We start from the raw sequence: 144,179 nt of genomic DNA on the forward strand, positions 1-144,179 counted from the left end.
TCCATTAATAAACCTTACTAATAATTTCCCTAAGCAAAGACCAATCATATTTAAATCTTCTGCTTCCCCATTCCTTCAAGTAGTAAGAGATCTTAAAGGTGTGGGAAAAGGAAGAGATGGGAAAGGACATAGTAATTATTTTTCTAGGGCCCTGTATCATTTTGTACTTTCCAAATACAGCTATGGTGATATTTCTGCTCTGTCTACTTTCGTCATTATTTTTAAAAATATTATGTTACAATTTATTTGTGTGTGTATGTGTATTTATATATCACGTGTTGTATATGTAGAAGTCAGATGACAAATTTTAGGAGTAATTCTCTTCTCCCATCATGCAGGTCCGAGCATTGAACTCTGGTCATGAGACTTGGCTGCAGGTACGTTTACCTGCAGAGCCATCTGGACAGTCCCTACTTTTACCATTCTTGGTGAGGCATATTCTTACTCACCATGAATCTGGACCCTGTAAACACTTCCAGACAATGAAAATGACAGAAATACTGTCAAGATTTGATTTGCAAAGGTAGGTCACTGGACAAGAAGAAGCTACACTTCACCTGTCCCTAGGCCTTTGGCTTTTGAACTCTGCCAGTGTCTTGTAATGAAGCCAGACTAGACTTTTTACAAGGGAGTCTCATGGAGTTATAGAAGTGAGAGGAAATCAGGTTTCTAGCTATTACCCAGGGTTGAACTGTGAGGCATGATGGGAAATCCAGTCATCAGCTTCAAAGCCAAGGAAGAGTAGGCTTGAGACAAGGCAACCCCATTATCTTGTCTCAAATTCTGACTCCCAGTTTGCCAGCATAATAAACTGTCTTACTCTTTTAGTTTTTGGAGTGATTTTTCAGTCACAGTAAGAATAAGTCCTTTGGGCAAAGAAGCAGAAAAACAGCATTTTATTCAGAAATCTGAGTAGAAGTGACTGAGAACCTCCTCTGTCTTGGGATTCTTTCATGTAGCATTTCACACTGAAGTTTGAAATGCTACCTGGTGCCTGCAGGTCTCCACTGACAGACTCTCACTTCAGTTTCCCCTTGTAACTGCTCACAGTCTCTGCGCCATATGTTTGTCAGGTGGCTCCTTTGGGTACCATAATGTCCCTGGTGAACACTTAAAATGCTGTCAATTGCAATCCTCAATTGTTTGGGGTAATTTGAAGAAGTAAAATTATTTTGTAAGTGCTCTCTAAAAAAGTCACTTTGGGGGCTGTGAGATGGATCAACAGAAGAAAGGATCTTGGCATCAAGTCTGAAGACAGTTCCATTTCTGGGACCCACATGATGGAAGGAAAAGAAACTCTCACAAGTTGCCCTTCAAACACCATACCTGCAGGTTGGCGCTTGCGCACGCACGCGCCCGCGCGCGCGAACACACATACACACCCCACCACCACCACCACCATGACGTACAACAACAAAATAACAAGAATCAGCAATCATTGATCATTGATATCTCTCAACATCAACGGTCTCAAGCACCCAATAAACAGACACAGACTAGCAGATTGGATGTGAAAACAGGATTCAAACACACCTCAACATCAAGAATAGATACTTTACTTTAGGGCTGAGGAGTGGGAAAAGATATTCCAAGCAAATAAACTTAATAAAGCGAAGAGGTATTGCCAATGTAATATAGAACAAAATGGACTTCAAATGTAATCAAAAGAGACAGAGAAGAATACTACTTTCTCATCAAAGGAAAATCCACCAAGAGGACATTTGAGTTCTTAGTATCTATGCCCCAAACAAAAGGGAACCCAAGTTTGTAAAAGAAGCACCACTACAGCTTAAATCACATATTGACCCTCCAACATTTACAGAGGGAAGACTTTAATATCCCACCCTCAGACAAAAACTAAGCAGAGAAATACTGGACCTAACAGATGATATAAACTAAATGGACCTAACATATATTTACAGAACTTTTCACCAAAACACAAAAGAATATACTTTGCATCTCAAGGAACCTTCTCCAAACCTTTGTGTCTGTCAGACACAAAACAAGTCTCAATAAATACACAAATATTGAAAATACTCCTAGAATGCTATGAGACCACCATATATTAAAATTGGATATCAATAAGAGCAGAAATAACAAAAGCGTAAAAATACAGGGAAACTGAACAACTGAATGAAAAAATAAGTAAAGACAGAAAAAGAGAAATTAAAGGTTTTCTAGAATTCAAAGAATTCACAGAATACCGAAATTTATAGGAAACACTGTAAGTAGTGCAAAGAGGAAAGTTCATAGCATTAGTGCCTACATAACAAAACTGGCGAGATCTCACACTGTCAACAGCAGACCTGAGAGCTCTAGAACAAAAATAAGTGATCACACCTAAGAGGAGTAGATAGCAAGAAACAATCAGACTCAGCGCAGAATCAACAAAGTAGAAACAATGAAGAACAATACAAAGAAAATTGGTACTCTGAGAAAACCAACAAGATATACAAACCCTTAACCAAACCACCGAAAAGACAGAAAAAATTTATGCAAATTAACAAAATCAGAAATGAAAAGGGGCACATAACAGCAGGCACCAAGGAAATAGAAAGAATCATTAGACAATACTTTAAAAATCTATACTCTACCAGATTGTAAATTTTGAAAAAAAAAATGTCAAATTTTCTAAGTGGCTACCACTTACCAAAGTAAAATCAAGATCAGATAAACAATTTAAATAGACCTATAACCACAAAAAAAGTAGAAGCAGTCTTCCAGCCAGAAAATGTCCATGGCCAGATGGTTTTGGTATAGAATTCTACCAGGCATTCAGGAAAGAGTTAAGTCTAATACTCCTCAAATTACTCCACAATATATATATATATGTATATATATATAGATGTATGTATGTATATGACATTCTATGAGGCTACAGGTACCCTGATAGCCAAACCATAAAGACTCAACAAAGAAAGAGAATTACAGATCCTTTATGAACGAACCTACATGCAAAATACTTAATAAAATAATTGCAAACAAAATTCCAAGGAAACATAAAAAAGAGATCATCTATCCTTGATCTTTAGGGATGGTTTGATATATAAAATTCAGCAAATATAATCCACCATATAAAGAAAATATGATCATCATATTAGATGCTGAAAAAAACCCTTTGACAAAAATCCAACACCCTTTCATGTTAAAAGTCCTGGAGATATTCAGGATACAAGTGACATAAGAAAGACAATGTACAGCAAGGCTAGAGCTAAAATAAACTTAAATAGAGAGAAACGCAAAGCAATCCCACTAAAATAGGGAATAAGAAAAAGGCTGTCCTCTCTTTGCATACCTATTCAATATAGTATTTGAAGTCTCAGCTACAGCAATAAGACAACTCAGCATGACCAATGGGATACAAATTGGAAAACAAGAAGTCAAAGTATCTTTATTTGAAGATGATATGATAGCATACATAAGTGACCCTTAAAACACCACCATGAAGCTCCTACAGTTGATTAATACTTTCAGCAAAGTAGCTGGATACAAAATTAACTGACAAGTAGCAGTAGCCCTCCTATATACAAATGACAAAAAGACTAAGAAATCAGGGAAGCAACACCTCTTACAATAGCCTCAGATAATATAAAATAGCTTAGAGGTAACGCTAACCAAGCAAATGAAAGACTTGAATGATAAAGACCTGTCTTTGAAGAAGGAAATTGAGGAAGATTTCAGAAAATAGAAACATCTCCCATGGTCATGTATTGGTATGATTAACATAGTAAAATGACATCCTGCCAAAAGCAATCTACAGATTTAATGCAATCCAAATTAAAAATCCAACACAGTCCTTTAAAGACCTTGAAAGGCCCTTTCTCAACTTCACTGGAAACACACACACACACACACACACACACACACACACACAAAAAAAAAAAAAAACAGGATAGCTAAAGCAATCCTGACAAGTAAAATAACTGCAGGAGGTATCACCAACCCTCATTTCAAGTTGTACTACAGAGCTATAGGAATAAAAACCATATGGTATGGGCATAAAAACAGAATGCTGATAAATGGAATCAAATTGAAGACCTAGACAGCTAGCTCTGTCCCTCACCACTGAGATCCTCATCCTGGACCTTGGGTTGGCTCATCCGAATAGCTGTTGGAGTGGGCAAAGAGACTGGTCCTTCAGAACAGCAACTGCAGGATCTCCATGACTCAGAATATCCAAGAGGAGTTTTGATGGGCCCCCAGTGATTATGGTGTAGAAGAAACCAGAGGCCTTGAACCAGATCAAAACCTCATTGCAATAAACATTTTCCGGGGTGGGGCTGATTGGACAAATTGGGTAGTGTGTGGCTCCCGATGCTAGTAGGATGAATGAAGAGGTCTTGGAAAGATGGAGGATCGAGGCAGGGTTTTGTTTGTTTTGTTTTAAATTAATCTTATTTTGGGGGTCATTCCACAGGGGTGAGGGGCAGATACAGAGGGACTGGGAGGTCAATAGGTTTGGGGTGCATGATATGAAATTTTCAAAGAATTAATAAAGAATTATGCTTAAAAAAGAATTAACAAATCCTTGTAACATCTGTCTGAGGGTGAACATTTGAACATCATAAGTGATAGAAAGTAAAAGAAATAGACATTTTAATACTTTTTACTCTTACCTCAATTTGAAAAAATATTAGCATTTTGCTATTCCCAAGTATTTACCAGATATACTGAAACATTTTGACATTGGGAGTGAAATAAACTTCATAAAATAATTGTTTAGAACAAGTGTGCATAAATGAATTATTTCTTACTAACAATATAATACACATCATCCATTCAAAGATATTAATATCAACCTTTTCATTATGCAAGATTCTCCAGCTATAGCATTCCAATTTACATAATTATCTATTTTCGTAGGAACAGGGGTCTGTGCTAATTTTACACTAATTCTTAAAATGAATAATTGAGATATTGGATGCAATGTGTCAAAGAGCTTCATCTTTCTTGGTGTCTGGGGTAACAAGTCCTGAGCTATGAGTTAATCAAGAAAATGATGCATAGTTCTTCATGGATATACTAAGAATCAGCCCGTCAACAACAGCATCACTGCACATCCACATTTAAAGGTGAAAAATTCAGTCACATGAAGCACACTCTGAAAATATCAATATCTTAATAATTTGGCATGCTTAAATGGACTAGAACTTTCCTGTGGGAAGGGCACAGGTCTTTTGCTTATTTGCTTTGATTAGTCATATTTAAAATCAAGCTGTCATCCACACTTGACAAGGTATCAAAAAAGTAACTCAGCCAAGGTCACAATGACAGAGAAAGCTCTAAATCAGTTCTAAACATCCTGCTGTAAGCAGCCCATTCCTGAACTTTATATTTCTATATCTGGACCCTTCAAGGCTATTGTGGGGTCTCAGAAGTACTGAGTCATCAACCTTTGCTTTCCTCCCAACTATGCATGTAGTAGGTGAGAAAGGGTGGGGAACAAATGATAAGGCACTCTATGGGAGCTTGGTGGCCCCACTTCAGAAAATAATATAGATAGAAACCTGTCGCACATTGTGTATCCAACCAATGTGAGTGATAATATGATCATAAATATTTGGTAGTACTAAGGCATAAGGATTTCAGTCACTTGCCCACTCATGATTGTGGAATATGACAAAATGCATCTTGTGGTAATAGAGGCCTTTCTTGAAACCATGAAGGACAAATGTCATGGACATGATTTGGGGAAGCCTCTGAGTAATTGGGCATAGGGAATTGAAGATAAAATAAAGGTGCTGGGGTTGTCCAGACAACTGGCATGAGAACAATTTTGGTGTGTGGCTGGTACATGCATCTAGGTAAAGAGTGGTAGATAATGAAAAGGAAAGAAAATCATGTTCTCAAGTTAAGGTTGGCACTACCAATTCTGGATTAAAAAATAAGAGGCAGGATCAAAACCCCTTGCCATTGACCTTGGCTTCTCATCAGTCCTCATTGTTCGCCATTCCGGCTTGGTGGGAGCCTAGCCAGTTTGGATGTTCACCTTCCTAGACATGGATGGAGAGGGGAGGACCTTGGACTTTCCACAGGGCAGGGAACCCTGACTGCTCTTTGGATTGGAGAGGGAGGGGGAGAGGAGTGGGGGGAGTGGGAGAAGAGTGGGGGGAGGGGGAGAAGGGTGGGAGGAGGGGGAGGGAAATGGGAGGCTGGGAGGAGGCGGAAACTTTTTTTTTCCTTTTCTCAATAAAAAAAAAGAGGCATATCTATCCACATTTCTCTGCCTATGACACTGGAAATAAAACCCACTTGCCATCTTGGACTACATGGGCTTCAGGAATCCTTCTACATATATGATTGCCTTTACCAAAGTTGACAAAACACTTCTAAAAATTTTAGAAAAATTCAGTGTATCCCCTAAATGCTATATGCTCATTACTTGTCTTTCTTGAATATAGAGAAATGTTGTTAATTTTAAATGATGCACCATGAGATCATATCAACAGCACCAAGAAAGAGAGCAAAATGTCCTCTGTTTATATACGTACACAGTGAAGTTTGCAGAGAACATGATCCGACTGACCCAATGTGTTTCCAAAGGAGAAAGGCATATTAGATTCCTGAAGAAAGCAAGGCTGAGGAAACTTCGGCCATAAATCAGTAATTACTGGTAGTTATTCAATATCCTAGGTTTGATAAAGTGCCAGAGCTTACTAATGGTATGAGAACATTAAGACGTTGGTCACAAAGTCACAGCAAGTCCTTATGCAGATTTACTTTGAAGCTGTCTGGACTTGGAGCTGCTGTTCTGAATAACAAGTGTAATGTTTTTTCTTATGCCCTCATTTCCAAGGCATTGGGTTACTCTCACACTTGCTGAAAACAAAAGCATGCCAGAATGGATAGCAGGTGCAGAGGTGACCCTACTGCATCAGAGCTCCGACACATAGAAGTTAAAAGTGTCAAACTCAGGTCTTCACAACATCAGCCAAAATTTTATCCCCTAGATTCAGCTAATGTTGCCTACTGGATTTTTTCAATCACTTGTGAGACTGGGACAGTTGAAGTCTTCTGCTATTAAAAAAAATATCTCCTCATATCATCTTGGCTCTTACCTTGCATCAGGCTTACAGTAAATGAACATAGAACACAGATTGACTCTTTCAAGCTCTCAGGACATCTGAAACAGTCTAAAAAAATGAAAATAAATGTTTAATGTGAGTGGATTACTTTGCCTCACTCCAGTCTTGAGCTGAAGTTCAAATATTGCTTCATAGTATTGGTACCTATTCATGATAAGTCTTCAATATTTAGGCACAATATCTTATAAATCAAATGACCTTAAGTTCTCTGATTGAGATGTAATTGAGGATTTTCCTGCATCCTTGTCATCTGGGAGCTTGTTACAAGTTCACAAAGCAGAACCCACCACCCCCCAAATCAGATTCTTCCTCTTACCATGATCTTTGAAAGATTCACAGGCACATGAAGCTTGGGTAGTACTAGCTGGTACTCTGAAACTATAGCTGGTCATATTCTTATCCATAAAGGCACAAACTATTGGAATAAACAATACTAACAATTCGTATTTGAGATTTACCCCTCATTTGAAGTAAGCATAAATTTTTAAATTTTATTTTAACTAAACAACCATGACATTTGCCCTCTTCTTCTCCTCTTTCCAACCCCTCTCACATTCCTGTTACCTCAAGTTCATAGTCTCTTTTTCTTTGTTGTTATTGTTAATAAATATATGAATGCAACCATCTAAAATCCTATTCCCTGAATACTGTTAATGTTGGCTACTAGATGTCTTGATTATTTGTTTTATTGGGTCAACTGGAGTCTTCTGAGATTAAAGTGATACCTCTTCCGGATACCTCATGCTTTAATCTTGTATCAGCTTTCGTGTTTTATGTATGTATATGCTTTTGAGGTTGTCAACTTACTATTGTCCACTAAGTTAGGAGATCATCCCTGGGGAAAACTAGTTGTCCCTCTCTTAGTAGTCATTATATGCCTGTAGCTCTTCATTTGGGGTTGGGTTTGTGTGAGATTTTCCCCATCTATGTTGCCATGCCAACTGCTGTTGTCATTGTTCAAGTCTTGTTTAGATGGGCATATTTTGAAATTTCATGGGTATGTCTTCCCTGTCATACATAGAAGACAGGATCTTGGAGAAGACTTTCCAGTTCTATAGTTCTTACCCCCTCCTCTGCCACTTCTTCTACAGTGCTTACAGAACCTGAAGAATGGGGATCATAACCCCACAGTTATATGATCTCTTTAATAGTGTGGCTTTCTGTAACGAGCCTATTCTGTTGTAAAAGGAAGCATGCGATGAGGAGTGATGATTACATTTATCTATAGGCATAAGTATGTAGCGTGCAGTTAGGAATTATATTGGCTGAGAAAATTAGCAGTAGTATATCCTCCTCTAAGATCCAAGATCTCGCTAGCCTTGAGTGGCTGGCTGAATGCAGTACCAGAAATGATTTCCCTTTTGTCAAGGGGACCTTTCATCCAATTAGACAGTTGCTGGTTACAAAAGAGATATAAATGCCAGTATTTCAACCTTTAGAGATATCTTCCCATGCTGGACATTGTTGTAGTTCATAGGCATCACATCTGAGCAGGACTGTTGATTGAGTTCCTCATCAGCAGCTTGCATAGCATAGTGCAGTTCTATGGAAATTAGTCCTTGGGAAGGAGGATTTTGCATAGGATCCAGCTTAACTCCTTCAAGTCCTGTCTCTGAAGTGCTTGGTATCTTCGACTGTAGGAACTTAATCTCAAATTCTTAGACATAATCAAGGGCAATAGAAATAGCTTATATTATTTTGGGAGTCTCTTGGATGGCTCTAACAACTTGAAAGGAAGTTACTTATTCCTAGTACTGGTGTTTTTGCCTCTGGGTGAGAAAGTTATTACCCCAAGTGGTGTAACGTCACTTAAAATATTTCTCTCTCTCTCTCTCTCTCTCTCTCTCTCTCTCTCTCTCTCTCTCTTCCCTTCCTTTCTTTCTTTCTCTCCCCCTCGCTCTTACACACACACACACGCACACACACACACATACACATTTTTCACATACCTCCTTATTTTTCCTTCATCTATTTTTCTGTTGAGAAACGTCTAGGTCATTTCCAATCTCTGGCTATTATTTTTTCCCACATAAAACTGCATATTTTATTAGTTTTATATAAACTAAATCATTTATTCATTCATAAAATGTGTCTAGCAAATATTTTCTCTAAAACATAGTTTGAAAATTAATATTGACATTACACATGATAGATTAGGAAAATGTCTCATAAGCAGTGTTATTAAGGAAAAGAAAGAAAATTGGGAATAAGTAGCTCACAGATAGCTAAGAGAATATCTGTCAAATATTTTGAAAATTATGGTACTCTAGAGGTTAATGATTTTATTTTTTATTGCTTTTATTGAGCTATCCAGTTTTCTCCACTCTTTCCTTCTTCCCCTCTCCTTTCCTATCCTCTTCCCTGGCCTCTACACTTTCAATTTACTCAGGAGATTGTGTCTATTTTTTCTTCCTATGTAGATCCATGTATGTCTCTTTTAGGGTCCTCCTTGTTGTCTGGTCTTGAGTTGTGGATTGTAGTCTTTTTCTTTCTTTTTTTTTTTTTGCTTTATGTCTAAAAGTCTCTTATGAGTCAGTGCATATTATATTTGTCCGTCTGGGTTACCTCACACAAAATGTAAAAAGCAACGACATCTTGAAATTTGCATACAACTGAGTAATACTCTATTGTGTAAATATACCACATTTTCTTCATCCATTCTTTGCCTGAGGGACTTCAGGGTTCTTTCTAGGTTCTGGCTATTATGAATATGCTGCTATGAATGTAGTTGAACACATGTCCTTGTGGTATGATTGAGCATCTTTTGCGTTATACCCAAAAGTGTTATTGTTGGGTCTTGAAGAATATTGTTTCCTAATTTTTGAGAAATTTTCCAAAGCAGCTGTACAAGTTGCCGAACCAGCAATGGAGATGTGTTCCCTTTACCCCACATCCTCTCCAGCATAAGCTATTATCAGTGTTTTTTATCTTGGCCATTCTGACAGGTGTAAGATGGAATCTTAGAGTTGTTTTGCTTTGCATTTCTCTGATGCCTAAGGATGCTGAATATTTCCTTAAGTTTATAAATTGTTTGTTTTGTTTTGTTTTTCAAGACAGGATTTCTCTGTGTAACAATCCTAGCTGTACTGGAACTAGATTTTGTAGACCAGACTGGCCTTGAACTCACAGAGATCTGCTTGCCTCTGCCTCCTGAGTACTGGGATTAAAGGCATGTGCCACCACCACCTGCCTCATTAAGCTTCTTTCAGCCATTTGAGATTCTCCTGTTGAGAGCTCTCTGTTTAGGTCTGTACCCCATTTTTTAATTGGGTTATTTATTCTTTTGGTGTCAAGTTTCTTGAGTTCTTTGTATATTTTGGAGATCAGTCCTCTCTCGGATGTGGGGTTGGACCTTGAACCTTAGAGCTCCACCCTGCTTTCTGATTGTCTGTGCCACGTCATCCTCCGCTCCAGCCTACATGCCTTCCCCAACATGATTTACTGTTGCTAACATAAAAGGGCTTTCTTTACTGTGGCTGTAATAGAAAACCCTGACAGAAAACAACTTTGGGAAGAAAGAGTTTATTTCCTAGTGGGAAGGCAACACACCAGGAAAACATGGCAGCTGGAGCAGGAGACGGGTTGATGATGTTTTCGTCTGTACACAGTATGTAAACACAGGGAACAGGAAGTAAGGTGATGTTATAAACCTTCAAAGCCCTCCCATTGTGTGGCCTTCTTCCACCAAGGCTCTGCAGGGTAACGAGATCATAGTCATCTCCAGTAGCTCCACTAACCGGGGATCAAGTGCGCAATGAGACTCTGGGGCACACTTCACATTTAAAACACTACAGTCCTTTATTTAAGTTACTTGTTACATTGAAGGTCACAGCATCAAGAAAAGTAACTAGCAAAATTTCCAATATCAAGATTTCACGTCAAAGAAAGTACCTCAAAGCTCTACCCTTCAATGTTTGTGTTGGTCTTCCAGAAAGGTACTGTACAGTGGCTGCTTTGACATTTCCTTTCATCTGTTCCAAAAAAACTATAGAGAAATAGTCCTCAATAAGGAAAGAGGTACATACATATGAAATTAGCTCACAATCTCTCCCCTTATGCAGTAGCCCACTATGTGAACGGCAACGTGCTGAGTATATAGTAAATGAAGTGCTGGGCTCCATTACAGACTGATCCCAACTGACCATCATTAGATTTTATCTGGCCCATCTCCAGGCTGTTTGGGCTATCCTGGCAGCCGCCGGCTTTGAGGGGGCAGGAGGCCAGGAGCAGGCGGAAATAGGAATGCAGCCTACATGCAGCAGATTCTGGCCCCTTGCCCTTTTCTGCTCAGTGGCCTCTCTAAGTCATTCAATTTGGAGGAATAAAAAGAAACCTCCTACTCTAGAGAAACCAAATCTTTTAGCATTGAGGCTGAAATAATAAGCAAGAAAAGAAACAGTAAGAGAATACTGGGTACGATGGAAAACTGATTCTTGGTGATATTTTGATGTTTATTAAAGAAGCAAGAATATTTTTCTTTAAAATTCTAAAAGTCTGCCAATTTTTAACTCTAAGGGAAAATTAAAGTCTACTTAAAAATATTTTTCAACATTTTCAATGATTTTGAAATAGAGTTTTTTTTTTTTTCCCTGAAAAAGGTATCAAAGAACTTAACGAAGAAATTCCAAGCCCAACGTGGTAGCATAAGCTGAAAGTCCTGGAACTTAGGAAACTGAAGCATGAGGAATTTTTTAAATGATTTTTTTAATCTATTCTTGGGGAAATTTGTAGATGTAAGCAATGTATTTTGATTTTATCTACCATACTCCCTGCACTTCTTCCCTCTAACTTCTCCACAACGTCCTCCTCTCAAGTTCATGCCTCCTTTTTTTTTTGTTTGTTTGTTTTTTTTTTTTTTTTTTGAGATAGGGTTTCTCTGTGGCTTTGGTGCCTGTCCCGGAACTAGCTCTTGTAGACCAGGCTGGCCTCGAACTCCCAGAGATCCGCCTTCCTCTGCCTCCAGAGTGCTGGGATTAAAGGCATGCGCCACCACCGCCCAGCTCATGCCTCCTTTTTTAATCTAGTGAATCCATTCAGTGCACAGGAGTGGGACTATTCACTGGAGCATGGTTGACCTACCAGGAGCTATGCCCCTAAAAAAGAGTGACTTTCCCTCTTCCAGTGGCCACTAACTTCAGTAGCTACCCAGCTGGGAGGCAGGACATCCTGTGCTCTTCTGTATCAACACTGGATGCTGACCATTTTAATCTTAGGCAAGTCTTACATGTATAGAGGCACAGGTGCTGTGGGTTCCTGAGTGCAATGACTCTAAGAATCAGAAGATACTGAGCTGCAGCAGTCCTCCTGATATCTGACCCTTGCTTTCTGCCACCTCTTCACAGTGGTCCCTGGACTTTTGGGGAATGGGATTATATAGATGCCCATTTAATGTCTGAGCACTCCATTAGATGACACAGCTAACTAACACAAAAGTGTCACCACATAAAGAAAAGAGAATGCTGGAGTGAGGACTGTACCCTGGGTTCTTGAGTTTCTGGCTTGGGTTTCCTGGGTTCCGCCCATCCTAGAACTACAGAAGTGAAGTTACCAGACTTTTTACTTAAATTTATAGGTTTATCTTAGTCAGGGTTCATATTGCTGTGAAGAAACATCATGGCAACTCTTATAAAGGAAAACATTTAATTGAGTGACTTATAGTTCAGAGGGTTAGTCCATTATCATCATGGCAGGGCATGGTGGCCTGCAGGCAGACAAGGTGCTGGAGAAGGAGCTGAGAGTCCTGCATCTTGATCCATAGACAACTAGATGTGAATCGGATGAACTAGGCATGGCTTGAACATAGGAAACTTCCCCACAGTGACACACATCCTCCAACGAGACCACACCTCCTAATAGTGCTACTGTCTGTGAGCTTATTATTATGTGTGAATGTCACTTACATTCAAACTACTTCACGTTGTGTTATAATGGACAAGGGATATTAATAGTTGTGCAGACGTAGAAATAATTAGGTGACTATTGAAAGTTTACAACTTCTTCTCTTTGAGTTCAAGACCAGACTGAGGTACATAGCAAGACCTTGTCTAACAGAAAGAAAAGAAACTCTACTCCACAATTGTACCACAAAGGATGATATTTAAAACTCTTTGTAACAGGTTTCCTAAATTTTGTATCTGATTTTCTGTGTATGAATATTTGCATGGATGTATTGATGTGCACCACGTACATGCTAAGTGTCCATGGAGGTCAGAAGAGGGTGTCAGATCCACTGGAAATAGAGTTATAGACAGTTGTGAGCGACAAATGAATCCAGATGTGAGTATCAAGTCCAGATCCTCTTACCTCTTACCAACAAGTGCTCTTACCACTGAGCCATCTCCAGCCCCTATAAAAAACATTTTTGAAGGAGAATCTTGTGAAATTATCATTTTATTCTGACAAAGCATTCATGAGAGACACCAAAGTCAAGCATTTATGATAAAGACTGCATTGTCAAAAGGTACTGGGCTCAGGGGAAACTTTATAATAAAGGCTCACCCGCAATTGTAAAGATTAATTTCAAGTTCCACACAGCTCGTTTTGAATCATTTGTGTTAAGAATATCAATTGTATTACCTATTTTAAGAATATGGAGAAATATTTTTGACTCAATAACAAAAACAGGATATATGTTTCATGTATCCAGGGAGGTGGATAATCCTGAAAATTGTGGTCTTTAGATTTTTTATTTAAATGTGTAGGTTGTGTTAATATGGGGATGGGATAGTTGGGCAGAAGTACAAGTAGGCAAATACTGAAAGTTTAGCAGAATCATCTGCTCTCTTCAGATCTACTGAAAGTCTGGGTAGGGTACTTGCCAATCATGTGTGAGACCTTGGGTTTGAGCCTCAGTGAAGAAAAGCATCTTCCAATGAGGACGTGACAGCGGTGAGAACTGAAGACCTTGATCTGTGTCAGGTGTCGACGCTGGAACTGGGCAGGGACCACCTACCACCCTGTCACTGGTGCGTTAAAGGGACGGAAAGTCTTTGCTCTTCTGTTGATTACTTTGTCATTCTGAATAAATGACACAACTAAAGTAAATATAACTCTTTCAAAAGTGGTTCCACGCTGGGCGGTGGTGGCGCACGCCTTTAATCCCAGCACTCAGGAGGCAGAGGCAGGCGGATCTCTGTGAGTTCGAGGCCAGCCTGGTCTACAAGAGATAGTTCCAGGACAGGAACCAAAAGCTAAGGAGAAACCCTGTCTCAAAAATAAAAAAAAATAAAAAAAAGTGTCTCCACATAAAGGAAAGAGAGAGTTAGAGGGAGCAATGGAGCCTGGATACTCAACCTGGCTTGAGATTCCTGGCTTTGGGCTTTACCCATCCTGGAACCACAGAAGTGAAGATACCTTAGAAAGAAAGACCTAGGATGTCTCATCTCTCATCTCTGTGCTTCTTCTTTCCATTATTCCCAAGTACTGAGAACCTTTATTCATGCTAAGTTTTTAAGTAAATGAAGAAAGTTCGAGAAAAAGAAAGGCGGAAATGAAAACTGTACATGCAGAGTAGGTTTTGATTTCTTTAATGTATTTTAGCATATTTTTTTAGGTCACTGCCAATTTGGCTTACGGCTTTATGAAGTTGCTCTAGCCTCTCTTAGTGACTTTAGTTTATGTTCACATATTAAATATATTTGAATTTGTTCACTGGAAGGTGCAAGGAGGCCTGCACTCAGGTCTCAGGTTTATAAGCCACTTGCTGTGAATCTAAATCTCGATAAATCACTGAGTCGCTGGAGGCTCTTCTCGTGGCTGATAACGATTTAAAAAGTTTAACTAGAATGATCTTGAAGGCTCTACAGTGACATTTTGCATTGGAGAGTCTCAATTACTGATCTTCAATATATCTTAATAAATATTAATATTATTCATCCATTTGCATACTATTTTATCACTCACAGAGTGCTTTCACCTATATGATCTCTTTTAGATTTCTCCAGTGTCTGTGAATCAGGCACATTTCACAGAAGGGCCGACAAGCCCGGAGAAGCTATAACTTATCTAAGATCACAGGTTACTGAACATGGCAATGCTGGACAGACAGGTCTTCCAGCTCGGCTCCCGAGAACATTTCATTTTTCTACCTATTCCACAGCGTTACTTCAAGGTTATGGTAATACGGAAACATGATTAGTTGTTATTGAATTGTAAAGTAATTCATTATCATTTTCAGAGAGCCCTTTTGATTTAGAGCTGGAGGACCAGGGATCATTGACAGCTCTGACACTATGATGTGGGCAATTTTTTTTAATTTCAGAGCCTGCTTCCAGGTCTGTAAAAAGGGGGTTTGGAGTGTATAAGCTTGGGTTTTCTTTTTCTTAGTGGCTTTCTTCTTGTCTAAAGTTCTGATTTTCTTATTAATTACTATGACTATTTTTAGATTGCTATCATGAAATATTAATATTAAAATGAAAAATTTTTATTAGCCGTATGATGTTGAAAACATAGACTAAAAGATTACTACTCTCGGTGACTATGATTCATGCTATTTAGCCACTAGCATATTGAAAATCATAAACTATCATTACTGCCTGAATTCTGCTTTTCAACAAATTAGTTCATTTGAGATTTCACAGGGTTAAACTCGGTGGTAGTGCAGGCCTATAGTCCAGACTACTCAGGGGTGTAAGGGTGAGGCAGAAAGGTTGCAAATTCTAATCCTGCCTAGACTACAGAGTGAGCTCAATGATAGTGTGGGAAACTTAGGGAGAGCATCTCTCAAAATAAAAAGTAAAAACAAGCCCGGGTATTTTAGTTGGAGAGGACCCGGCTAACACAAATGATGACCTGGGTTCAATGTCTCAATCTCAGCAACACACCACACACACAGGCACACACAGACACACACACACACACACACACAGACACACACACAGAGGCACACATACATACACAGGAACATGCAGGTACATACAGGCACACAGAGGTACAACACATATACACATATACAGGCACACACAGAAAGACGCAGGAACACAGACACACACAGTGGCACATACACACACATGAGAGAGAGGGAGTATGTGTGGAGTTGCATTTTCTAAGAAATCTTGATTAGAGAGAACAATTACTTGAAATCAATGACAGAAAAACTAAAAGGAGTTCATTGTGGAGACATTTTTTATCTTGAATGATATCTTTATCTTCCGGATATAGAATTTTAGGGACATGAACCCTCATGATCCCAAAAGGTATCTAACTGGTAGGCATTTCATTTTAAGATGAAGAAAAGCCATTTGAGAATAGTGGCGGGTAGGATGGTACTTCAAGAAGTCAGGACAAAGAGGAGTTTTGAACCTGCTGCTTCTGTGCCCGCCTCCCCACTGCGGTAGAACATTGTAACTTTTGAAATTCACAGAGATGGACCATAAACAACTTGCTGAGCTGGTGACTTTATGCACACAATTAAGCCTTGTTGAGACTTTATTTCTAATAGTGCCGTCACAGCGTGGGATGCTTTGCAGCTCTGAAAAGCATTCCATTTAATAACGAGGCATTAGTTCACCCACTAAATCAGGCCACCGCTAACTGATAAGCATCCCTCTTTTCCTTTGGCCTCACTTGTGCCCGTGCCCAGAAAACAAAGTATGGCCCTCGGGAAAGGAGATTTGCCTGAGCTTTGATAATACCATTTAGTTGCAGAAATAAAATGTCACTCTGGGTGTTTCTTTTTCTTATGAATCTGTCTACTTTGGAAGCAGTATTTTAAGGGACAGTCTAACCAAAACCTCAGAGTCCCTGGTTTCAACCCCTATCACCCCAACCCCAACATATGCTCCAAAAGAGAGCAAACAATAGCACCAATTACATCTCTGAAACAGAGTAGAAAGGGAAGGAATGAAGATGCCTATAGAAGAACATGCATCAGCATACGTAAACACAAATGCTAAAAGCAGCAGTTTGTAATAATAATAAAAAACTGCTCAACGTCTATGAAGAATACACCAAACAGTGGTTTATTTATATGAGTAACTCAAGAAACTACCACACACTCAGCAGCATGAATTGTTCTCACCAACCTTATGCTGAAAGAAACCAGGCCAAATAAATTGGATAGTGTATAAGATTCTACTTATCTCAGGGTCAAAAGCTGGCAACATTCATCTCTTGTATTAGAATTCAGGATAAGACTGGCGAGATGGCTTTGCAATTGAGGGCAGTTGCTGTTCTAGCAGAGGACCCGGGTTCAGTTTCTAGCACACATGTTGGCTAACCACCATCTATAACCCCAGTTCTCAGAATCTAACAGCCTCTACTGACTTCCATTGTCACCAGAATTGCATATGATACATATACACACTCATTCAGGCAAAACTCTCTTTAAAAAAAAAAGTCAGGATAGCCTGGTGGTGGTGGTGCACACATTTAATCCCAGCACCCAGGAGGCAGAGGCAGGGGGATCTTGGTGAGTGTGAGGCCAGCCTGCTCTTCAGAGTGAGTTCCAGGACAGCCATGGATATTACACAGAGAAATTTTGTCTCCAAAACAAAAACAAAAACAAACCCACAAAAATCAGGATGATGTTACTTTGGAGGAGAGACAATGGGAAGACTCAGAAGGACACATAGGGGCTTCTTCACGCTAGTAATCACCTGGTTTTGACCTGAGTGCTGATTACAGGATCATGTTCCCATTTTTATCCCACTTTTTGCATCACTTTCTCTTTCATTTTTCCTTTCCTCATCATATTTTTCTTCTTTGAAGACAGGGTCTCATTCACTTATCCCAGAAAGGCATTGAATTTGCTATGTAGTTGAGGCTTACCTTGAACTCCCAATTCCTCTATCTCTGCCTCCCAAGTGCTGGGTTTGCAGGCGCCCAGTCGCTGTATCCAGCTTTTGTGTTCTTTTCTCAATTTATTAATTAGGGTTTCTATTGCCGTGAAGAGACGTCAGGGCCTAGGCAGCTCTTATAAAGGAAAGCATTTAATTGGGGTGGCTCACTTACAGTTTCAGAGGTTCAATCTATTATCATCGTGTTGGGGTGCATGGCAGTGTGCAGGCACATGCGGTACTGGAGAAGTAGCTGAGAGTCTTTGGCAGGCAACTGGAAATGGTCTCTGACACCGGGAGTAGCTTAAGCATAGGAGGTGCCATACTTCTTCCAACGAGGCCACACTACTCCAACAAAGCCACACCTCTTAATAGTGTTATTCCTTTTGGGGGGCCATTTTCTTTCAAACCACCATAGAGTTTTATCTTTCAGTTAGAAATCATACTTCATTTTATAATGAGAAACTTCTGTAGTTTAAATAGGGTTTGGGTTCTTTATATAGGCATGAATTGGGGTCTTATCAGGATATACAATGGGTCAAGTTTTTATTTTTACTTTTTAATAATTGAACATGATTTGACCCAAGTTTTATTTTAGAATAAATTCAGTTTTACAAAAGCCTTGGGGTGAGTAGATGACATGTACAGACGAGTTGACTGTTTGGTCACGCTTTTCTGTTAACAAGATGACAAGCCCTTCCTGCTGGCCTCCAACTCACCAAAATCTGTCTGCCTCTGCCTCCCAATAGTCAGGATGAAAGGTGGGTTCTACCACACCTGGCTCCAGTACTCTCCTCTTAGGAAGCAGTTCACCAAGTACTAAGTGCCACGGTTAAGTGTGGAAGATGAAAATTCAGTTTGAATTCCTTGATAAAAATTTCACTTCGTTGTAGTGAAATTTCATTGTACACCACAAGTGGCTTCACTTCATGTCCTGATTTGACTGAGGAACCTCCTATATTCTGGGGCATTTGGCTACCTGGGTCCTATGGTAGGTTTAGGAGGTATGGTTTTGCTAGAGGAAAAGTCACCAGGACCTGGCTTTGAGAGTTCAAAGACTCATGACACCCATTTGTTCTTTCTAATTCATGCTTGCTCTTGGAGATGTGAGCTCTCAGTTGTTCATGCCACCATGCCTGGTGCTTACTGCAAGGCTCCCTGCCTGTAATTGTTTTGAATTCTTTTTTTTTTTTTTTTTTTTTGATTTTTCGAGACAGGGTTTCTCCGTAGCTTTTGGTTCCTGTCCTGGAACTAGCTCTTGTAGACCACACTGGCCTCGAACTCACAGAGATTCTCCTGCCTCTGCCTCCCGAGTGCTGGGATTAAAGGCGTGAGCCACCAACGCCCAGCTTTTGGATTCTTAACCATCTGGAACCCCCAAGCCCCAAACTGGCATGAATAGCTTTGGTCATGATGTTCTGCCACAGCAATAGACAAGTAAGTAATATACTATGTCTATAAACTTAACAAGCATCCTTTCTGTTTTGCTTCTTGAAGAGAAATTTCGAGACGATGAGCATATTATCGAAAGTTTCCCCATGAATGGGGCTGGGGAACGATGGCTCTTCCAGAGAACTTGTTCCGTTCTCAGCACCCACATCTGACAGTTCACAGCTGCTTGTCAGTTCATCCCTGTCCTCTTCTGGCCTCCATTGGCGCCCGAGCGCCAATACACACGCGTATACATACAGATACACACTAGCAAAAAAAAAAAAAAATTAAAATAAATCTTGTAAACAGTTTTTAGCGGAAACCCCGTGAAGACAAATACAACGCCAACTAAAGAAAAGAAATGACTAAGGAAGACCCTTGACAGCATCTTCATCAGAGGCAGCTTGGGCTTGTAGATGTTAGGGTGAATATGACCCTGCAGGGAGCATTTGTTTCTGGGGCTGGAGTTTGTTAATTAATTGGTGGATCGTGCCTGCAGAGCAGTTAAAACCTACATTCCACTGCTCTGTGCAGAAATGCCCTTTGCATAATACCAGAGTTGAGTCACCGATCCCGAAGAAGCCCCAGCAGAACTACACCACATATAGAAGGCTGTCCTTGGAGGAACGAGGGCTGTGAAGGTTTTGCAACTACCGCCAGCCCAGGAGCAAACACTCCATTTATAGACCGTCGCTGGCTTTGCTAAGGTGCTCAAGCCACCAGAGCAGTTCAGTAGCTGCCACCCCGGCCCTGGCCACGCCCTTTTCGGGCCCCGCCCTCCTCCAGGCCCGGCCCCGCCCCGCCCCGCGGCCTCGGTCTTCCTTCCGGGTCGCGCTGGGCCGGGCTCGCCGCGGCAGCAGCGCGGGATCCTGGGAGCGGCGTCCGGCTGCCCACGCCGCCGGCTTGGGGCGAAGCCCTGCGCGCGCCCGTCCCGGACCCTGCAGGGTACGGCCCTTTCTTCCTCTTTCCCTCCCTCCTCAAGGTCTCCAAGTCTTCTCGGCCGTGGGCGGGGCCGGGCGCGCGCCACTCCGGGGAGCGCGGGGCGGAGGCCCCTTGGCCCACGCATGTTTATGTCCGCGGTGCTACGCGGCTGCTGCGCTGGTTGGGACGGGACGTGGGTGCCGCCGCCTCCTCCCGCCGCTCTCTTGGGCCTGGCGACCGCAGGGCGAGCTGCGGACTCGGGGCCCGCGGGTCGCACAGCCCCGATCGACTCTGCCCACGCAGGCCCATGACACGAGATGCCCGCCTGCAGCCTTCTTTCCACCGTCAGGGGTGGGCCCAGCCACTTGACGCTGTGTTTGGCCGTGGGGCTGGTTTTGCATTTCCCTGGTTGTTCCAAGTGCTCTTAGCCGCCCAGCTTTGGGGCCGCCGTCCTACCTGCCATCTGCTAAGGAGTAGGAAGTTAGATGGGTGAAGCCTGGGGTTACTGCTTGTTCCTCTGTAGTTGGCTCTTGTTGGGAGCCACTTGCTCCCTCTGTGACCAGTGCACACTCCCGGGTCTAAATTCAGAAGACAGGCACATTGCTTATCTGGCACTCTCTTGTGTATTGAGTAGAGGGCCAGCCCTTCAGAGCCCCTTATCCTGGAGTAAATTTTTGGGTGGAAGCGCAGTCTTTAACTAGTGCCCCTGAGAGCCACCATACTACAGTCTGAGTATTTATTAAAATTGCATTATTTCCACATTTGAGTACCAACTTTTAGAACCCCTGACCCACGTCTTGACCCTTTTGAACCCTGTTCTGTCTTTGGTTTGAAAGTCAGAGAGGTGGGCGCATAAGATGGTCAATTCTTGTGTTTACACCGCGGTGCTGATTGTGTTCCTCTCTCACTGCTATATTACAGTATTGTTTACAGCTGTATTTCGCCCGAATTCGGTCCTTGAATAGGAGCATTTCCGTCTTTAGCATGCCAGCCTCATTGCCCAGTCCTCTCAGTTTTGGTGGAGTTAGTATTTGCCATCTTTACGGATCCAGCTTTGGAGTCTTCTTTGGTCTTTCATCATTGAATTGTGTATGGCGTCTCCCCACCCCCATGGTTCGAAGTCTCACTCAGTTTTGGTGTGAGATTGAAAAATGCCATACCTTTTTGGTTATTACTAGCCGACAACTTCACCATTTGCCGAATTCTGTGCGTTTTTTTCCCTCTGACAATTGCTTATTTATATATGGCGGACACTTGTTCCTGTTTACTGCTGAGACAGTCTGGACTGTTAGCGGCGACCTACTTCCTGTGGTACTACCATGCTGCTCTTGTTACTGCGGCTTTAAACTGTGTTCTAAAGTCTAGTGATTTCAACCTGGCCTGGCCGATTGTGCAGATCACTGAATATTTTTACGGCAAACTAAGTTAAGGGCAAGTGGGATTCTGTTCTTTTGTGTTTGTTTGTTGAGCTGGAACTCACTAAGCAGCCTTGGCTGACTCCCTGAGAGGTCTGGTGGTGGCCTCGGGCTCCTGAAAGGTGTGCCCACCACACCCAGCTGAATTCCTTTGTGTCTTGCTCCAACCCTTTAAAATGCCTTGTCAGTATTTAAATCTTTAAGTTTGCCTTCCCCTTGGTCACTTGAATTAATGGCCATTATTAAATAAATCTTCTGTTGCTGACTCCTTTCCTTCCCCCTGTAGAGTTGCTCCCCACAGTTGTACACATAAAGTGTTTCACAGTCTGCACTTCTGTTGACTTGCATGTCTGTCTTTATCGGTGATCATATATGTGTTCTGTGCCTACTTTCAGCCCTGCAAGCTGAAGGCCCTTCTCAGATGTCCCTTTGAGTTTCACCATTCCAATAGGGTATCCCAATTAGAATAGTTTCTTGTGTTGCTATAGTAGATAATACTGCTTAATATTATTAATTAATAACAAATACTGCTTAATGTTTTGTTCTTTCTAGACATAGAAATATGTGCGTAAGTGTGTTTCATATAGTTTGTGGTGTTGCTTTCTGCAGCTTCTAGGTAGTAATAGTCACTGATGATCTTGTCTTTATATGAATACGTAAGATGTCTTACCTTTTAAAGGTCTTTCTGGTTCATTATTGTGGACCAACCTAACATTTTCAATCTCTTGATATTAAGAATATTACAGATCTATTTCTGTTACAGTGAAATGACAGGATCGTTTCAATGTGTGAGTAATCCTTCCTTGTTTCCTGTTTCCCTTTTCTTAGTTTGAAAAATACTAAGTGGAAAATTCCAAGGGTAAACAGCTTTAAATCGTGCACTGTTCCGAGTAGTGTGATGGAATTGTATGCAATCCTCATCTGTGAGCCTTACCTTGTCTAGTCCATGTACACATCCTATGCCATTACCTATTCAGTGACAGTCCTGGCTATTATCAGATCATCCGTGTACAAGTAACCTTTTTATATTTAATGTTGCCCAATTTGGTTCAAGAATACTAATGTTAAAAATTGAAGTATGTCATAGAGAAGCCAGTCATTAAGTGCTTCCTTGAATGATTGGTGACTATGTTCATAGGAAGTTTGTGTATAGAAAAAAGCATGGTCTGCCTAGGATTCTCTGCTACCCACATGGTCCACAGTGGAATCTTAAAACATCTGGAGGTTGAGGGATGTTATTGCATGTATTTGCATATTTGTTTATTTTCTTGGTGCAAGTGATTAAAATCCTGGGTGAAAGGCTATTTATAGCTTTTAAATTTGCAGATATTCTGCCATTGTACTCTTTAAGTAGATTGTTGATAAGGAGATTAGGGAGATGGGTCTGTAGTTAAAGAGTGTTGCTTTTGCAGGAGACCTGGATTTGGGTCCTGGCACCTACAGCCACTCCAGTTCCAGGAGATCTGATATTCTCTTCTTACCTGACATGCACATGGTACACATGCATACATGCACTCATAATATTTGTCCACATAAAATATATAAATCTACAAAATAAAATTTAAAAAAATATTGTTAAGAACTGTCATGTGGTGCTGGGGATTGAACCCAGATCCTCTGAAAGAATATTTGGTGCTCTTAACCTCTGAACCATCTCTCCAGCCCCTCCTTTCTTTCTTTTTGTTAATGAAGTAAATATAATCTATTTTGCTATACAAAAATGGCTAGCTAATATTCGGTTAAACTATATTCCTAAACTTATTATAGTGCTAATAATTGGGGATGCTTGTTTTCTTGTTTGTTTTTTTTTCTCTTCAACCCCACATTCCTAGTTTATACTCTTTTAGTTAAACTTGTATAAGTGCGTGCCTGTGTGCCCATGTGTACACTTGTGCATGCACATGCTCATTAAAAATTCAGGGGTCTTCTAAATCCTCAGTCTTCCTACTTATTCTTTTTGTCCATGATGAGACAATGAAGAGAAAGGTTAAATGCAGATAGTGTATTGAGTAGATCTGTAAGATCCTTTGTCTTGTAACACCTTCGCCATGCCAGAAAGCATGGTCAGCAGGAGGAGGCTTCCCACATCTGTGCTCAGAAAGGCATCACTCATCCTTAAGAAACGTTTTCTTGTTGTTTTTACCCTGTTTTCTATTCGTTTAACTAAACTAAACAAAAGTGTGATGGTGAAATGTTTTTAGAAGCTTAGCTTTGCTTGTTAAAGAAGCTTGGAGAATCGGGAATGAGAGCAGATTCTGAAGAACTCACCATTATTAATTCTTCATTTTCGTTGTTTGTGAGTCCAAGCTCATGCTTCACTTTCTCACAAGACAAGGCTTGTAGACGACAGGCTTCTGAGGATCTGCTGTAGCCCAGACCCCTTGTGCCACCTTCTTGCATTTTTTAGGGATACTTTGAAAACCGGGAGAGCATCCCCTTACTCCTTTTAAGTTTCAAATCATGTGGATTTCCCTGCCCTTTCCCCGTGTTTCATTTGCCTGGATTTTCCAGGGGCTTTAAAACTGGGCAATGGTTGTTTTTCCTCCGCTGCCCTGTTTAACTCCTCCTTTGTAATTAATCTGTGTTGGAGCTTTGTGCTTGTCAGTGTTTGTCAGTATTACAGTATTACAAAATACCTGAGACAATCAGTTTAAGAAGAGAAAGGGTTTATTTTAGATTGGGATTTTAGAGATTCTAGTAGTGGTGAATTGTCCCTGTTCCTTTAGGCCAGTCGTGGCATAGAGCATCATGACAGAGCATGTGGAGACTGCCTGTTGACCTTGTGAAAGTTGGGAAGCATAGAAGGACCCAAAGTCCCCATCTCCTGTTCAACGCTTTGTCTCCGATGGCCACTTTAATTTACCTCACCTCTTAAAGAATCGATTATCTCCTATAGTACTGAGAGGCCAGAAACTAAGCATTCAACACATCAGCCTTGTCCCAGGGGTGGAGAACATTGAACCAAATCATAGCAGTCCCTGGTGTAATTTTGAAAATATTTTTGTTCTTAAGGCATAAAAAAATTTTGTATTAAAATATGTTTGTGTGTGTTTTTCAGTATGTGGAATTATGAATACAAGTGCAGTGCTCTTGGAGGCTGTAAGAGGGTATTGGGTTCCCTGAAGCTGAAGTTATAGCTGGTGATGAGCCAGTGAGGTGGGTTCAGGGAACTTCAGTCCAAAGCCAGAGTGCTATGCACTCCTGATGTCTGAGCCCTCTCTCCACCACCTCCCTCCCCAAACAATACAATGCTTAATTGGAGCATTGATTTAGAGAAAGAGAGGCACTGAAAGGCTTAAGATGCCATCTTCATATCTTTTTACTGTGCTCTGTGTTTTTTCCTTATGTTTTAAACGTGTAGGATTGGAATGTAACTAATTGTGATGAAAGAAATGAGAGGCCAACTCTTGATCTTTGCTACTGAGTAGTGTGTCTAATTCCAGAACAGTGGTAACCTTGCTTTTCACTCTTACCCTCTGTCTTGCCTCTTGGTTTGTCTCTTGTCTTGGGCTGTTGCTCTTAACTTATTGCTCACTTCCTTCCTTCCTTTCTTTTTCTTTTTGGAGAACTTTTTCCTTGTATTTTTTCTAGTTCTCCGTAATCATCCTGAAGTCTTATCACAGATTTGGAGTGCAAAAGCTGTTTCATATTTGAGAAAATAGCTTTCTTTTACTTCTCCAATCATATCTCTCATGAATCTTTCTTTAATTTCAATCAGAGTTCCTTTGTGGCCAGAGTCAAGTCTCTTTTATGTATTCAGGGACTGCTTTTGTACTAACAGAAGTTGCCGCTTTTTTACATTCTCTTTGAACAGTAAAATTTCAATATGTGTCCTCTTCCTTCTTGGATGGCTTCAGGGAAGTTCATGCATTTGATTCTTTCCTATTGTGTTTCAGTTTTTATTATCCATTCTTCTCCTTTTTCTTCATATCAAGATATGGAAATTTTTTCATATGAACCTTGTCTTGAAGAATCACTGATTTCATTTTTCTGTTTTTTGAAGCTCTTTATTTTTCTTCTTGTGTAAATCTATATAAAACAGGAAACGTGTCTTGAGCTCTTAGTGTCATACCCTAGATCAGGCATAGTTAAAAGTAGGGTACATTCTCTGAATTTGAGGAACTCATAGTCTGTTGGAAAGAAACATATCTTTGCAGGTGAGAAATGGGGGCAAAGAGAAAGTAAAGGAAACATGAATGGTTCATACATTCTCTACCTGACATTGCACAAGAGGAAGGAGGCATGCCCAGCCTCACCTCAGCAGAAGACTCGAAGATACCAGGCATGGATACTCAGTGCAATTGTGGGTAGGGCCATGGGTCTGCAGGAAGTGGGGGAGGGCTGTGGAAGAGGAGGGGATGGGTCTGCAGGAAGAGTGGGGAGTTGTGGAAAGAACAGGTGGGGAAGACAGACTGGGGGGCTGTGGAAGAGAAGGTTCAGGGAAGACAGGAAGAGTGGAGGGGCCTGTGGAAGAGAAAGGACAGGGAAGATAGGAAGAGTGGGGGGCTGTGGAAGAGAGAAGACAGGGAAGCCAGATGCCAAGGGAGTTGAACTTTGTGATATCTGAACATTTTCCCTTCTGTACAGTTGAGAAGGAGAAAGAGCACCTGGGGGGAGACTGAAAAGTTCTTAGAGAAGCAGAGGATATAAGGATGTGTGTCATTGTACATGCCTATATACAAGGATGTGTGTCATTGTACATGTCTGTATATAAGGATGTGTGTCATTGTACATGCCTATATACAAGGATGTGTGTCATTGTACATGTCTCTATATAAGGATGTGTGTCATTGTACATGCCTATATACAAGGATGTGTGTCATTGTACATGTCTATATACGAGGATGTGTGTCATTGTACATGTCTATATACAAGGATGTGTGTCATTGTACATGTCTGTATACAAGGATGTGTGTCATTGTACATGTCTATATACAAGGATGTGTGTCATTGTACATGTCTGTATATAAGGATGTGTCATTGTACATGTCTCTATATAAGGATGTGTGTCATTGTTCATGCTTAGTGGGAATGACTGTTGGAACTATTTCAAATACAACTAGTGGAGTGCTGTACAAGCCACACTCAAATATAAATCCACTCTCATGACTTTTCGTGTTTGGACTTCTAGATTGAACCCCAGAATCCTTTCCTTGAATAGCCTTTCTTGACAAGTTTCAGTCAGATTTAGAGATGACAGGCATCTCTTCTTGATCATATTGGTGTTGTGCTATGGATCAGGCTCTATCATTTCTCCTGTCACTTAGGGGCACATTTTTAGATGGCTTTTAAAGTATTTTGTGTGACCTGCCTGTGCTTTAATGCCTGTGTCCTCTCTTTTCCCGGATCTTTTCACCTTCTTATAAGTCGAGAATCCCCTTTTGAGTTTTAAACTTGTTTTCCAGGTTCTGGCTGTGGATCATTCTGTCACCATTTTTTGTTTGTTTTTGTGAAGTCCCTTTCTGTGTGCCAGAGCATGACTCTGATCCAGCTTCTAGTGGCCCCTGCGATCCTGCTTCTCTCTACTTCATTGACTTCCTTCTCACTTCTAGTCTTGCTAGTAAATGTATGTCCTCACTGGTCTATACCTCTTAATTTCTCTTTTCCACTGTTAGTGCTTTCTATGTGATTGTATTATTTAACTTGGGTAAGCATTTTATAATGTGAAAGATGTGATTGAAATTAAAGTTGTATTATATTAAAACCATGTTGTATGACACAAGCTATTTCCCAAGGAACACAAGAGTCTCAAGATACAGTTTAAAATGGCAGTTTCTTGGTGTTCCTTGATCGTACTTGTGTGAAGTTTGCTGTGTCCTGGGGAGTTTCTTGTAGAGGACAAGCTCTAGAGAAACTGGGAGTGTTGCGCAAGCGCAAAGGCTTGCCTCTTCAACACAAGGCTGGGAGTGGATGCAGATAATAGCCTGGTGATCTGTGCTAGCTGTAGGATCAGGCCATACCCAAATTCCCCAGACTATTACGTGTATCCCAGACTCTCCTTTCCCAGACCTTTATCTTTAGCTTTGATCCTTAGTCAGTAGAACCCATCCTTAGCAGAAATGTCACTTGTACTTTATAGCCTGGTGACCTCTACACCATCTTTATGACCAAGATCCCACCAGATCCTCGACTCGTAAGCTATAGAACTCACCTTCATGGTAGAGGTCACATGTACTTTGCAAAGGGTTTTGATGTAGTCACGCCTTAAGCTTTATTGTGCACATGGGATTGGGATAATTGTTACCAGGAAACATTTTTCCCTCAAACTGTACTGTACTTAAATAGGTCTAAAATAAACTGCCTGGTGACAGACTCTAGAAGACCAGCTAAGTCATGTTGAGTTGGGTTTCTTTCTCACCTCATGAGGGTTATTCCTATGCTGGCTTTTTATTGAGACCACACAGTTTCTCACCTCATAATGACTATTGGTAAGAAACTGGATTAAGCAATAAATAAGATGAAGGCCACTGTTGCTAATTTTGGCTTATTATCTGCAGTGCCATGGTTTATACACTATGAGAGTTTTTAGAATAGCTTCTGTATGAACTTGAACATTTCTCCCTAGAGGTACATTTATAATCTCTCTTCTGTAGTATTCCAGTATTCCATTCATTTTTAGCTTTACTTTACAAAAAAATAACTAAAGATTCCTTTTATCCAGAATTGGGGAAAACAAAATTTCCATTTTACATTTCTAAGCTGAAGAAACTTGACAGTATAACATATATTTACAATTTATAACCCAGGTTTTACATATGTTACTTCAATGCAAATTTTGCTTAACTTTTACACAACTTAAAAATGATATTGCCCATATGACATTCCTGTTGATTTTTATGTTATCCCGTAATCTGCAACAGTATAACCCAGCTGAGAAAGCATTGTAGAATTTATGCCGTGGTGCACCAGCCAAAATTTAACTCTTACAGTTTGCCTTCCTCTTCTTTTGGCCAAGAGTGCTTGTGAGGCTGACATAATTGAAGATACCTTATTCTGTAGATGTCTCCTAGGTTCCATTAAATTGACTGCTTTCTGAGGCCCAGTTTGAGAATTGAAGGAAAAGCATAGTTTGGAGTGTGAGGCCATGTCTGAAGGCTGTGCTGACTGTGCGCTTGACCAGAGTGCTGTCATGTGGCACATGGCTCTCCCTCCCTGAATGTCTTACCGCCTTTCCCCACAAGGTCTTGCTCTGCTTGTCCTAAATTTCCTTGTTCCTGAGGATGCAAATTCCTCTCTCCTGGCTTCAGAAGTTTACTCCCTTTGTAATTTATTTTACAGTGACTGCTTTTTCACCGACATGCATCTTCAGTAAGGGTTCAGTTTTTTCCTCTGTGAAAACAACCTTATAAAGAGGCTTCATATTTGTGCCTTCCATGTCCAAAAATGTCCCCAGTTGGAACTAGTTTTGCTTTTCCAGTATTTTCACTCTGTTGGGAGGAATCCCACACTGTGAAGGTGGTACACATTTAGGCCCTGTGCATGGCACACACCTGATTTGAGTTTATGCTGTGCATACGGAGTTTTGGCAGGAGAGCCCGTTTTTATCCCTGGTTCCTAGACAGGATTCCTCCTGAACTGGGCTTCGTGAAGCTCTTTCCAAACATGACCTGCGTCTGTGGACACTAGTAATTTTCTCTCTGGTTAGTGTGTTCTGTTGCAAGCATTCTGGCTGATGAAGTAATCCACCAGTCAGGTTAGCCCAAGTCAGTCCTCTGCTCTGGACTTTCCTGTTTCTCACAACTGTATTTTCTACACTTGTTTTAAGCTTAATCCATTACTATTGCACTAGTTAGCATTTTATATACCATCTCGGTGTGTTTAGACTAGAGTGGAGACGCAGAAGATACTGCTGTTTGTTTTTAGATTAGTTTATGCTCTTTTGGTTTGTTCCACATCACCTTTCTCTATCAGCATGCTGAAATACAGAATATGCACCAAGCTGCATATTGAGAAATGAAGACCTGCCGGGTTGCATTGCCCAGCCTTAACACAAGGAGAGGAGCTTAGCCCTACCTCAACTTGATATGCGATACTTTGTTGGCACCCATAGGAGGCCTGCCCCTTTCTGAACAGAGGTGGAGGAGGAGTGAATGGGAGGGGGCAGAAGGAAGGTAGACTGAGGGTTTGGGAGGAGAGGGGAGGGAAAGCTGCAGTCAGGTTATAGAATAAATGAAAAAAATTAATTAAATTAAAACAAAGGAAAGAAATGAAGATCATTGCCTGGTGATCTTCAAAACAAAACAACAAAATATTCCTAAATATAAACCCTGCTAAAACTATTCTGAAAAAAATGCAGGACCGTTTGCTGCAGGAAAGTAGGCTTGATACCCCAAGGCCTTGTGGGTGGAAAAGAAGTGACTATTGAGACATGCACTAAAATGCAAGGATTAGAACTGGGTTTTTGCCAGATAGTGTGGAACACACTTTTAATCCCAGGTCTTGGGCGGCAGAGGCCAACATGGTCTACAGAGTGAGGATCAGGACAGCCAGGGCTACACAGAGAAACCCTGTCTCAAAAAAACCAAAAAAGAAAAAAAAGTTGATTTTCTAGGTTAGCAAAGAAGTACTGTCTGGCTTGCCTTATTGTAAGGAGTGTAGATTGTATCTTGCATATCAGAAAGAGTCACTGGAGTGTTGAATGAATTAATACAGGTCATATTTTGTGATCTTAGTGTTAGTGCTCAAGTTTTGAATGCTAAAGCATTGCTATACTAGAAAAAAAAAAAGAGGAGTTGTGTATTTAGTTCTATTTAGAGGAAGCTGGAGCCAGGGCTTTACAAAACAAGTGTTCGTTTTCCTTGTCCCTATTGACAGGGTGTAGCTCTTTGGTGAGGGTCTGTTGCAAGTGAGTAGAGATGGCTTGAAACCCACGTGGCAAGATAGTTTGAAACCTGCGTGACTGCCTGGGATCTTCTTGACTGTTGAAGGTTACAAACTGGTCTAGGTAATCCAGACATATAAAACCCTGTGTGACTCCCCCTAGCATATTTCTTCAGGCATAGTTTGAAACAAGCCACAGTTTAAACCCTCACTTAGGTGTGATTTTGCTATACTTCTATCAAATTCTCATAAACAAACTTTAAAAAATTATTAATTCAGGTCCTTGAACTTCCCACAGGGCAGAGAACCCTGATTGCTTTTTGGGCTGACGAGGGAGGGGGACTTGATTGGGGGAGGGGGAGGGAAAGGGGAGGCGGCGGTGGGGAAGAGACAGAAATCTTTAATAAATTAATTAATTAAAAAAATATTAATTCAGAGCTGAGCAGTGATGGTGCAGGCCTCAGCAGGCAGAGCCAGGTGGATCTCTGTGAGTTCAAGGTCAGTCTGACTACAGAGCTAGTTCCAGGATAAGACTCCAAAACTACAGAGAAACCATGTCTTGAAAAACAAAAAACAAAACAAAATATTAATTCAGGATTATCCCAAAAATTCTGAGAAATATAGCCTAGTTGGGAGGGTTTGTTTTTTTAATTATTTTCTGCTTTTTTCCTACCACATCACTTTTCTATCAACGTCACAAAATTTTGTAAATGTGTTTCTCTTGGAATACTTCCTAACTTGGAAATAAAAATGCTTGTTTAAACTCTGTTTCAGGCCGCTTCGTTTCAGCATCTGTACCTGAAAGCAGCATGCGTGGTTCAGACACGTGGATGAGTGCCAGCTCCTGCTCTTCCTGTGTGTGTGCCGTGAGCATTCTAGCGAGGGTGAGTAGCTGGCCACTAATCAGATGCCAGGCAGCTGAGAACTGCCCTAACAGACACTGCTGTGGGTATAAATTAAATCCTGTCGTTTGGGCTGTGATATGTATTGCTGTTAATTATGTTGGTCTGAATTAACTGTCATCTCAAAAAACTGTATTCCCCTAATGTAGAATCTGCATGTAGCATGTTTGGCACAGAAGAATAATTACAAACAGGGAACATAGGAGTGGGGGATGGCTTAGCAGGTAAAGGTGCTTGCGGTGCCTAACAATAGGAGGTTGATCGTTAACATGTTAGGGCCTAAGGTGATTTAGGGTAAAAGTAGTGTTTTAATAGTTCACCATGCATTTTCAATAACTAATTTTAAAAGTTCAAGGATTTGGTATTTCTTGAATTTTTGTTATTTTATATAAAATAAAAATATGACTTTGGGATTCATATGTCTTCTATTGTCTTATATCAGCAGTTTTTTCTCCCTTTAGCATAAAGTTATGTATACAAGTTTCTTATAAATTACATTTGGTAAATTGCCAGAGATGATATTTGTAGTTGAAAACTTGCATTTTCAGTTTCATTTTGGGAAAGGACACTGGGGATAAAGCCTCTTTGTTGCTGTATCCATGCTTTTTTTTTTTCGCTTATTTAAATTATTTTACTTCACCAAGCCATTCATTTTGTAGACCATCCTTCAGAATTCATGCATCTCACTGAGGACACCTGACCTTTTGAAGCTTCATAATTCACGACTAGATGTCACCAGTCTTTCCCATGTTAACAGTTCTGACCATGTTTTATTATATGTGCCTTCGGCGCCGAGCCAGGACAGCTACAAGAGGAGATATGATGAACAGCCATAGGACTGTAGTATCAAACAGCCGGACTTCCCCTCTCAACGCAGAGGTGGTCCAGTACGCCAAAGAAGTGGTGGATTTCAGTTCCCACTATGGCAGTGAGAATAGCATGTCCTATACCATGTGGAATTTGGCAGGTGTACCAAATGTCTTCCCAAGTTCTGGTGACTTTACCCAGACAGCTGTGTTTCGAACTTACGGAACATGGTGGGATCAGTGTCCTAGTGCCTCCTTGCCGTTCAGAAGAACACCATCCGATTTTCAGAGCCAGGACTACGTGGAACTTACTTTTGAGCATCAAGTGTATCCTACAGCTGTTCATGTCCTGGAGACCTACCATCCCGGAGCAGTCATCAGAATTCTGGCTTGTTCGGCAAATCCCTACTCCCCAAGCCCCCCAACAGAAGTAAGGTGAGACTAATTTTCTCATTGTTAATGATCCAAGTCATGTGGATGGAAGTGGGTTGTGTCAGTACTGGAGGTGTTTTTTTTCTTTCTGTTTTCTTTTCGGCAGCATCCTCTTAAGTCACCTAAACACCTATGGTTTTGAGATTTATTTTCCTAAGGTCCTGATGAAGAAGAGAGATCAGTCACATGAAAATTTAGTGCATGGTTTTTACCTAAAACACCACACGTCATGCTCACAGTTCGTGCTATTTGCTTGTCACAGAATTTACCATAAACGAAAAGGCATAGTTTAACACAATGGGGACTGGATACAGTCTGCGTGTCAGTGGGTATCAGTATTTCTAACTGAGTTTCAATCCAGTGTCATGCTAATTGTTTTAAGTACTTTTAGGTGCAATCAAGATAGGCCTATAGAGTGATGATGCCTTAGGAGGTTAGCCTTGATGGTAGGTGACTACTTTCACGGTCAGCACAGTCATTTAAAAATAAATGCTAACTTCTAAGGAATCGCTGTGTTCCCCCAGCAGTCTCTTTATATCATTAACCTGTAGAGCACCCCCCGACTCTTGCTTTTATCTAATTCCTTGAGGAGGTGATACGCTCTCCTAGGTTAGTTGTCTAAATGTCCACAGCATAGCCTTCCATACATGTGCTCGCCAGGTGCCTGCAACCCACTCTTTCCCCTCTTGTAAGGTTTCCTTTGTATTGTTTCATTTCTCAGTGCAGATATAAGGGAATCAAATACATTTTGCATTTTTCTTTGTCTACACAATAATTACCACTCAGGTCATTTTGTATCTGACTTGTTTCTCTCCTGATCAGTATCCGTGAAGCAGAATGCTCCTTTGTTTCTTTCCTATAGCTGAATGGAATGTGTCCCCCCTGTGTGTCCTGTTTGTTAACTACTCCTTAACCGATAGGCACTTAGCTTTTGCCAGTCTTCTGCTGTTATTGATTAATGCAGAGAATAAAGTTACCACACATGGCTTCCTTCTTCTGTCAGTCTTTGTGGGGGATAGAGTCTCAGAAGAAATTCTTGACCAAGGGGGTACAGATTTGTATTTTGATGCATGGAGCCAAACTTCCCTCCAAAGGGTCTGTACCTGTTTATATTTCCACAAGAAATGTAAGTTTGCTTTGCCATAAGACTTGCAGTATTAATAAGTTTCATAGTTTTGTAATTTATTAGATGAAAATGTTACGTTTTATTATCTTTGTTAAAATTCTTTCATTGTCTCTGAGGTGGAATATCTTTTCCTATATCTAAGAACTATTTATATAGCCTTTTCCTTGGCTTATCTGATCATTGTTTTGTCTCTTCTTCTGTTGCTTATTGATCCTTCAGTTTTCGGATCTTTATGTCAATCTTAGCTATGCATTCATTGCCCATAGTGTCGGTCATGTTCGGTGTTGTTCTGAGTATCGAGAACACATCAGCATCATGTACAGAATAAAAACCTTTGCCCTGTGAGCTTATTCTAGCTGAGTGGTTTGTAGGCCCTTTTTAACAGGTACCAATGAACTGTGGGACCCCAGTGCTAGTGTAGGAGAAGCAGAGTGGAGATCACTTCCTAAGACACACTGCTGGCTTGTGTCTCTGTCCTTAGTTCCAAGGCAAGTTTCTATCTTGCCAGGAAACAATTACAGAGGTCAGCTCAAGTATTGCTGGAAACTGCTTTGATAATTTATTGTGTACAGTATTGTTAATGAAAATACAAAACCATCAATGCTTTATATATAGGCTATTTCCTGAAAGAAAAAAAGCAAGAATTTGCATCTTTTCTCATATGAGAATTATTTATAATATTGTCATTCTTTACTACACTGTGAACAGATTTGAGATCTATGGAACACGGGCAGCCTTTTCTCTGATCCCAGGCATTGCTGCATAGTTGATTAGATTGTGTAATTTTAAAACTTAATTTGTAGATGCCTCTGATTTGCTTTACTGATTATTTTTTAGCTTTATTCCTCAGAAAACGTGAATGAATATTAAGAGAAAAGGAGTCAGATCAATATTTATTCCTGCTGTATTAGAAATGTTGTTTTGGTTTGGTTTTTGGAGAGAGTTTCATTCTAGCCCCAAGCTGGCTGGAACTCACAGCAGTCCTCCTTCCTCCTATTCCAAGTGCTGAGCTTACAGACATGAGCCTCCACACGAAGCTCAAAAAAGGCTTCTTTAAATTTCTCTGATTGTGAGCTTAATAGATGCTTCATTGTCTAAAAAACAAAATGAAAAGAAAGATACCTACAGTTCTTCTGCTCAGATTCAGTGACTCTTACTATTTTGGTGGGTATCCTCAGACAGTGGGAAACATTCATTGGACATCCTTTCTCTGCTGGAAACAAAGCACACAAAGATGGCTTTTGTTCTGAGCTTATAGGCCATCCTGGAAGAGGCTGTGACATTTTTGGGGATATGTGCTGGCCAGAGGAAAACCTGATGTGTGTGGGGCTCTGGGAAGTCTAATCAAGTAGTTTCTTCTTCAAGAAAGTGAACTTATGCAGGGTTGAGGGTAGCTCCATCAGGGCTAAGAACGGTACAGAAGGATAGCACCTTCAATGGTGAGATCAGTGTTTGAAGAAGCGAGAAGAGCCAAAGCTATTGGGGGCTGCAAACCTCAGAAGAATGATTTATGTTTTAAACAGGGTTTTCTGGAATTTGAGTTCTCAGAGCTGTCTTGACTGTAGTGTTCTAGAAGCTACGGGAAGATTCCTACTCCTGTGCAGTTATTTACTGTGGACGTGTTCTGGAAGACACCAGGAAGGAGCGGGAGAAAGGAGTCAGCTGCTGCCAACTAGAATACATGATAATTGTCAGACCACTTACTTTCTAAATACATAGGCACTAAAAGACAAATGAAATAAGAATACCATTTATCATCAAATTACTATTGTTTACATGAAATGAGCATGAATCTTAAATAAAGAACAGTTTTACAATTATTCATGTGCTTTTGTATTTGCGTAAAAAGGTAGTTCCTTTTCTCTTGTGGTTAAGAGAATTGTCATATCTTGGACAGTTGCCTCTTGTTTTAATTGACCAGTTTCATGACCTTTAAGAGTTAAAACAAACACTTGGGTAAAAGAATGTGTTGGAGTAGTCCAGGAATTGTATGCGGGAATGAACTTTGTATAGTCTCAAACATTCAAAACTTTAAAAGGCATGCTTTCCTATTTTTTGTGATTTTCATTGTTTGCCAACAGCATAGGGAGTTAGAGGCAGTTCTTCTAGATTTCAGTGTCTTTTGGGCTTTTTGCCTAGTGCCTTCTTAAAGGCACTTAAAAGGAAAGGAAAAGAGATAGTACACAGTGACCCGTGGCTGAGGATCAGAGAATAGACTAGCTTGGGTTTCCAGTTTGGAAGAAAGAGAAAGAAGGTTGGGAAGAAAACAAATTTAGGTCATGCTAAAGAAACTGGGATTATATTATTTGAGGATAAAGCTCAGAGATTTGTTTGTTTTTTGAGTACTCAAAACACTTTTAAAATGCAGTGAAGTTAGGAGAGCCACAGAGGCTGCCGTGGGAGAATTTGCTGCCAAAGGAAGTTGCTTAAGCAGCAGTTTCATGAATTGCCAAGTCCAGTTCTCTTGTCCTTGTAGCTCAAGGACCGTGATTTTATCATGAAGTCAGAATTGGCCAGACCTTTCACAGAGAATGGCAGCTTGTTACTTTCCAGTTAGCGATGGCCTGGACTGATGTCTCTAAGTACAAATGCAAGGTCTTTTATTGGATGTGTTTTGTTTTTAATCTTCAGAAGAAAACCTTCTAAGGATAACAGAGAGGGGTGATTATTATGGTCTATGAACTATACAAGTTCCTGTTACTGTTCCTTGTTTTATGGTTCTTGATCCCCCTGGGGATAAGTTTACTGGAATTACCATGGAGCATTCCACTTTGGAACATATCCAAAATCATCTAACCAGAAACAGTTGTGTTCCCATGGCCACTGCAGCACTGTTCATAATATAGAATCAGCCTAAGTGCTCAGCAACAGATGAACTGATAAAGAAAACAGGACATATATGCGCAGTTGATATTAGTCAACAATAAATAAGAATAAAATTTTGCCATGTTGGAAGTATGTGATCGACTTTTTGATTTTTTTTTTTTATTCTGCAGGGGTTACACTTAAAAGACTGCCTTGAGTCTCAGAAGTGACTTTGAACTTTGGTCTATTAGTGTTGAGACTGTTTTAGACTATAGGAACTTTTGAAGTTGGTCTGAATGCATGCTTACATTGTGATAGGGCTATAAGCCAGTGGGGTCAAGGGAATAAAATGTGATACTTTGAATAGGTAAGGCCCCCAAAGGCTCATATATTTGAATGCTTTGTCATTAGGGAGTGGCACTACTTGAGCGGGATTAGGAGTATGGCCTTGTTGGAGGATGTTGGGGTTTTAGGTCCAGTGGCACTCTCTCTTCCTGCTGCCTGCCAATCTAGATGTAAAACTCTCTGCTCCTTCTCCAGCACCATTTCTTCCTGTGTACTACCATGCTTCCTACCATGCTGATAATGGATAAATCTCTGAATTGTAAGCAAGCCCTAATTAAATGCTTTCCATCATAAGAGTTGCCATGGGCATAGTGTTTCTTCACAGCAATAGAACATTTAAGTGAATACATACCATTTTGTCTTTCTGGGTCTGGGACAACTCATACAAGATGATTTTTCCCCCATTTTCATCCATTTGTCTCAAAATTCATGATTTCATTTTTTCAAACAACCGAGTAATAATCCTTTGTGCAAATTTACCATATATTCTTGATCAATTTTCCTGTTGAGGGCATCTAGGTTGTTTTCCATTTTCTGGCTGTTATCAATAGAGCATCAGTGAAATATAGTTGAGCAAATGTTTCTGTGGGTAGAATGAAACATTCTTTGGGTATATGCTCAAGAAACATAGATTCCATCTTCATGAGGAACCTCCACATTGATTTTCATAGTGGCTGTACAAGTTTACACTCCCACCAGCAATGGAGGAGTTTTCCCTTTGCTCCACATCCTCACAAGCATGAGCTATCACTTATTTTATTGATATTAGCTATTATAACAGGCGTAAGATGCAATTTCAGCATAGTTTTGATTTGTATTTCTCCGATGGCTAAGGATGTTGAATTTTTTTTTCAGAGTGAGGTTGAATATTTATTCAGGGGGTTATGGAGGAGGAAGGGTGAAGGGGGGACAGAGAGAGAGAGAGAGAGAGAGAGAGAGAGAGAGAGAGAGAGAGAGAGAGAGAGAGAGAGAGAGAGAGGAGAAAGACAGAGGGGGTGAAGCAGAGAAGTGGGGAGAGAGGCAGAAGCAAAGCTGCCTCCCCGAGAGGAAGATGGACATTTCTTTAAGTGTTTTTCAGCCATTTGAGATTTTTCTGTTGCGAATTCTCTGTTTAGAACTGTACCCCATTTTGAAATTAGTTTATCTGTTTTTTTTATATCTAGCTTTTTGAGAACTTTATATATTTTGGATATTAGCCATCTGTCAGATGTGTAGTTGGCAAAATCTGTACCTATACTGTTGACTGCTGCTTTTTCCATATGATCGTGTCCTTTGCCATGCAGACTTCTCCGTCATGAGGTCTCATTTATGAATTGTTGATCTTACTGCTTGTGATAACAGTGTTCTCGAGAAAGTCTTTTCCTGTTCCAGTGAATTTGAAGCTGTCCCCACTTTCTCTTCTTCCCAGTTTAGTTTATCTGGCTCTATGTTGAGGTCTTTGATCCATTGGTTGTTGAGTTTTGTGCAGGGTGATAAATAGGGATTTTATTTGGATTCTTCTACATATAGCTATCCAGTTTAACCAGCATCATTTGTTGAAGATGCTGTCTTTTTTTTTTTCACCCCAATGTGTGTTTCTTCATAAACATAAGGTGTCCATAGGTGTTTGGATTTATGTCTGGGTTTTCAATTCCATACCAATGATTGATGTAACTTTTTGTGCCAATACCATGCAGTATTTATCACTGTAACTTTGTAGTACAGCTTGAAATTGGGATGGTGATGTCTCATACAGTTCTTTTATTATTCAGGATCATTTATGCTATCCTGAACTTTTTTTTTCTTATGAAGTTGAGAACTGTTCTTTCAAAATCTGTCTTTCAAATAATTATGTTGGAATTTTGGTGGAAATTAAATTGAATCTGCAGATTGCTTTTGTTAGGATGGCCATTCTTACTGTATTAATATTACTGATCTATGAGCCTAGAATTTTCCATCTTCTAATATCTTTAATTCTATCTTCAAGGACTTGGCATTTTTATTGTAGAAGTCTTTGCTTCCTTGGTTAGAGTTACTCCAAGCTATTTTATATTATTTGAGACTATTGTGAAAAGTGTTGTTTCCCTGATTTCTTTGTCCATTTATCATTTATATATTGGAGGATACTGTTTTTTTTTTAATTTACTCTGTATCCAGCTACTTTACTCAAAATGTTTATCAGCTGTTGGATATGGAAACATTGGTGAAATTTTTAGGGTCTTCAATTTGTATACATCTGCAAATAGAGATAACTTGACGACGACGACGACTACTACTACTACTACTTCTTCTTCTTCTTCTTCTTCTTCTTCTTCTTCTTCTTCTTCTTCTTCTTCTTCTTCTTCTTCTTCTTCTTCTTCTTCTTCTTCTTCTTCTTCTTCTTCTTCTTCTTCTTCTTCTTCTTCTTCTTCTTCTTCTTCTTCTTCTTCTTCTTCTTCTTCTTCTAATTTTATACCCTTGATTTCCTTGAATTGTCTTAATGCTTTAGATAAGTCCTCTATGTATGGAGAGAGTGGGCTAACTTGTCCCTGACCCTGATTTTAGTGGAATTACTTTGAGTTTCTCTTATTTAAGTTGATGTTGGCAGTAGTCTTGTAAACTGCCTTTATTATATTTAGGCTTATCTCTTGTATGCCTAATCTCTCTAGGAATTTAATAATGGAGGGGTTTTGAATTTAATTTTAAGAAAATTTTCTATATCTTATGAAATGATCGTGTAGTTTTTGTCTTTCAGTTTGTTTATATGGTGGATTACATTTATTGATTTATATATGTTTAACCATCCCTTCATCTTTGGGATGAAGTCTGCTTGATCATGAAGGATGATTTTTGGCATTAATTAATTAATTTTTAATTGATTTTTATTGAACTCTACATTTTTCTCTGCTCCCCTCCATGCCTCTCCCCTCCCCCAAGGTCCCCATGCTCCCAATTTATTCAGGAGATCTTATCTTTTTCTACTTCCCATGAGATTAGATCTATGTAAGTCTCTCTTAGTGTCCTCATTGTTGTCTAAGTTCTTTGGGCTTGTGATTTGTAGGCTGGTTTTCTTTGCTTTATGTTTAAAAACCACTTATGAGTGAGAAACCGCCACACTGATATCAAAAGTGGTTGTACAATTTTGCATTCCTGCCAGCAATGGATGAGTGTTCCCTTTACTCCACATCCTCTCCCACATAAGCTGTCATTGGTGTTAGCCATTCTGACAGGTGTAAGATGGTATCTCAGAGTTGTTTTGATTTGCATTTTCCTGATAGCTAAGGAAGTTCAACATGTCCTTAAGTATCTTTTGGCCATTTGAAATCCTTCTGTTGAGAATTCTTTGCTTAGTTCTGTACCCCATTTTTAAATGAGTTATTTAGAATTTTGATGTCTAATTTCTTGAGTTCTTTGTATAATTTGGAGATCAGTCCTCTGTCTGATGTGGTGATGGGGAAGATTTTTTTCCTTTCAGTAGACTGCCTTTTTGTCTTACTGACTGTGTCCTTTGCTTTGCAGAAGCTTCTCAGTTTCAGGAGGTCCCATTTATTTATTGTTGCTCTTATTGTCTGTGCTACTGAGGTTATATTTAGGAAATGGTCTCCTGTACCATGTATTGAAGACTACTTCCCACTTTCTCTTCTATGAGTTTCAGTGTGGTCATATTTATATTGAGGTCTTTAATTCATCTGGACTTGAGTTTTGTGCATGATGATAGATATGGATCTATTTCTGTTCTTCTATACATTGACATCCAGTTATGTCAGCACCATTTGTTGAAGATACTTTCTTTTTTCCATTGTATAATTTTAGTTTCTTTGTCGAAAATCAGGTGTCCATAGGTGTATGGATATTTAATATCTGGGTCTTCAACTCAATTCCATTGGTCAACCTCCTTGTTTTTATGCCAGTACTAAGTTGTTTTTCTTACTGTAGCTCTGTAGTAGAGATTGATGTCAGTCATGGTGATCCTTCTGGAAGTTCCTTTATTGTATAGGATTGTTTTGGGTATTCTGGGTTTTTTGATTTCCATATGAAGTTGATTATTGTTCTTTCAAGGTCTGTGAAGAATTTTGTTGTGATTTTGATGGGGATTGTATTGAATCTATAAATTGCTTTTGGTAGGATTGCCATTTTTTACTATGTTGATTCTACCCACCCAAGAGCATGGGAGATCTTTCCATTTTCTGGTATCTTCTTCAATGTTGTTCTTCAAAGATTAAAGTTCTTATTAAATAGGTCTTTTACTTCTTTGGTTAGTGTTACCTCAGAATATTTTATGTTATTTGTGGATATTGTGAAAGGTGATGTTTCTCTGATTTCCCTCTCAGCTTCTTTATCATTTGTATATAAGAGGGCTACTGATTTTTTTGAGTTGGTATTGTATCCTGCCACATCACTGATGGTATTTATCAGCTGTAGGAGTTCTTTATTAGAGTTTTTTTTTTTAGTTTGGGTCTTTTTATAGGTGAATTGAGTCCATTGATATTAAGAGATATTAATGACCAGTGGTTGTTAACTCCGGTTATCTTTTGGTAGTAGTATTTGTGTGTTTCCCTTCTTTGGGTTATGCTGGTGGGGGGTTATCAGATATCTGTGTTTTGTTAGGTTCCTTGTGTTGGGGTTTTCCTTCTAGTACTTTCTGTAAGGCTGGGTTTGTGGATACATATTGTTTAAGTCTGGTTTTGTCATTGAATATCTTGTTTTCTCCATCAATGGTGATTGAAAGTTTTGCTGGGTATAGTAGTCTTGGCTTGCATCCAAGTTTCTTAGTGTCTGCAGCACATCAGCCCAGGACCTTCTGGCTTTTGTGGTTTCCATTAAGAAGTCGTGTGAAATTCTTATAAGTCTACCTTTATATGTTACTTGTCCTCTTTGCTTTGCAGCTCTTAATATTCTTTCTTCATTCTGTATGGTTTCGCATTTTGATTATTATATGATGAGGGAACTTTTTTTGATCTAGTCTGTTTGGTGTTCTATAAGCTTTGTGTACCTTCATAGGGATATCCCTCTTTAGGTTGGGAAAGTTTTCTTTTATGATTTTGTAGAATATATTTTCTGTGCCTTTGAGCTGGAGTTCTTCTTTTCTACCCATTTTAGTCTTAGGTTTGGTCTTTTCATGGTGTCTCAGATTTCCTGGCTGTTTTGTGGTAAGAATTTGTTGGATTTAATGTTTTCTTTGATCAATGAGTCTATTTCCTCTGCAGTATCTTCAATACCTGAGCTTCTTTCTTCTATCTCTTGTATTCTGTTGGTTATACTTATCTCTATAGTTCCTGTTTGTTTCCCAGATTTTCCATATCCAGCATTCCCTCAGTTTGTGTTTTCTTTATTGCCTTTATTTTAGTCTTCAAGTCTTGAACTGTTTGCTTCTCCTGTTTGATGCTTTTTTTCTTGGTTTCCTTAAGTTTCTTTGAGGGATTTATTAATTTCTTCCAATTTTTTTATTTGTCTTTCCTCCATTTCTTTAAGGAGTTTTTCATTTCCTTTTTAATAAAGTTACGTTTAAAGTTGTTTTCTTCTGCTGCTTCTGGGTTGGGATAATTAAGTCTTCCTGTTAGGTGACCACTGGGTTCTGGTGATACCATGTTGCTTTTTAGGTTTTTGGATGAATTCTTGCATTGGTGCTTACCCATCTTTTTCTTCAAATGAGGCCGGCAGTGTCTTTGCATTTTGATCCAATCCTTGCAGTGGCTGTCTGAGTGTTTGGGAATTTTTTTAGTCTGCTCTGTACTGTCAATGTCTGTGTCTCAAGAAACCTCTGAGGTCTCTCTAAGTCTTCTCTCTTTTCTTCTTTCCTGGTTTTCTCTCTTGGTCCTCTCTCTAGACTCCCTTAGTGTTGTAGCAAGCTCTTGGTCCTCTCTGTATTGTAGCAAGCTCTTAGTCTCCTTAGAATTGTAGCAAGCTATGTTTCAGAGTTCCACTGAGGTTACAGGAAGATAGGCGAGTTTGGGGGTGGGATGGGACTAGTAGTTTGTAGGGTCCGGTGGATGGGGTTGGGTAATAGGGGAGCCTTCTGCAGAGAACTCCCCTGCTGACTGTCTGGAAAAGCTGAGGGAGTTGGGGGAAGGGGTCTGGGGTTTTGACCCACTGTGGAGGTCCTAGAGAGGGGGGTATCCTGCCACGTGGCTATTCACTCACCTCTTAAGTCCCCTCAGAATTGGAGCAAGCTGTGTTTCAGAGTTCCACCAAAGTTGCAGGAGAAAAGGCCAAGATCTCTCTAAATCTTTATGTAGGCATTTAGTGCTGTGAATTTGTCTTTTAGAACTTCCTTTATTATGTCCCATAAGTTTGAATATGCTGTGTATTTGTTTTCATTGAATTTTAGAAAGTCTTTAAGTTCTTTCTTAATTTGTCTTGACCCATTTTTCATTCAGTAATGAGTTGTTTAGTTTCCATGAGTTTGTAAATTTTTTTCCTGCTGTTGTTGATACCCAGCTCTAATCCATAGTAATAAATACCGGGTATTATTTCAGTTTTCTTGTATCTATTGAGACTTATTTTGTGCCTGAATTTGTGGTCAGTTTTGGAGAAAGTTTCTTGAGGTCCTGAAAAGAAGGTATATTCTGTTGTGTTTGGGTGAAATGTTCTCTTAGTTTGGTTTATAGTATCAGTTAGCTCCAGCATGTCTCTACTTAGCTTTTGTCTGGATGACCTGTCTGCTGTTGAACAGAGTAGGGTATTGAAGTCTCCTTCCACCATCAGTGTGTGTGTGTGTATGTGTGTGTGTGTGTGTTAGTCAGGGTTCTCTAGGGTAGGAGAACATACAGAATGAATTTCTTTGTGTGTGTATGTGTGTAGAGAGGAATTATTAGAATGACTTACAAGCTGTGGCCAAACTAATCCAGCATTGGCTGACTATGAACAAAAGTCTAAGAATCTAGAAGTTGCTCAGTCCAGAAGACTGGCTTGGTCTTCAGTGCATTCTAGAATCCAAAGAAGTAGACTCTAAAGCTAGTAAAGGAATGGATTTACTAGCAAGGTGAGGGCAATCAGGGAAAGAGCAAATGCTTCTTTATTCCATATCTCAATATAGACTTTGAGCAGAAAGTGTAACCAGATTAAAGGTGTGTTTTCTCCTCTCAAGATCCAAATTAAAGGCAAGTGTGTTTTTCTGCCTCAACCTCCAGATCAAAGGTCTTTCTTAAAAGTCCCAACTAGAAGTGAATTCACCCACTTCAAACCAAGCAAAAAATCTCTCACAGGTGTGCGCTCCATTTCTGGAATAGTTCATTCCAGATGTAGTTTAATAGGCAACCAAAAATATCCATCAATGTGTATAAGGGTCAATATGTGATTTAAATTATAGTAGTATTTCTGTTATGAATTTGAGTGTTCTCGTGTTTGGGGCATAGGTATTAAGAATTGAAATGTCCTCTTGATGAATTTTTCCTTTGATGAGTATGTAGTATTTTTCCCTATCTCTTCTGATTAGTTTTAAAGTTTATTTTGTCATAAATTAAGATTGCTGCAACAGCTTTCTTCTTAGGTCTGTTTATTTGTAATCTTTTCCCATCATTTCACCCTGAGGTGATGTCTGTCCTTGATGTTACGATGTGTTTCTTGGATGCAGCAAAAGGATGGATACCTTTTTCACATGCATTCTGTTAGTCTGTGTGTTTCTTTTTATTGGGGAGGTGAGACCTTCGACGTTGAGACATATCAGTGACTAATGATTGTCAATTACTGTTATTTATTGTTGTTGTTGGTGGTGGTGGTGATAGTGATGGTGTGTGTGTGTGTGTGTGTGTAGGGTGTATGTGTGTGTGTGTTTCCCTTTTTGACATTGCTTGTCTGGGATTATTTATTTCCTGTTCCCTTATTATTCTTTTTCTCTCTTTTATGTAGTGAACCTCTTTTGGTTAGATTTTTTTTCTTCTAGCATGGCTGCTTTTATATTATTTTGATCCTGACTAAATTTGGTTTTATCATGTAATGTGTTTTTTTCTCCATCTCTGGTGACTTAAAGTTTTGGTGGATATAGTAATCTGTGCTGGCAACTATAGTTTCTTAGAATCTGCAGCACCTCTACTCCAGGCTCTTTTGTTTCCATGGTATCCTCTGAAAAGTCTGGTGTAATTTATTTTAATTAAATTAATTAATTTTAGACTTATGGAGCTGACGTTTAGGAATGGGGATGGGCTAGGAGGAGGTGGTGGGGTCTGCTTAGTTTTCTAGGAATGAGGACAAAGAGAGAGGGGAGGGTGCTGCAGGTGTTGTGCAGAACTGGGCATGAGACGTGGATTTTGGAGAAAAATTTTATAAGAAGACTTGTTTGGACATGGGGTAGTAATAGAAGTGCCTTGGACATTCCATTGGAATGAGCTTAGACTCAAGCTAGTTATAAATGTGCTGAGAAAAACATAAGGATAGTTTGCCAGAGAAGTGGGAATCCTATTGTGAGGACAGGGGAGGGTGTGATTCTTTTGTTATTTGTTAGATACTTGCTACATATTAGGGATATAGGTGTGGCTAAAAGAATAATTAAATGGCTATTCAGGTTAAGGGCATATGAGACAGTTTCCTGAAATCTGGAAAGGATTTAATGACTGAATTTCAAGAACAGGAAAACATTGCTTGAAGGCTAAGGAGATGGCTCAGTCAGTAAAGTACTGAGGACCCCAGTTTCATTCCCAGAACTCTGCCGGGCATGGTGGTGTGCACTTGTGAGCTCAGTGTGGGCAGAAATGGAGACGGTGATTAAAAACTAAACAGAATAAAGTGGGTGGTGATTGAGGAATGATACTCATGGTTATCCTCCGGCCTCCACACACACATGCACTCCTGTACACAAAAGGAACATGGAATTTTGAGTTTTGTAAGAGGCTAGTAACAAAAATAGAAACGCTGGAGAGGAGACCTTTGTTACGTAAAAGGATCAGCTTTGCTCCTGACTTGGAGGATGTGCACAGTGGACAGTTTGCCCTCTGTGTGCCTTCTCTCTCGGTGTTTATCATTCTGTGATGCTGAATTTGGTTCTTCAGATACCTTTAACTGTTGAGTCTCATCTTTAGCCAATGTGAAATTTTGGGAAAAATGCAACCAAAATTTGGAGGGCTTGTCAAAATATTTTAAGTAGAGCTATCTGACATTTAGTATTTTTATTTTTTTTTTAAGTGACTCTGTGTTTGACTCTGTTCACTCTATGTTTCCTTGGTTTCACACTGTATGAGTTGGGTCGGGGATGCACACTAGCAGCACCAGCAGACCTCATTCTAAACTGCAGCGGCGTTTCTTTCTTTGGCAGGTGGGAGATTCTTTGGTCAGAGAGACCTACGAAGGTGAATGCTTCCCAGGCTCGCCAGTTTAAACCTTGTATTAAGCAGATAAATTTCCCCACAAATCTTATACGACTGGAAGTAAATAGTTCTCTTCTGGATTATTACACCGAATTAGATGCAGTTGTGCTCCATGGTACGAAGGACAAGCCCCTGCTCTCTCTCAAGACTTCCCTTGTTGACATGAATGATCTAGAAGATGACTATGAAGAAAAGGACGGCTGTGGAATGGACGGCCTTAACAAAAAGTTTAGTAGTGCTGCCCTTGGGGATGGGCCAAATAATGGGTATTTTGATAAACTACCATATGAGGTAAGCCAAAAGTAGTTGAAATATTGGGTATAGCACTACAGAGTTTTAATGCTGGGATTACTGCTTATTTTTGCTAGGTATCAGCATTGGTGAGACACATAAAACCTGATATGTTAGAGATTTCAGTATGGAATAAAACTAAAGAAATTTATTTTAAATAAATTTCCCTTTGTTTTGAATTGACATCAGAGACTCTGGATAAACTATTAAATGTGTGTTGTTCTGTCAGTACTTAGAGCCCAGAACATACACCAATAATAAACTGTACTTTTCTTTTCTTAGTGGTGTAGTATAGCAATATGTGCTTGACGTTATACCTGTTAGACTGCAGATCAGCAGGTGAATGTTTATCCCACTTAATAGCCACAGCCTCCCTGAGGATCATCTTCTTTACCAGCTCTAGTCTATATTCAAACTATAAATTTTGATCTCAACTGACCCAGTGTTCTTTTTATTAGAAATACCTGTTTGATATCTAGTTTGAAATCTTGTTTTTAGTGTGTCTCTTTGGGACTTTCTGTGGTTATTTGTCCTCCCTGCCTCTAGACATCAAATGCCAGGAGTATTCTGTAGAAATGTGACCCCAAAATCTCTCCCCAGCTGCTTCTAATGCCCTGGAGCCAGGTAGACCTGGCATTTATGTCTTTTTTTTGAAAACTGTGTGTTCTTACAATAAAACGTGATCTTTTTTAATGAGAATTTTAGATCTAAATAACCCATCTAGATGCCATTCTTATAAATAGATGGGCATTTTACTTTCAGTATAATGATACTAGTAGCTAAACTTGCATGGAATGATTAGTTAGCCTCTTGAATGTCAAGGGGTCATAGCACCTCCATCTGTTGAGTAGTTAAGAGTTAGGCTGCTGTGTAAAGTGGCTAAAGTTGTTAGGTATAGAGTTTAAGGGTCTGCAGTGTCAGTCGGGAGGCACGGACCCAAGATTTCACCCAGGCCTTTCTGGACAGAAACAGCACAGATTAAGCAAGATCATTAATCCCTTAGCTGGGAGAGGGAGGCTACATGGGAAGATTGATTTGGGAGAGAGGGGCGTAGATGGTGATAATGCTGCTCCTTGAGATCTGTTTGGCAACATCCACCTCTAGAAAGTGAGTTGTTTTCCATTCTTACCTACTTCCAAAAGCTGCTAAAATAGGAATTTAGATTTAATATATTTTAAATAATTTTTACTTTTATCCAAACTTGATAAAATACCTAGCTTGTAGCATTGAAAGGAATGATGGAGACAGAGAGAAGTGATTATTCAGAGATGAGAAGAACAGTAGGGCCACTCTTGCATTGCAGAACATCCTGTTCCACTGCGCCAAAGAGCATCCTCAGAGTTTGCCAAGAGCTTTGCAGAGTCTCCATCCAGCCAGTGATCTTCAGGGTGCTGTGTTTCTCCAATGCTTAGCAAAATTGGTTGAGATGGGGTCATGGATACTTTAGAATTAGTAAATAATTTGCTAAAAGTCTAGAGGAGATGCATGATTATAATGTTATGCTTTACACTTTTGTATAACTTTTTGAATGGGAGAAAAAGCTATAGAATAATAGGTAATATTCCAGAAATTGCCCATAATATTCAGGCAATTTTATATGTGTGCTTTATTCCATAATTAAGCATATTCAATTCTGGGAGGCAAACTCTATGAGTTTGAAGCCAGCCTAGTCTACAGAGTGAATTCTAGGCAGTCAGGACTACACAGAGAAACCCTGTCTAGAAAAAAAAACAAAACAACAAAACAAAGGTATAAATGGGAGAGAGGGTGTGTGTAAATTTTTTGTAGGTATAATCTTTCTCAGTGAAAGGAAGCAATGGGAGCTTCAGTAGAGTCAGAAGGTCTCTGTGGAGTGGATTGTGAAATTTTAACTTCTTTGTATAGTAAACAGTAAGAGCCTGGATAGAGTTTCAAATACATGATGCAACACACTCTCTAGAAGAAGCCAGGAGACAGAACCTGTATTCTTGAAGGGGCAGTGATTAGGTGTAAGGAAAAGGGTTTCACAGAAAACATCAGTTCTGCAAAACAGGCTAAGCAGTCTCATGGAGTAGACAGAGGTGCAAGAGCAGGGAGATCAGCTGTGTTTGGGATCCCTTTGAACACACCACATCCTCTGTTCATTGTGATCACCTAAAGGAACTCGATGCTAAGATGTCCCTATGGACACAGCTTGATAGACATTAGATACTACATTAGCAATGATTAAGAGCTGTGGCTATTTAGTCTAAAATCTGTCATTTTATTTAATCAAATTCCAAAAGAGTTTCTTCAAATGTTAGTGTCATGGTTTTGGTGACTTTTCATTCTTTTTATATTTTGATATTTTCTCAGGATGTTATATTGGGTATCAGAATTAAATTGGATCTAAAAACATTACTTAATACCATTGTGAAAGTTCTAGTTAATACTGTAGACATGAGTCATATAAAAGGTGTAATTTTTGTAAAGTAAGCTATAAAATCATTTGCAGACAAGATGATTACATATTAGAATATTCAGGAGAATTGGGAAATAAAAGTAAGTTGATAGTTGCACAGTAATAAATAAATATCTATAGCTTTAGAAATGTCTAGACCATCAAAGATTATTAAATGTTAAGTCATACCATGCCTTTGAGTAGAAAGACAAACTAAGACAAAAGTATCATGCATGTTTATCCACATACACATGGATCCCACAAAGACAGTGTCAGCTTTTCTTAAAGTTTTGTACTTAGTAAGTCCCAATTGAAATATAAAAATATTTTTTATATGAAAAGTTCACCTAAGAAAAATGAAAATAATGAAGAAAATTCTGGAAAAGTGATCATGATTCTCACTTTGATTCTAAGATACACACTAAAATTGTAGTAGACTCGGTTCTCATTGAAGATTAATGAAATGAGAGAGGTGATGGATAGATAAAGAGCTGAGTCCTTGAATAGACCAAGAGGAAAGAAGAAAACACTTGGTATTAAATTTCTGTAAGTAGCAGCAATAGCAAAAATAAAAGGGACTATGAAGAGGAGGTGGTGGATGATGAGGAAGAGGGCTGGAGGGATAAAGACAGTTCAGTATGGTCCCGCTTCTCTGCCTTTCAGAATGGCAACATTTTAATATCAGCATTGTCAAGTACATAGGTGAATGGATACGTGTATGCACTATGAATATATAGATTGATGTGAACGCTCAGAACAACTTTTAAATGTGTGTAACTTACTCTCAAGATATATTTGCCAGCTTGCCAGGATGAACATGCATACATAATACATACACACAACGATATTGCAGTATTATTTGTAATAAGAAACCAGCAGGAAATACATCAATAAACAACTGTTTTATTGTTATTGTGTCCTGTGTGTGAAATGGAATAAGGTGGGTCCGTGTGTACAGGTAAAGACCTACAGAGTATGTCATTGAATATAAAAGCAGGATGCTAAACAACAGACATAGTCTCATTCTTTTAGTGCATACCCAAGAACAGTTCATTTATCTGGAATAGATGGAAAAAAAGTGTTAATGGTGCTTTTCTCTGATGTATGTATATGTTTGGGGGGAGGGGTTACCTCATTTCCACATTTCTTCTGCGTTTGACTTTTCTAAGTTTTTAACTGCGTATTTTTGCTTATATATGTCTACAGGGTTATCTGGATGATGGAAATTTATTAAGATGTTTGATTATGATATGGATTCTTTTTAAATTAATTTTTAAAATTTATTTTACGGGCCAGCCACAGTTTCCTTCCCTTCTCTCCTCCCATCTCCTTCCTTACCACCACCCCCCTCCTATCTATCCACTTCTCAGAAAGGATGATGCCTCTCATGGGAGTCAACAGTGCATGACATATGATAGGGATTCTTCAGTGGTACTTTTCACTGAAGGAGACTGGGCTCTTGTTGAATGCATCATGGGTACTTCAAACCATTGAACAAGTTGAGGATGGGGGTGGGGAATTGCTAAGAAGTACTGCAGGAGAAGGGGCGATTTGAGCTGACCTGAAATGATGGGATTTGTGCTTAGGGACAGGTGATCAGCTACCACATCATCGTGGAGGGTGAGGAGGGTTCTTGCTCACTTAGTGGTTTTGGATTTTGTTTATTTGGTAAAACTGGATTTTAGAAAGCTATATAAGATGGGCACAGGAGAAGTCTAGATAATGTCTAGAAAATGGACTAAGTATTGGTCAAATAGAATATTTCAGCTTTTATACGAATAGTTTTTATTTCCATTTTTATAAGTACATATGCAGGCATGCAAACATCCTGAAGTCATTTTTATAGCCTAGTTTAAATGCTAAAAATAAATAGCAAGCCTTATTAGATACAGTATGTTAATCAGCAACTGCTCTTGTTTTATAATCTTGAAACTTATTTTAAAGATTATATTGTTCATCTGAATTTTAGAATATTTGACTCAAAGCAGTGGAATTCTGATCTAACATTAATATTGAGTTTACATGATAAGTTGAAGAAGGTCATTTATTTTAAAGGGTATAATTGCTTATGGAGAAAATTCAGGTTGATACTTCATGTTAAATTAAAAAAAACTTAACCTTTCTCATCTAAAGATTTTTTTATCATTAAGCTAATGTGCAGTTTTTATTAAGATTCTTGGTTCAGTTTAGGCTGCTTAAAACATTGTTCTTTGAAAACTAGTTTAGAAAGCCCCAGCTGGACAACAAATCTCTGACTAGTTCAAAGATAATTGGAATTAAGAGGTCCCGCTTGTCTCCCTTTCTTAGAATTCTGTATCAGCTCCTGGCTGTTCCCCTTCAGCTCCTGGAGTACCCTGTGCTGCTCTGTTTCTTTCGCAAGCTTCCTGTGCCACTGTAGTTTGAATCCTTTCCATGGCCCTCATTCCTTTCAGGATCAAATCCAAGTGAAGCTCTGTGTGACCCATTCTCATCCCCAGACTCTCTGCACCCTCACCTCTAAATGGCACTTGTCTGACAGGAGTATATTGCTCTCTGGAATAAGGTCCTCATAGGTCTTCAATAACACTGTGGGCTTCTCTTTGTCAGTGCTGTTAAAGCATCCTACTTAGTGATTCCACCAGAACTGAGTGGAAGCTCTTTTCTATTATTATAACCAGTATCTGCCATATAGAAAATGTTGCCCATGAAAATTTTTATTATTCAACAATTACCAATGTTTATATCCTTGTACAGTATGAAAATGAGTTGTCAGTTTGAGTTGAGAATTTGAGCAGTTTTTAAAGTCAGTAAAGTCTAATGTATGTGTAGTTTGTTTCTATTTGAACACTTTAGTGAATATTGATTTATCTACTATGCGAAGATATTGCTTGAAACTGTGATACTGCTCTTTATTAGACCACACTCTGTGTTTGTAAAAAGTGATACCGTTCTTCACTCTTGATGATCTTGGCTTTCTGTTTTATATAGCTCATTCAACTGATTCTGAATCATCTTTCACTACCAGACCTGTGTAGATTAGCACAGACTTGCAGACTTCTACACCAGCATTGCTGCGACCCTCTGCAGTACATCCACCTCAATCTGCAGCCATACTGGGCAAAGCTAGACGATACTTCACTGGAGTTCCTACAGGCTCGCTGTGCTCTCGTCCAGTGGCTTAACCTGTCTTGGACTGGCAACAGGGGTTTCATCTCTGTGACAGGATTTAGCAGGTACTTACAAAACCTTGTTGAAACTTTTTATTAAGAGACTAGACTTTGTAAAAGTGCTCTCAGTACAATTTATAAGCTGTATTTGTACATTTTAAGAATAAAAAGAATTAGAGTTCATGGTTAGAATATTGGTATTTATAAAAATGAATGAGTGTTAACTATCCTCTTCAGCTAAACTTCATAATGACGTAAGGGCCAACTGTATCCTTTACTTCTTGTTTAGATCTCAAATGACTTTCAACCGAACTGCTTTTTTTTTCTCATATTTTCAGCACAGATGATTAACACATTTAAAAAACTATTTCCAAATCAAAATCTACCTCTCTAATGTGATTTGTCAGAAATGGAAAACAATTTATTACAGAACATTTTTAATTAAATCTTAATTACATGTGCAATACATCACCCAAATTTAGAAGCTCATTTAAGCTAATTATGTTGAAAATGAAATTGCATGCTAAATAGAGGACGGCGCTTGCAGACCTGCCCAGGTGTTTCTGCTCCTTTCTATTTAAGCATTTCGTTTCCTTACTATTAAATGTCACCTGTTAAACATTTGAAAGCTTGCGGAAGTGCATATTCATTTAGTAATGCCATAGTAATTTTCCCTAGGATACAAACAGGTGCTTTTTTCTTAACCTTGATGGTTATTCTTGTATTGCCATATGATCCCATCATTTTCATAAAGTCAAACATGGAGTACGAACTTTCAGATACTCTCTGTTATTTTAAATTCATAAATACTCTTTTATCCTGTTACTGGGGCTGAGCCTCAGGCCGCACACATGCCAAACAACTGCTCTTGCACTCATCTGTACATCCCTAGCTCTTCTTGTTACTGTGATTTTACTTTCTATTTTGAGACAAGGTCTTGCTAAGTTACCCAGGTGGCTTTGAACTGCTTTGTAGTTCAAGTAAATATCTGACTTGGAATCTTCCTACTTCAGCCCCCTGAGCAGCTGGATTGCAAGGCTGTGCTGCTAGGGACAGCCAGAGAGCATTTCTATGGAGGAAGGTAAAGAAAAGTTAGAATAATAGGTTTTGTGGTTTTAGCTGAGAGGATGAAGTTAAGTTTTTCTAACCTGTCTTGGACAAAAGGAATGCAGCTCTCTGTAACTCATTCTAAGGGGGAAGAGACACACAGGCAGGAGAAACTAGATGGACTTTGCTTCTGAGGCCACTTCTGAGACTTTTCACTGCCCTTGCAAAGGACTTTGCAGGCCAAGTTTCTGTATTGGGTCTTTGAATTTCAGCAGGATCTTAGTCTAATGCTAGTTCTCTCTGCCTCAAGCATTTCATCTGCAAAGTTTCCTCACTGCTAATAAGATGGATAAAAACTGAAGCTGATTATGGCTGTTTGAGCATATACTGTTCATAAACTTGAGACAAACAGTATGAGCTGGAACAAGCGCTGTCGGTAAATACTGGTTTACATTAGAAAGGCCCACAGCATGCCTCAATGATTCCACTGGAGAAATTAATTTTCTATTTTTAAAATTAGGAATTTAGGGCTGACAAAATGGCTTAGTGGATAAGGGCTATTGCTGTCTAAGCTGAAAACTTGAGCTGGATCTCTGGGATCCACAAGATGAAATGGGAAAATGGAATCCTCCAATTGTTCTCTGACTGTCACAAACTCCAAGGTGTGCATGCACCCACACATATTAATACCCATGATAAATAAGTGTAATAAAAACAATTTTCAGTAGAGCCTTGCTTCACCTATGTGTCAAGGAATGGTAGCAGATATGGTTGACCATGTAAACAGATATTTGCGACATCTAATATAGTCCTTCTACAAATGAAGAAAAGATATGAAGATGAACATATAAACATAGTCTTTGCATACTCTCAAATGACTGGGGCTGGGTGGTGATAGCGCACGCCTTTAATCCCAGAATTTGGGAGGCAGAGGCAGGCAGATCTCTGAGTTCAAGACCAGTCTGGTCTACAGAGTGAGTTCCAGGATAGTCAGGGTTACACAGAGAAACCCTGTCTTGAAAAACAAAACAAAACGAGAGGGTGGCAGCTGGTGACTGCAGACGTTAAGGAAAAGAGTGGTGGTGAGAAACTGAGGTGTGACCTTGGCACAGTGAGTGTGATGATGACAACAGCCAGTGCACTGTAGAAGTTATATTAAACGAGTTTCCAGAAACTGTAGTGTGAATAAGCAAGAGAAGAAGCATTGCTTGTGAGGAGAAATCTTAACACTGCTACTTCTTTAGACAGGCAGTGGATAGGGTCTTGTTTGCCGTTAGAGCTTCAGTCTGCTTTCTCATCAGCAGTTCTGCTTCTGGTTTCCAGTTCACCTGGCTTTGTTGTGGTGGGGCTGTCTCCAGGGTCACAGAATATGTATATCCATTTAAGTTACCCTATCTTACTGCAGTATGTCATTCAGTCAACCATACATTTGCTAGCATTCCTTTGAGCACAGCCACTGTTCACATTTAGAAATGTTATTTAAATACAAAGAGAGAAAGGTAGGGGTAGGGGCATGCTGCAACTTTGTCTGCTGATTGCTTTTGGCTCTTCGACTTGACTGAATTGACAGTCATTATGACTGGAGGCAGCCTTCTCAGAATAAACAATAAATATGCATAGCTTGATTATTAATGAATCATCTATGAATAAGTGGTGCTCTATTTATATGCATTACTGTGAAGATTTATTTATATAATACTTCAAAGAAAAAAAGCACATTTTCAGCAGAGACCATCGGTGCTGTTCTGGATGAGGATTTGGGGAGAAGTTTGCTGTTATTTGTGGTCTAAATACCTTATTTGTGAAAGTTAGAACTGGGTAGATTTTAAAGAACTTTTTAGGATCTCTTATCATCAGAAGAACAGAGAAATCAGTTAAATTGGAATAAAGAAATTTTTTAATCAGTTATTAAAACCTACTTCCAGCCCCAGATTTACCAGTACTGCCCATGCATGTCATTACTTGAGAAAATCAATTCTATTTAATTCCACTTTGCTCTGCATCCCCATCTCTGAGGTCTTGTGTATTCACTTGCCTCTCTGCCTGTTTGTGCTTTAAAGCTTAATCATAGCATTCTTCTTAAAAGCCTAGGGTCCACTTTAGCAGTACCAGTTTTTTTCAGTAGGAGCCAAGTCTCTCTGATACCTCTTCCTCTATGTAGGATTTTATCCCTGGCCTCAAGATCTGGTCTAAGTAATTCATACTCTTTTCATCAGCAAACATGCTTTTTAGATCCAAGAACTTTATTAGTTACTGTCTTATTAGATTTCACTTTGCTAACATACCCTTTTGGGGAAGGGAGTTATTTTGTTTTGCAGTTCTAGAGGACTATGACCATCATGATGAGGAAGATATGGAGTGAGGCATGATCGCAGAAAAAGAAGGCTGGCTGTGCTTCTATACCAAGGAAGCAGAAAGAATAGCAGTCAGATCTGTAGAGCCACATTCCCCTGCTTCTCCACACCAAGGCCAGTGGCCCACTACCTCCATTGAAGCTTGGTGGCTTCTATTAAGTGCACGTTTGAAACTTCTTTCTCTCTTATCTCTATATTCTGGCTAATTTTATATCCATTTGGCACAAATGTCTCCATAAAATCATGCTAAGGGCTAGCCTGTAGGGCACTTTTTAAATTAGTAATTGATGGGAAAGGCCCAATATTATTGGTGATCCCATCTCCAAGTACGTTGTCCTGGTTCTGTAAGAAAGCAGGCTAAGCAAGCCATGAGGATCAAGTAAGCAACACTCCCTATGAGCTCTGCATCGGCTCCTGCTTCTAGGATCCTGTCCTGATTTCCTTCAATGATGGACTGTGATTTGAAAGTGTGGGCCTTTCCTCCTCAACTTGCTTTTGATCATGGTGGGTCATCACAGCAGTATTAAGCTTGACTAGGAGAGCTACCATTGAAGGGTAGTACCATACAGAATAACTAAGAAGTTTTGGGGTTAATGGCTTTATTTTTGGAACATATTTATTAAATAATGTTCTGAGTTATTTGAAATTAAAAAATATCTTAAATATTCTTTATTATAATACTTGTAGGCTCAGCTAACAAGACATAATTTTAAAAATCAGAAACAATGGACATTTATAGCTAGTTCTCTCTTTATCTCTATGCATCAGACAGATTTTGATCATCACTGCCTTTTATTTTTGTGGTGAATAAACTCATATTAAAATACTCATTCATGTGATGTTAATTATTTTAGGGTACAAGTTATTTAGTAAAGTGTTCCTTATATGTATTCCTCTAGAACAATGTTTCTCAAACTATGGGTTGCGCCCCCTTTGGGAGTCACATATGAGATATTTACATTACAGTTCATAACTGTAGCAAAATTACACTTATGAAGTAGCAACAGAATAATTTTATAGTTGGAGGTAACCATAACACAAGGAACTGTATTAAAGGAGCATTAAGAAGGTTGAAAACCACTGCTCTAGATGGACAAATTAATTCAGCTTGTAAGAATAGCTAATTTCTTTCTTTCCAGAGACCTTCTTTATCATAGCAGCAGATGTAATTCAGGACTGTTTTATCAGAATCATAGAACCCTACAGAGGGTTTTTGGAACACACAGATGTGATGTCTCCATCAAATCCTACCCATCAGAGCTCAGGGCACCCCATGGAAGAGGAGGTGGAAAGAGTGTAAAGGCCAGAGGGGATGGAGGACACCAGGAGAGCAAGACCTCTAAATCACCATGAGCAGAGCTCGTAGGAACTCAGAGAGACTGAAGCAACACGCTCAGCACCCAGAGGTCTGCACCAAGTCCTCTGAGTGTGTGTGTGGCTTCTAGTTCAGTGTCTCTATGGGACTCCTGAGTGTGTGAAAGAGGGGGTCTCTGATTCTTGTACTTTTTCTTGGACCCTTTTCTTTTGTTTATTTGCTCTGTCCAACTTTGATGTGATAGTTTTTGTTTTATCTTATTCTATTGTATTTTTGTTATGTTTTTGATGTAATCTCTTAGAAGCCTATTCTTTTCTAATGAGAAACAGAAAGGAAGTGGATCCAGATGGGAAGGAAGCTGGGGAGGAACTTAGAGGACTAGAGGAGGGGAAACTGTAACCAGGATATACTGTATGAGAAGAGAATATTTTTAACAAAAGCGGGAAAATTTAAAAAATGAAAGTAAATAAAACCATTAATATTAAGTAATACTAGATGAGAAATAAGTTATTTTCCTTCCAAGTCATATGACCCACATCATAATTGAGCCGAATACCTATTGATCAATCAAAAAAAAAACAGTGTAACTTGATTAAAATATAATTTCCGTGGGCGCATTAAGAAATGATTCATGTATGAATGTTGAGTCTATTGCTACTGCCTTTGCGGGACTGATGTAAAGTCAGAAAGAGAAAATATGAACACGTTGATCAGGTAACCTACTGAGAGTAAAAAATAGTACATATCTGAAAACAGAGAAAAAGAATGGCAGTTGTCTGCCGGCAGTGGTGGTGCACAACATTAATCCTAGCACTCAGGAGGCAGAGGGAGGTGGATCTCTGTGAGTTCGAGGACAGCCTGGCTTACAGAGTGAGTTACAGGACAGCCAGTGCCACAAAGAGAAACCTTGTCTCAAAAAAAAAAAAAAAAAAAAAAAGGAAAAAGAAGGATTTGTAGCTGTCCAATTCTGTCATCCAGGTCAGCTTGAAGTTCTCTTTTCTGCTGATTAGCTTGAAACTCCTCTGTACATTCTTTGGAGGAAAAGTTTTCCATAATGAAAGCAAAGAAAGGAAAGAAATGTGCAGTCATTCTAACTCAAGTATTGGGGGGGGGGGATGCAGATAAATAGCATTTGACCAATAGCAAAGACCAGTAAGAGGTAAGAGAACACTAAAGCATGTAGATCTCAGAGTCCATGTGTTCTCTTTAGCTTTTCTAATCTGAAAATCGTTTTAGAAATTATTAAATTAAAAATAGGACTTATTGATTTTTGAAACTGAGCATTCATTCTTAGATTGCTGATTTGTAAGTGAATGGCTCACCATAACCATGTGTGCACACAAAGTAAAGTAACAATATTAATTTGTCCAATCTGAGGGACTAGTTTGATCCCATGAATAGAAAAGTACCTTTTATCACTAAAACTTTAGGAAGGAGTCTGCATAGGTCTAAGCCACATAGGGCCCCAACACCAAGAGAAGTAGACACAGTGTCCTTTGCTAACCTGGAAAGTATCTCCAGTTGACAGCTGCTAGCAAAGGCAAAGTTAGTTTTCTCCAGTGGAGAAAGTTAGTTTTCTCACTGGGTATGCAACCCACCCAAAGGGCAAACTCCGTGAACAGCAGTAGGCGGCCATCACAAAATGAATGCAAAGGTATTTTTGGAGTTTTTGTTTTTTCTTAAAATGTTTTGTCTGGGCTTCCTTCCTTCCTTCCTTCCTTCCTTCCTTCCTTCCTTCCTTCCTTCCTTCCTTCCTTCCTTTCTTTCTTTCTTTCTTTCTTTCTTTCTTTCTTTCTTTCTTTCTTTCTTTCTTACCTTACAGTGTCCTTTGCTTACCTGTTAGAGTTTCTGATTTTGTGTTTTTATAAATGTGTGTTTCTCTATGGCTCTATGTGTTTCTTTGCTCTTTCTTTCACTCTTTTTTTCCCCTGTTTGTTTCTGGGTTTTTGTTGTCTGTTTTTTTTAGAGAGAGAGAGAGAGACAGAGAGAGAGAGAATGGATTTTGGTGGGTAGAGAGGGGGAATTTCTGGGGAAAGTTAGGGGAGAGGAAACTGATCAGAATATATTGCATAAAAGTATTTTCAATTAGAAGAATAGATACATTTAGGAAGTGAATTTTTGTAATTGGAAGATTTATTCAATTGCTTTTTAAATGCGTTTAAATGCCACACATACTTCTTACTGGTCTTGATGTGTGACAGCATTCCTGAGAAAGCACCTTACGGAAGGAAGTTATTTTGGTTCTCAGGTCTAGGTGCAGTGCATCATGGCAGGGAAAGCATAACTGTGGAAGCGGCTGGGAGCAGGTGGTTGCATGGTACCTGCGTCAGGAAGCACAGGGAAGAATGCTGGTGTGCGGTTCCCTTTCTTCTTTGTGTTCAGACCAGGACCCCAGCCCTGGGAATGGTGCTGTCCGCAGTTAAAGTTGAGTCTTCCTGCCTCAGTCAACATGAGCTATACCATCCTCCACAGACCTGCCCAAAGGCTAACACAATCTCAGTAATCCCTCCCTCTCAGATTCCCAGAAGCTAACTTAGTCTGGAGAATCTCTCATAGTCAGAGGCTTGTCTTCTAAGTGACTCTTGGTCTAAAGTAGATAGTATTAGCCATTATCCCACAGTAATGCTAAAGACGTTTCAGTTGCTGAACGACATGGAGAAGCGTATAGAACTCAGTATAAAATGTTAGTAAAGAAGTGAATTGTGGTTAGGAAAACAATGGGAAACAGATTGTGCTGGAGTTGGATGTGATGTGTTGGAAGTTTGTCACCATTCAGCCCTGCCACTTTTGAGGTAGATACAGAATCTCGCTATCACCATGTTTGGTACCACCTTGTGGATCCATTGAGTAGTCCTGTCTTCCTTAAGTGTTGCAAAGTGTCTTGATGGCACCCTACTCTTGCTCGTCTCTGGTAAATTATACAGAAGCCAGGGCAATCTTGGTAGGACGCAGGTGTGACATCACTCCTTGGCTCATAGGTCCTGGCAAATGGGAACCCTTCTTCCCCCAAATGAAAGCCAGAGCCTTTATAGTGGCATAGGAAAGTGTTTCCTGTCCTCTGATGTATTCCTTGCCCCTCCCTTTTGCCTTCTGCTTCAGTTTCTGCCTCAGCCAGTACACTTGCCCTTCCCTTTGACTGGAATGTTCCTTCTCTAGATGCCTGCTTTGCTTGCCTCCTTTTGCTTCAGGCCTACCTTGCCCCCTTGCTGAGACTTCTCTGACCATGCTTCTATGGCCTTTTTATACTTTTATTTTCCTCCTGACAGTTTTCACTCTTTCATATACTTTTTATTTTACTTCTTTGTTTCTAGTCTCCTGTCACTAAAATGTAAGTTAGCTTTCTGAAAGTGGGAACTGTGTTCTATCCATGATGTCTCCCTTTGTACATTGAATGTCGTAGTGGAAGTTCCATAAATATTTACTGAGTGAATGAATGTGCTGGAATAGAGGAAATAGAGCTGTAGGAGACCGGGGGTGGGGGTAGGGAGTCACAGGAGAAGCCTCAGAGTGTTAAGGAAGGAAAGAGCAGAAATGCCACAGATAATCACAGTAATAAGGTAGGCTGTTTGAATTTAGAGTTTAAAAGGAAAAGGTGAATTTAGGAAGAGCTGAATACAGATTGCTGAAGATTAGCAAGGAATGGGTATTTAAAGCAAATCAGGAACAACCAAATTCTTTTGTTTAAAAGTGAACTACAGAGTGGCAAGATGGCTCAGTCCTGTAAAAGTCTTTCTGCGCAAGCCCGCTGGCTGGTGTTCTTCCCCAGAACCAGCAAGGAGGTAGAATGAGAGAATTGATGTCAAAAAGTCATCTCTGACTCCACACATGTGCACATAGATTTTTCAGAGATTAAAACTTTGCTAGTCAGGTTTAACTTACATTTTTAATGTTTACGGGATGCTGTGCAAATTGCTTTCATGTACTATTTAATGTACAAAACCATGAGGCACTGCAGTAAGTACTATTCAAATCTGCCTTTGATACACAGAAAATGATGAGATGTGGGTGTGGTGGTTTGAATAAAAATGCTCCCCATAGGCCAATATATTGGAGTGAAGTGGTTGGTCAGCAGGGAGTGGTACTACATGACAGGGATTATGACATCTGGCCATGTTGGAGGAAGTGTGTTGGAGGGAAGGAGGTGGGCTTTGGGGCTTCAGAAGCCCAAGGTAGGCCTAGTGGCTTGCTCACTTCCTGCTGCCTGCCAGCTGGATGTAGTACAGTTACTCTCCAGCACCATGTCTCTCTGTGTCCCACCAGCTTCCCACAGCAATGGTAATAGACTAAACATCTGAACCTGTAAGCCAGGCCTAAATAAATGTTTTTCTTTATGAGTTTCCATGGTCATCGTGTCTCTTTACAGCAATAGAACCCAAATAAGACAGTGGATGAATCTCCATCCCACCCCAGGTAGTTGATAGAAAGAGTACACAGGACAAAAGGAAAGCAGTCCATATTTGCTGTCTAGCCCCATGTCATTTATTAAAAGCTTGAGTTATATGATTTAGTTGGCTTTTATTTTTAATGTATGTTTGGGAGTTTCTTAAATCAATTAGAAAAAGTTGTGATAAAGTTCAGAGTGCTAACCTGGTTTGTTGGCATTGGCCGGGGATAGTAGGTGTATTGTGTGAGGGCACAGCTTGCTCAGTTGCTAAAGCTTCATAGAGTTCCAGCTTTCGCATTCATTTTGAATCAGATTGTTTTCTAAGACAGCTATGAACAAACAATTCACCAATTTTCATTCACTCGAGATAGGTAATGCAATTTCTGATGAAATGTTTTCTATTCTTTTATCTTCTCTTATTTCTATGATTTGTCAGAATTTTGGTGTTTTATATTAATTCTGAAGTTAAGTAGTCCAGCTACTAAATGGCAACAGCTAGGGGAACATAGTACAATTAAACCAAGCTATATAGTTTTTGAATGAAGAGGAAGCCAGTCTGACTGATTTCAAGGCCCTTTAATTAAATCTGTCATTTTGTATGCTTTATTCAAAATATATTACCCCATTCTGAAAGGCCATTGTTAAGAGAGTGATATATTCCAAGAGCCTGGGTTTTTATATTTTTGATTTTACAACTCTGATGTGAATTACAGGTCTGTAGAACTATCTCCTCTGCCATCTTAATTTTCACTTAATAGTAGCAGACTTTGTACCATGTGAATCCATTATCTTCTCAGCTTGATTTATTTTAGTTCGTCTTGGACATTTCACCATGCAGTAAGAAAGAACTTAAGTGAATCAAGTTATGTATTTTATTTAGTAGAATCTATTCTCCTAAGCACGTCTGTTAAGGGGTGATATAATTTCAAAATTCTTGCAAAATTGTTTTATAAATTTTATAAAATTTTCATTGAATATTGTTTTCACAGGTTTCTAAAGGTGTGTGGATCTGAATTATTACGCCTCGAGTTATCTTGCAGTCACTTTCTTAATGAAACTTGCTTGGAGGTTATTTCTGAAATGTGTCCAAATCTACAAGACTTAAATCTCTCATCCTGTGATAAACTGCCGCCTCAGGCTTTCGGTCACATCGCCAAGTTACACGGCCTTAAGCGGCTCATTCTCTATCGTACAAAAGTAGAGGTAAGAATAACTCATTTGTGTTGTTCTTAATGAAGCATCCAGTTGAATATTTAGTTACCTTCAATTATTCATGTGGTTTCTCACTTCTAAAGCAAAGGTTAGGATGTCATCTGGATATGCTAGAATCATCAGAATTTAGCCGCTTCAAAGTTATAATATATTGTTAATTTAAATGATAAACTTTCAAGTGTTACCAATGTGATGCTTCTCATCCCAGGGAAAGAAATGAGTAGGGGTTGGGGAGTGAGTGAAGGGAATGATTTAGAGGAAGGGGCTGGCAAGTGCCATGCAGGAGGACTTTTACTTGGAGTTGGAGGAAGCAAAATGCATAGTATTAGAAGTAGCCATAGAGGTAAAATTAATGGCCCCAAATCTCATGTTAGTAAAACAGAATCTTGTCATATATATGCTTGCTTTCTTCACATACATTTGTTGGGCACCTTTCCAAGTGAGTACATGCTAGTTTCTGACTTTCCATTAATTGTATACTGTGTGTTGTACTATAGTTTACTAACCATTCTCCAAATGATCAAAATTTTATTTTTGTTGGCATGTCCATTTTATAAAATGTCTAACTAGTAACAGTCTCCTATATATGGTTTCCATCTTCTTGCTGTTGTCACTATGGGATGCTGATATTTCTGGATTAAAAGACAGATACTAAGATCCCATAATAAACAGCGACTTTGTTTACTTGTTTCTTCTCATCCAGACATATAGGCCTGCTTTGGTTCTTTGAGCATTCTTTCTTAATCCCAACACAGGGCTTTGTTCATCTCATTGTCTGCACTGTATTCCCAGCATATTACATTTCTTAGTAATTAGCAGAGTCATAGCTCATTTGCATTTTTAAGATGGCTTCTTGAACACTGACTAGAAGAAAACCTCTTTTCTTTTTGCATCTCTTGTATTACCCAGTTTTATTTCCTTTTTCATATCCCTGCAGTGCTCTAGTATGATTGATATTTTCCTGCTTGTATTCTGTCTCTTCACATTAGGGTACATAACTTTAGAGGTGGTGGTGAATATTGCCCTTCTTTTTCATTGCATTGTTTCCAGGCTCTAGAACAGAATTTGGTCAAGATTGACCATAAGCAATTATCTACTAAATGAGTGTATAAATGAACCCAGTACATTTCTTGAACTTGTAATCCCCAATGAAGTGGACCTTTACGTGTCTTGAGTGTTACTTGATCCAAGATATTGAGCATCTAAGATAAAAATACAGATCTCACTGGGTCATTATGAGTACTAAATTATGTGTAAGGTATTTATGCATTCCTAGAGAATATAAGCACTTATTCAAGGTCATGTAGCATTATCAGAGGAGTTTGTAGTGTAATGTTTTACTGTGAAGGAAAGGCTTCCTCGCTATTCTGCCCAATAGCTTTTTGTGTGACTATATACTTACGTATATACACTTATCAGGGGTTTCACTGAGACGTCCTTCCATTCCGTGTTGCTCTCTGATAGAGCTTCCCATCTGCTCATGGAGATCTGGTTTCATCTAAAGATACACTGTCGTTCTCCTCATTTAGCTCCCGAGTAGTTCTGGCTCCACTTACGTGTTGCATGTTACACATTCAGGTGCTAGTTTTCCCTTTCATTTAACTTTCACTGGTTATTATTAATATAGAAGGAAATTTGGGTCTTTAGATGTATTTTTCTCATATGTGTCCCTCTTACTGATTCATTTACAACTCTTGGACTTTATTATCTTATAGCTATATAATCAGGAAATTAATACTTTTTCTAGTTTTTGAAGTATTGCTTACTAGGTAGAATTTTGTAAATGTAGAATCATAGTTTTGACAGATTTGTCAGTGTTTTTCCTAATGCAATGGGAATCTCTAACTTTTCTTTTTTTAATCACATACCAAATATTTGACTGGACCTATCATTGGGTTCCATATAATTGGAACTTATGGTGAATTTAAACAGACATCTCATTCAGCAGGTGGTTTTAATTTGATCATCCTTATTTTAATTAAGAATATTATATGGAAATACAGTAAAATTTTGGGCCTCAGTTAACAGAATCCCTACATTGCTGGGTAATCCCTTTGTGGTTTGTTGTTTTTGGGTCTGGGTATTGAGCCCAGAGCCTTGGATGTGCAAAACACTCCCTCTACCACAGAGCTGTGCTCCCCACTCCCTCCATAAGTGTTAAAGTTAGTGCATAGCTAGGTTGGTTTCCTAGAATTTTGGAACCATATTATTTGGGTATGGATGTGGATGATCACTTCCTAGTTGTATGTCTTGAGATTATTATCTTCCAGTACTTCCCTTTTATAAACTAGAGACATACACCATCTTGAAAGGCTGTAAGGAGTGAATGTTTTAGTGCATGTAAGCATTTGCTACAGAGCTAGTTTCACAGTAAGATCTATTCTTATAGATGTTGGTTATGTATATTGTCTTCAGCGAGATCAGTTATGATCTTTTCCTTCTTAATCAGGCTTGGGCTATCTCAGTTAAGTAGAGTATTTATGAAATTGTTTCTTTGATTTGAATAAATGTGAATAATCAGAATGCACTTTAAAAACCATGTAGGCTTATGCCATTTTTAGTAACACATCTGAGTGGACACTTGATTTCATAGCAGATGTGGTGTATAGTTTTCCCCTGTAATTTATAGACATTGAATGTGTGGATAGGAGCTCTGATCAAATGCAGCTGGGATCAGTTTGGTGGAGATTGTTGAACTGGAATGTAAGAGGTGATCTGGAATCATAGGAAGAAGGCTATTCCAGTTATGATCCTGCCAGTGGTAGCCTTTGTGATCTAGAATAAGTCATTCACCCACCCTAAGACTTTTATTTGTAAAATGAGAAGGCTGTAAAGTATCACTTTAAAGATAGCCCATGTTTCAGTTGTCTGTGGAAAAATGAGCCATCATTTATGTGGCTGTAAAATTTTTAACTGTCAAAACTTTTTCTCTGCTGTCTTAAATCGTATTATCTATTCTGAAATGCCATGGTTTGTTACATCTACTGTATATAATATTTGCATACAACTTGTTGGTATGTATGTTTTATGCTATTGTGCTTGATAATTATATTTTATGTGACTGTATAGTTTAGATTAATAAACTATAGTTATTTTTAAAGACTTAAGCGAATATGTACTTTATTAGTCAGTGTACTGATAGCTTGAAACCTTCTGAATGAGATAATGCCTTTTAATTGTTTGTTTGTTTATATTTTCAGTGCCTTGCTTTTAAAAACTTTACGTAAAATTTTTGGATTTGAAAACTTTGTAATTCATTTGCATTGATCTTGGAAAGATTATTATCTTGCCTGATGATATAAGGAATTCAATAAGTAATAATAATTGCATAGTTATAGTGTTATTTTACTACACATTTCATTTATTATGAGCTTCCATGTTGGTTTCATAATATTTATATTTTATTGTTCCTACTCTGACTTCCTTAAGTTTATAATTCATTCATGTAAATGTTTTAAAGGACAAAACAATTATCAGTTACCAGAGTTTCTTTTACAATTTGTGAATTTCTTTCTTATTTGCCCACCTTTCAAACTTTGTAACAAGAATTATAGCCCTTGATATCCATTTCCTTCCTTCCTTCCTTCCTTCCTTCCTTCCTTCCTTCCTTCCTTCCTTCCTTCCTTCCTTCCTTCCTTCCTTCCTTCCTTCCTTCCTTCCTTCCTCCTCCCTCCCTCCCTCCCTCCCTCCCTCCCTCCCTCCCTCCCTCTCTCTCTCTCTCTCTCTCTCTCTCTCTCTCTCTTCTTCTTCCTCTACCTCCTCCTCTTAGTCTTTTCCACTTATCTCTCCCCGCAGGCCTCCAGAGATTTCAACCAAACATGACGTATCAAGTAATAGTAAGACTAGGCAAATAGCCTCATAAAAAGGCTGGAGAAGGCAATCCAGTAGGAGAGAAAGGGTTCCAAAAGTAGGCAAACAAGTCACAGGAAGCTCCTATTCCCACCTTCACAACCATAACAAATGCAGAGGACATCTGTCTGACTTATACACGCTCTGTCAAGTCAGTCTCTGTGAACTTTATGGTTCATTCCTGGTTTGTTCATTCTGGGGGCTGATTTCTTGTTATGTCTTGGTCCTTCTAATACCTCCGTTTTCATTTCTTTGACCTTAAGAAGAATTACAATATACTTAACTATTAAAGATGTCTTGAAAAAGAAAATAAGGTAAAACCAAACTTGCAGGACATCTTACATTGGTGATGATTTGTGGAAATAAACTTTTGAAATGTTGTATATTCATACAACCTAATTGTAAATAAATTATTAGTCAATGGTTTTCTTAAATTTACTTCAAGAAACTGATGGACTGTGGTTATGTTTGTAAAGTGATATAAGGGATTGAGATCTCCTATCATAAGAGTAGACAAACATACACACAGAGGGAGAAAGAGAGAGAGGAGGAGGGTCTGGATAGTACCAGTTCTACCTTTCTCCACTTGCTTAAATATTGATGTAAACCCATTCACTGTATGTATATATTATATAAAATTTAGATGGTTCTTCATCTTACCTCTTACCTACTTTTTGGTGATTCATCTGCTAAATTAACAATTTTTAATGTTTGTTTTATATATATAATGGGTTTACTTTTTTTAAGATCTATTTGTTATACAATATTCTGTCTGCATGTTTGCCTGCATGCCACAAGAGGGCATCAGATCTCATTAAAGATGGTTGCTGGGAATTGAACTTGGGATCTCTGGAAGAGTAGTCAATGATCTTAACCATCATTCCAGCCCCAGAATTGTTTTCATTAATCTGAAGTTCATGTACAATAAAATTTGAAGATGTTTCTGTTTTAGTGATATAAATGATAGGTTTAAAACTGAGAAAAACTTCCCCAGGAATGTTTACCTTTAATGCCTCTCACATATATTTAAGCTCTATTTGTGCTTTGCTTAATTTTGTTACTTCTTCATTTGGGGATCTCCAACAGATTCCTCCATGGACACTAAGTATACCTTGTGAAGAAGAGAAGGAGTTCTGTCAGCTGGCTTCTTTCCAGTTTGTCTGCAAGCCTATTCCTTATTAAGTAAAGCATTTGTCACTTCCTCCCTTCTACTCCAGCATCCTTTGAATGACCTGATGGTTAATGGTATTGGTGAATGATTAATGGTATTGGTGAATGGATAATGGTATTGGTTGATGGTTAATAGTGTTGGTAAATGGTTAATAGTGTTGTTGAATGACTAATGGTGTTGGTAAACGGCTAGTGGTGTTGGTTGATGGTTAATGGTGTTGGTGAATGGTTAATGGTTTTGGTGGATGGTTAATGGTGTTGGTGAATGGTTAATTTTGTTGGTGAATGGTTAATAGTGTTGATGAATTGCTAGTGGTGTTGGTGAATGGCTAGTGGTGTTGGTGAATGGCTAGTGGTGTTGGTGAATGGCTAGTGGTGTTGGTGAATGGCTAGTGGTGTTGGTGAATGGCTAATGGTGTTGGTGAATGGCTAATGGTGTTGGTGAATGGAAATAAGCAGATAAAGACGGCAGTAAGGGGACTGACCTCTCTTACCTCTCTACATAATCATCATCAGCATGTTCTAATGTCTGGATCTGATTTTAAATGTACCTCATTGCCTTGAAGATATATATATGAGGGAAAAAAAGGATGAAACTGAGGTTTTTTAGAGAGACTGTTTTGTTTTTAAAGGGCCATAATTTTCACAGTGCCTTGTTTAATTTCTTAATTTTCACTATGAAGCCCAGGCTGTTCTTGAACCCCCTGGGCTCTAGCTGTCTTTTTGCCTCCATCTCCTGAGTGACTGGGATTACAGGTATATTCCACTGTGCTACCTCAACCTTTACACTTGAAATAAAAAATAAGAAAATATCAATGTTACAGGGTATTGACTCTGTTGTGGAGTATTGATGCTACATATCAAATTATGATACAATAAAGTTATATTTTATATTTCTATGTAATTCATATTAGTAAATATAGTATGCTTGTGTAATTTTGTAAAACTTAAGTCTGTGTATAACAAACAAAGACTTAAAGGGATTTGAAGACATGTTTTAGTTCTAAAGTTTGAAAAATTTTGGAATGCATCCTGTTTGTTTTGCCAGACACTGTGTACTGATATTTACCTCTGACCATTCCAGCGAGAGTAGGCAGTGTTTCCATTTCATAAATTTATTAAAATTTCAGAAGATATGGCCCAGAAGAATTTTTACATTCATTTTTTGAATCTAGGTCTGCTCTCCATGGTTATATAATTAAATTTGTAACAATATATAAGATCATAGAAAAATTGCTCTAAAAACCTGGCGGCTTCTGTTGAAAATAACAAAATCTCTTTACCACATATTTCTGTTCTGATTTGTGCATCAGGGGTGTCTTGCAGATAAGTCCTGTGCATTCCCAGAGCAGTCTGAGTTACTGTTAACAGTCTGAGCCTGTTTACACTTTTGAGAATGGAATGGCAGACAGCTCAGTAAGGATGCCATCCTGTCGCTTAGCAGCAGGCGAGAAAACCAAGAGTGTTTTTAAAAGTTGGAGTTTTAAATGGAACACCTGCATCCAGTTTTGATTGCCTCACTTCAAGAATGATAGAGCATAAATTGAAAGAATCTGAGGAAGTGAAAAAACTGATTATAGGTTTTGTGGGGGACTAGTATATGTCAGTAATCCACAAGTATAGTTCAGCAGCTGTTTACCGGCCTGCTAGGCTGTGTCAACAGTTTCTAGGGCCCCTTGACTACATCTTGATGAACTAGCATGTAACAAAAGTTGTTGGTCTTTCCTTCTGTTGATGAACAGTGTACCTCTCTTCTTTTTCATGTGCCTCTTTAATCTGCAAAGTAAAACTTCATACCAGCCTATTGGTGAAAGCTTTTTAACAAAAGACATGAATTGTCTATTGAAAGCAGTATGTTTTCATTTGCTACCATGAATTCATTTTCTGACATGCAGATATGGTGGTCTCTTTACTGCTTTTTTACCTGATTAAAAAAAAAAAAACCTTTAATTCCAGCACTTGGGAGGCAGAGACGCACGGATCTCTGTGAGTTCAAGGTTAGCCTGGTCTTCAACAGCTGTAGGTTCCAGGACAGGCTCCAAAGCTATGGAGAAACCCTGTCTCAACAACAAGAACAAAATATCCTCACCATATTGTGTGCTGGTAGGCACAGTGCAACTAGCAAACAGACACAGTAAGGGACTAGCCTCTTGTTAACCATTTGAGGTGGCATTCTTTGGGAAGATTAGGGTGGAATGTGAGAACGTAAATCCTGGTCCCACTTTCAGTTTACTCTGCTGCTATGATGAAACACTGACCAAAAGCAACTTGGGTAGGAAAGGGTTTGTTTGGCTTACACATCCCATTCACAGTCCCTCATTGAGAGAAGTTAGGGCAGGAACTTGACAGAATCTAGATTCACCTGGAAGATGATAGTCTGGAGGCGGCTGTGGAGGGTTATCTCGAGTCAATTGAGGTGGGAAGAGCCACCCACTGCAGGTGGTGCCATTCCCTGGCCGGGATCCTGAACTAAAGTGGAGAAAAAGAACTGAGCAGAGCAGCATTCATCCTCTGCTTCCTGATTGTGGATTTTTTTTAACCAGCTATTTGTACTTCTTGCTGCCTTGACTTACCTGCTGTCTTAGGGCTTCTGTTCTGTTCCGTTCACAGTGACCGAGAGAAGGAGTTTATTTCAGCTTACACTTTCAGGTGACATTCCATCACTGAGGGAAGTCAGGACCTGAACTCAAGCAGGGCAGGAATCTGGAAGCAAGAACTGCAGCAGAAAGCATGGAGGAGTCCAGGTGGTGGTGGTGCACGCCTTTAATCCCAGCACTCGGGAGGCAGAGGCAGGCGGATCTCTGTGAGTTTGAGACCAGCCTGGTCTACAAGAGCTAGTTCCAGGACAAGCTCAAAAAAAATCACAGAGAGTATGGGTGCACCCCTCGCGGTCCTGAGTTCCTTGCTTGTGCTCTCTCTCCTTCTGCTCCTGATTTGGACCTTGAGATTTCAGTTCGGTGCTCCAATGTGGGTCTCTGTCTCTGTCTCCTTTCATCGCCTGATGAAGTTTAATATTCAGGAGGATGCCTATATGATTTTCTTTGGGTTCTCCTTCTTATTTAGCTTCTCTAAGAACCCGAATTATAGGTTCAATGTTTTTTATTTATGGCTAGAAACCAAATATGAGTGAGAACATCCCATGTTCCTCTTTTTGGGTCTGGCTTACCTCACTCAGGATGGTGTTTTCTATTTCCATCCATTTGCCTGCAAACTTCAAGAAGTCCTTGTTTTTTACTGCTGAGTAGTACTCTAATATGCACCCATACACTGAGACAATGGGGATGTTCTATCAGGAACTCACCAAGGCCAGCTGGCCTGGGTCTGAAAAAGCCTGGGTCAAAACCGGTCTCGCTGAACATAGCGGACAAGGAGGACTACTGAGACTTCAAGAACAATGGCAATGGGTTTTTGATTCTACTGGACCTATTGGTTTCGTGGGAGCCTAGGCAGTTTCGTGGATGCTCACCTTACTAGACCTGGATGGAGGTGGGTGGTCCTTGGACTTCCCACAGGGCAGAGAACCCTGATTGCTTTTTGGGCTGACGAGGGAGGGGGACTCGATTGGGGGAGGGGGAGGGAAAGGGGAGGCAGCGGTGGGGAAGAGACAGAAATCTTTAATAAATTAATTAATTAATTAAAAAATAGTAGGAATACAAAAAAAAAGCTGAATATAAAAAAAAATCACAGAGAAACCCTGTCTCGAAAAAAAAAAAAGTCATGGAGGAACTCTGCTTGCTGTGTCTTGCTCCTCATGGCTGCTAAGCCTGCTTTCTTAGACAGCTCAAGACCACTTGCTCAGAGAGCACCACCCACAGTGATCTGGGTCCTCTTTCATAAACCATTAATCAAGAAAATGTCCCACAAGCCTGTCCACAGACCAGTCTAGTGGGGGCATTTTCTCAACTGTGATTCCCTCTTCTCAAATGACTCTGACTTGTGTCAATTAACAAAAAATTAACCAGGGCCCCAGCCTGGTAGATTCCATCCTTGAACTGAGAGTCAGAAAAAAACAAAACAAAACAAAAACAAACAAACAAACAAAAAAACTCACAAACTTTCTCCATTATGTTACTTTTATCATAGTAACAGAAAAAGAAATTAAAGTACCCATTCTGTCATTGGTATGTCTTTAGGGTAAATAAATGATAAGATTTGTTTGATAAGGATGGAAGGACATTGAGAGTAAAATGAATTAAAGTTCTTAAGGCAGCATAAAAGAGGTTGGTGTCTTTATTGGTGCATATTGGTTGTATAAAACAATGGATTATGACATTTTCATGCATACATGTTTTGTACTCTGATAAACACCATTGCTCCATTACCCTCCCTTGTCCCTGTCCCCACTGGTCCCCTTTCTCATAGTTCATCTTCTATTTTAATGTGTATTTTTTAAAACCTAGATTATGGATATGAGAGAACAGGTCTTTCTGAATCTGTCTAATTTATAACCATAATTTCTAGCTCCATCCATTTACGTGCAAATTTTACTCTTCTTTATGGTTGAATAATACTATATTATAAATATGTACCACATTTTTTTCCCTTCAGCTTGTGGTGATTATCCTGGCAGATTTCATAACCTGGCCCTTGTGGCTTATTGTCTGTCACGCAGCACCCATTAATTGCATTTACCTGAGCTATTCCTGTAGGTGTGAGACCTTATGAGACTTCTCTCTAACCTGGCTGGCATGTTGATGATTGGTGTCATTATATAGGTCTTATTTAGTTGACCATATTGGTGAGATTCCATGGCTGAAGCTTTCTTACCAAATATCGAAGATACTACATCACAGCAGACACGTGGGCCTCTAGCGCTTCGATCTTTCTGTCCCCTCTTCCATGATACTCACTGAGCCGTAGGTGAAGGAGTTGTGTTGTAGATGTATCAGTTGGAGTTGGGTACCAACAGTCAGTTGTCTGCATTTTGACTGTTGTTGATTTCTGTTGTAGTCCCCATCTGCTGCAGAATGAGGGAGGAGAGCTCCCTTTATTTGTGAGTATTTGAAATGCAGTTAGAAAGTATACTGGTTTAACAAGGTGACAGTGCTAGGTTCTTCTCCATGATCTCACCAGTCACAGGTAGTTGGCTGTTGAAATAAGAGCGGCGGGGCTGCGTCCCCAACACCCCGGCCGCTTGGCTAGCTCATGCCCGAAATAACAACACACAAACTGTATTCTGTTAAACACTGCTTGGCCCGGCTAGTTCCAGCTTCTTATTGGCTAGCTCTTACATATTGGTTTTCTAATAATGTGTGTAAGCACCCCAAGGTGCGCTTACCGGGAAGATTCTAGCCTATGTCCATCTTGGGTTGGAGCTTCATCGTGTGTGCCTCAGAGATCAGAGCTATCAGGAGAGCGGAGCATGGCATCTCTGCTCTAGAGAGCAGAGCTGTCGGGTCTCTCCGGGAGCAAAGCAGAGTCTGACCTCACTTCCTCTTCCCCCTGTTTACTCCTCCCACCTATCTTTTAACCTATCAGGGCCAGCAGTTTCTTTATTGCTTAACCAATGAAATCAACAGATTGATATGACACTCCCACATCAGTTGGCTAGGTTTTCAATGCTGTTTTGTGACATCTTAACAAAGAGGAAAGAAGTGCTTTCAGGAGATAAAGAAAGTCGTTAGCCTATCTTAGCTGGGCCTCATTTCGATGGATAGTATCAAACAATGTGTGTTTCAGATTCTTCTTTTAAGTTTCTGTGACAGCCTGTTATCCTTTGATAAAAACATGATTTACATTTTCAGTGAGGATATTAACAAACCCATTCAGCAGCTAACCATATCATTTTTACTGCAGTTTTCCGATTTCTTCCATGTGAGTTGTAAATAAATTGATCAGTTTACTCATCTATAACGTAAGATAAATTCAAGTATTTATGGGAAGTATATGGTATTACTATACCATGGTAGGATAAGTCCTGATGGGAGAGGGTTGAGCAAGACAGAGGTGTAGATGTGTAGTCCTAGATTGTGCTCCTTTATACATACGGGTTATTGGAATGTGGCAAGCATCTGAACTTTGTACTGAAATTGGAACCTAAAGCTAAAATTCTGAGTCTCTGGTTTAGAGCGACTAAAGTTACAGTACCTATACTTAGGTTTAGAGAACATTCTTTCCCCACCAAAGGTCTGAGTAAGATTTGTTTATATCATTTATGATCTTTAACCCTTTTAAGAAGAAGTCTAACTTTTCCACCACAGTATTGATTGATCTTAAAATTCAGTTTGTAAAGACAGTATTTTCAAGTTGTGATTATGTTGCAGATCTGAAGTCTATAAAGAGAATAATTTATAGTAGATAGCTTATGGGAAATCTATTAAATAAATTTAAATAATCTAGAATAATGATTGCTTCTGTGTATAGATAGTTTGAAGTACTCAAAATAGTTCTTAAGAGACTTTAAGTTTTCCCTTCTTCAGATTTACTGATTTGGCACTCAGAGATAAAAAAATGTTCATAGAAATTCACATGTATGCCTGTATTTTAAGATAAGTGACTGTGTTCTGAGGATTTCGTCAAAAATATCTACATGTACATTTATGAATTTTTATTTGGTGAATATACTTTAATAAAATCCAAATTTATTACTTGGAGATATTGCCCTGAAGTGTTTGGAAGATATTATTATCAGTGAAATAATTTTTTTGTGATCATGAGTGTCATTAGTCCGTATTTTAGGTTCTGTCTGTAATGTATAAAATTGTTAAATGCCCCTTTTTAATATGCTTTCTAGGAATCATGTTTTAGAGTAGAGAATATTGATTTGGAATCCTGTCTTGCAATATTCTGTATATAATTGGAGGTTTCATTTGTTATTACAAATAAGTAACAATTAATTTTTAACACCAAGCTAAAAAACGGGGGGTGCCAACTAGTTATAACAGTTATAAGTCTGTGCTACCATATGTAAGAAAACAAGTGTACCAACCACATTGATTGTGAAATGTGCATGATATCCTTAGGTAACTCTACTTATCCATAAATCTAGACTTTCTAAAAGTTATCTAAGTATAAATGTCATAATTTCAAGTGTTTTTGCTTAGCACTTTAGAAGTCTAGAGGGTGAGAAGTGGCAAAGTGTATAGGTGCCATTTCTTAAAAGACTATCAGTGAAGATTTGAATTTATGCCTTCTTTTGCCTATTAATAAATTACTTTGTAACAGAAAAGTGTTAGTAATAGTCCTCTGTAACCACATGAGACTTCATACTGACTTAAACCAAAATTTCATGTCTATTCACTGTTCTTTGACCTGTCAACACTCTTCCTGAAGTTGTGTTTTCTGCATCTGACCACTTGGGGGCCCCACTGAGAATATTGCTAGAAAAACTGCTAGAAAACTGCTAGAAAAACAAAGAGAGGTGGCGTTGGGCAGAGGCTAGAGAAGGAGCCTTCACCAGTTGTGAGAGCTGGAATGTGGGATTTGGTTTGATTTCTTCACAGTATGGCGCTTCCGCCCTATGAGTAGACATTCAGGGTTTTTGCCTGAGTGTTTTTTGCTTTTCTCTCTATTTACAATCTTTTACAGTACATTGCCATTGACTGCTTTACTTTGTAGCTTACCAACAGTCATGTGATCTACATGAATATTTGATTACATATTTGTTCTTATAATGTGGTACTAGGTTATGAAACTCTTTTGATAGACTTGTTGACTTATTACCAATACTGGTCCATTAGATTCTGAAGCTGCTGAATAGGTTGGGTAGATTTTTAGGAAGTGTAGACAAATTCTGTCTTTTCTGAACTTATATTCTACTAGACAGCATTACTTTCCTAGAGTCTTGGCTTGATCATTATGCAGAAAACATGGTTCCAATCACTTCTTAGCATATTCCTTCTCAAAGCAATTTGACTCAGACATGAAAATTATAAACTCATTTAAAAGTGAATATGCTGCCTTGCATTCTTAAAGCTACTATTTAAATTATTTAAAATTATATGTGCTTCTATTGAGTTAAATTTGCAGAAGTAACCAATAGAATTTGTGGACTTAGAATACTAAAGGGTACTTAGAGTCTTAAAAAAAAGTTTTGTAAAACTTTTTACTGTTGAGTATCTTTTCTGTTTGTTTTTATTTTGTTTTGTTGTGTCAGGGTTTCTGTTTGTTTCTTTGTTTTCTGAGACAGGGTTTTACTGACTATCTTAGATCTCACTCTGTATACCAGGTTGGCCTCAAACTCACAGAGGTCCACCTACCTTTGCTTCCCAAGTTCTAGAGTTAAAGGCATGCCACCACCACCTGGCAAATGTCTCTTTTTAATAGTATACTTTATGCAGTTTTGATTCACCTGTTGGTATGCTGTAGATATATAGAAATGTTACAGATGCTTGCTATGGTAGAATTGTTTTGAGTGGGTAAATATTTTAGATCCTATAGGCTCTAAATATTTAGATCATACACGCACATGTTGCTGAGTGAGAGAACAGCTGTAGTCAATGCTGAAACGATTCCTATAGAACTTCATTTACAAAAATGGGTAGCAAAGTGTATTTTGCCTGTGAGTTGTAGCTTGCCAACTCTTACCCTAAACTGTTGAGACTCCCAAAATTGAACCATTTTCTATATAAAGAGTCAGTTCTTCTCTTTGCTTTGACGTTAGTAGTAATAACTTCATTCTAGATATGAATGCCATAGACAGAGATTGTTCTGCACCTGTCCTGTGAGGAAAGAAGTTTACTAGGTGTAGAGAGTTTGCAGACTGATGCCACAGCTGCAATCTCCTAACCTAGGATTGGCTCATCACTCTTCAGCCTGGCTGGAGAGGACCTTGAACGTAGGGTCTTTTATATTTGCTCACTTCGTGCTTACATTCCAGCCTTTGGTTTATCTTTCTTTAGCTCCTTGTTAAGTCCTCACAGCATCTGTCTTTGTCATCATCCTTATCCTTCTGCACTGCAGTCTTCCTTTGATCTCACACCGCATCTTTTCAGCAAAGTTGAATGAGATCCTTAAACATGAGGCTTCTTTTGTTCTGTGATAGATCCCCTTTAAAGTGAGAATAAAAATGATAGTTTTCTTTACTATTCATAACTTTTGTAATTTCCAATTTAACATGAAGACTGATTAAATTTTTGTGCAATATTTGCCAAAATATTCAGGTTTAACTTCCTTTTCTATATTTTAAAGTTAGTGCAGACACTCAGCTCTAAATGGGGTGTCTCCATCAATTCCATCCCCTCAGAGCTCAGAAAACCTCTGGAAAAAAGAGTTTGAAAGAGTGTAAAGGCCAGAGGGAATGGAGAACACCAAGAATGCAAGGCCTCTAAATCACGATGAGCAAAGCTCTCATGAACTCACAGAGACTGAAGCAGCATACACAGGGCCTGCACAGGTCTGCCCCAGGTCGTGTGTGTGTGTGTGTGTGTGTGTGTGTGTGTGTGTGTGTATCATGGCGTCAGTTTAATGTTTTTATGGGACTCCTGAGTGTGTGAATGAGTGGGTCACTGATTCTTGTGCCGTCTATTGAATTCCTTTCCATCTGCTGCTTGTCTTGTCCATCTTGGATGTGCAGTTTTTTTTCTTACTATAATTTGTTATTATTTTAAAAATGAATGAAAACCTAGCTACTAGGGCAAAGGTTAACAACTGAACTGTCATTTATACCTTCTGGGAAAGGGAAAATCAGATTTTGTCAATAGAATACAGTGGGGATAGCAATCACTCCAGGCAGGTCTCATATTCAGGAGTCATTGGCCAACAAAAAGTGGACTCCACAGAGCTATGTGTGTGCCTGCTTTTATTTGGTTACAGTTTTGGCGGTTTCTTGTTTTGTTGGTTTTTTTTGGGAGGGGGTTATTTTTTTGTTGTTGTTGTTGTTTTGGGGAGATTATGATTTGAGCATTTCGTCATTTTTTGAGAAAGAACTTAAAGTTGAGTGAATATGGAGTGGGAGAAGATATAGAAGGGTTTGGGGGTGGAAAGAATGTGGTAAGACTATATTTAAATTTAAATTTTTTAAAAAATACTAAGAATATAATTTAAAAGGAAAAAAGTTTGTTCAGAGAAAAGAATGTTTTGAGATGTTTTCGAGACTCTTAGTTGAACTCTTAGTTCAAAAGTGAGTTGGGCAGGAAGAAGAGGTATCAAGAGTACTTACCACTCTGGAGAGGGCCTGGGATTTGATGGCTCACAAGCCTCTGTAAAGCCAGTTCCAGGAGATCCAGTGCCCTCTTCTGACCTCCACAAACACCAAGCACACATGTAGTGAACATACATACATACATGCAAGTAAACATTTGTACACATAAAAATAAATGATAAATTGTTTTTTAATGAGTTGGGAAGATGTACTTTGGGGCCTGTGTCTTAAAGTTACAGTCTTTTCATGGAACATCAACCCTAAATAGGGTTGAAAGATTGGAAGACTGTGGTGAAACAGTGTCTTCTGGTCACGACTGAACCTTTGTGTCCATGAACTTAAGTCGATGTGGTTCCTGCACAAGACTGGTACCAGAGAAAGAAGACAGCTAGTTCATCAATGTAAACGGGGAGGACTCAGTCTCACCCATCAGTGGGGAGGACTCAGTCTCATCTCACTAGTGTGGATGGGGAGGACTCAGTCTCACCTCATCAGCATGGACAGGGAGGACCCAGTCTTACCTCATCAGTGAGGACAGGGAGGACTCAGTCTCATCTCACTAGTGTGGACAGGGAGGACTCACAGTGTCACCTCACCAGTGTGGACAGGGAGGACTCACAGTGTCACCTCACCAGTGTGGATAGGGAGGACTCACAGTGTCACCTCACCAGTGTGGACAGGGAGGACTCACAGTGTCACCTCACCAGTGTGGATAGGGAGGACTCACAGTGTCACCTCACCAGTGTGGATAGGGAGGACTCACAGTGTCACCTCACCAGTGTGGATAGGGAGGACTCACAGTGTCACCTCACCAGTGTGGATAGGGAGGACTCACAGTGTCACCTCACCAGTGTGGATAGGGAGGACTCACAGTGTCACCTCACCAGTGTGGATAGGGAGGACTCACAGTGTCACCTCACCAGTGTGGATAGGGAGGACTCACAGTGTCACCTCACCAGTGTGGATAGGGAGGACTCACAGTGTCACCTCACCAGTGTGGATAGGGAGGACTCACAGTGTCACCTCACCAGTGTGGATAGGGAGGACTCACAGTGTCACCTCACCAGTGTGGATAGGGAGGACTCACAGTGTCACCTCACTAGTGTGGATAGGGAGGACTCACAGTGTCACCTCACCAGTGTGGATAGGGAGGACTCACAGTGTCACCTCACCAGTGTGGATAGGGAGGACTCACAGTGTCACCTCACCAGTGTGGATAGGGAGGACTCACAGTGTCACCTCACCAGTGTGGACAGAGAGAACTCAGTCTCACCTCATCAGCATGGATGGGGAGGACTCAGTCTCACCTCACCAGTGTAGACAGGGAGGACTCACAGTCTCACCACTGACTGAGGCGCTATTAGCAGTTGATAACTGCTGTGGGAGGGTCAGTTTTCTTTGAGTATTTGGCCCTGGTATGTTCCAGTGGCTGGCCCTGCACACATGCGCATCATACAGGCAGCTAATTTGATTTAGTAGATTAAAAATTAGAACTTAAAACTGGGAGTGGGGATGAAGTGGGGGAGGTCTTGAAGAAGTCGGAAAGAGGAGCAGGGGTGGGTATGATCAAGATATATCATGTACATGTATGAAATTTTCATAGAATAAAAACATACCTTAAAAAATTATAGTCTTTAAAGTAGATACCCAGTGATGGATATGCTTCCTCTAAGGCATAGCCTAGACAAGTTCAAATACTTTATCTCAAACTATTCCAAGAGAACATTACTGTCCCAGCCTGGGGCTGGGGAGCAGGTCTGAGTGATAGTGGTTTTCCAGGCTACTCTGGGCCAGGCTATTGAATGAGAGAAAGGAAGAATCTGACCCTATGCGTGTAAACCAAAAAAGGGCCTTGCATCTTGGTCATGTGTTATGGTCAGAACTGAGCTAAGTTTCTTTGTAGTTCTACAGTATCCACATGTCTCCTGCAGAGTGGGACCTTCTTAGAAGTCCTGGTCCTGGAAGGGAGCTGTCAAGACAGCACCCTAAGAAGTAGGAAGTGGGGTTTGGGCTTGGGCGTGAGGTTCCAAGAAGTAAATAAAAAGAGCTCTTGAAAACAAGCAAAGCTGGGTGTGGTGGTGCATAGTGCTAGCACGGGAGCAGAGGCGGGCAGACCTCTCTTTGAGGCCATTCAGGATTGCATAGCAAGTTCCAGAAGAGCCAGTGCTGCGAAATGAGACCCTGTCTCAAACAAAACTAGAAATAAACAGAATATATGTAGACTAAACAAAAACATGTAAGAAGGAACTGGTTTGAAGTCTAGGAGATAAATTATACTTATTGGAATTTTAAAGTCAATAAAGGAGATGAATTCCAAACTGGATACAAAGAATAAATTACTGAATTAGCACTGTTTGAAGAGTCTGTTCATTTATAGACACTGAACATCAGGCACTACTGTAAATTTATATAGTTTTAATCATCATAGGGAACCTGTTCATTCATTTCATAAATGTTATATTCACTTTGTATCAATCATTGTATTATTAACTTCATTATATATCGGTTATACCAAAACAACCTACATTTATCATCTCACACAGTTCTATGACTGGGGAATCTGGAGTGTTCCCGCTGGTTGTTTTGACTCTAAGGACACTCAAAGAAGGGAGATTGCAGCCAGGCTGTCTGCTGGGCTTCTGGGCTCACTCCCTGGGAACTAGCAGAACTCCTCTGCAGACATTGGCTCTCTGTTGTATTTGGTGGACTCGGCACTTTTGTTCTGTTGAAGCCTTAAACGGAGTAGCTGGTACATGAGAGAACAGTCTGCCTTACTCAGCCCACAGGTTTAAATGTTAATCTTGTCCAGAAAGCCCCACATAGAAACACCCAGCAGAGTGCTTGATCAAATAGCTGTGAACTCTGTGGCCCAGGCATCCAGTCACCAGTTATAGCCACTGCACACTCTTTGTTAAAAGAGAGTCCCTCCAAAGACAGGAAGTTGGCTCTGCATCTGAAAGGTAGGAGTCTAGATATGTATTTTTAAACCACTACAAACAATTGGGAGAGTCTAGTGTTCACTGAACAGAAGTTCCAGAATAAAGGAAGTGTCCAAAGTATTCCTGGGAGGGAAAATTACTATAAAGCAAATTTTTTTTAAACGGCCCAGTACTGTGATGAAAACAATTATGATGTTATTGTTAGTTGGGTGATATGGTTCAACTCGAAGTCAACCTGTCTCATATGGCCTGTCTACACACACACACACACACACACACACACACACACACACACTAAAAACTGAAAACTGTCTTTTACTTCTGACCATACAGCAGTCTAGCATGCTTGTGGATGTTTAATGGTCAGACATTTTCACAGCAGAGGATAGACGGGATTAAATGGCAGGAACATGACTAGAAAGTGCATGTTAGGTATGTTTCCGTCAGCATCTGCTACTGACAGGTGCTCAATGGTTGTTGGTATCCTTGTCAGCAGAGAGAATCCTTTGACATTAAAGTCACCAGCTCAGTCCTGATTTGGGGTGACTCTATTGGCAGTTCCATCAGACTACAGCTAATCGGTGAATGTCAGAGCTGCAGCTGCTCTTCAGGAGTGTCACCAGCCCCCTGTGGGGTGCTTCCTCTCCCCCCTCCCCCCCCCATCACTCTCTTGCTTTTACTCTATTGCTTTCTTGCTCTAGCTCTAGCTCTCTCTCAGTCCTCAAGTGCTTACCTGAGAAGTAAACTGATAGGCTGTGGGGAACATAGATGTCTTTAGAGTATGTAAAGCCATACTAAGTGATGGCTTACACGGGGACTGCTAATGATTACCTCGAAACCCAGCCAGTCAATGGTGCGAGCACCTGGGGACTCATTAAATGGCATCTGTGGACTCTGTAACCCAGGTTTTCATCTGGATTTCAGGAAAGGCAGTGACAGCCTTTAATGTCTAATTGACCTCTTCTCTTTGTTTCACGCTCATTCACTTTCTGCCTTTGCCTCTGATGTGGTCCCTGATGGCAGCAAACAGCACTGCTGAGCATCTTGAACTTCTGTGCAGAGCTCCAGCACCTCAGCCTGGGCAGCTGTGTGATGGTAAGTGCTTGGATATTCTTCATACCTAATGCCTTCTTATCTTTTTGCTACAGGGGTGAGCTTTACCTGGCCCACCCACCACATACATACCCGCATACTTTGTGTCCCACATTCAAACACTTCCCCTCCTCACATTGGAGGCTATGTCTTTGAATCACTCCCTTGGGTGGAGGGAGTGTTGTCTCAGGCTCATTACCTGTGTGGATCCTTTACAAAAGTGTTGGACATGTATCACACCCAGATGTTGGTGGCTTAGTGAGATTTCACAAAACTCAATTTAAGTCCTGCGATTAACTCTTAGAAGTTTGATAGATGATAGGTGTGTTGTGTTTCTGTGAGCGTCTTTACTTCTTTACCAGGCACAGTAAAAAGGCTGATGCCCTATATTAGGACTCAGTTGTGTTTTGGTTGTTCTTTTTAAAAATTTACTAGTCTGAAATTCAGATGCCTGATTCTTAGATTAGAAAACTTCTAAAGGCCTTCAACATATAAACTGTAGCTTTACTTGTCCTGGAAGAGGTAATGAGAAAATGTAAATTCATTGATCTAAACTATGTAGCTAAATGGCTTAAAAAGTATTCTGAGACTTAAAGGATAGTTGAACTGTTGGGATCTGCGTGTACACACCTACACAGGCAGAAGAGGAAGTGAGTCTTCCTGTGGACCAGCCCGTTATTATGTCTTCTGCTGCCTACCATCAAAGCAAATGTGGATCCCAGACCTGTCCAGCACTGCATCCACTTCGTTCCAGGCCTTCAATAAGCTGGCAGTCAGGGAAATCTGGAATCCTAGGCTTGGATACTAATTGGACTTTTTTGTCATTTAGCAATTGCTTCAAAAATGTCCAAAAATTGGACAATGGAGTCTAGACAAACCTTTTTATAATGACGTATGTAAGGTGCTTTCACATCTAGACTCAGTGCTTAGGTCTTATTAAAGTGCACGTATGGACCAAAACAGTCCCAGTTCCCAGAGACAATCTTGGGAGCCCAGTAGATTCTCGTTCTTCAAGTCAAATTCTTACTTTTGTGAGTCATTTCACAGACTTCTTTGGATCTCTTCTGTTGCTAATCTAGAGGAACCCAGTGACCCATGATGACAGTTTCTGTGACAACAGATCAGGTGCTTTGCTCTTTACAGATTGCTAGGCTGCCCCACTAAGATCAGTAAGGACCCTATTTCATTTCACTCTGAGTATTCTCTTCTGTTTGTTATTCCTACCCCTTTCTTAAATTGGAGCATTATCCTCTGGGAAAGCAGGCCTCTGGCCACAGCTTGAGTCAGAATTTTTGTGATGGAGTATATACATAAATATTTATAGTTAAAATACTGTATTTTAATTCAGTATTTCCCAAAATTGATCTGTGGAAAATTAGCCCTGAAGAATATTCAATTATAAAAGTTTACATATGGTTAGAACAGAGCAGGGATTCCTGATGAACATTAGGGAATGATTCTGGTGTCTCTTCCCTTTGGGGTGCTAACGTAGCATTGTTCCCTACAAAGTTTGCCTTTGCTTAACCCCTGCCTTCCAGCCTTCATCAATATGGAACTGCTTTCCCATACTACATAGATTAGAGCGTAGCACACGGTAGCAATGGAGCCTGCCAGTAAACAGGCTGTTTTCACAATAAAGTGTGTGATTACTGTGAGATGCTGCTACAGTGGCCCATCCTCCTAACAGTCTAGGCCCTCTTTTGGTTGTTAGCACTCTTTGGAAACTCTCAGTTGTCCTGCAATTTGTGAGGAGAAAAAAAACTATTATTTTGAGTAGATGATTAGTTCTTTAAAGTTTTGAGAGTTTGTTTTATTTTTAGTTTTATTTATTTTACATATTTATTACATTAGTTTAAATCCCATGGAGCACAGTTTCACATGAACTCATGTCCAGCAACTTTGTCAGGAAGGTTGTTTGCAGAATTTGACAAGAACTGTATTCCTGTTTCCAGATTACTATGGTTTTGCTTGGTTTGCCAACAGGTTTTCTGCTGTATCGTTCTGATGTGCGTAAGCACACCTCTTCCCAAGAAGAGCCCAGCTCTATTTCAGGATAAACAGCATCAACTCTTGGAGTTGTTGTCTGCCCCTTTCTCTTTGGAAATGAGCTTATAGCCAGCACTACATAGAAGCCACGTTCCCAGCATACCCCCAGAGGCTCCAGGACACCATTCATATAAAGCCAGCTTTACATCTTAGAATCTATTGTAATGGAAAACAATGCCATGTAGGTAATAAAGCCTCATAGCAATCTGAAGCTTGCTTTAATAGTTTATTTCAATCTTTAATCTTTAAAAATCTTTTGGCAAATTTGCAAGCATACTGATTAAAATTGGGTAAAACTTTCCAATGACTGCTTCTACAAGACTGTTTATTTCTCTTCCTTGTAAGTGGAGTATAGGAAGTAAACAAGCCTGGCTGGTTTTCCAGCTTGACTCCTCATTCCTCGCAGATCTAGACTTTACTCTTGAAGACTGCATTGCACATTTGACCTCAGTGTTAGGGATAGGGCTCTGGCCATCCCATTTCCATGCCAAACTGTAAGGAAGGAACAAAGGCACAGTACTTTCCCTTAAGGACTTTTTGTAGAAGTATCGTACCTTTTCAGACTACTTCATACTATCCAGAACTCAATCACATGGCACACTTTGTAGCAGGGGAAGCTAAGAAATATAGTCTATGTTCTGAGTAGTCATGAGCAGGCAGAATTTAGAATAAAAGTAAACGCTTCAGTGAATGGACTTGCGTCTACTTTCTACCCCGTGGGTACCAGAAGAGGAACTGTGTAAAAAGAGAGCATACGTAATGCCCTGAGAACACTGCATTCATTGGTAGGTTCTGCTGCTGTGCTGTCCGGTCCGTTAGCTCATAGCCGGTTGGAAATACACTCGTTTCAATTTTTGTATGATACAAGTGTAAGATACCTGCCCAATTTTGAAGTTTTAATATCAAAAATGTGAACTATTACAATATCTTCATGTTGTGTCTAAACTCTTTTCAATTATTTTATAATTTGGAAAAAGTTGTAATTATTAAGAATGGATCTTTTGCCATCTCCTTAATCAAAATTTCAGGGAGCCATATGTTTCTCACTACCCTGATGTAGCTATTTTTCAGTAAGTTCAAAATAAAAATATATTGCACACTAGTTAAAAAAATAGGTTGCTTTCAATTTAGCAAAAATAAACAGTTAGATTGTTATTTTTTCTGCCTTGAGTTTTGTTTTCCTTGTTTGTTTAATGATGCTGTGAAAAGTTTACACCCAGAACTGTTGTAGGATTTCCCTCTTTGTGGTCTGCTGGTAGAGACTCATTCGGCATGTGAGTGAGTGCCCCAAGGCAGAATCAGCACCGTCATATCATGGATGTCAGAAAGGTCGATTCTTCTTTAAAGATACTAATTGGATGTCTGTTGCTGTTTTTGTTGTTTTACTCTTAGGCTCTTTTGGGGGTTTACCACCCGTCTTCCACAGAGACTTATTCCTTATGAATGCCTGGCCTTAGCTTGACTTGTTCCTAACCAGCTTTTCTTAAATTATTCCATCTACCTTTTGCCTCTGAGTTTTTATCTTGCTCTATTCCCTTATCTCTTTCTTTACTGCTTACTCCATGGCCTGTTGTGTAGCTGAGTCTCTGGCCCCTGGTGTCCTCTCCTTCTCCTTTTCATGTTCCTCCATCCTCTCTTCCCAGATGTCTCCTCCTATTTATTCTCATTGCTTGCCAACCCTATTTATCCTTTCTCCTGCCTGGCTATTCATTCAGCTCTTTATTAGACCATCAGAGGTTTTAGAAAGGCATAGTATCACAGCTTCACAGAGTTAACAAATGCAGCATAAAAGAATGCAACACACCTTTACATCACTGAAAAATGTTCAACAGCAAAAACAAAAGTAATGCACCTTCAACTAATATTCTGCAAAGATGTACTAATTTTGCAGGTGAACTCACTTGTAGAGATGGTGATGTTCCCCCGACCTGTTTGTTGTGGACTTTGAGTCCCCCAGACGCACTTGCTTAGTTAGACCAGAACCTTAGAGGACACCTGTTGTGTCAGTCTTTAGTCCCTACTCAGAAACATAGCCCCAGATCTGTTCGGTGTCCTCTTCATCAAGGACCCTGAGATGTCACATTGAACTTTCTCAGTCCACTCAGGAATTTTTCCTCCTCCATTCTCACCTACCATGGGCCATCTCCATCCTTCAGAAGCCAGAAAGGGATTTGCTCGAGTGTCAGTCATATACCTTTCCTTAACTTGAAATACTCCTTTTCTTCTCAGTGTATAAAATAAAAATCCAGCTCCTTCATAGCTAAATCTCCAGGCCCTGCTTAGCTCTGCTCTCTCCATAGCCTGTCTCTCTCACTGTTCTCATTCAGTCCCATGGCTGTTCCTTGGATGTGCCTACTCATCCCTGGAGAACTGTTCCCACCCTCAACTGATACCCTCTGAGGTTCCTACATCGCTCTGCTTTATTACATCACACTTGTCATCACTGAATTGTTTCCCCCCATTTATTTGTCTCCGTGTCTTTCTAAAACTGTAAGCAAAATATTTCAGGGATGGGGGCAGTTATTTTTGTTCCTGGCATCTGGGGAGGTCTATCATAGTGACTGTGTGTGTATATATATATATTTGTTTGTTTAAAATGAATACATAAATGACCCAAAAGAAAAAGTCATTATAAAATACTATTTTGTTTCCTTCTGACTTCTGGTGGTAACTTTGATACCTGATTATAATGAAGTCACATGACCTCCTTGAAAGCACCTCTTTAAAGAAACATTAAAGCACAGAAAGCACAAGGGTGGAAATGTGTAATCCTTGGTTACTAGATGCCTATCCTTTATCATGAGTAAGTACTGGGGACCTCTAGTGATTAGCATACTGTAGTCTAAAGCCCTTTTCTGTTGCACGTTCAGTCTATAAATCCTTACTGAGCCCCAAACTACCATCCTACTTATTACTCTCAGCATTTCCACACAGTTTAGAAACTACCAAAGTATACATGTTTGTCAGGGAGAGATGAAGTACCCATCTGCGTACACTAATCATATGTAAAGTAGAAGAAACTAGGCCCTGTCAACAGATAGCTGTGACAGTGTTAAAATGGTAGGCAGAAAAAATATGACTTGTTCATGAGAGACTGAGGGCTGCTGTGGAATTTAATTCATTAATATTCTCTCTAGTTCTGTTAATTGGGTTTTTAGGTGATTTTTGTCTATATGAGTGTGCTCATGTCTGTGAAGAAGTGTATGCACATACATGTATACACTGACAGTCATTGCTTTTTGATTTTTTCCATTCTTTTTTCTTTTAGATTTTATTTAAATAACAATTTTTTTCATTTATTTTACATACCAACCAGTTTTCCCACCCTCCTCTCCTCCTGTCCCCTTCCCTTTCCCATTGTGCCCCCCCCCATCCACTCTTTCTCGGTCTCCCATAGGCTTGCACAAATGGTGGCACATCAAATTGGGGCAGAAGTGAGCTCCTCCCCTTAGTCAAGGTAATTCAGCATGGGGTACACGTTACCAAAAGTCAGCTAAGCTCCAGGGAGAGGTTCTGCTCTCACTCTTAGAAGCCCTACTAAGAGACCAAGCTACATGATTGTCACACACCTGTAGAAGGCCTAGGTTGGTCCCATGCAGGCTCCCCAACTATTGGTCCAGCATCCATGAGCTCCCATGAGCTCAGGTCAGCTGCCTCTGTGGGTTCCTCCCCCATCATTACCCCCCTGATTCATATAGTCCCTCCTCCCTTTCTTCCATAAGACTCTTGTAGCTCAACCTAGTGCTTGTCTGTGGATCTTTGCCTCTGCTTCCATCAGTTACTGGATAGAGTATCTCTGGGGACAGTTAGGGAAGTCACCAATCTGTTCACCATAGATCCGTAATTAAGGCACTTTCTCCACTATTACTAGGAGTCTTAATTGTGGTCATCCTTGTGGGTTCTTAGAGTTTTCCCTAACCCCAAAATGCCCAACCCCAATCAGGACGTCTCTTTTATTACCAGAGGTCATTATTAACCAGAGGTTAATGTGGACATCTTACTTTATTTTTGAGGCACGGTCTCTTACTAAACCTAGAACTCACCTGTTTGGCTAAATTACCCGGCCGTCAAGCCCCAGTATTTTCCCATTTCTTCTTTCTCCAGTGTTGTGATTACAAGTGTATACTCCACACCTAGATTTTACATAATGCTAGGGATTACACTCAGGTCCTCATGATCACATGCCAGGCACTTTATCAGATGACCAGCTGCCCAGCTCACTACTCATGCTTTTTGAAGTATTGGGAGATGTAGGATGAGTAAACAAATGTTAGCAAGGACATAGGTGTGTTTACTTGAAAGCAACAATAAGAGATGATTAAGAATGTCCTAAAGAGCTGGACAGTGGTAACTCATGCGTTTAATCACAGCACATGGGAGGCAGAGGCAGGCAAATCTCTGAGTTCAAGGCTAGTATGGTCTACAGAATGAGTTTCTTGACAGTCAGTGCTACACAAAGAAACCCTGTCTCGAAAAACAGGGGGAAAAAAGAAGAAGAATGTTTTAAGCTGTTTATATTCCTGCATGTGACATATAAAGAACTGGAACTGTTTGATTTCCAGATTGAAGATTATGATGTGATAGCCAGCATGATAGGAGCCAAGTGTAAAAACCTCCGGACCCTGGATCTGTGGAGATGCAAGAATTTTACAGAGAACGGGATAGCAGAGTTGGCTTCTGGGTGTGTGCTTCTCGAGGAACTGGACCTTGGCTGGTGTCCCACCCTTCAGAGCAGCACTGGGTGCTTCGCCAGACTGGCGCGTCAGCTCCCCAACTTGCAGAAACTCTTTCTCACAGCTAACAGGTCTGTGTGTGACACAGACATAGAAGAGCTGGCATCCAACTGTACCAGATTACAGCAACTGGACATATTAGGTAAGGGTGCAATATGTAAATATTTTTAAGTTTGTATACAAAATAATGGGTTTTGTTATGGAATTTTCATATCCATTCACCAATTTACTTTATTCTTACTCATTCTCATCTCCCCAAAGCCCTTCATTACACCATAGCTCCCTTTCTGGCTCTTACCTTCCCCCAGATTGTACCTGCTTTTACCTTTATGTCAAATGTGTTCCACCACCCTTATTTTCCCTGCTCTCCTCTCTTAAACTCTCTACTACTCCTTTCACAGTCTCCTCTCTACTGTCCTAAGAATTTCTGATTAAACATACACAAGAATGCGTGAATGTAAATCTAATGTACACATATGAGAGAGAACCAGTGGTATGTAGTTTTTATTTCATTTAACATAATTATCTTTAAAGACTTCCATTTCGTGCAAGTGTCATGATTTCATTTTTCTTCATAACTGAAGAAAATTACATGTGTTTACCAGAATTTCTTCCTCCCTTTGTATATTGATGGACATCTAGGCTGGTTGCAGTCACTACTGTGAACAGTGCAGTGATAAACATAGAGATGAAAGTATCACTCTGGTGTGTTGACTTGAGTCTGTCAGATGTGTACATAGGAGTAGTGTAGTTGGGTCGTGTGTTGCTTCTGTTTTTAGCTTTTTGAGGGACCTCAGCACTGACTTTCATAGTGGCTGTACCAGTTTACAGTCTCACCCACAGACTTTCTTTCCCCACATCCTCATCAACATTTACTGTCATGTGTTGACATGTTTGCTTGATGGTAACCATTCTTCAGGAGCTGGGGATGGAGTGGACACACTCTCAAAGAAGTTCCCATGTGCATTTTCTTGATGGTTAAAGATGTTTAACACTTTTTCAGGAATGTAGTTGAGGCTGTCTGCAGTTCATTAGTACACTGACTGGTTAGATGGCTTCCTCTTTTGGTGTTCCTTGCGGATTTCTTCATATAGGTTTCAATCTCGTTTCCAGCATGCAGTTGGCAAGGGTTTTTTTTTTTTTTTTCACCATTCTGTAAGTTGTCTCTTTAGTGATTATTTCATCTGTTGTGCTGAAGTTTTTTAATCCTGTCTGTCAGTCTTGGTATAATTTTCTATGATTGGAGTTTTTTCAGAAAGTCCTTGTTTATTGGAGTGTTTTCCCTTAGCCCTTCCAGAGGCCTTTCATTTAAGGTTTTGATCCAGTCTGAATTGATATTTTTGTAGAGAATAAGAGATAGGGATCTAGTTTCATTCTTCTACAGGTGGATAGCTAGATTTCCTTAATGAAGAGTGTTCTTTCTCATGTATGTTTTTGACATCTGTGACAAAAATAATGTGGATTTATTTAATAAGTATTCTGCCACATTGGTCATTGTCCTGTTTGCTTTCTACTACTATGATAATACTACAACAGAAACAACTTGGGAGGAAAGGGTATTTAATCTTGTAACTTGCAGATCATAGTCTGCTGCTGAGGGATGTCAGGACAGGAGTTCATGCGGGGCCATGGAGGCCTGAACTGGAGCAGAGACTATTGACGCATGCTGCTTACTTGCTCTTTCCTTGTGGCTTTCTTATAAAACCCAAGACCACCTGCCCAGAAGTGGCACTGCCCACAGGGAGCTTGGGCCCTTCTCCCAAAGACTTTCTTACAAGTCAGTCAGAAGGAGGCAATCCTCAGTTGACATTTCTGCCATCCAGATATGTCTAGGTTTGTGTCAAGTTGACAAAAACCAACACAGTCTGTGTATCTGTTTTTGTACTAGTACCATGCCAGCTTGTTACTGTCACTCTATAGTAAACAGTTTGAGGTTACCAAACATTGCTCTTTTCCTTACTTAGGATTGCCTGAGCTGTTTTTCAGGGTTCTGGTATGTTGTGCTTTAAGTTCTGTTTGGTTATAGAAATTTGAGAAAAAAAATTTCTGGAGTTCTTCAGTGACTCTATTCATCATTCAAAAGTATATTTTTCAGCCACCAAGAATTTTTATAGATTCTCTTCTGTTGATTCCAGTTATTTCACTGTGATGAGGTGGGAAGTTATTTCAAGCCATGGGTATTTGTTAACACTTGCTCTGCGAGCTAGAATGTGACTACCTCTACATGATTCCATGGACTGATAAGAAAACTATTTCACTGCTTCTGGTTGGAAGAGTCTGAAGACATTTGCTAAATCTAATTGATCTGCCAGATAGTTTAACTCTGAAATTTCTTTCTTGATTTTTAATTTGGCCTAATTAAAGATAAGAGGGGGATATTGAAGTCACCTAGTGTTACTATAATGGGTACCTGCCATATTTTCTTATGCCCATTAGTGCTTATTTTATGAAATCATAAGTTCTAACATTTGGTACAAATATTTTTGCATATATATTGTTATTGATGTATGTTCAAAGTTATTAATATGCAGTGGGCTATATTTATTCTGGATAGTTTTCATTTGAAGTCTACTTTGTTAGATATCAGAATGGTTATACCAGCTTGATTTTGGCTTTTGTTTGCTTGATAGACTGACTCTTTCCTTTGACTCTCAGTCTATGGATGTCTTTCCCAGTGAGGGGTGTTTCTTGAGCACAGCAGACAGTTGGAGCTAGTGTTTTAGTTTAGTCAGCCAGCCAGTCTGTGTCTCTTCATTGGTGAGGTGAGACTAGTTACCTTTAAGTAACTTGATTAGTGAGAGGTGCTTACTAAGTCCTGTCATTTGATTGGTTGTCTCCTGGTTGGTTGGGTAATTATCTGTTCTTTTTTTTCTTCTCTATTAGTATTGGGGGATTTTTATTGTTGTTGGACATGATGAATTTCTTCCATAAATTTTTTATAAAGTCTGCCTCTTTGACCTAACACCTAATTGTTGACCTTTTGCAAGGAAGCTAAATCAACTTGTAATAAACAGTTGTCCTGATAAGACTGCTTGGTAGAAAGTAAGATGGGTGGATACATTGGCCTAGGGAGAGAGACAGAGACAGGGAGAATATAATGGTGAGTCGAGCAACATAACCCAAAGCTTTACATGCTCTAAATAGCAAGTTTGAGTCCAGTCAGAGCGTAAGATTTACATGAGTTGTATTCTCCAGTTTTATTAAGAACAGAAATTGAATCAGTTTGTAAAATGAATTCAAGTTAGAGTTGAAAAGGTTTTAATGTTAAACTCTTGTTTTAAAAAAAAAGTCGGCAATCTCTGCCTGTGGCGATTCTAGTTTTTGAATTGTTCTACCATAAGATAGATCTGTTGATAATTCTTCAGAATCCTGGAATTCTATGTGTCTTCACTGAATTCATCGGCAAGCAACCCATGCAGAGGTGCCAGTGGTGCTACCATTATTGCCCATACATCATCACAGAATACATGAACTGTCTTTGGCACTATGTCAGTACTCATAATAACGGGTCTCAATTTTTATAGAGTACTTGCATATCCTTTCCTCTTTACCTAATATTCATCAAAGGAAAAACCTGAAGATTTTCAGCATCTGGGTTTGGTTTGGGCTAAAGTTTCTCCATGTCCACATCTATGATACATTAGTGCTTGTATTGTTGCATATGGTTGATTCTAAGTAATTTTAAGCAGGGAATCATACATAATTAACACACTTTGAACAAAATGCTTCATTTGTGTTATATTTTACCTGATCTATTGGAGTTGGATTGTTATCTTCCATAGCTGAAGCCCAGCTTTTACTATGAGACAGAACAAAGCCTCAGACTGGGATGTTGGTTCTGTCATCAGGACTCTGTGCTTCAGTTCAGGAGGCTCATGCCCACCAACCTTCCTGGTTCTGTCTCTGTCTGTCTGTCTGTCTGTCTGTCTCTCTCTCTCTCTCTCTCTAAAAAGCTAAAGAACAAGAATAAAAACAAAATTTAAAACAAATAACCAAACCACTAATAAGATTAAAAAGCAAACAAACAAAAAATGAAACCAAACATCCATGGAGTCTGTTTTATGTCGGCCATCAGCTCCTTGGCTTGGTGCCTGCTCTGGACTGTGGTTGATATACCCAGTGGATGCTGTGTTAGAGAAAACTGATTTCTTTTGCCAGTAGTTATCAGTTGTACTCAACTTCTTGGTTAAAGTGGAGCCTGTGTCCTCTTCTCGCTCTTGGTGCTGGACCCCATCTGGCTTGGACCTGTGAAGGTCTTGTGTGCTGCCAATCTTTGGCTGGCCTACATGCTCCTCCTATCCCTGTCCCCTGCACTGCCCTAGACCAGTGTTTATTCACAGTGACTTCCGTACATGCTTCCCTCCTGGTGAAGCTTGTTCTTTTCTCATCAAAGCTATTCCTGCTTTTCTGTATACACAACCAAGCATCGCAGTGCCAGTCCAGCTCTCTGTGTCTTAGGGAACTTGTCCTTATGGAGAATAGAGGCCGTTCTGAATCCCAGGGGTAATCTGGGCAGGTTTAACTTGGGACCAGGTACGGATAGGTGGCAGGAAGTGCCTTATAATTACAGCATGGGAATCCATGAGAGTAAGGTGTGTAGAAAGGAGTTACATGAAATGAGGTTCGTGTTTTCCTGGTCTGGGTTTATAGATTAGTATAGAGCCCTTGTTCAGTGTACACAAGGCTCTGGATTTAATCCCCAACACTACAGAAAACAAACAGAAAAAAAGACAAACCCAGATCCTAATGCCTTTGTCAGTAAACGTCCTTATGTATTATGACAGTGATTGCTTCTCCCAGAAAAGCTATAATTAAAACAGAATGTGTTTTATAAAGAGCATTTCATAGACCCTTATAATATTTGATATCTATTAAGTGCCTATCGTGTACTAGATGTTTTTCATAATTTATTAAATTTAGCTTCCAATTGGATATACTATAATCACTGCAAATTTAACACAGGCAGAAGTCACTTGTCGTCCTTCATCTGTCTTCCAGCCGCCCACTAGAGGACAGCAAGTTGTGCTGTGTTTGTTTTATGCCCTGGTCAGTAGCTCCCTAAGGCAGATGCATTACTTTCCCTTCCAAACCTAAACTAGATGCTCAAGTTCGCTTTGGTAGCTGCTGCTAAGCTGTAATCGAAGGGGAATCATCAGCTTTGCTGGATAACGGGCGGCATATGGATCGCCCATGAGTTAAGTTAGGTGAGATATGGGTAGCCTTTCTGCACTGGGGCAGTGATGCAGGGAAGTGAGGGGGGAGTGGGGCAGTGTTGACATAGGAATGGTAGAGAGTTGACAAGGTTGAGGTTCTCATTGCCAAATTGTCTGAGAATAGTCAGGTTTTCTTTTGTTAAGCAAAATTGTTTAATATAAAAGTATTTTGTTTTTAAAATGATTTAAAAGTTTGCTTATTTTATGTAAGCTTATATTTTGTATATTTTCTATAAGCTTAGAAGCAGAGGAACTCATTATTAGCACGTTTTTTTTTTTTTGATGCTTTGTTTTCTTAAACAGGAACAAGAATGGTGAGTCCAGCATCGCTGAGAAAGCTCCTGGAGTCCTGCAAAGATCTTTCCCTCCTTGACGTGTCCTTCTGTTCTCAGATTGACAACAGGGCAGTGTTGGAACTCAATGCCAGCTTTCCAAAAGTATTCATAAAAAAGAGCTTTACCCAGTGACTTCATACCTGTTCTGTCATTAAATCAACATGCTTCGGGGAGGTTTTATTTGAGAGATGACTTTGGTATTTTATATAATATTGAGAATGAAGACATTTGTAAATTTAAAGGAAAATGTAAAATTAACCGTTAAATCAAGTTAAAATATACAGAATGTTCTTTAGAATATCACAGGCACTTTTTTTTAGAAATATGTGACTTGCTGATGTTCTTTCCCATTATGTTGGTCAATGCTATGCTTTAATCAATAATTGTATGTAAAAGGAATAATATGGAAATACTCTAATTTATTTTAAAGGAATACATTGAACAATAAAATAATCAAAATATTTATGAAAATAAAGTGATTTTACACATCTCCTCATTGTAAAGAGTCTTTATTAGACCTTCTGACCTGGCAAGTGTTTTGTTTGCCGGATACAAAATTGGGAGAGCCAGTTATGTAGGCGGAGACTGCTCATTCATTTCCCACCCACCCAGACCCGAAATAATCACACAGAAACTGTATTAATTAAAACATTGCTTGGCCTATTAGCTTATGCATATTCGTAGCTAGCTCTTATATTTTAAATTAACCCATTTCTATTATCCTTTGTATTGCCATGTGGTTGTGGCATACACAGGGTTCTGTCCAGCATCCAGCGTCTGTCTCCTGCAGGGGCTACATGGTGTCTCTCTCACTCTGCCTACTCTCTCTTTATATATATATCTCTTCCAGCCTGGCTATATTCTGTTAAGTCATTGGCTAAAAGCAGCTTCTTTATTAACCAATGGTATTCACAGCATACAGAGGGGAATCCCATATCACAGTTAAAAGTATAGGCACTGAGAATATAGCTCAGAGTCACCTAGTACCAAAGCACCAAAAAATTAAGTGAAAAATTTCAATTGGGAATAGTTGCTTTTGTCCAGACTGTTGTTTGTAAATATAACTGGTTGTTTGTTGTTGTTTGGTTGTTTATTTTGAGACCTGTGTAACCCAGGCTAGCCTCAAATCCAACATCATAAGCTTCTTATGAGACTGTTTAAAGCTAATAAATTGTGCAGCTGGAAAATCAGGGCTTTTCCCATTTCTGTCTTTATCTTTCTTTGACTGCTGGCTGTATGAGAACGGGCATATCCTAGTACCAGGGGTAAACTGCTAACTGAAGTCATTCTCCAGCTGCTGAGCAGATGCCCTATGAATCTTCCTTCGAGGCTTAAGGCTGCTCAGTTACATGCATGACAACATATGTGAATTTCACGTGAGGCTGCTCAGTTACATATATGACAACATATGTGGGCTTCACTTTAGGCTGCTCAGTTGCATATATGTGAATTTCACGTGAAGCTGCTCAGTTACATGTATGACTACATATATGTAAACCTCACTTAAAGCTGCTTCAATTACATGTCTAACAACAAATATGTGGACTTCAGTTAAGGCTGTTCGATTACATGTATAACAGCATATATGTGGACTTCATTTAAGGCTGTTCGGCTACATGTGTATATATGTGGGTTTCGCCTAAGACTGCTCAGTTACCTGTATGACAGTTTATAGTGGATTGCATCTATACGTTTTCTATGATTCAAAACTTAAATAAATTCAACTGCAGTTCAGGGTCAGAAGGAGAGGGAAAAATTGTTACATAATGAATTGATTGAATTTTCCTCCTTTGGTAGACAAAAAGGCTTCGTGGCAGTCAGGTGTCGGGCCCTATTAACCCTGTAGTGTAGCCGAGTTTTCTCCTCAATGCAGAAATGGGATATTCCAACACCCATGTGTCCTCCTGCAGTAATCCTGTAAATCTGTACTGTCTGATTACCTGTTTAATTGTATTTTAGTTTAAACTGCTGCCTCTCAGTTTGCACGGTCTACACCTCAGTTACGCATTAGGTGAATGTGGCCAGCTAGTAGCTACCATGTTGGGCATGGGATGTACAACATTCTTATCATTGCAGAAAGCTTTTGGACAGCAATAACTGAAAAATTTTTTCATAGTATAATTCATTTACAACTTTCACTAGTACATATATAAGGGCACTTTTTCTCACAAAGGTGTTAAACTAGGAAATTTATACATAAGCAAATGGAAGGCTTTCAGCATATATGTATTTAACAAGTAATGTATGTACTTTTGAGTTGTCACATTTTAAAAGTGTGAACATCGTACATTACTATTACTGTGTTTATTCTTATTTAGACTATAAAGAATGTAATATGAAATTTAAAGTAGTAAAAGATTAGCACAGTCTGTCCACTGAAAAGAGGGCTGTGAGAATTACCATTCTGATGAGACTGCAGTATGCTCTGCCCGCTCTTCCTATTTGATGGAAACAGCATGGTGGGAACAGGCTGGGTTCGCTCCCATCTTCTTACCCTGGGACTTTATTTTTGTCTCTGAATGGATATAAAGATTTCTGATGTTTTCTCCAATGAGTAGGAAATGTATAATTGGTTACAAGCTTGGATCTTGATCTAGCAGCTTACCTTCTTTGAACACTGACTTTGTGCCAAGCACTGTTAGGAGGTTTGCATTTACTAACTCGCTTCATTCTTACACAAACACTGTAAACTTGATGCCATCACTTACCCTCATCTACAAATGAGGAAACTGTAGAAGAGGCTTGAGGAGTGACGATGATCAGCTTGTGACAAAGCCACCATGAAAGTCAGGGCGTTTAACCTGTGGTTTGTAAGTGTTCAGTGTGGCTTCTATTCAGGTAAACAATTTAACTAGATCTATAACCCCTAAGGACATAGAAGCACCAGATAAAAGTCTCCCAACAACAGTGGGCCCTGCACCTGCACCTTAGAGCTGACCCTGTTGATTAGTGTGTGCGTAGGGTAAAGTTATTCGTCCTTGTGAACCTGGGTGGGCCCTCTAGCCCCACCCCCTACCTACCATGTGGGAGCATGAGTGAGGAAGAGAAGACCTCCCCCTCCCTTTCCAGTAGCCGTGAGTTGGAGAGCCGACACTGTCCGTCACCAGCTGCAGCACCTGGGAGAGCAGCTCTGCACCTTTCCTGGACAACACAATAGAGCGGGACCTTGTTGGCAGGAATATGGGTGAGCCAGCACTGATGGCAGGAGAACAGGAGAGCTGATCCTCCTCCTCCTCTTTAATTATCCCCGCACAGCAATTCCGAGAGTGGGCCTTGTATCTCACCTGGGCAAAATGGTGCAGCTGGCTCTGGTGGGATGAATGTGGGTGAGCCAGACCCAAGGGTATGAGAGCAGGAAAACTGCCCACTCCTTGCTGCCTGCTGCATTGTGTGAGCTAGCTGGGGCAGTACTGGGGAGGTCACCTGGGTGATGACAGTAAAGGAAAGCTGACCGACCCAGCTATCACTCAGAACCAGGGCTATGAGTTGGCCCACCCCTCATCTACCTCATCTATGAACTGATGGACCATGCAAAGGGGCCGGATCTGCAGATCCAAAGCTGCAGAATCTCCATGACATAGGATAACAACAGGATATCCGAGGGTTGTCACAGTAAGGGCTCATTGTCAATAGTGCAGCAGAAGCCAGAGGCCTCAAACCAGAACAATGACTCATAGCAATGAGCACTTGCAAGTAAAGCTGTATAAACTAAAGGGTTTACTGTGTGACTCACTGGGCCACGCTACAGCTTCCACATCAAGAAATTTGTGTACATGTGGTTGGGTTTTGCTGTTTTTAAATTTTGTTTTGTTTTGTGGGGGAGGTTGTAAGGGTAGAGGGAGGATGTGAGGAGACAAAGAGATGGTTGGGATCAGGATGCATAATGCGAAATCCACAAATAATACATTATAGTAAAATGTAAGCATAATTCTTTCAAAATACTACTTCAAAATGTTTGCATGGTGTGAAAATTAAGCATTACACAGACATCTACTTTGTAACATCATAGCTTACCCTTGTTAGTATAAAGTACATACTTACAAAGATAAATAAATAAATAAATAGTATTCCAACCAAAAATAGAGTCCAGGGCCAGATAGTTTTAGTGCACAATTCTCCCAGACTTTCAAAGAAGAACTAACTGTAACACTTCTCAAGTTATTTCACACAATAGAAATAGATGAAACATGGCCAAATTCATTTTATGAGACCACAATCATCCTGATACTCAAACCATAAAATGATTCAGCAAAGAAAGCGAAGTACAAACCAATTTTCCTTATTAACATAGATGCAAAAATCTTCAATCAAATACTTGCAAACTGAGTCCAAGCATCAAAAAAAATCATCCACCATGACCAAGTAGGCTTCATTCCAGAGATGCAGGGATGGTTCAACATATGAAAATCAATCAAGGTAACCTGTCATATAAACAAGTTGGAAAAAAAAACACACACACACACACACACGATCATCTCAGTAGATGCTGAAAAAGTCTTTGAAGCCTTGAACATATGGACACAGGAGACAACTTCCTGAACAGAACATCAATAGTACATGGATTAAGATCAACAATTAATAAATGGGACCTTATGAAAATGAAAAGCTTATATAAAACAAAGAACACTATCAACAGGACAAAAGGACAACCTACAGAATGGGAAAATATTTTCACCAACTTTACATTAAATAAAGGGCTAATATCCAAAACATATAAGTACATGAAACTAGATATTAAGAAAGCAATAATCCAATATTTAAAATGGTGTACAGATCAACAAAAAGAATTCTCAATATAGAAAAACAAAATGGTTGAGAAACACTTAAATGTTCAACATTCTTAACCATCAGGAAAATGCAAATCAAAACTTTTTGAGATTCCATCTTACACTTGACAGAATGGCTAAGATCAATAACAAAAGTGGCAACTCCTGCTTGCAAGGATGTAGAGCAAGGGGAATACTCCTCCATTGTTAATAGGAGTGCAAACCAATGCAACCACTATGGAAATCAATATCGTGGTTCCTCAGATAACTAGGAACTCAAAGCATACTTCATCTTACCACAAAGATACTTGATCAAGTATGTTCATAGCAACTTTATTCATATTTATTTTCTAGACGCTGGAAACAACCTAGATGTCCCTCAACAAAAGAATGTATGAAGACGATGTGGTATATTTACACAATGGCATATTACTGAGTTGTTTTTAAAAAAATGACTTCATGAATTTTGCAGACAAATGGAAGGAACTAAAAAAAAATCATCTAAGTGAGGTAACCCAGACCCAGAAAAACAAACATCATATGTACTCACTCATAAAGGGACATTAGTTATTAAGTAGATAATCATGCTATAATCCACAGACACAGGAAGGCTAAGTAACTAGGAGGGCTCTAAGAGGGACATAAGGATGTCCCTGGGAAGTAGAAATAGAATAGATTTTGCAGGTGAACTTGGAATGGGTGGGGATGGAAGCAGGTGGGATCAGGTGGGCAGAGGGGATAGAAGAAGAGAGCACTAGGAGAGACAACTGGAACTGGAGGATGTTTGGGTGGGGTGGGGTGGTGTAGAAACCTGGTTCAGTGGAAATTCTCAGGATTCTGTGAAGATGACTCCAGCAAGGACTCCTAGAAAGGAAGAACTGGCCAACCTCTATAACCAGGCAAGATTTCCAGAGGTGGGACTGGAACACAAACCCACTCACATAACCTTCAATATATAATCTATCCCATCGGCAAGATGTACTGGGAAAATAGAGAAGTAGAACTTAAGGGAGTGGCCAACCAATGACCAGTATAATTTGAGGCAAAGCACATGCCCTTCACTGACTAGATGATCAAGAATTGGAGGCTGGATAGGTTAGAGATCTATGATAGAAAACAAAAATCAATAAAATGATTCCTAACCATATCCTAATATACTCATAGATCAGGGCCTACCCAATTGTCATCAAAGAGGCTACCACTGGCAGTTGTTGGGAGCAGATGCAGAAATCCACAGTCAAACATTAGAAAAAAGAGAGCCCAAATGGGAGCTCTCCATTAGGACCCTTCCTTGAAGCTCAGGGAATCCCATGGAAAAGAGGAAGAAGAAATGTAGGAGACAGGGAGATAGAGGACATCAGGAGAACACAGGCCACAGACTTCAACTAAGCAGGACTCACAGAGACTGATTGAAATGTCAATCCTGGAGCCTGAATGGATCTGTACTAGTTCCTATGAATTTGTTATGGTTGCTAGCTTGGTGATTTGGGGCGAACCCTAACAGTGGGAGTGGTCTTTTGCCTGCACTTGGGACCCTTTTCTTCCTATTGAGTTGCTTCGACCAACCTTAATACAATAGTTTGTGCCTAATCATTTAACTTGTTATGTGTGTTAGTCCTTGGAGGCCTGTTCTTGTCTAAAGAGAAATTAAGGAGGAATGGATCTGTGGGATAGGGAAGGTGAAGTATGAGGGAGGGGAAACTGAAAGTTGGGATGTATTGAAAAAAAAATGTTTTAAAAGGCTTGTATTTGGAAGTAAATAAAACAAAGTAAGGATAGTCAATAAAAATTGCATATGGCTGTCATGTGTATTAGCAATGAATGTTTTAGTTTACTTGAAGTTGTAGAGAGTGTTATTGCTAGCAGACTTTTTTTAAATGCTAATCCATTTATCAGCATTATATTTAGTTTCTTTTCTTTTGGCATATTTGATAGGATATGTCATAACTTGATAACTGCTCTGAAAACCTTGTCAGTGATCCTTAAGTACCAGCCGCTGCCTTATTTGCATGCTGACTATATATTCCTACATTCCTGGGCTTCAACTATGACATTGTTGGGGGAGCTAGCCTTCTGTCAAAGGTCACTATTTTAATTACAAGTCATAATTGTTATACATTTTATATAAGCGTTGGTAGGGGCCAGGTTTTTCCCTCGGCACGGCAGAGAGTACATCCAAGATACTTGCTTATAATTGTGAATTTTGGATGTATTTGACAGTTTTTGAAATGAAAAGGGCATTTCTGTCAGAAGTGACACTTTCACGGGAAGCTTTTCAATGTGTTTTGTAAAGTGATAAAAAGAGTGACGACGTCACTATGAAAACAATGAGAATTATTACAGCATTACCATCTCATGATGTGATAGACTTCAGAATATACAAAACCCCTTTTCTTCCGGCGCAGGTAAGGCTCTGTGCAGATAACTAGAAGACATTCTGGATTTCGTTTGCATAAAAATGTTCATGTGTAATGACTCCCATTGTGATGTGTATTTTGGAATAATCTGTATCAGTGTCTCCCTAACTCACTTTTGAAGCTGATCAATTCAGGACATCTCAGAATATAATGGAGTCTTGGGCTAAGAGATTTGTATCACAGCCCATACGGTCAAGACCTCAGCCATAGGTCATGATGTGTAACTGAATGGGGGAGGGGGTTGCACAATTTGGCAACTGTGAAAGTTTTCCAAATGTGCAGACATCAAATATTAATTCAAAATAAAATGTATTTTGAATCTGTAGTGTTTCTAGCAATACTTAACCATGCTGCAGTGTGTGGTCCCTGCAGACTTAGTTGCAAACCCAAATGTCCACATTGTACTGTGGGTGCCGTCAGACTAACAAAAGTGAACAAAAACTTCCTGGAACACCTTGCTTCAGATTCCAGACTTTTGTATATTGTGAATTATGGTTGCTTTACTGTGCATAGGTATTATAAAAACAATGATATAATTATTGAGAATAAAGATTCTCAATTTTTCCTTTCATTCCTTAGTGTATAAGTATCAAAATAGTTATATTTGTCAGAATGTTTGATTTTAACAATTTTTGTTTGAGTTGCTGACAAATTTCATACAAAAATCATTAAACAAACTTTAGCTTAGGATTAGAAAAGAATTTCCAACGATGTCTGAAAAGACCGGAAATATATCCTTGCTCTTTTGTACTACATGTTTACATTAAGCAGTGTTCATAGTATTAACAATTATAAAACAAAATATTGATCATCTCTTGGAAATGTGGAAGATGCTGCGGAATCAAATACTCAGGTAAGTTTTAATCTTTTGTGTAAAAATAAGTCATATTCACCTTATTGGTATACAACATTTACTTTTGTCTTAACTAATAATAAAATTGTATGTTTACAGAATAATTTTAAAATAAATTTACTTGTGATTTACTATCAGTGAGTATTGGATTTGTAGACCTACTTTATATACTAGTATATACTCAGATTCATATAAAACAATGGTCCCCAACCTTCCTAATGCTACAATCCTTTAATACAGTTCCTCATGTTGAGATGACCCCCAGTCATAAAATTATTTTCAATCCTACTTCATAACTAAATTTTGCTGCTGTTATGAACCACACATATTTTTGGAGATAACTGGCAAAGGGGTTGTGACCCACAGGTTGAGAACTGCTGATGTAGCCACTTTTGAGGTGCAAAGGAGTCAGTAATGGAATTTTTTTTTTTAGAAATACTGATCTAGAAAATGAAAACCTTAGACAACAGAACGGCATTGTCTAAGTATTGGTGGGAGTTAAGCTGGTGTCTTGATAGTTGAACTTCAAGACCTTGAGAAGTCAGTCAGTAGATGCACACTCTGGTGTGCTGCTGCAAAGTTTCTAACGCTTCTCAGGATCCCACGGATGACCTGTTCATAACTGGAGACCTCACCGTTTCAGAACGTGGTCTGGAAAATGTCATGGAGTCGTATTAAATAGTCGTATTCACTACAGTAACTTTTAAACAGATCTGCCAAAGACTATGCCTTGTTATCCCTAATAAAAATATTTTACATGTCACTTAAGGACTAAAAATGGATTAAAATTTTAGTGACATTATTGTCGTAATGTATCTCTTGGCTGTGGGTGCCTGGGTCCAGTGCGCAGTATAACAAGAACAGACAAAACAAGCCAATCAATATGATGTTCCTCACTTCGACTCAGTAACTAAGTTTAGTTTCTGTACCTATATTAGATTTTACTTTTGACATCTTAAACCAAATGATAGTTGGGAATGTCTAAAGTGACTTCTGTATTATCTGAGAATAGCTTCTTCCAAAGCAGACACATGTATGTGCACTCACAAATATTTATAGATATGTAACTATTCCATTCTCTCTAGTAAATGTGTGCTTACTTTGTTGGATCTTTTTGCAAGGGAGGTTGTTTCCGCTGCTCTTTCTCTAGAATACTTATGAATCACTGAGGAGAGTACAACAGAGGCCAAAGTGCTGTGGGGCCATGGTCTTTTACCTTGTCACTTGTATTATTTTTAATAAAATGCTGATCGGCCAGTAGCCAGGCAGGTAGTAAAAGTGGGTGACGGCAATCAGGCAGGAAGTAGAGGCGTGGTAACAAGAATGGGGGGGAGGGGAAAGCTCAGTCTGCAGCCATCACCCAGACACAGAGGAAGCAAGATGTGACTGCTTCGCTGAATAAGGTACAGAGACAACCGGCTAACATAGACAGGAATAATGGGCTAATATAAGATGTAAGAATCAGTTAATAAGAAAAACCTGAGCTACTAGGCCAACCAGTTTATAATTAATGTAGACCTCTGTGTGTTTCTTTTGGGCTGAGCAACTGAAGGACTGAGTGGGACAGAAACCTCTGTCAACATGCAAAAAAATGTTAATATGTATCTCTGGCACAACATCTGTCTAACTTGAGATATTGTAGGTAGCAGATGCTCTAAGTAAAGTTCATGTGTCTTGAAATTCTGGTAATATTAAAAGTTCTAAAAATAATTCTACCCAGTCAATCCCCAAATAAATATCCCTAAGTACTTATAATTGAAGACACTGGAAACCGTTACAGTGTGTTAACATATCATGTATTCTGTCCATAGCTTGTGTATGACCACCTATAATTACACAGCAAAGAGAAAAGTGTCAAGTTGCTGGAGGAGGGCTGTCTTTTCTTTAACATCTTCTGCTTTCCACCTGCACACACTTTGCCAATGCCTGGTGCTTCATTCCCCCTATGGGTGTGCCAGCTTTCCCAGGGCCTGGACTGTGAGAAAGTCTGGAACCTCATCAGACCACATAACACAGTGCCTTGAGCTCATCTGTATTTTTTTTAGCAGCCACTAGTGCTAGTTGTCAACCCTCAAATGAAAACCCCACTCATAAACCAAACTCAACTGCTTTAGTAACTATTTTAAACGTTTAAATACCAAACATTAGAGAAGCTGAGATGGTTAGTCCTGGACCTAGAATCAACTGAGATACATGGTTCTTACTGGGTAAAGAGAAGACCTTGCCCCAACATGGGTGGCACCTTCCTGTTGCCCCAGATATAAAGGGCTCAGAAAAGCAGGGCTTTTCTGAATTCATGGCTATCAGAGCTAGTCTCCATCAGCTTGCTCAGAATCCTCTAGGCCTTCTATTGGAAGCACAAATGTCTTTGGTTCCACAGATCAGCAGGGAAACCAGGAATGTAAAGCACCTGTGGGGTTGTCTTTTCATAGAAAAGATGTATAACCTGGTTTTTTTTTCACCCAGAAAGCTAGAAATGGGAGATAATTAAGAGCCTAGTCATGAGTATCACCTGAAGGACCAGGCCATATCAAGCTGCCCCAGCCAGAACTAAAGATACTTGATTGTCTAGATAGCACTTTTGTTATCTGTATAACCAGGGGCTGCCCCAAGTTCCCACACCAGAACTGGAGGTGGCTAATATCCCAAATGACCTCTAGGCTCTCTGTATGGCCAAGACGATGCCAGATCCTTCTCTAGGCCTTAAGCTAATTAATTCATTTAGTCTGGCTCTACAACTTACCTTCGTGGAAGAAATGGCATGTACTTTGAATTGCTATTCAATGTAATTATGCCTCCTTGTGCACAGGGGATTATATTACAACCGGAAACTTCTTTACAGACTGTACTATGCTTTTGCTTGCAATCAATGTCCTGGCATCAGACTCCAGAAGTTTGATCCTGCCTGGCTGACTATGTTGTACTGAACTGAGTTTTCCTTCTTGCCTCTTCACTGATCATTTTTTACTGCAAACTGATGCTAGCAGGGACAGCCTTCATTACCAGATAGGAACTGCTAAGGCATTTAACCTCATGAGCTAAGCAGATACCAGGTTCTCCATCTCTCCAGCATGCAGGTGGCTATAATTGGACTACCCAGGCCGCATCAAGTAACTGATCCTAATAAATTCTCTTTGTAATATTCCCATTGAAATCATTTTATTGGTTCTATTCTTCTAGAGAACCGTGACTAATACTGACTGTAGCACTAGCTATGGTACTAATACTATAATAAGTCTCACTGAGTGGTTTTTAGGCCTTTGGTTTGTGGAACAGTGCAGCTGTGGGCCACAAAAGCAGTAGAGACTTGCAAGAAGAGGTTAATGGACCACCATGATGGAAGCTTGGAAGACAGGAATGCTGAGAGAAAGTTGGACCATGGAGGCTCAACTCATGGGTTTGAGGAGTGAGCAGAGTTTATTGAAGAACAAGGTATGAGTTGTATGGTTAATATTATCAGCCTGGTGATCTCTAAACTCAGACAGGATGCATCTGGGCATGCCTGTTACTAGGTTAATTGAAGTGGAGAAAGCTCATTTTGAATGTGAGAGGTACCATATCCAGGGGACCTAAACTCTATAAAAAAAAAGGGGGGGGGGAAGCAAGTGGATGTGGTGGTACAGTTCTTTAATCCAGCATCTGGGAAGCAGAGACACATGGGTTTCTGTGAGTTTGAAACAAGCCTGGGCTATATAATGTGACCATATCTTAAACAAACAAAGAGTGGATGAATGAAAGAGAAGAAGTAAGTAAAAGTGGACTGATCGTGACCATCTTCCTCAAAATCCATGGCATCCTTTGCCCTTGGATAGATTTGAAGAAAAAAAGAAAAAGAAAAAAATGTCTCAAAGATGGTTAGGAATTATCTGAAGCAAAGGCAGACCCTTGAAGCGATGTTTTGCAACTATAAGGAGAAGCAAATTATTTTTGCTGATGTAAATCTGACATAAATCATGTAAACTGACAGAGCATCACATGCTTGTGAGCTTTTAACTTGCTGTAAAAGTCCCCATATTTCCATTGTTTGAAAATTTTCATTGACTTTGAAAATTGTATCCCTAGATAAATTGTGACATTTCCTTCCTACATGTTGGTATAATTTTACATTATGGAATTGTCACATAGATTCATTACTCCTATTTCTAAGCACAAATGACCATAATTCAAATATGTATCATGCACCAGGCTCTAAGCTACATAAAAACATTCTATCACTAATGTATTTGTAAGCACTCTGATATTTACACATTTTTTTTTAAGAAAAATCCCTGGCCTTGGATTTCATCGTTTTTGCTTTTGATAGCTTTCCACAATGACACCAGGTCTTGGTTCAGATTTAGATTCAGGCCCATTTACACAGAGGTTTCATTAGGCACAGTGAACAGCAAACCTAAAATTCCAGTGGTGTTAAACAGAATGTCTTTATCACAGCGGTGACATGCCTGACCTGTGTTGCTGTAGTTACTGCGCAGACAACAATCCAAGTTCATATTCATGTCATCTGGGGCCTGGCCTAAATCAAAGGTTTACTGAAAATTTAGTCCTGTGGTGGCAGAGAACTGGGAACAACTGGAATGAATCAGAAAAGTCTCTATATGGATACAGTGGTTATCAAGTTTGTTTATATTCTATTGGCCCAAGATTGTGTGGTCAGACCAATCATTAGATAATAAACTCCTTTCTCTGTAGGAAATCAGTATAAATGACATGCAAAGGCTTTGGGAGCTTGTACTTCTGATCAAGAACAAGCAGGTAGCACAGTGTAGGTGGAGTTTCTTTGTGTCTCAGCAGCTGCTCCCAAATAGCCATTCAGAGAATTATTACTTAGTAAGCACTCTTTTAAAAAATAATTTATTTATTTTTACTTTATGTGCATGGGTGTTTTGCCTGCATGTATGTCTATGCGAGGGTGTTAGATCTTGGAGACTCAGACAGTTGTTAACTGCCATGTGGGTGCTTGAAATTGAACCCTGGTCCTCTGGGAGAACAACCAGTGCTCTTAACAACTGATTCATCTCTCCAGAGATTTTTTTTTTATTAATTGTAAATGCTTGGCCAATAGCTCAGGCTTGTTACTAGATAACTTTTCTTTTCTTCAGCCAATGTTTTAATAAAAACACTATGAAAAAGCAAATCAAGTCCTTGTGCTAGAAACAAATAAAAATTATGAAGTCTCAAAGGAATCTCTTACATTTTAAATTAACCCATATTTCTTATCTATTCTCTGCCATGTGGCTCAATACCTTTTCTCAGTACAGCAAGTTCATCTCTTTCTCTCCCCCTTTCCCCTCGCCATTTTCCAAGTCTCCTCCGATTCTCCAACACTCCTGCTCTTCTTCCTCACACACTCTTTTTCTGCAAATCCCACCTAACCTCTGCCTGTACAACTATTGGTCATTCAGCTTCTTTATTAACCCAATCACAGTGACACATATTCACACAATGCAAAAGAATATTCCACAGTACGGAAGATGGTGAATACTCCATCTGACTCCACGTACTCCAAATATGTCAACAGCAAAGTAAATAACCTTTTGATTTTTTCAAAAACATCTTTGTTTGAGATTATAATTATATCATCTCCCCCTTTCTTTTCATCCCTTCAAACCCTCCCATATACTCCTCTTTGCTTTGCTCTCTTTCAGATTCATGGCCTCTTTTTTCATTAATTGGTGTGTGTGTGTGTGCGCGCGCGCATTCCTGAACACATAGCTACAACCTGCTCAGTCTGTCTAATGTTTCTTGTATGCATGTATTTAGGACTGACCATTTGGTATGGAATAACCAATTGATGTGCTCTTCCAAGAAATGTACCACTAATTTCATCCGTTTAAGCTCAAACTTCTTAGAAGGATCTTTGTTACTTGCATGTTGTAAAAAAAATAAAAAAAAAAACATTTTTCCAAGTATGATCATCACTGAATTCTGAGGGACATAAGAAATCAGACAAGCCACTAAACATCTGGCTATGTCATTATAATGTAGCAGTGGAACAGCTGGAGAGAAGGTGGCGCAGACCGTGCTGTGCTAATTTTTGGCCTTCTTTGAACTTGCAGTCAGAGTATCTTCATCTGTTTCATAAGGAAGCTTCCCCCAAGCTTACCAAGGCCACTGTCACTGTAAAGCCCTCATTCTAATGCTGATTTATTGACATCTTGTTAACAATGCACATTGTTCTCCAATTTTTATTGAGTTTTGACTCATTATTTTTCCTAGAGTTGTGGCAGATCCATGGCATTTTAATGTTTCTTTATTCAGATGCCACCTTATTAAAATGGATAGGAGATTAAGTACTAGAATGTGATATTCCTCTTGTTTTCAATTTTAATATTCAATTCAGCCTAACTAGCTCTAAAATATGCAAATTACTAAAATACTGTTGTTACTGGGAGGTTTGTTTACATCATTATTTATGAAAAAAAAAAAACTGAAAGAGTGTCTAAAAGGTAAATTTCCAGTCAGCAAACACTGAGAATCTGGTGGCAGATAGAGCCCACATGGCCCCAGCTGATTTGGGGGATGGTAATTCTCTTTCTAGCTTGCAAACTGTCTCTAGCATATCAACAGTGTTACAGTGTGCCACTGCAACATGGGCACCAATGGACTGCCTCACAGTCACCGTCAGTCCAGTTCTTTGGTTCCCTTCTCTGGAACCTCTAATGCTTTCCCCTTCCCTGGGAGCTGCCTTCTGCTTTTCTGTCTTCTCTCTATTAGGATTCTGTAAGTGAGAGAAAGTAGACAAGATCCATCTTTCTGAATCTGTCTTTGGTTTACCATGATACTTCTACAGTTCCATCCATTTTCCGAAATAGTCTGATCTTATTTTTTTTTTTAATGCCGAAACACGCTATTGTATATATGTACTCCATTTTATTAATGCATTCATCCATTAATGGGCGCCTAGACAATTTTCTAACTTGGCTAATATGAACAGCACAGGAATAAATATAGGTTGAATATATGGGTAAATCTTTTATATGCTGATGAAAATTCTTTCTGGTCCATATCCAGGGATGGCATACCTGGGTCATAGGCGACTTAGTTCTATAGGGAAACTAAGCTACAGCTAAATGGCTGGTCTGGGTGCATTAATATCAGTAATGAATAAAAATTAATTTTCCCACCCATGTGCAGGCAAAACTTTGTTGTTTTTACTTTTTAATTTTCTTGATCGTAACCATTCTGATTGGGGGCTGGAATCTTAGTATAGGTTTAATGTGCATTTTCCTGATGGCTGGGACATTGAAATTTTTTTCTTCTGTGCATTATTAGCCATTTACACTTCTTTTAAGAAATAGGTATACAGTTAACTTATTTATTTATTGCTTAGATTATTTGACTGTTCAGTTTATAATTTTTGAGTTTTATATTTTGGTTATGATGCTTTTACATTAATTCATTTTAAAAATGTTTTTATTATTCCTTACTCATTGTATATAGTAGTAGGTTTCTTTATGTGTGTGCATGTTTTGAGTATATGCACTTTTACATGCATGGCACTTCCATGTGAAGGCCAAAGGTCAACCTTGAGATTGGTCTATAAGGTTCTGTCCACCTTATTTTTTGAGACCTTATATAACTTAGAACTCAGGGTTTGGCTGGCCAATGACCCCCAAGCATTCACCTATTTCTGCTTTTCCAGTATTGAGATTACAAACATGTGTGTGTCTGTGTATGTATGTGTATGTGTGTGTGTGTGCACACGTGTCATGGAGACATATGGGGGAGATGCTTATACATATACACAGAGGTCAAAGGAGGAGACTGGGTATCTTACCCTCTCATTTTCCACTATTTCGTTGAGACACAGTCTCTCACTGAACGTGAAGCTACCAATCCTCCTATATCCTGCCCCTCACAGGCCTGGGGTTATAGGTGTGCACATGGCCTTATGCTTATGCATTAAGTAATAGTACCCTCTGAGACATAGTATTATAGACTGGTCCTAGGGTCCCATGGATGCTAGACAAGCTCTCTATCACTGAGATGTAATTCCATCCTTTACTTTTTCAGTTATTCAAATAGAGATGCCTACTTGCTTTTTCGTTCCATTTTCTCTGGGTGCCTTTTTTTTTTCATCCTTTCATTCTAAAGCTGTGTTTATCTTTTTGTGTTTGTTTGTCTTTTCAAGACTAAGTTTCTCTGTGTTACCACCCTGGCTGTCCTGGAACTTGCTCTGTAGATCAGGCTGGCCTTAAACTCAGAGATCCACCTGCCTCTTCCTCCTGAATGCTGGGATTAAAGGTGTGCGCCACCACTTATTATCTTCTTACAGAAAGCAAATAGATGGTTCCTGCTTTCCAATATAGTCTGTCTGTCTATGTTTTTAATTGGAAAATTAAGAACATTAACACTGAGTTGTTGTTGAAAGGTATGTATTATTTCCTGCCAATTTTGCTGGTGCGTGTGTGTGCACGCACACACGTGTAAGTATTAATACTTAGTGTTTTCCTAGTCCTTCTTGCGCTGCTCTTCTTATGTAGTTTGTTCTTTCCTGTGGCCTCATGGTTGTGCTGATCTTTCTCTTCATGGATTCCTTCAACTCCCATCTATAGCATGCTGGCTAAGTGGTCACAAATTATTCCAGTTTGCACTAATCTTGGAAAGGTTCTTTGTCATATTGGAAGGATAACTTTTCTCTGCACTGAAATTTGGGTTGGCAAGCATTGTCTTTGAGAGTTTGGAAGGTCCCATTCTATGCCATCCTGGAACTGATATTTCTGTTGAGCATTCTCCTGCTGCTGCCATGAATTTGCCTTAATCTGTGACTTGGTGCCTCTCTTGAAGCTTCGTTCTTTTATTCTCTGTGTAATTAGTATTTTAATATATTAATTGGGGGTTGGAGAGATGGCTCAGAGGGTAAGAACACTGGCTGCTCTTCCAGAGGTCCTGAGTTCAATTCCCAGCAACCACATGATGGCTCACAACCTCCTTGCCAGCAGTCCATTGTATGCTTAATAAATAAATCTTTAAAAAATATATATTAATTGGGAACTTGCTCTTTCTTGTCTGTCTAACATTATAAATGTCTTTTGTATCTCAATGGCTAACTCTTTTCTTAGACTTGTTTTTCTCTGCTATGTTTTTGTTTCATTCACATCGTAGTTCTTTTATACTTGTGAGTCATAACTCTAGTCTTTTGGTGTTTGTAGCATCTCATATGCTCTGCTTTTACTTTATTATTATATCTTTCTCAATATCTGAATGTTCTAATTTTTCAAATCCTGACATCCTGCCTACTGTTTGATCTAATCTGTTAGTGTTAGCTTTTCACTGAGTATTTTGTCTGATTTTTTTGAGCTTTTCAGTTACAAAATTTCAACACAACTTTTTCAGTATTTTTTCTCCTCATTAAATTGTTCTTTCATTTCCTATTCCATTCAGCTGTTTATTTCTTTTCTGTGAATTATTTCTTAAAAGTACGCCCTCTTTGACTTCCTTAATTGTTCTTACACTACTTTACAATCATTTTTTTTCTAGGATTTCAACTAATTCACTCTTACTGGATTAATTGCCGAAGAACTGATCATTTTTGGAGTAGTCACGTTTCTTTGGTTTTTATATGTTTCTTATGCTTCTGAATTGAGAATTGTGCATCTGGGCTTAGGTCACTGTTTGGACTTTTTAAATGTCATTTTACTTTTCCGTTTGAAGCACTTATAATATTCAAGTGAGACTAGGTTGTAACAGGGATGAGGTGTAATTCCTCCCCGCGAGTCCGGGTATGTTGTTCAGTAACTCACAACTTAGCCCACGTGCTCAAAGCACCAGCTGCAGTCTCCAGCCCCACTGTGGGAACGGAGCACAAACTAGAGCAGCAACTACAACTGAGGAGTGGGCCCTTGATAGTCAATTAGAGATAATCGTTCCGTCAACTCCAATAACTTCGGGGGAATAAAGAGAGGAAAGCCATTGGCATGAAGTATGATATTAGTTGCTAAAGGCAGGGATGGGAGAAGAATAAACTCAGTGTAACTAGCGATTAGTAGCAGAGCAACAGAGAAATACCAGAGGGGGAAAGTAAGGAAAGAGGGTTGAGAAGTTGAAAGAAGTGAGATGTAAAGACTGGTAATGCCATTTTAAAGATGTGTAACTAAGAAGCAAGAGGAAGAAGGATGGTGGATGAACAAAATAAAACTGAGGTAGAAATGAGAAGTATATGCATTGTAGGAAGAGAAATAGGACGGGTGTAGAAACAGATAGACTTATCGTTAACATAACTGAGCATATAAAAATTAAAACAAAATATAACAAAGCCAGAGGGACAGAGAAGCAAAATTTAAAGAACTATAACGTTAGTCAATATGTATTCCTTAAAGAACAGGTGTTGGGTCATTCCTCCCTCAGAGAGGTCTTAGGGAGCAAACTGTGCTCTAAGAAGTGTGCTGGGTGTGTATTCGGAACAGATTTGTTCCCGGATACTGTAATTTAAATGTCCACCTTCCCGGGGGTTCTTCGCCATTGTGGTGGGTGGCCTGCAGGCCCATCCTGGTTTTCACACTCTCCTTTGGTGGGTTTTAAATTTGTGGCCACATTCATTCTTGGATCTTTGGTCTTAAATGCCTGTCTTTCCAGGGCTCTGATTTGTTAGTTACTGGTCAGCATTCGCAGATTTAGTTGGAATTTGACCCACAAGGTTTCAGTTCAGGACGTCCAGTGTGTGGTATTTACATGGTCATGTGCTTCTCTGGATTTGTGTTGTCTGTAGGTAGAAGTGAGGCTTGGGGCTTTTGTAGACTCACTTGTGCCAACTTCTTACCCTTCCTGGGAATATGCTAGTTGCCCCTTGCAGTTTGTGGGGCTGTTTTGAAAGACGTTTGTTTCAGTTGTCTTTGTTTCTAGGGATTCCCTTTGTTAGCCAAAAGTGAGGGAGGGGAATTCTCTCCCTTTGCTGCTTGCTGTTTCGGACAGTGCTCTGGGTTACAGTTCGCTGCTCCTCTTATGAACCTAGAGTTTAGTATTTCTGCATTTCATCTAATTTCACAGTCCGCTGATTAGGGCTCTTCTCTATCCACTGTCCACGTGTCTCACTTCCTTCCGAGACATGGAGCAGAGGTCAGTCTGGTTTATCCCCAATCTTCCATCTTCCCATTTTTTTCTTTCATTCTTATTTTTTTTTCAATTTAGAGGTGGTTTCACACTATTGTCCAGGATGGCCTCAAATGTATTGCAATGCTCCTATGTCAGCCTCACAAATGCTAGTATTATAGGCATGAAGCACCCTCCCCCCAGCCATAAACCCTGAGGCCAATACGCAGCTAGTTTTTTTTTTTTTTTTTTCCTTTCTGTCTTTTGACTCTGGTCATTGTTTCCTTTGGTGTAAAGAAGCTTTTTAGCGAATCCTATTTGATTTACTCATTTATTTTGTTTTATGCATGTGAGTGTTTTGCCTGCATGCATATATGTGCATCACATATGAACCTCATTCAGGGAAAGGATGAGGATGTTGGATCCCCTGGAAATGGAGTTACAGACCATTCTAAGCTGCCAGATGGGTGCTGGGAACAGCACCCAGGACCTCTGCAAGAACAAGTGCTCTTAACTGCTGAGCCATCTCTCCAGTCCCTGAAGAATCCTTTTAATTTCATGCTTTCCCATTTGCCAATATGGCAATTGTTTCCTGGGCTGCTGGAGCACTACTCAGAGAGCCATTAAACTGTTCAGATCCTGTACAGTCCCCTCTGTTTCCCTCGAGCAATTTCCAAGTGTCGGGTCTTGAATTAAGATCTTTGATACACAGGTTCTGTGCCCAGCATGCTAAGTTGAAGTCCCTGCTCTGTGTTTTTCAGGTCCATAACCTTGGACAAATATGCAGCGTCTTCGTGTATGCAGAATGCATGGAAGAGCAAGTAATTTAGTAAGTGTGAGGCGCTTAAAGCCATGCTATATACATGGGTTTCAGGTTGGGAATTATGAAGGCTTATTTTTGTTTCATTGCATTTTGTTTTTTAAGAAGGGGTGTTGCTGAGTAGTGCAAGCTGGCCTCAAACTGGTCATCCTTTTCACTCAACCTCCAGAATACAGGGATTGCAGGCATGCATCACCACACACTACTAGATTTTTAGTAGGCTTATTATTAGAAATGCTTGCTAAATTCAGTCAGTTTTCCTATTGTAACTTTATGGGTTATTCTACTTTTGAGTAATTTATTTTGTTGACAAATTTTGAAACAATTGAAATTTGGTATACGCCTCAAGTAAAATATATGTTAAAATGTGAACCATTTTGAGCTAGTTTTGTACATGGTAAGAGGGAGGAATCTAGTTTCATTTTGACAAATGGCTATCGAGCTTTCCCAGAACCCTTGTTTGAAGAGGCTGTCTTTCCTCCGACATGTTTTTGACACCCTTGTCAGGATTCATATGGCTATAGCTGTAGGACTTTATTTCTGGGTCTTTAGTTCTGTTGGTCTCTACTTCTGTGCCAGTACCATGCTGACCTTAGTAATACAGCTCTGTATACAATCTGAATCAGGAACTGAAATGCTTCTGCTATTGATTTTTTACTGGGAATTGTTTGGGCAATTTGGGGTCTTTGAGAATCCATATGAATTTTTAAACTTTTCTTTCTATATCTATAAAGAGTATTACTGGAACTTTGATGATAGTTAAGTTGAATATATAGCTGTATTTTGGTGATGTTTTTATTTTTGCAGTATGAATTCCCCCAACCCATGAGTATAGGAAGCCTTTCCATTGTTTAGTGTCTTTGTCAGTTTCTCTCTTCTGTGGTTTTGAAGTTTCATTGTGGAAGTGCACTGCTTCCTTGGTTAAGTTGATTTCTCGATATTTAATTAATTTTGAGAATATTGTAAACAACGTTATCTTCTTGATTTCTTTCTCAACATGTTTGTTATTGGTGCATTGAAAAAGTTCTTGAGGGGCCAGAGAAAGGACTCTGTGGTTGGGAGCACTGGGTGCTCCTCTAGAGGACGGGATGGAATTCCCAGCACCCACATGGTGGCTCACAACTGCCTGTAACTCCAGTTACAAAAGATCCATGGCACCAGCCGTACATGTGACTCTCTCTCTCTCTCTCTCTCTCTCTCTATATATATATATATATATATATATATATATATGTAAAATCAGGCAGGCAAAATACTCATACACATAAAATAAATTTAAAAAAATTCCAAAAGCTCTTGAATTCATATGCTAATTTAGCGTCCTACAACTTTGCTGAAGCTCTTCATTCCTTGTAAGGGATTTAGGATGGAATCTTTAGGGTCTTATATAAATATCCTATATTTAAATTTGTCTACAGATCAGGACTACTTTTCCTGTTGCTTAAATGTTTGTATCCATTTAATTTCTATTCCTCCGTCTAGGAATTAAAACAGTATATATTTTTAAAATCACTTCTCTTAGTTTTTGAAATTATAATATAATTAATCATAACGTCCCCCTTACCTTTACGCCCTCCAAACCTTCCTCCTGTTGTCTTTCAAATTCATTGTCTTTTCCCATTAACTACTGTTAATCAATTCAGTATGTATAATGTTACTTGTATGTATGTTTTCAGGGATGACCATTTGGTATTGGATAACTAATTAATGTGCTCTTCTCTGCCCCTCTCTGTATTTTTTAGTTGCCTGCAGTCCTTTTTGTAGGGTTGGAGCAGGTCTATTGCTGTTGTCCTTGTTCAGCTCATGGTTAGACAGTAAGTAATTTTGGTGAGACATCATGGGTCTGACATTCCTAGGAGACACAATCCCACAACAAATTCCTTGGTTTTCTGGCTACAATCTCCTTCTCTTCTTTCTTCTTCAATGATTTCTGAGCCTTAGGTGAAAGATTATGTTGTAGATCCATTTAGACTGGGTTTTCCCACTCTGCATTTTGATTGGTTGTGGTTTTCTGACGGTCTCTCTGTGCTGCAAAGAGAAAGCTTTCTTGATGAAGGGTGAGGGCTACACTTACCTGTGGACGTAAGAACAAGTGTTTAGAATGTAGTTAGGAATCATGCTTGTTTAGTAAAGTACTGATTCATGACATCATTAGTCCTGGATAGTTGACTAGGTTTCCACTAGGAGGCGTAATTTCCCTTTCATTCAGCAGGGCTTAAGGCCAATTAGAGAGCTTTTGGTTATCACCAAGGTAACCTTAGGGTGATCATGCCGGGCTGGTCATTGTGTTTCACAGGTGTCATGGCTGGGTAGGACTGTTGGTTGCTTCCCTCATTTGGAAGCTCACATGGTATGTATCTTCTTGGAGGGAATGAACACTATCATCTCAGGTAGAAAAATTTCATTCAAGCCATATATACATACCGACTCACGTATATTACTAGTATTTGTAGGTAGGTAGGTAAATAGCTAACAGTGTGATTCATAATGACTTTTCAGATATCTTTACTGTTCTTTGGCCCTCCTCTCTTCTGTATTTATCTTCCCTCTACCTAATGAGAGCCTCGCATGATCTCATCTGATCTCTTGTGTCCTGATATTCCCTTCTCTGTAACTTTCGATCCCTGACTCTAGCAATGGCCTGTTTTAACTTTTCTTGTTTCTAGAGCTACTTCAGGATATGGACTCAAATTGAAACTTTTGGAGCTAGGAGCCTCTGACAGGAAAGAACATGTATATCAGCATTATTCCAATTGTCTCTTAGTAAATTCATCTCAGAATGAAATGCAGCAAACTAATAGCTACTGTTGAACTAATGTATCCAATGTCTCTGTGTCTCCTTCAGTTTTCTTACAACTTAATCTTCAAAACCGTAATCTCCCTTAAGATGTAGTTCAACATACCTCTTTGATATTTAAAATAATTCAGAATAAAAATTTTATTCTGACTACCTGTAAAATCTTCCCATGGTGGTCTGCCCCTTTTTGAACTGAGGAGGAGTGGATGGAGGGCTGGATAGATGGGAGGCTCAGGAAAGGAATGGGAATGAGAAGAGAGAGGAGAAGCTGGTTAGTATGCAAAATAAATGAAAAAATTTAATGCAAAATTTTACCATTCTAACTCATTCTCCCTATACACACACTCTAGCTTTGTACCATGATACCTGCTGAAGCGCTCAATCTTGAATACTCCTTTCACTCATACACTAAGCTAAAAATAAGTCAGATCTTTGGGACTGGAGAGCTGATTCCATGGTTAAGGGTTCCTTCTACTCTTCCAAGGGGCCTAGTTCAGTTCCCAGAATTCATGAGAAGTGGCTTACAACCACCTGTAGCTCCAGTTCCAGGGGATTCAGCACACTTTTCTGGCTTCCATGGATACCTTTCGCCATGTTGCATTAACTAACCTAGACACATACACAATATACTTAAAAATAGAATAAATATTTAAATGCATATTAATCGGTTTTTTGGTCATGGTGTTTTATCACATCACTATGAAAGTTACTAAGACAAGGGTAGAATAGTTTATTTGGCTCACTATTTCAAAGACACAGTCCAGCCCAAGGGAAAGGTAGTAATGCTTTGTTAATTCTCTATAGCTACTCAGTAAATAAAGATAGGACAGGAAGCAGTGCAGGCTGTCACCTTGAGGATCAGGCAACATTGAACAACTTCTAGCTAGGTTTCACCTTTTAAAGGTTCAGTTTCCCTAGGCAGGAAGTCAAGCACTCAAACACGTTCCAACCACAGTGTTGCCTAAGTGTTCCTCTTTGTTGCAGCTCTTGTTACTATTTAATATAACTTGTTGGTCTGGCTCAAAGAGCCACTATTATTAAGCTAATGTAGCCCACAAAAGGAAATGCAATAGCAATTGGCTACAGTGGCCTGGACTGTTAATATTTTCATATATTTTTCTGAACTAGAAGCTGGGGGGAAAGGCTCAGCCAGTAGAGAGTTTGCTGTGCACACATGGTGATGTGAGTGGAATACAATAACACACACCTGAAATCCCAGTGTGGAAGAGGTAGAGATAGAAGCATCCCTGGAGCTTGATGCCCATGTGGCCCAGCCAAATTGGTGAGCGTGAGGTTTAGGAGAGACCCTGCCTCAAGACCTAGAATGGAGGGTGACTAAAGAAGATGCCCTACTTAGACTTCTGGTCCCTACACACATGTGCACACATATCTGTACACACACACGCACACACAGGAATACTATTTTCTGAATTGAAAGATCTTCATATCTGCTCTTTGAGAACTTTTATGTCTAGAATAAGAAAATTCCATTATGCTGGTTAATTTATATCAATTTGACTCAAGTTAGAGTCATTTGGGAAGAAGGAACCTTAATTGAGAAAATACCCAGACTGTACTGGTCTGTGGGCAAGCCTGTGCTACGTGTCCTTGACTGATGATCGATGTGAGAGGGCCTAGCTCCTTATGAGCAGTGCCATCCCTGGGAAGGTGGTACTGGGTGCTAATGAAGGCAAGTTGAGCAAGTCAGTAAGTAGTACTTTTCCATGGTCTCTATATTAGTTCCTGCCTCCATTTACGCCTTGAGTTCCTGCCCTGACTTCCCTGGATGATAGACTACAAGCTGTAAGATGAAGTAGACTCTTTCTTCCTCAAGTTGCTTTTGGTCATGGTGCTTTATCACAGTAATAAAAATCCTAATTAAGTCACTGGGCCTTTAAGATGGCTCAGCAGTTAAGAGTACCAGTCACTCTTCCACAGGACCTGGGTTCAATTCCTAGCACCCAAATAGAGGCTCACAACCATCTGGAACTCTAGTGCAGGAGCTCTGACATCTTTGTCTGGTCTTTGCCAATAAAACAATGCCCTTATTGGTACACTTACATATATGCCAGCAAAACACCCATACATATAAAATAATAAAAGTTTAAAATTTATATATATATTACTGTTGTAGATAATCCTATAGTATATTGACTATGCAAACTGCAATGACAGATTAGTCTACTTTATCAATCACTAGTATTTAATATTTAGAAGCTGATCCGTTTTATTCACAGTACTTAGAATATTTAACACATCACATAGTACCCATTCCTTTATATTTTTAGACTATGTAAGCACAAAGATAATTTTGTACATTGATAAATTGCCAGGGCTTGAAATGGCTGCCTGGCACCCAGTAGATAGTCAATAAATATTTGCTGAACAAATACTGAAAATTATCTAGAGCTTGGCCTATCTCCAGAATAGTGTGCCACACTTCAGATCCAAGTTTTATAGACTGGACAATGTTTTCAAAGGTAGCTTTATTTCCTCTTAGTTTCCCATCCATTTTGAAATTCATTTTATTACTTTCAGATTTATCATCCTGTTTACAAACTTTATTCTTTCTATCTTTCCCTAGTCAATTTTTTTAATTACACATTCCACTTTATTTTGAATTACGGCTATTGAAAGTTGATATTTCATTTCAACAAGTTTTAATTACCTAATTGAGACATGAAATTCCTGCTATGAATACTTTGCTAGTGTAAGACGCCAGATTTACATTCCCATTAAACTGGTACTTACCCTTCTGGGATACACATCTGAGCTAGATACCCAAACGGGCACTCACTCTGGATTTCCTCTGAAAACCAGGAATCTTCTTGATTAAGTAACTAAGAGTGAAATTTGTTTTTTGGTGCCCTCTGAAACCCTTTGTGGTGGCAGAGGCTTTATGCCCTATAAATCTACATGCCTGGAACACAAATGAGGTTTGACAGTATCCAAAGCATTAAAAAAAAAAAAAACCTGAAGAAGGGAAAGTGAGTCTTTATTTGTGTAAATTTCCTTTAGTGACAAGAGGTTCAAGTCACTTTAAAGCCATTCACTTATTTGGGTATTTCCCCTTGCAAACCTGCACTTCTCTGCGAATTGCTTATTGTCTTCTCCACTGCCCATTTGTGCCATGTGTGCCAGCACACTGTGATGGCCAACAGACCTGTTTGGACTAACACCTGTCCTGAGAACCTAAGATCAACACCAAGCACCACTAGGCACAGAAGACTCTGATGACATACGTCTTACTCAAAGTTGAAGTGGGCTAGCTTATGGAATCTCCTCTTTTTAGCATAGAGAAAAGCCAGCTCTTATCACATCTAATTGACTCATCTCATTTTATAGAAAGTAGACAGAAATTAATGTAAGGCATCAGATATTATGCTGCCATGCTGGGTGACTAGTTGATCACACTGGAGCACGTCCATCGATGGAAGAGGCAGCGTTTTGTTTTTTGGAATACAAATTTGCCTTCCCTGCATGCAGTTCTTCTGCCAAACAAATACGTGTAGTTAAAGACTAGCTTACTCACTTCTATAGTGTTTTTATACCTCGAGGACTTAACTTCATAGAAAATGGAGTCAGAGTCATGAAATTTTCTGGTCTTAATGTATCCCTTTACCATCCTGACATAGGTGCTGTGATGGAATGGGATAGGCATGGTGGTTCCTTTAGTCCCAGCACTTGGGAGGCAGAGGCAGGTGGATCTCTGTAAGCTCAAGGTCAGTCTGGTCTACTAGGTGAGCTTCAGGCCAAGTGAGGCCCTTCAAGAAGCATAGCATGATCATGTGAAGGCTCAGGTCAGCAGGATGACAATACTTTGCATAACCATGTATTGCTGGCGCACAGTTCCTTAGGAGGCTATGCCTCCTGTGACTCAGCATCCAATATGTGAAATTATAGCCAGGTCAAGGAAGCAAGGGGTAGCCACGAGAGTGGCATTATATTAATAATTATCCTTATCAATCCTACAATACTTGTGCTTTGTGTTTAGGTAACTTGATCTTGTGATGGTGAATTTTATTTGTCAGTGTGGTCAGACCACCAGATTTGAAGATGTTTGAGTAAATAGTATTCTGGATGCTTCTGTGGGATATGCTCCATTGAGGTCAACATTTATGTCAAAGCGCTGCAAGATGGCCCATACATAGAATCACCTACTCTGGAGGTGGATCACTTCAGCCAGAAATTGTCTTCCAGCCTGGGCAACATAGCAAGACTCGGAATTTATTTATTTGTTTTTTAAATAAAGCATTGGTTTTCACAATGTGCTCTGGCTTCATCCAACCATTTGAAGGCCCTTAGAGGATAAAATGACTGGCAAGCATGCATTTTTCCAGCAGACTGCCTTTGAACTTCATTTCTAGCACTGACTTTTTCTCCTTCTATAGCAGACAGATTCAGAATTTAGGTTGGAACACCCGCCCTGTAGCCTGGTAGCTTTCTATGGCTGCACAGTACTGCTTCTACTGAGTCTCAGCCTATTAGCTTATTCTGCAAAATTTGAACCTGATAGCCTCTGAGGTGACGTGAGTCAACACCTAATAATAGATCTTTAATACCCATATAATCTGTAGTTTCTATTTTTAAAAGTTCTATTATCGCTCATGTGATTGTGTGTGTGGAGTTCAGAGAATGACTTTTGGGAACCAGCTTTCTTCCTCCACCGTGGGATGCGGGGAGCAAACTCAGGCCATCAGGCTTGTAGGATAGTGCTTTACTCATGTAGACATCTTGCTGGCTCTGGTCCTTTCTGTAGAAAATCCTAGCAGATTCACAAAAGGCTTGTTGAGTACAAATTAAACACAAGAAAATAGCAGTATTCAAAGTCTTCTAAAGCCTTTATATGTCTGCATTACACAGCCAGGCAAAGGTAGCCGGACTCTGCGTTTCATATTTCTTATCACTGAGATGGAGCCAGCACTTCCTCCCATCTAAAGCTCCTGAAGAGCTAGCACTACAGGCATGAGTCACCTGTTGATTTAAGAGCGGAGGGGCTGCGTCCCCGGCACCCGGCCGCCCGCATGGCTAGCTTATGTCCCGAAATAATTACATGGAAACTGTATTCTTTCAAACACTGCCTGGCCCGGCTAGTTCCAGCTTCTTATTGGCTAGCTCTTACATATTATTTTAACCCATTTCTAATATTCTATGTAGCCCACGAGCTGGCTTACCAGGGAGGATCTTAACCTGCGTCTGTCTGGAGCGGGAGAATTATGGCGACTCTCTCACTAAGCTTCTTTCTCCCAGAATTTTCTTCTGTTTTTTCCACCCACCTAAGGGTGGGCCTATCAAGGGGCCTAGGCAGTTTCTTTATTAATAAGAAATCACTCCCTGAAGAGCTAGCACTACAGGCATGAGTCACCATGCAGGACTAGATTAGAATGTTAATCTCATTTAAAATATACAGTTTTCTATGACCTTGTTCTTGTCCACCATAAAATTATGTTTCAGTGAACATTCATTTTTGTAGGGACTTTTTATTAACTGAAGACCCAGAGTACTTAAGATAAATATTTTATCACTGCAGCTCTTTTAATTCCATATCATTGGCATGCAATAAGAACTATTATCTAATACAATGAAAATATTATTTATTTTAAAAAATGTTTATGTTGTTCAGGATGCTTCCTGATATCTACAGAGTGGATCTTAGCTAGGTAGGAAAATAACGATCGCATGTCTTGGCTATCATAATTCACTAAATCAGCCACATTTGATACTGCATGACAAGGGGAAGGTACAGGTAATAAGATATATTTTCGGAGACCCTTCTGAAACTTTTGTGGGTCATCGATGCGCTATTGAGCAGTTTACAAAGTGAAAAGAATTATTAGTTGACTTCTTACAAGAAACAAAGTAATTTTTGAAGTTCCTTCAAGGACAAAAATAATGGATGTTTTTATGGGTTGCATCTGGACTAACTCTATTAGCGTCATTAGTGGTAATGTTTTCCAGAAGTCATTTAATGTAATTATGCAGATAATATTTTTTTTCATTATGAATGCTGTGGAATTTCGAATAAGTTTATTTTTATATAAGCTCTCTTAGTATTCTCATAGTAGTTTTGTAGAAAGGTCTGCTGCCTCTATAATAAGAAATAGAAACTTCTAGTTTTGGAGAATATTGACAATCCTGGCTTCTATAGTTCATGAAGATACAACTTTATTTTTTATCAAGTTGCTAAGGCAAGATAGAAGTCCCGTATATGCATTACTATGCATAAAGATCCATTACCTATAAAGAGCTTTTTGTTTCAATTTTTATTTTTCCCTTTCAGCCACATTTTAATCCTTTCTGATTTATCAGTCTGACTTTCTCCAGAACAACACCCCTGCCAAACTCTCAGGATGTGTGGCTTGCTGGACTCTGGATTTTAGAGATTTCCCTGTGATTGGCAGGCTTGTCAGAGCGCTACCACAACATCTCTCTAAATCCACACGTAAAGATTTATATCATGACAATAAGATTAACCGTAGGCCTCAAATAGACCTCTTCATCCTGTGGCTGCTGGTGGTACAGAATATAGGTCTCCACAACTCTGACCATTGTGGTCACTGCAGTGAATTCACCTGTGGGAGGAGAAGCGCACCTGGCGCGGTCCTGGAGCTTTCACTATCTCTTAGACAAGGACTCAGCTTAGGTAGCAGGGCCTCTGAATTCCACACCCAGCGCATCCACACAAAACGAAATCGACTTATTTTACAATCCAGTGAATTACAAGCCAATTGGATTTGGTTACAATTGCTTGCAAACAAGAGCGTTCTGATAGTCATATGCTACGTGTTTAAGGCAAGCCCTTTTGATATAAGTCAGATTGGCTTTAAAACCTAGATTCGTCTTGCCTTCTAAGTACTGAATTTTGCAGGGTTCCTATATTATTTCCACTCTTCTCCAACCTTGTTTCTTTGTTTGTTTGTTTGGCTGGTTAGTTTTGGGTTTTTTTGTTTGTTTATTTGTTTTGAAACAGGGTTTCTCTGCGTAACAGTCCTGGCTGTCCTGGAACTCACTTTGTAGACCAGGTTGGCCGCAAACTTACTGAGATATGCCTGACTCTACCTTCCAAGTGTTGGGATTAAAAGCTGTGCCACCACCACCTAGATCCAATCTTGTTTCTTATAATGGGTGTGTTCCTGTCGTCTTTTCCAACTGTTCCTTGCATAAAGTGTTCTCCCACTTCCTTATGTCTTTATTATTTTATCACACACTGCTAGATCATTTTCATATATTACTCTTGGTTGGTTCAAGTTTTCCTTAGACTAAGAACATTAATTAAATTAACTAACACATGATATCCATCTACCTAAGTTTTTCTGGAAATGGTCTAGTATCTTTGTTCATGGATTATAAATTCTTCCAGGAATTAGAAATAATTTTGTTAATCAGAGCAGTTTGGGGTTTGCCAGGTATTTGGCAATAGGTGTCAAGCATTGTCATTTGGTGTTTGACAATTTCTTTCGATGTAAAGTCATTCAGTCACATTCGATGTACCTTGGCAGTCCGAGTCAGGTAAGGAACCTTTCCATGATGAGTTTTACTATGATACAGTTTGGGTAAAAAACTTCCTTTATGCGAAATTATATAAGTTTTCTTATGACTTTAACTGTGGTACAAGTATGCAAAATCCACAAAACAGATTAACTCACTTTTAGACACTTACTGCTTCCTAGCTCAAATGTCTGCCTTAAAGTAGTGATGATTTACTGTTATCATGGGTTCATGGATTTGGATGGTTCTTCTATTCTTGCTCATGTGGCTGTGTGCTGGTGGCCTTAGGTGAGGCTGAGCTGTTACCTGGGACACCTCAGTTCTCTCTCTTCTTAGTGCTTCCAACAGTAAAAGAAAGTGGTAATAACCCGATCACTGGCAGGAGTGGAAAACCTGTGACAGGAAGTATGGGGATGGAGTTCATCCTCTTACAGTCCTTGGAAACAGCGTGCCACGCTGTTAGTATTATTTATAATAGACAAAGTAAAGGAGTGCACTTTTTATTTTCATTTCCCCTTGATATCTATAATATAAGCAAGTATTCACAAATCCTCTGATACCCATGAAATACTCCAAGTGAAGCTGGAATTCTTTTCATCAGTAAATATTTCTGATGGGACAACTATTAGAACATACAATTAAAGCTAGAGAGATGACTTGGCAATTAAAAGTATTTGTTGCCTTTCCAAAGGACCCATATTTAATTACCGGCACCCACATGGTGGCTCACAGACATTCATAATGCCAGTTTCAGGGTATCTGATGCCTTCTTCTGACCTCCACAGACATCAGGTACATACATAATGTATATCCATATACACAAACAAAATACCTATACATATAAAACAAAAATAGATAAAGCTAAAAACAAATTTTTTAAAGCATACAAAATTAACAACAACAGCAGCAACAACAAAAAAGACTAATGAGAAAAGAGGCCATAGATTCAAAGGAAAGTAGAAAGAGTAGACTTGGGGACTTAGAGGTAGGAAAGGCAAGGAAGAAATGTAAATATAATCTCAAAAATTAAAAAAAAATGTAAAAACCATTTTACTAGAGAACATAAAAAAGAACATGAAAGTATCTATGAGCGCATATTTACGTTGTGAGGATTTATGTGTTTGAACAGTTGGTCCCCAGTTGATGGAACTGTTTGGGAGAGATGAAGTGTGACTTTGTCAAAGGAACTGTGTGTTCTCCACTGCCCGCTTGCAGTCTGAGATGGGAGCTCTCATGCCACCGTGTATTTGCTCCACCATCATGGACTCTAACCCAATTCAACACTTCCTTTTCTAAGTTGCTTTGGTCATGGTATTTTATCACAGCAATAGAAAAGTAACGAAGACAAATGCTATCCCCTTTGATGTCCTTATACAATGAATTTGATTAAACTGTAAAATACAGGCTTTGCTCTGGGGGGATGTAGCTTGGTGGTAGAGCACTTGCCTACCGTATGTGATATCTTATCCCCAGAGTGGTAAAGAAAAAAAGGCAAAACATGAATCTTGCTATTATTGTTGTATGTTTATAATACTGCTATTCTTCTTTTTTTATTCTGGAGCATTTTAATTTGGAATACATAACTGGTTTTGAAGGTCTGTGAACCAACGTTTCTCATTATGTGAATCTGGAAAGTGTGGTAGTATATACAAAGTATCTGTCTTTTGCACTTGAGATTTTTTTTCAAGGAAATGTTCTTTATTTAAAAGCGTTGTACCATTAAGATAGTTTTATTTATGGCAAACTCTTGTGAATATAGATATATAGATATATGTGTAAAAATGGGAGGGCTATCGGGATTGTAAATAAAATATTCAGCAGGTTGTCTCTGGTAGGAAGGAGGAGACGGTAAGTGGAAGACACAACTAGGAACAAAATGTCGCCAATGCTTTAGTTCTTCGACTGCCTGTCGGGTATGCAAGCATTTTCATAATTGTGTTTAGTCACCTTTTAAATTAAGATGCAGCAGGATCATGGAAGGTTTTATGTTTATTATCTGATTAAGACACTGTTCAAATATATGCTACATGAAGCCCTTTACTAGTTTCCAAAACATTGCCTCCCTAAGTGGTATCAACTTATAATACTGTTTTTTTTTCTTAATTAAAAAATAATATCTGTATTTGGGGGAATTGTAATATATAATTACATCTAACCTCCCCACGCATCTTCCTCCTCATGATTTTCATTAAATTCATAACCCCCATTTATTTTGTTGTTACACACACACTATCTATCTATCTATCTATCTATCTATCTATCTATCTATCTATCTATCATCATCTATCTATATTCTTAACTATATAAAGACAACCTGCTCAGTCCATGAGAAGTTATTTGTACATATATAATTTAAGGAATAACCACTTAGTTTTGGATAATGAGTTTGGTGCTCTCACCTGGAGAAGACTAGGTCTCTTGCTCTCTTGGCATTCCTTAGTTGTCTGTGTTCTTTGTGTAGTGTTGAGTGACTATAAGATGTCTTCCTTTCCTATTAGCATGTCTATTGGTGTTGTTCCTGTTCTGGTTTGTCTTGGAAGTTGCTTTGTAGACTAGAAGGGCCTTGAACTATCAGAGATTGGTGTGTTTCTGTCTCCTGAGTGCTGGAATTAAAGGTGTGAGCCACCGTGTCCAGCTGGTGTTTAAATCTCATTCAGACTGCCATGTTGATTTTTTTTCCCTTCCAAATGAAGGAATTTTGAAATCTAGTCATCATCAGCCCCTCCTCTGAAGGAGACATACACCACCACTCAGAGCCAGCTGCCTCCCCAGGCCAAGGCGTTTGCATCTATGACTTATTTTCTCATTATACACTTTGCAAAATATGAAGAAACAATGTCTACTTCTGAAGCAAGTGCCTGTACAATGACTCCAAAAATTTAATATTATTAATAAATCAGAGCTGAATTTTATTCTAACAAGTTTGCCCCAAATAGTCCTTCGTTTTTTACCAAGACTTCAAAATATTAACTTCTAAGAAACACATTTGGGTGGAAATTTCACCCTTGAAAATTATTTAAGGGTCTTCTAAGGGGAAAACCTAAGGTTTTCCGGTTATTTTTATTTTATATAGGAAATAGAAAATAAACCAATTTAAGCTTACCAACTGTGGCATATAGAACAGAAGAAAAGTGTAATATATTGGCAAGTCCTGTCTTTATTCCTGTCCCCACATAAAACTGCATTAAAGTATAATTAAAAATGAAAACTGTATTTTCACAGTACAATATTGTGTTTTTATATAGGCACACATAAAAATTATTAAATCAAATTTTTAATATGTCCATCTTGTAAAATATTTATTTTATAATGTACATATGCCTATTTTGATGGGAATAATCCCTTAGCAATTATCAAGTCTATGACATTGTCTCTAACTATGATTCCCAAGCTATCCAGATTTGTTTCTGCCTTTATTACTGAGCATGGGTACCTTTTAGCCAGCTTCTTCCTGTGAGCATCTCTACAGGTGTCATAGAGAGAAGTGAACCTCATGAAGAGATAAGAATGAAAACCCAGGGCAGATTGATTTTGTCCACCTGGATAAGACTTCAGGGAGGCTAATGACAGGTGGTTTATTACCAATGTATTTAAGTCCAGTACAATCAGTACAATTTGAAAAATAAAGTTCCTGGTGTAATACATTCCCCGGTGCACAAAGAAGCCTAGTTACATTGAAACTCAACTCAGGGTATATGTCCTCCCCTCCAGGATGGGTGCTAGGTAGAGGCTACCTGCACTGGCTTAAAGGCCTAAGGGTCTGTCCTGGTCTGATCATACACCAGATGTCATTTGGGCTGGTAGTCACCTCTGGTCCTGGTTGTGGGAGCTCATGGGGAGCTGTGACTATCAGGGTCATTTAGATTACTGGTCTTGGTTGAAAGAGCCTGATATGGTCTGGACCAACAGATAACACAGATCACTGGGCTGTCGATCATTTCCAATTCTCAGCTTTCTGGGTGGAAAAACAGGTTTTTCATCTTTCCCTTTGGACTGACAATCCTGTGTGCTTAACATTACTGGTTTCCCTGGAGATCTGTGGGCACAAGGACGTTCCTGCTGTGCTCTCAACATCTTCCCCTTTCCAAACTCTTGACTACAAACATTCTGTTCTCTGTTCTAGGAATGAAACCTTTATATTTTGACTGTAGGTAAAATCATGTGGTATTTATCTTCCTTGACCTGGCTTATTTCCATTGCTTACTATATTTCAGATTTATCCATGTTGAATGTGAATGAAACAGGTTGTGCAAACAAACCTGGTACTTAGGAGACCATTTACATGACACCGGGCCCATTCAGAATTATATGGCTGTAGATAGCATTTCATTTTTTATGTGTGGGAGGACAAATGTCTAAATCTTTCTTTATCCATTCATCTATTGATGAACACTTAAGCTTATCCCATATCATGCTTACTCTTGAATAATGCTACACCATATGTGGAAGGACAGATACACAAACAACATATCTATTGCATTTTTAATATACATCTAAAAGTAGGATCACTGGGTCATATGTAGGTCTATTTTTAGTCTTTTGAGGAATTTGTATGCTGTTTTCCAAAATGCTGAATTAGTTTACAGTCCCCTATGATGTGTAATGATTCCTTCTTCACTTTCACAGTTTTCTCACATCTATTATTTTGTTTATTTAATAACAGTCATTTTGATGGGTATGAGGAGATAGTACTCTATGCTTTGAATTTCCTTAGCAAGCTGATGATTGGTCATCTTTTTCATACACCTGTTGACCAGCTATATGTTTTCTTCTATTTGGGTCCTTTGCCCATTAAAAAAATTAAACTATCTATTTCCTTATTACTGGGTGAGTTTCTTATCTATTTTAAATATTGACCCATTATTGTATTTGTGTTTTGTGCAGTTTCCTCTTACTCAAAAGATTGTCTTCTTAACAAGAATCATTCCTTTTGTTGTGGAAGAGCTTTTTCTTTTGACGTAATGCCATTTGTCTATTTTTGCTTTCGCCGACTGCTTTTGAGGTTTTGTCTTTAAGAACCATCAAGAAAGCATACATTAGTTTGCTCTCTGTGTTTTCGTTTAGTAGTTTTATCAGTTTCGGATCTTATATTTAAATCGTTAATCCAAGTCTGGGATGTAGTTCAGCAGGAGAGCCCTTACACAGCATATGTGAAGCTTTATGTTCACCCTCAGACACATACTTCAAAATAAAGTATATAATCATTTCTATATGAATCTTTATGTATGGAGTGAGAGGAGGATTCAGTTTCTTTCTTCTGTATGTGAATATCCAATCTTCTAAACATCACTTACTGAAAATGTTGTTTTTCTGCTGTGTGTTTTTGACAACTCCGTAGAAGATTAGTTGGCCATAAATAGGTTTATTTTGGTGCTTCCAATCTTATTTTACCAGTTTACACACTTGTTTTTATACCAATTTTGAAAACCATAGTTGGGAAACTTATTTTCAAATCAATTTTTATGATCCTTCCAGTTTTTATTTTTCTTGAAATGTGCTGGCTCTGTGGGATCTTTTAAAGTTCTAATTGATACTTATTTTCTCTTAAAAATGACATTGGTACAATTTGAAAAAAAAAAAAGTTCCTGGTGTAATACATTCCCCAGTAAGCAGAGGCAGGTGGATCTCTGTGAGTAGTTCTAGGACAGGCACCAAAGCTACAGAGAAACCCTGTCTCGAAAAACAAAAGAAAAAAAAAAGTCATTGAAATTCTTGTGGGAGTTGTTTAATTTGTAGATTGTTTTGGGTAGTGTACTCACTTCAACTACGCCAGTTCATCCAGTATATAAATGCGTGCTATATTTCCATTTATTTATGATTTCTCCAGTTTGAAAACCCAATGTCATAAGCTTTCAGTTAGGTCTTTCACCTCTCAGTTAATTTATTCCTAACTGCTGTGTTTTATGCTATTGTAAGTGGAGTTTTCTTTTTCTCTTCTATTTTTTTTTTTTTTTTTTGAGACAGGGTTTCTCTGTGTAACTCTGGCTGTCCTGTCCTGGACCTCGCAGAGATCCACCTGCCTCTATCTCCCGGGTGCGGGGATTAAAGGTGTGCGTGCCATCGTTGCAGGCTTGGAATTGTCTTCTTAATGTCACTTACCTTTTGAACATTTGTTCCTAGAAACGGAACTTCATTTTGTGTATTGATTTTAGATCTGGCAACTTCACTGACATCAGTTTATAGTTCTGATAGCTTTCCAGGGGAGTCTAGGTTTTTTTTTTATTTATAAGAACTTTTTCATTCATAATTTGAAAGGATTTTTTTCTTTTGATTAATTGAATAGCAGTGGTAAGAGTGGGCATTCTTAGCTTGTTCATCATTTTAGAAGAAAAACCTTCACCTTTCTCACTGCATTTAAAGCAGGTAGTATCGTTTCCCTCACTTCATATTCAAAAGGACATTGGTACACTTACATTTAGGTAGCCTCTGTAGAATTTCTTTTCTTTTTTTTTTTAATTCAAATCAATTCATTAAACCATTTTTTCAAGAAGCAGAAAATGTTGGAGGGGCGTCTTTGTGATTTAATTGAGAAACAGTAGTAAGTAAAAACAAATGAATTCTCCAATCTAACCCTCAGAGTTTAGTTTTCTGGACATAGTTTTAAAGGGACACTTTCTGGTGTATGTAAATTTATTTCAAAATAGACTTTCTATGCTTTCAACATGTGGGAGGTAGGAAGGGAATCTCCTTATGCTGTCCAGGCTGGCCTCAGCTCTTAGTCTCTTCTTCCTTTGTTGGCCTCCCAAGTAGTTCGGAATACAGAATTTTGCCTAGATTACTCTTTAATAAAAAGTAACTGGAAACAAGTAAGACGTGTTATGAAACAAAATCGATCAACATCAAGCTAGCTTCATAGGAAGTTACTCCAAGGGTAGCTGCAGTTCTTTCATGGGGATTTCTTGATATTATCAGTAGTGAAAACTTTTATGGCCTCTGATAATATTAATTTCTCTTTTCCTTTAACCTTTGTCACAGAGACACCAATTAGGACTGCAGCCAGCATAGTGGGTGTGCAATAAAATAGACTTGAATTGAAAGTGTTGTTTTGATTAGCGCCAGCCTTTGAGTGGTTTCAAGGGATGAGTGTTACCGAGACCATGTTGTCTTAATGGCTTCAGTGTGTGTTAGGGGGGAGGTAGGAGGTAGAGTGTGGAGAAGACAGAATGGGGAGAGGAAAGGAGGGAGGGAGGGAGGGAGAGAGAGAGAGAGAGAGAGAGAGAGAGAGAGAGAGAGAGAGAGAGAGAGAGAGAGAGAGAGAGAGAGAGAGAGAGAGAGAGAGAGAGAGAGAGAGAGAGAAGAGAGAGAACAGAAAGAGCAACAGAAATGTTGATAGGGTAAGACATCTGAAACTAAACAGGTTTTCTCCACTCCTCCCTCTCCTTCCTTCTGATTCATCCAAATAAGGCCGCCGCCTCTCCATTCAGTTCTCCTTGTTTCCAGCTCCTCCAGCTCCTGGAACGTCGTTATTACCCACCCACCACCTTCTTTCAGACTTTCTCGGCTGGCCAAGGAGTCTAGTGTGCTCTGCCTACCTTTCCTAGCCAGTCTGGCTTCTGTCACCTACAACCCACAACAACCTGTCTCATGTGCCACGCCAGCTTCCCCAAAGCATTGTTTTCACTGAATCTTCCCACTGCAACCACTCTTAATTGCCGTTTAAACCTAATTAAAACTTCCTTAAGCCCTCCAGCAGTTAACTCTAGGCTCTCTCTGCAGGCAGCCCTAGAGTGCAGTTCCTGGTCTGTGGTTCTCAGTGACAACCCTACCCACCCTCTCTCTGCCTTCTGCTTTTATGCAAGCTGCTGCCTATTTAGAGTGCACACTCGGTGCTTCTTGCAAGGCATTCTTTCTTCTGCTTTGCTTGCTTGTTTAAACTGAATTTACGGTTGTCCCATTCTAGCTGACTCCAACTGAGAATCCCGAGGTGTCCTTTGCCAGATGCACGAGGGGATGTGGCCTGCGTCATTCATGTCTTAATGGGGTGCGCACACTTGTTAGCTAAGAGTCTCTGCTTGACTGCTAAGTCCTGCTCTCCTTGGGACTGGTGACCTGGTCTTCCCCGTACCAAATCAGTCTCCGGTGAGAAGACTTTAGATCGTGCTGGCTTTATGTAGTTCTAGAACTCCGGGTTCCTGCCTATCCTACCCGCAGAACATGTATTGCTTTGGGGGCTTTAGGCACCACAGACATCCCTCTCCTCTGAGCACTCAGTTAGTGAGAGAGCACTGAGGAACACTGACAGCGGTGTCCAGTGGGGTTATTGCATGGCAGGAGATGATAGGACCGGGATCTGTTACCGCTTCTGGATCTCACCCGAGTGTTTAGCGCTCCCAAGAGTGGCTGGATTGTGGTGACTAGGAGTTCTAGCTGCTCCCTGCATGCAAGCATGGGCAGGGGCGGTGTGTGGTGGCCCGGCCTTCCGATTTCAGCTTTCCACATCATTGGAGAAAATCTTTATCTGGCACAGCAAACCTGCCTCATTGATGCGAAGGATCCAGGACCTGCCAAACCTCTAGCAGGAGGGAATCCCTTCATCACTTGTGGCTGGGATGCCGGCTTAGCAGCTTGAGCAGATCCCTGTCTGCCACCCACAACCAACCAGCATGGAAACTCTGCTGCCAGGAGGGGAAGAACTGTCCTGGCCATTTTCTCTCTTTCCAAGTGATGATGGGCACTTCTGTCCTTTGCTCTATATAAGGGTCTTTGGGCAGGGGGACAGAATTCCTGAATAGAATGAATCCCTCCCCATGGTGCTGCTTCTGGAGCTCGATGAGGGTTCCTGTGTGATCCAAACCCTGGATATTTCCAAACCCAGAGATGGGACCCATCAGCATTGTCACCAGTGCTTAGCAATGTTGATCCTTGTCAGTGCTGAGGCTTGTATTGGGTTGGTTTTGAGTGTATGAACCCAGTGTTCTCTTTGCGATGGACTCAGCTGCAATAAAAGATATCTAGAGAAGGATGCTGTCAATATCAAGAAGTTGGAAGGCGTTAAAGAAATGCACCGGTTTGCAGAGCACCAGGTGAGCCCTTACCGGCGTTAATAGAGTAGCTACATTCATTGCAATGACTGGAGTACGGAACCGGAACCTGCGGGTCTCACGGTGTTAACTACAACCTCAGGCCTGGGCTTTGTAAGTACAAGGAGTGTAGTGAATGGCAGGCCAAGTGGTCAGAATTACGCCTGGATAATGCAATTGAGACGTGTGTCTCTACATTTCCTTCTCCCACACCGGTAGACACAAAGGTGTATCCCTTATTTTTAGGCTAGTAGGATTTCTGACTGGGCAGTCACAACAGCCGCCTCTACCAGAGTCTGCGAGGACCACTCTGCATATCAGACTTCCGATTTCTTGAGTGTTTCCATGTCACGTAAACGCCACTCGGAAAGTTTGAAGAAGCTGTCTGCACAGCCTGCACGCGAAGAAAGAGATCTGGAAATACCACTGGATTTCCCCGGTATGTTTGCTGACTGTTGAGTACAGAGGGGACACTAACTCTGCTGCTCTCATACAAGCCGGTTCAGTTCCGCAACCGCAAACGGGAACGGCCTGCTGCTCTTGGCTATGTGTAAAGGCAGAGGAAGGAGACAGACTGGTGGTGAAAACGGCGCACCGTGTGGGAGAAGGGTTCGTTTACTAGACTCCACAAGAAGTAAATGCTAGTTTAACAGACGAATTGAGAACAAATGAGTTCTAATAAGAATTTTGGAAGTGGGGCTATTTTCCCTCGTCTGGAAAATTCTCTAACAAACGTGTCTTTGTGCAAGTGACCCCCTTAAATAAAGTCACATATGAACTCCAAAACTAAACGGACATGCTGTATAAAAAGATGTCTGAGGTCAAATCTTGACAGGGTTAAAATAGCATATTTTGGGCCCTCCTCGCCATTCAACTGTGGCTTCCAACTTGATATTCTCATCTTGATTCCTATGAGAATCTGAGGCTTATTTGACGCATGGAGTACTTGCTTATTACAGCTACACTCATGAGGAACTAAACGTTGGGATGCAATCCTTTCTTCTTGCCTTTGTTGGGCAACTTTTGGTAAAAACTGCCCTCTCCAGTGATACTTCAAACCTCTCCTCAGGAAACCACATTGGACATTCAGAAACTTGTGTATGAGTCATGTGATGGAGTCACCTTCATAACTTTTTCCAGAGGGATTAGGCAAAAAAAAAAAAAAAAAAAAAAAAAAAAAAAAAAAAAAAAAAAAAAAAGAATGTAGAGTGGGGAGTAGCGGGAAGCGGATTCTAATTGGAAACTCAACATTTGATAAGAACGAGACTGTAAAATCAAGTGTAGTTGCAAGATGATGCCACGGTGGGGCGCCAAAGTTCTACTGGGCTAAAGCCTGCACTCTTCTTGGGGTGAGAGCAGATGCACTGGGGGAGGGGGGCACAGAGGGGTGGGGCTAGGGTGTCCTTTATTCTCCTGTTAAACTAACCTAGGAGACTTTGTTACATAACAAGTCTGTGAGTGGGGAAAGAAGACTTTGTTAGAGAGGCAGAAGGATGGCGGTAGTCGGGGTAAACTCTTAGAACCGAGGAAAATCTCGGGACTACTGAGCAGACTTTGGAGCACAAACGGTCAGAAATTCTTTGGCATCTTCTCAAACAGGGTCCCACGACCTCTTTTGAAGGCCGTTTAGATCCGATCAGGGTCCTCCCCTCCCACACTCACCCCACCTCTGCCTCACCCCCAACCAAACTGGCGACCCTGCCTATCCTGCACCACCACCACCACCACCAAGCTTCTGGGTGCCCCCTCCCATGTCTGGGGTCGTTGCTTCCGTGAAGCCTGGCTCTTTCTCAACGGGACGCCGGCGTTGCAGGTCTCCTCCTGCAGCTCCCCCCCCCCCCCCAGGACTCTTCAACAGGGATAAAGGGCCGCCTCCCCCGCCTGCAAGAGCCCTGGATGCTCAGCCGTCAGCTGCCGGGAGGCGCTGATTTCATTCCCGCGCGGCTGTCGCTGTCGGGGGTAGGGGGTTGGGATGGGGGGGGGGGCTGTGGGAGTGGGGGAGCTGGAGCCCAAGGGCGGGCGGGCGGGAGGCAGCGACCTGGGCCAGCAGAAGCTGAGCTACCGCCCGCCAGGGTTTATTACATCCCAGCCACCCGCAAAGGTTAGGAACGCGCATTTAGAGACACGATAATCCGAGTTTAAATATTAAAAGTAAAATCAGAACCAGTGGAGTATTTACCTAGAGACCGAGCAGATCTCATTTGGCGAGGGGGAGGACTCTGAGGAGACCGTGCACTAGCTCTTCTCGGCCCTGGTGGCACCATCAGGCCAGTCGGGGCTCACTTGGTCTCCTTTCCCGCTGTAATGAGATGGGAGAGTCTGAGACCCCCTCGCTTTCCCAAGAAGATCGTAGACTTTCGAGTTTGGCCCAAATCTTTTGCTTTGTCAGATTTCCCTTTTTAAGGGCTTCACGGACTAACACAAAAGGTGGCGAAAAGTGCGTGGGATCAATAGCAAAGATTGTTATTTAGATAACGAATTAATCTCCCTGTTATAATACTTTTTCATAGTGAACTTTGTACCCCTTCCGTAAGAAAAGGGAATTTAAAGGGAAAAAGTCTCAAACAGGATTAAGGTTTTAATTACAACATCCTATCGAAATAGTGTGTTTGATGAGCTGATCTTATCAATTAATAGTAACGTTAAGGCTGTAGAAACAGAGTCACAGAAAATATGCTTAAGGGAGCCTCTATAAAGTAATCGCCCCTAGGAAGGTAGAGAGCCAGCAGGCCAGAGATACTGGGGTCAAGAAGGTTTAGGATCCGCGCCTCTCTTACTCGGTCCCTGGTCGGGAGCGCATCTGGGGCAGGGGGCTGCGCTGGTGGAGGAAAATAACAAATAAGCAAGCCTCTTCCAAGCCGAGGCCCACATCAAAATTGGGGCCCCATAAGGGCGGTGCAGTTCACTGAGTTTGGGTCAGCGTTATATTCGAGGGGCAAATAAAGTGATTTGAACATGCATCAACAGTTTTCCATAAAATACGAGTTAAAGGAAGTAATAGAAGTAATCACTGTCTCCTCAAATCAAGTAGAAAACATTTCAATGCACTAATTAGAGTAATTAGAATAATAAGCCTCTGCCTATATGTGGTAAGACAATGTGTACAAACAACTTTATTTAATGTATACTGGTAATCAGCGATGCGTGCCTGCTTGAATGCTCAGCGCAATAAAACTACCCTCCGTCCGCCCAAACAATCAAATACAAATTAGTTTAATGATTGTGCCTGCTGAATGTCTTAGAAATCCACAGGCAGAGGCGAGTAAATAGAAGCATCCCTGTTTGTGTGCGACCCTGCCCCGGCTGGCCGCAGGGCCCGGTGAGTGACCACCACAGGCAGACGCGGCTGGCTGGAGCAAGCAGGACGCTCCAGCACCGGGGGCTGAACCAGGCTCGGTGCCCGCACAGTCTGCGCTTGGCCGGAGTCCCTGACAGTGTGGTTGGTCTGTCTTTCCCACCACGGTCAGCCAGCTCCCGATTTCTATGAGGAAGCTTAAGAGACAGCCAGCACTCCGGCCACCCCTAGCCCCCCTCCCCCGCGCGCCCCAAGAGGCCATTCCTCCTCCAACAGGAGAAAGGCCCTATGGAATCCCCAACTCCCTTCTGCGGGTTTTTTTTTTTTTTTTTTTTTTTTTTTTTTTTTGTTGTTTTTTTTTTTNNTTTTTTTTTCTTTTTCTTTTTTTTTTTGAGAGTTTCTTTCCACATGGAAACTGCTTTGGAGGTTAGGAAACGCTGTGGGCTGGAAGCCTCCACCAGCCTGAGAGTGAGTGGCCGGCCAAGGAGAGGCCTCCAGTCCTGGGGCGCGGCCCGTGATTTAGGGAGGCTCCCCTCTGATCTTCTGATCAGAGTACAGGGTACCCAGGGGTCCTTTCCCCTGCACTTGTCTCTGAGGAACTGACACTGGACTTTAGGCTCACAAGTGACTGGCAGGTTCCTGGAAGTTAGAGAACCCTTTTCTTCCTTGCCTTTGCGCTTAGAAGAGAAAGTCCCTCTCCACTGGAAGCCGGCCGCTGAGACCAGAAACTATCAGAAGTTTGCTGAGTGGGAGCCGGAGGAGCACACGTTTAGAATTTCGTTTCCCAACTTTCGGCGGCTCCCCTTCAATGCTCAACCTCCACTAAGTTAGGAAACGGCCAAGTGACTTCCCAGCAGCCTTTTGTCCTGCCTCCACTTTCCCTGCTGTGGTGCCCAACTCCTTTTACTCGAGGGCCACCGTCTCACCTCTCCCAAGCTGATTGTTGTCCAGGGACTTTGCGGAGTCTAAGGGAAAAGGATGGCGGGCAGACAGTTGGGGAGATTCACTAAAGCTCTAACTTCCCTGTCACCTCTGTGCTCCTGGCTCTTCTGTCCCTGCCGCCCGCTGCCTGTCGCCAGGGTCTTCCTAGTCTGGTACTTGCTTTTCTCTGCCCAAGGGCGAACATCATACACCCCATACATCAGTACTCAAAGCAGCACCCCAGCCTCAGGCCCTGACAGACTGAAGGCGCTCACCCCTACAGACCGCCCTTGAGAAGAGAGACTTGGGATCCACCTCGGTGACCGCCCTTCCCACGGAGGTCAGGACTTCGCTGCCCTTGGAGACCAGAAAAATCCCCGATTTGCCGCACCTCTCAGCCAGGCCCGGGCAGACAAGGAATGACCAGCTCCCCTCACAGGCCTTTCTTCGGTGCTCAGGTCAGCTGCCGAGGTCCCTTAAGACCTCCATTGAGCCTTGGTGGACGCCTGGCCTGGCAGTAAGTCAGCACCCATTCCTGCCTTGCCCAGTAGCTGTAAGAACTTTGAAGGAATATTTGTTAGGGGTAAACAACATCAACAAAAGTTATTAATGTCAAATAATTCTCTCCAGAATCCTGCGCTGTGGAGCATAAAAGGTCACATAGAAATTCCTCTGACAGAATGAGAGTTCTTCTGAGGGGGGAGGGAAGGAGCACCCACATTTTGCTCATGGATTTGCTTGAACCTTAGAGCCCTTGGATTACAATGGCCAATTTGTGTTACAAATTCACAAGAAACTTTCTTTTCTTCACTCTGCCGCCAAACTCGGTGGCCGTGGATTTTGGCCCGTGAAGCTTAATGAGAAAAATCTTCCCTTTTCTTTGTAAACAGCAAAGGTAGAAGAAACACTGGTGGAGGGAAAACATGTGACCCCAGTTTTTCAGAAAGACCTCAAAGTTCCAATTTACTCCACAGCCAAGTGACGCATATGGCACGCCAAGAGTTAAATCACAACAATCAGAATCCTCACCAGCTTTCTCAGACCGGGCTCTAACACTCCCTGCCTTACTAAAACCCTTGGCACCGTGTGTGTGTGTGTGTGTGTGTGTGTGTGTGTGTGTGTGTGCCTTTACCCACCAGTCCCATTCTCAAGCAGGGAGAGAAATTTGAGGGCAAGTAACAGACCCTTCCAAAGCCCAGGCTCTTTAGACACAAACCACTTATGGAAGCTCTCTTGCTCCCACCCCCATTCCAGACAAAGAGCTATAAAACTCAAAAAGACGGGAAGAATGGACTTTAAGATATAGATGCACTTTTACTGGTGTATTAAATAACATAGCAGACATTTTTTTTTAAAAAAAGAAATACAACTTAGTATTACCAACAATCAGAATCCTAGGAACAATAAGAGACTAGACTGTTTGATGGGATGTGATATTGTCTCTAATAACCTCTAACAGCTAAGTCGAGGAGCAGTGTCTTTAAGGTCCTACATAATAAAGTTGATTAACTTTTTCTAAAGAAGAGAAAAAAACATTCTGGTTTTCCCCTGCACAAACGCCAGAACAATGTGAAAATATTCTGATTGTTTATCTCCACACCCAAGCAAAGCCTTGAAGCAGCTGAAAGACATTTCCACTACTCCAGTACGTGTCTCTAGATAGGCAGACATTGAAAAACAAAAACAAAAACAAAACATTGGTCCAAGTTCTGGAAACATGGGCCAATTGATTCCACGAATTTGTGAGCTGGGTAGAAGACCCTTTTCGGTTTTTCTGATCCTGAATCAAGGGGCTCAATGCTCCTCTCCTGGCGTGTGAATTCCATTCAGAGATTATGTATCATTTCAAAAAAGTAAACTTTCGTCAGAGAAAATATTTATCTCACACCCAGACGAACAGACCATTAGTCACATTGTCAAGATTCAGGGGACTTCCTGATGCAGGTCCCCCTTTTGAAGTAAACACCATTCCTTTGCTTTGCCACTGAAATATACAAGATGCCCCTACATCACCACCCTTCTTTTTTTTTCTGTATAAACTCCATCCTTCAGCCCATTCTTTAATTTGTATGGGAATTCAGTAGAATTTAGAACAGAGTTCCATGAATGTATTGAAAAATCAACAAAGAGAAACCAAAAAGAGAAGAAATAAAAGGACAATCTCATCTGGCTCCCTGGCACTATCCAAGATGCTTCCACAAGGGAACTAAGGAGTGAGTGAAGACAACACAGGTCTGGGACCAGTGCATGCAAGAGCCACCCCCTATAGTCGCTGCTCTGTCATTTTATTAGTTGTTTCCGAAGAAATGAGAAGACAGATTAGTGCCTTTATTAAAACCACTTCACCAGAAAATTCTGACAACCTGTATGCAGCCTCCTCTGTAAGAGCAGGAGGGGAGAGGGAAGACAGAGGTGGTTTTGTTGCTGCTATCTGAAACATAAAGGACATTTATTTCTTCGTGAGAACTGGCAATGTTTAAAATCACCAATCATAATGCATTGTTTGTGGCCATTCCTTCCCTATGACCTTCACATGCTCTCTCATATATGATCATTCCCCGTTATGTCTATACATATATAATAAACCTAAAATATGGCATGTTTTGAGCAAACACAAACACTGCGGGTTTTTGTCTTTAGGATAGAGATGGCTTCTCGGTATCTTAAATTACCCCAGAGGTTTGTATTAGTGGCTATGACTTTTTTTTTTTTTATGTAGTGGGCCTTACATTCTAAGACTGGCACAGAAGCTACTAGAGCATCTTTAGAATCTGAATGGCCAGCATGAGTCAGGAACACAGTGTGCCTGTTTATTCCATGCTATTTCCCAGCCTGGCTAAGAACAAAAATGCCTTCTCAAGGCCCACCGAAATGCCCTGCAGAGGGCAGATGCGGCTTGCTTTCTGCCTTCAGCAGAGGGATATTGACCCAGAACTCAAATCTATACTTAGCTTAAACATTTTACCCATCAGCATGTCTGCGGTCACAAAACACTTCTTCTTCCTGTCACTTCTTGTTCAGACTATTGATAAGATCATTTGGCAGAATCTGTTTGGGACCCATGTAATATTGACTAGGAATTAGAAAGGATGATCAGAGGTAATAAGCCCAGAAACTACTTTCCTAAATGGACATTTCTATTTTAAGTCAGTGTTCCAGGGAGGACTTTAAATACACCAGCAAACTTATAAACTAATTCAAGACTGTTTGAACACCCCACTAACATTAAAAGCTATTTTGTTTGTTTATTTTTTTTTAAGTGCAGTGCTCTGTCTAACACCTGAAACAAACCATTAGTACTATGGCTTGAGTCTCTTCAGTACACTCTTCCCCTCTTTAAATTTGGAGTGTGTGGTCGTTATTGTTGTTTGCCTGATGAGAAAGAAGCAATGTCGTAAAAAGTATCTTTCCCAGTGAATCTAAGATAAACAACATGTAGCATCTACTTTTAATCACTTGGTGAACACATGGCATTTTTGTTGATGAAAAGTATTTGTTAATTATGAAGAATAATTTCTAGCCAGGTCTCACTATTCTGAAGATGCCCAATTATCTTAAGCACAAGTGAGTAGAGGCTAAAGTCCACCTAGTTTCACTGAAGCTTCTCTGGACACTCCATTGGCGGAGGTGCAGCTAACCTGGAAGGAAGGTGTAAGAGAGATGGGCATGTATTTGCAAGGCAAATGTTTTTTGTTGGTCCAGGAAATGGCAAACAAATAGAAGTTCAAACCGAATGACTATTTGATTTAATACTATAAGGCAGCGAAGAAAGCATTTGGAAACCATGATAGTTTCTGCAAAGAAAAGTCCGAATAGTAGTCCTCATAAAAAAAAATCAGGAAAATGTCTCTGGAAGTTATAAACATGGAAGCTGGCAATATATGTATAAGATTTATTCCAAAACTTTGTGAAGAATAAAGGAAGGGAAGTGTCTTATACAAAACTGAGCTCAGTATGTCTAAAGTCTAAGTCTAGGTACGGCTTCTCCTCCTCTTAGGACTTGCACTATCTTTAAAAATAAAATAAAGATATTTCAATAATTAGAACAAACTATGAAGGTATTGTGCATTTATGTTTTATGTAATAATAAAATATTACTTTAACATAAATATATAAGGATCTCTGCGCTTTTATTTTCCCCACAAGCACAATCAAATGTACCAAAACAAAGCATTTTTTTAAAAAAAAGAAACTGAACAAAAAAATGACATCCCATATAGATCTTGCTACCTTCTCATTTAAAGCTACAGAAAACCAGTTTTCAGAACCTTTTGCTCCAAAAGAAATAAATATACATTGAGGCAGGCCACGCAAAACGATATGAAAATATTTCCCTGGGTAGCATTAAGAAAAAGAAAAATAGACAAAGAAACATTTAAACTATTTCTGCATTTCAAAAGACAGATATGAAACATATATACATATGGTAAGGTTCAGTGGTAACTTTCAATTTTGTAAGCCTATGAGAGCAAGAGAAGCTGTAGGCACATCCTCTGAACCCCAGCTTCCAACCTTACCTACTTGGTAGCAAGGATCTGCAAATTCATTTCCTCTTTTTACCATTGGCTCTTTGCCCTCCTCTGGACTGCTTCACTGGAGTCTACTCCCCACACATCAGGAGAAAGCAGTGTGATCTAACCTGAAATAGCTCTATGCCATCCATCGCCTGTGACATTCATTGGGAAAAATGAAATACAGGCAAATAAATCTGCCCATCAAAAGTCGCCATTTATCTTGCAAAAACATTGAAAATGAAACAATCACAGGTGTTTGAAGAGACAATACTGGATAAAGCATATTTCCTAAAACCTTACTACTGAGTGCAATGCTAATCTGATGTTGAACCACATTTTTATGGTGAGAATTTAATTTTTAAAAATAAACATTTATCTAATACCTAACAAAGAAATAAAACCCCAAATATTTAAGGTTACTAAAAAAAAAGTGTTTTCCCTTTTAGCGCCCTTTTGTGCTGATAACTATTGATTTTTTTAACTGATCACAGTTTAGTGGTGTTAATTTTAATATAGTCATAAGCTTTTTTGTTTTTTTTTCCGGTTGTTGTTGTTTTTTTATTACCTACACCTTTCAGAATATTCTATTGTGTTGGAAGTAAACCATTTCCCATCGAAACAAGGTAAAAAAAGAAATACACCGAAAAAAAATTTTCACTAAAGGGAAGAGAGGAAGTATTGAAAATGTCCTCCTCCCACTTCATTTGTCCTCCTTAGTGAAAGAGGGGGAGAACTCTGTCCAAGCTGAACTGATATTTTTCTGTAATAAATTATGGGAGAAGAGGATGTAGGACCCAAAGTATGACTTGATAAACAAATGAACTGCTAAAGACAAAACCTGTCTATCATATATATATACACATACACATATATATGCACATATATGTATATATGGTGTATGCATTCGTGTGCTAAGAAACACTGTCTATGTGTATGTTTTCAAGTTCCTGGTTTTTTTCTTTACCTACAACAAAAAAGACCTAGTAGAGGGACAAAGTTTAACCACTGCTGTGTTCACAACTAATCCCTTATAATTAAGTTATTGAACCCAAAGGCAGAGAACTGTACAGTGTGTTTTCCAGTTCTCTCCAGAGTTCCCAGTTTCTTTCTGGTGGACAACTCCAGCAATATATTTAACCTCGCATTTCTTCTGAGTTCTTCCACAAACAGCCGGCCCTGCCTGATAAAATGAAGTGACCAGTCACTCACTATCGATTTTCCTTTTTCTTCCCTCCCTAGAAATACTGCCTGAAAATGAAGTTTACCTCGTGGTTTACAAAAACCAGTGCTTACCTTTCTATCCCAAACAGTATTCCTGCCTTGCATAAAGCGGGGAAACCATACACATTTCCTGAATGCAAACATTTATTTATTTTATATGAAGCCAATCACTTTGCTTTGATGGAAAGAGCCAATAAATGTTACACCAGGTCTGCGGGGTTTGAAGAAAACCAGAGTTTATAAGCAGTAAGGACAAGGGACATGGGAACACTAGAAAAGGAGGTTGGCCAAGAGCTGACTTCTGTCCTCCCTGCTGGAGAAGGCAAAACAAAACAACCCAAAATGACAGTTTCAAAATTAACAACGCGTATTGAGGAAAAAAAAAGTTGAACTTGTTAATGTAAACTTCAATTTTCTTGCAGTGCAAATTTGTGTGGTTAAAATTTGCCTATATATTTAAAAAAAGTGTATTTTCCCTCTTTTCCTGATGGGGACCCATGTTAAATAAACACAGCAGCACGTGTCAACTTTGAGCATTGGGAAGCTGCAGTTTTGTGTTTTGTACGGTTTGGTGGACTTTTCTTTCTTTTTGGTAATTTGTTTAGTTTTTCTGTGATTCTCTCTCTCTCTCTGTCTCTCTGTCTCTCTGTCTCTCTCTCTCTCTCTCTCTCTCTCTCTCTCTCTCTCTCTCTCTCTCTCTCACACACACACACACACACACCACTCCTCTTCGCTAAGAGACATTCTATTTCACTTTCTGGGTACTCGTTTGCAAAGGTCAAAACCCATCATTACACCTGCTATCTGTTTTAGGATAGTCCAGTGTCTTCGTTCCTTTCCTTTTCTCTTATTTTCACTATTTTTTTTCATTTTTAAAAGACCGGGAAAATAATAATTAAAAATAATAATTAAAAAAACAATCAGAAGTTAGAGGGGGAACAGAGGTCCCGTGAAGGACCATGGACCAAAGGGGAGGGGGAGCCCCACGCTCTGCCCCTCCCCCTCTTGAGTTCACTGGACGGGCGTCTGCACCCCGTGGTGTGGTGGCGTGTCCCTACTCCCCCCGTACACATCCTCGGCGCCCGGCAGAGTCCCTCCGGGAGGGGTCATCCTTTTCTCTTTCTGTCTCCTGTTACAAAACCAAACTCTCACCACCTCCTTCTCCAGCTGTAAGCTGTCCGCGAGGGAGGTGATCTCCTGGGCCGAGGGCTTGGGGCATTTGAGGAAATGGCTCTCCAGAGCCCCCTTGACGCTCACCTCGATGGAGGTCCGCTTTTTCCGCTTGCGCCCTTG

At 39.8% G+C, this 144,179-nt stretch overlaps 2 protein-coding genes across 3 annotated transcripts in view; one reads left to right on the forward strand and one right to left on the reverse strand.

Moving 5' to 3' along the window:
* Window positions 1-20,089: 20,089 nt before the first annotated feature.
* On the forward strand, window positions 20,090-94,236 carry Fbxl4 (F-box and leucine rich repeat protein 4). 2 transcript variants are annotated; one of them, XM_050144950.1, is made up of 9 exons: window positions 20,090-20,236; window positions 31,222-31,331; window positions 32,009-32,590; window positions 46,069-46,411; window positions 51,798-52,042; window positions 62,066-62,279; window positions 81,351-81,422; window positions 88,028-88,340; window positions 93,715-94,236. In XM_050144950.1, the coding sequence occupies exons 3-9, from the start codon at window positions 32,079-32,081 to the stop codon at window positions 93,876-93,878; spliced, it is 1,863 nt and encodes a 620-aa protein (XP_050000907.1). In that variant the 5' UTR covers window positions 20,090-20,236; window positions 31,222-31,331; window positions 32,009-32,078; the 3' UTR covers window positions 93,879-94,236. The 2 variants fall into 2 exon arrangements, with proteins under 2 accessions (XP_050000907.1, XP_050000908.1); XM_050144951.1 differs by lacking the exon at window positions 81,351-81,422.
* A 49,661-nt stretch (window positions 94,237-143,897) lies between these two features.
* The window catches only part of Pou3f2 (POU class 3 homeobox 2), a 1,338-nt gene continuing 1,056 nt past the window's right edge, over window positions 143,898-144,179 (reverse strand). Inside the window, exon 1 of the mRNA XM_050144958.1 lies at window positions 143,898-144,179. This exon is cut by the window's right edge and continues 1,056 nt beyond it. Coding sequence (XP_050000915.1) covers window positions 143,898-144,179 — 282 coding nt within the window.

Source organism: Alexandromys fortis, unplaced genomic scaffold, assembly GCF_014885135.2.
Source record: "Alexandromys fortis isolate MF-2015 unplaced genomic scaffold, M_Fortis_MF-2015_v1.1 scaffold_2_1_26212458, whole genome shotgun sequence".
Lineage (NCBI taxonomy): Eukaryota > Metazoa > Chordata > Mammalia > Rodentia > Cricetidae > Alexandromys > Alexandromys fortis.

Excerpts from the sequence above, each read along its gene's own strand:
- Fbxl4 (XM_050144950.1), top strand. The coding sequence starts at position 32,079 with ATGTCACCAGTCTTTCCCATGTTAACAGTTCTGACCATGTTTTATTAT. Across the intron at positions 32,591-46,068 it reads AGCCCCCCAACAGAAGTAAG|GTGGGAGATTCTTTGGTCAG; the intron begins GTGAGACTAATT and ends TTTCTTTGGCAG. Across the intron at positions 88,341-93,714 it reads ACAGCAACTGGACATATTAG|GAACAAGAATGGTGAGTCCA; the intron begins GTAAGGGTGCAA and ends TTTCTTAAACAG.